The sequence below is a fragment of the Ursus maritimus genome, unplaced genomic scaffold (genome assembly GCF_017311325.1).
Source record: "Ursus maritimus isolate PB19 unplaced genomic scaffold, ASM1731132v1 scaffold_15, whole genome shotgun sequence".
NCBI lineage: Eukaryota > Metazoa > Chordata > Mammalia > Carnivora > Ursidae > Ursus > Ursus maritimus.
This window is the reverse complement of record NW_024423897.1, coordinates 30,504,721-30,631,653: the sequence shown is the minus strand read 5'-3', so window position 1 is coordinate 30,631,653 and position 126,933 is coordinate 30,504,721. Positions and strand designations below refer to the sequence as shown.

General features: G+C 44.8%; 2 protein-coding genes, 2 long non-coding RNA genes and 1 other non-coding gene across 14 annotated transcripts; 3 read left to right on the top strand and 2 right to left on the bottom strand.

Annotated features, from left to right (window-relative positions):
• The first annotated feature begins 10,071 nt into the window (after positions 1-10,071).
• Positions 10,072-55,655, top strand: LOC103664657. 2 transcript variants are annotated; one of them, XR_005834873.1, is made up of 3 exons: positions 10,079-10,718; positions 14,103-14,216; positions 55,017-55,655. It is a non-coding gene; the product is annotated as an uncharacterized LOC103664657 (transcript). The 2 variants fall into 2 exon arrangements; XR_005834872.1 differs by lacking the exon at positions 55,017-55,655 and having other exon boundaries at positions 10,072-10,718; positions 14,103-14,557.
• On the bottom strand, positions 12,702-78,267 carry LOC121102762. 9 transcript variants are annotated; one of them, XR_005834862.1, is made up of 5 exons: positions 77,945-78,252; positions 66,892-67,158; positions 15,791-16,008; positions 14,567-14,705; positions 12,702-13,309 (listed from the first exon to the last, which is right to left on the bottom strand). It is a non-coding gene; the product is annotated as an uncharacterized LOC121102762 (long non-coding RNA). The 9 variants fall into 9 exon arrangements; XR_005834865.1 differs by lacking the exon at positions 66,892-67,158 and adding an exon at positions 20,587-20,762 and having other exon boundaries at positions 78,141-78,246; XR_005834868.1 differs by lacking the exons at positions 66,892-67,158; positions 77,945-78,252 and adding exons at positions 20,587-20,762; positions 22,482-23,952.
• A 1,180-nt stretch (positions 78,268-79,447) lies between these two features.
• Positions 79,448-83,654, top strand: LOC121102763. The gene is made up of 2 exons (XR_005834871.1): positions 79,448-79,586; positions 83,100-83,654. It is a non-coding gene; the product is annotated as an uncharacterized LOC121102763 (long non-coding RNA).
• Positions 83,655-87,901: 4,247 nt separating this feature from the next.
• ANXA2R (annexin A2 receptor) lies at positions 87,902-88,483 on the top strand. The gene has a single exon (XM_040630625.1). The coding sequence runs from the start codon at positions 87,902-87,904 to the stop codon at positions 88,481-88,483; it is 582 nt and encodes a 193-aa protein (XP_040486559.1).
• An 11,639-nt stretch (positions 88,484-100,122) lies between these two features.
• On the bottom strand, positions 100,123-101,109 carry LOC103664845 (tax1-binding protein 1 homolog). Its single transcript, XM_040630471.1, has one exon. The coding sequence runs from the start codon at positions 100,840-100,842 to the stop codon at positions 100,456-100,458; it is 387 nt and encodes a 128-aa protein (XP_040486405.1). The 5' UTR covers positions 100,843-101,109; the 3' UTR covers positions 100,123-100,455.
• Between the last annotated feature and the right edge of the window lie 25,824 nt (positions 101,110-126,933).

Below are 126,933 nucleotides of genomic sequence, written 5' to 3'. Positions count from 1 at the left end.
GGCCCAGGCATCCCACAGAATTTTTTAAGAACTGAATGTGAAATATTTACAAATATAAGTAGCATACCAATAAAAGTGTCTAGTGGTAGTAGTTGGGCATGGAAAAGGGTATAGAAATTTCAAATTTTTCACAAATTAAATTGAAAATCCTTACTCCTTCAGAAAGGGGTAAATTTTTCCTACTGACTGCTGCGTGTGAGCACACCATGGTGTGTAAGGTAAGGAGCACTGTCAAATGACCGTCATCCCTGCATAGTGATGGCTTTCAAGTAAGCCTTGCCTTGACTATGAATGTATTTTGTCCAAACAAACCCCTATTGACTGTTGTGTGCCGGGTACATTGTATCACGTGACCGTAAATACAAAGAGGTTCAGATGTTAGCCTTACCACAAAGAAACATCAAATTAGAAGCTTGACTTGAAAGCAAAATTCTGTTTACTCACACTAAGCAGTAGGTACTAAATATTTTGGGTTCCAGATCCCTTTGAGAAATGCTTAATTTCTCCCCAGGGAAAAAAAAATGCAAATATACAAACCCACTTTTTGAAAGAATCTTGTAAAAAAATCTTTGTGTAAAGCGGATAATCCCCTGGTAGCTCATTTCCCAAATTATAGGAATAGTCATCTGGGGTCTGTCTGCAGCAGGAAATCCAGTATTTTCCTGTCACCTCCTTTCTTTACAAGTGGCTTAGCAGCTGCCTCCCTTCCCAAAAGGTTCCCCCCGCCCCAGTGTGCACCTAGCTGCTAAGTAAAGTACCCAGGATTGTGTGTGTTCAGGCCAGTGTGTGTCTAAAACCCCAGGAGGCAAAAGGAAAAGAAGGGGAGCTTCGAATATCTGAGGGGAAGTCATTCTTAATAGCCTCCTCTGTGCCAGGCCACCTGGGACCAGTCAGCATTTTTAAGAAAGCAGAATATTCAAACAAATCTTTATTTAATGTTAAATCAAATTACATTAAATAAATGAAATCAAAACAAACATTTATTAGGTGCTTATGCTAGGCACAGTGCTAAGTTCCCTTGTCCTCAAGGATCTCAAAATCTAATACGATAGACACACAAGTAAGCAGAAAAACAAAGCAAACAAACAAAACACTATAAAGTGTGACAATGTCCTAATGGCTACATGCACAAGGTTCTGTTGGAAACTTGGAAATGAAAAAAGGAGCACCTTAGCGCAGCCCAGAGATGGGGCCAGCATGCTAAATTAGCACATTTCAAGCAAGTTCAACAGGCACTTTCTTAGATTTTACACTCTACTTCAGAGCACCCAGCAAATCTGACCACAGCACTGTCTAGAAAGCTCTTTCATCCCAATTTGTATGAATGATTAAAATCTCCTGACCAGTTGCTCCAGCCACCACCACACAATTGAACATTAAGATCATTGACTGTATTCTTGCAAATTCAACTTTATCCTAATGATCTCATCTCTTATGACTTCCAACCCTGGAGCCAAGAACTTTTTTCATACTGTCTCATTCTTCCCCAATCTTATTATAATTTGTCCCCAGAATGTTTATGCATTTATTTAAGCCATATTTGTAATAAGCATGCTTACCCTCTTATAGGTAGTAGGTAATTTCCATGGAGGATAGAATCTGAGTCCAAGATATACTTAAAAGAGAGACGCACTATGAATATGATTTTATAAATCCGTTTATTAGCTATAACAGTTGATCCATCAATATTTGTAAATCACCGATGTCTCAAAATATTAGAAAGTGAAAGTGTTATTACTACAGGAAGAGCCTATGTAAAATATTAACCCCCTTAGCCTGGTTGTTAGGTGGTGTTTTACATGCAAAGGGAATGATGACCTTCCCAATATTTGGTGAAATAGCACCTATTGACCTAAATGATTCCTGCTTTCCCTTCCATGTATGAAAAGGTGCCCTAGGCTTTATCTTCTGCATTGTTCCAAATATAATATTGTTTGACCATCCATGTTGAAAGATAAGCCACTGAGGGTGGAAGAGATGTCTGGGAAAAAGCGAGATGTTTTCAAAGTAAACTAGATAAATAAGAACAATGGTCGAAGGAAGGCGTAGAAACAGCAGCTTTGGTTAGATAAGGACCAATTTGATCCTTTGAGATCCACAGGAAACTGAAATATGCTTTGAAGGGAGCTTCTCTTCAAGCTCACAAGTTTACAGATCTGAGAACTGTTTGATGCATGAAACACAAATCAGTTAAGGAGGTAACTACATACGGCACCAAATTTCAGGTGGGACTGAGCACATTCAGAGAGTAACAAACAACAGACAACTTTTGCTAGAAATAGGATGTAATTACTTAAAACAAGCATATTTGTCAAAATCAGAGCTAACACCTACAGCTCTTCATGGGACACGGTGTTGGCATCAACATACAAGAAACATGTAGGGGCCTCACAGTTCCCCCGAATGACATAATCCCCTGAATTAAGGAAACACCACATTTGTAGAACGTGCCATTTGTGTTTTGACCTACAGCAAAACCAGGTATATATTTAAGTTTTATAACACATTTGCTAATTGGTAGAAGAATTCTGAGGGTTTTTTTTAAAAGCATAGTTGTTAGGCTTTTTTTTTTTTTAACAATGAGGTTACCATTACTGATTTCTAAAATATTCGTTGTTTGAAAAAATAGGGAATAACATTAACTAATTTTTAAAGCGTTTTAATTAACATGGAATTTTTAACATTATGATGACCTACTAAGAATCACATACTCTGAAAAATCAATGTTCTATTCATTTATTTTAACTTATCTTTTAAATATCAGTATTGTTTCTTTTTTTTTTTTAAGATTTTATTTATTTATTTGACAGAGAGAGAGACAGCCAGCGAGAGAGGGAACACAAGCAGGGGGAGTGGGATAGGAAGAAGCAGGCTCCCAGCGGAGGAGCCTGACATGGGGCTCAATCCCAGGATTCAGGGATCACGCCCTGAGCCGAAGGCAGACGCTTAACCACTGAGCCACCCAGGCACCCCCCAGTATTGTTTCTTATTTGTTTTTTTTTTTTAAGATTTTATTTATTCATTTGTCAGAGCGAGAGAGCACAAGCCAGGGGAGGGCAGGCAGAAAGAGAAGCAGGCTCCCCGCTGAGCAGGGAGCCCAACACGGGACTCGATCCCAGGACACCGGGATCATGACCCAAGCCAAAGGCAGACGCCCAACCGACTGAGCCACCCAGGTGTGCCCTTATTCGTTTTTTTTTAAGCCTTGAAGAAGTATTTTCTGTGTTTTAGAGTGGTGTCTGCCTGTCAATAGCTGCATTGAGGCTCTAACACCGCGCAGCTGTTGAGCTTAGAGAGGTGCTTAGGACATTCTTGGATCAACTGTAGCCTCGCTAGGCAGAGGTCATGTGGGAAAGTGGTGCCCTGATTCACACCACCTGCCCTGTACTACAGGTACAGTCCTCCCGGAAGAAAAAGCACATTGATGTCATAGTTAACCAGTATCCACCTAAATGTGTGGCTTTGATCAAGGACTCTTCTTGTGGGTCTAATAACTTTCAGAAAACTGTTTTTATAAAAAGAATATTCCTGGCAAATCTGGCAATTCTTTTGCACTATAATAATATTGATTATTGTTTAGATTGGTGTTTGGAGTAGATTTTATGGAATTTCTTCCTAAGTTGTGCCATCTAGTTTTCCCAAAATCTAAAATAAAATGCAACTCTGGTTCCTATTCTCATATTTTCTAACAAGTGATGCTTGCCCTTTCTATTTGTTTCCACTAGCCCAGCAGATCAGAGTTCTTGAAGGTAGGGCTTTCTGGATTATCTCTGACTCAGCTTCACGAGACGTTAAAGTCCAAGGAGACTATAGGGATAAAATCTGAGTCAGAAGCTGAGGTTTGTAAGAGCACAAATAGGTCAACAAACTAAGGGAAGCCCATGGCAGTGCTCAAAAGCCAAGTAATAGAACAGGGGGAAAGAAGCAGAGAGAAAAGATCGGGGAGTTTGGGATCAAAAAAGTAATCTGGAAGCCATGCCTGGACAGACACCTAACAGGCAATGTTGATGGTGATTGGCTCTTACATACTTAACAGGGCAGCGTGACAAGGACCGGAGACAGGTGTCCGGGACAAGCACGAGGAATACGCCATAGCCGTTCACACGGCCCTTGGGGGTTCTGAATCTCAACAGTGGAGATTCACTGGGCAGTTTGATAAATTAGAGATTCATAATAAATATTTGCTGAAGGAATGTGTAAATTAGTGATGAATTTTTCTCTGAGACATATGAACTAAGTCTGAATTCTGGAATTATGAGATTCCATTGAAATCCCTATGAAATCCCTTATAGACCAAAGAGCATTCAAACCTAACGAAGTAAGTCATTTACTCTTATCTTGAACATTTGCCATGATCAGAGCTGCCGTGTTGCCAATGAAGCTCAATGAATGTTGATTTCCTCATATCCTAGACAGAAACACATAGGTCTGTCCGATGAGGTCCTTTTCAAAACTAATCACATCTTAGACTGGCTATTAAAAACCATTTATGCCCATTTTCCTTAAAACTTGGAGAGCTTTCCGTTGTGTGTCTAACCTGCTATCTGGTTGGCAAAGAGGCCAGGTTCATACAGTTGAAACATTTTCTCCAGAACACTCCTCCTATCTCAGTCAAATGGATGTTTCAAGACTACATACATTAATTTCTGGGGGTCTTAATTTGCCACTTTTAATTTTACATATATGTGTACTACCAAATATTCTTCTAGGACTTGTGTTGATGTTTTCTCAAATCTAAAGAGTTTCTGATAGGATCTGAAGGCAAATTTTATGAATTTTCCAATAGAATAACCAATTAAGTATAATAACTTTAAACCAGGTGGGTTTATATAATGTCCTTTAAAAATAACTCAACTTTTCAGAAAAGGGAATGTGGTCTTCATTTGCATCCCAAATGGGTGAAAAATGATATACAGGGTATAAATAAATATAGCCCTTCTCTACACACTGTTTCATAACTATTTTTAATTTAGCAATATATCATGGACATCTTCTCAAACCATACACATCTTCTTATGTCAATGTGTATAGAGTTATCTCATTCTTTTTAAAAATTGCACGAAATTTCATTCAGAATGTGTAATCTTTTTTTAATGTAAGTTGTTTCCAGTTTTCTAAGTTTAATTGACTGGATTTATACATAGATGATAGATAGATAGATAGATGATAGATAGATAGATAGATAGATGATGGATAGATTTGTGAACGACATGTAATTTCTGCCTCAAGTAAAATTGTTGGTTGAAGAATGCATATTTCAAATCTGACAGTTATTACCAAACTGCACTTCAAAGAGTATCAAATTATAATCCCACCCAAAAGTACATTGTAGTGCTTGTTTCCATCATCAAATTTTGTTTAATTTGAGTTTATTTCAGTCATTTGTAAGCTTACTGACTGATGAGTTTGCTACAGCTACCAGAACAAAGTGCTGTACGTTGGCTGGCTTAAGGGACAGAAATGTATTTCTTCACAGTTCTGGAAACTCGAAGTCCAAGATCCAGGTGTCAGCAGTTGTTGTCATTCCGAAGCCTCTCTCCTTGGTTTGCATGGCCGTTTTCCCTCTGTTCTCACATGGTCTTCCTCTGTATGTTCCTGTGTCCCTAATCTCTTCTTCAAAGGACATCAGTCATGATGAATTAGAGCCCATCTGAATGACATCATTTTACCTTAACTACTTCTTTAAAGGCCCTATTTCCAAATCTAGTCACATTCCGAGGTACTAGAGGTTAAGACTTCAACATCTGAATTTGGGAGAACACAATTCAGCCCATAATACTGACCATTTGTATGCCTTCTTCTGTGAAATGCCAGTTCATGCCAGCTGGTTATTTTACTATTAATTGGTTCACCTTTTTAATTATTATGAATATTATTTGTATATTAAGGAAATTATGCTTTCTCTTTGTGTTTTTCTTTGCTGTTTTATGTATCAACTTACATATATACATCTTTTAAATTTTGACTCATTAACAGTATAAGCCTAGGTACAGAAGGGATTTTACTTCTCTTATGCCCTTAAAATACCAAATAGAAGCATGACAGCCCAGTTTTTCTTTGGGTTTTCTTTTTTTTTAATTTTCTTATTATGTTCAATTAGCCAACATATAGTACATCATTAGTTTTTGATGTAGTGTTCAATGATTCCTTAGTTACATACAACACCCATTGCTCATCACATCGCGTGCCCTCCTTAACACCCTTTGGGTTTTCAAACCAGGTTTTGCTCTAAAGGAGTTTCAATGTAATGCTGGTAGCATGAAGCCCTCTTAGCTATAAAGTACAGAAAGCCAGCACTCCTATTTAGCTCTAGCTCCTCCTCTGTTACTGCCTCGTTACTAATCCTCTCATTAGTGCTGGGGCAAGCAGTCGTCAAGATGGTCATCCTAAAACATTCTAAAAACCAATAAAGAAAACAGCAGTTTGTGGAACCAGCTGTCTTTTTAGGCAGATAAATATCATCTATATTTAGTTTGAGAGGCACAAAAGTACTTCCTCTGTACCTTAAGTCCTCCCAGTAAAACTGTCCTTGACTCCAGGAAGCACTGGGATACAGAAAGTGGTTAGTGGAGGCGAAGGCTACTGTCAGCACAGTAACTCAGCACTGTGACGAGGTCACGGGCTTAAGGAAATGAGGCCCAGGAGAGCCCGATAATGAAAGTTAGAGCTTAGAACCATGGAGAATACAAATAGTCACATTGTCATCATCACACGTTATTTATCACGCACTTACTGGGTGATGTTGCTCACCGAAGAGACACATGGTCCCTGGATCTGTGGGAATCCTCATGTGAAGAGGGGAAGAAATTGGGTAGAGAATGTTCCTCCTGGAGGACAGAGAGTAAACAGGAGATACACCACTCCACACTCCTCCCTGGAAACTGGAACTTTATCACCCTCTGTTCCGGTTTTCCAACTTGCATAACAGTATCTATGTTTTTTTACCACCGGAACCTAGAATCACAAACTATCAGAGAAGAGAGACATCACCCTAGGCCAGTTCATCTCCCTCAATGACAAATAAGTGAGCAGAGACCCATTTAAATAAAATGATTTCTCTACATTGGGAAGGAAGGGGAGGAAGGAGGGAGTAGATCAGGTGGGTAAAGGGACATGTTAGCTATTTGAAACACTATTGGCAATTCATCAGTAATTTACAATTAGAGCAAGTGATATACTGGATTTCCCTTTTGAAATGAAACACGGGTTGTGTAAATAGGCATCTGTTTCAGTCCTAAGATCTTCCATGGTTATGTAACTCAAAAATATAAATATTCAAACAAAGCAACCAATAGCAGAATATATACTTTCCCCAATTGAAGAATTAATGGGAAAATGGCATTTTTGAAAAATGACTCCATGATAACTGTTAAAGCAAGTTTTGACCTTTTGGTGAATAGCTTAATCCTGAATACGTATTTGGGCAGGATTATCTAATCATTAATGCACATATTCTCACCTTTAAAGGAAGCATAGAAGTGTGTGTGTGTGTGTGCATGTGTAAGCACACATTATTACGTGCAGCCGCGACCCTGAGTCTTTTACAAACCGTAGCTCACTTATTCCTCCCAGCAGCCCGGGCCCCGTGCTATGTGGATGAGAGACTGAAGCAGTGAGATTGAGGAGCCTCCCCCAGATTCGGATCTAGAAATTAGAGGAGCTGAGATCAAACCCATCAATTCCAGAGCTCAAGGATTCGACTGCTACAATAAACATGAATTTACTTCTCTTTGTGAATGTGTGCGCCTGCATACACACGTGTGTGTGTGTGTGTGTGTGTGTGTGTGTGTGTACAGTTGACCCTTGAACCACATGGGTTTGAACTTCATGGGTCCACTTCTTCACAGATACATTCACAGTACTGTACTGTGTTGATCAAAAATATTTTCTCAGGGCGCCTGGGTGGCACAGCGGTTAAGCGTCTGCCTTCGGCTCAGGGCGCGATCCCGGCGTTATGGGATCGAGCCCCACATCAGGCTCCTCCGCTATGAGCCTGCTTCTTCCTCTTCCACTCCCCCTGCTTGTGTTCCCTCTCTCGCTGGCTGTCTCTATCTCTATCGAATAAATAAATAAAATCTTTTAAAAAAAATATTTTCTCTTCCTTATGATCTTACATTTTCTTTTCTCTAGCTTACTTTATTGCAGGAATACAGAATATAATACATGTGCCAGATGAAATATGTGTTACTCAGCTAAGTTATCGGTAAGGCTTTTGATCAACAGGAGGCTATTAGTCGTTACGGTTTTGAGGGGAGTCAAAAGTAATACGCAGACTTCAGCGTGCACAGCGGCTGGCGCCCCTACACCCCACATCGTCCGAGGGTCATCTGTGCGTGTTGTATTTTAGGCGAGGTGCACGTATGCTGAGGCTTAGCACGTAGAAATAAATGCATGACGCCCAAAGTTGAATTCCATTTTCTCGGTTGCTGGAGAGGAGTTACTATTACTATTTCCCAAACTACCTTAACTGCTAGGTTTTTCAACTGAAGAAAGAATAAACGTGCGGGAGGAGAAAGAAGGTTCCGCAAAGGCTCCCCTACTGTTTGCCTGGCAGCCAACGCAGCACAGCACGCTCTCAGGTTGCTCCTCAGAGCCCCAACTCAGACGGTTTTGGCTGAGCCTGCTGTCCAATCGTGAAAGATGGGGACTTGAATTCTGCGAACTCCCTGCAGGAACGCATTCTGCAACCTCTCTCTGAGGCTCTATGTACCCGCTGCCAGGGGAGGTCACCACTCAGAGGCTGTGCGCTGCCCGCCGCGTCCGCCGGGCCATGAGCCATGAGCCATGTCTCCTGCCGTGCACCTGAGTCTGGTGGCACAGGCGGGCCGCATCCTCGGGAGCTCCGCAGAAAAGCACGTGCTCCAAACCTGCCACGGGTGGTCGTTTGGCACAGCCCCCTCCTCCTCAACTCTACCTTTTCCTCTGTGTCCCCGCTACAGTTACCGTGAGATAACAAAGGTAAAGCTAATATTTGAGAAGAGTAAGTCCCAATGGCAAACGTCTCTCTGTGCTGCCTTGGTGTCGTGATAGGCTGGGCTCGTCACCTCCCCTCAGAGGTTGAGTGTCTAGAGAACCGGAAAGCTAGGGCTAAGTACTATGCCGGCAATGTTCCAAAGGTGCTGCAATGCGCAAGTATTGCTATGAATCCGACCAGGCCTTCGGTAGGTAATACTCCAGGGTTCCAATTCTTTGACTCTCTGACCCCAAACCATCAGGCCCAGACCCTGGCCTCCAGCTCCTATATCCGTAAGACCCAGGGAAGCTTCTGGCCTTCAGAGCACACCTGGGCCTAGTGTTGACTCCTGCTTCCGTCTTCCAGCTTCAGCCTTGGATTTGCCACAAACTGCGGGTTCTGGCTCTGCTCCCGTTTGACATCTCCTGATGCACTGACCCTGGTCGTATTTGCTGAGTTGGCTTCTGCCTTCTGGACAAGCTTTTCCCTTCTGGCCAGCACTTGCCTATTTCTGTTACTAGTATTTCAGTCTTGGGACTGACAGTGCTCATGACCCTGAGCTTCACTGGCCAATGAAAGGAGCCCAGACCACTGATCCCACCTTATCTCCCCGCACACCACCTCGGGGCGGCTCCCCGGGGCCAGCCTGAGGGCCTCACTTGCAGCAGGCGGCCCCCTCTGCACCTTTGTCAACACCATCCCCTGGCCCCGACGGCCTTTCCCCCTGCTCTCCAGTTCAGATCCCAGCTCGGGCTTAGAAGTTCGGGCTGTGCGATCAGATTGCTTCTGCGGGTGTCCAGTTTTTCTACTTATTAACTACATGGCCCAGGGCAAGTTACCTAACACTTAATGCCTAGGTTTTCCCTGTAGAACGAGAGTAACTACTCTCTGTGGAGCCGCGGCTGCCTGCCGGTCCCACACTCCTCCTTCTCCCTCAGCACACAGCTCTGAAGTTCTTAGGCAGCTCTGTGCTCAGGCTACACAATAAAAATAAAAAAGCCTCCATTTCTCAGCCAGTCCTGCCACTGGGAGGTCTACACACACAGTTCTAGCCAACGGGGTGGAGTGGAAGTCTGAAGTCTGCTGGGAACCCCTCTGGAAGTTTTTCTTTCCACGGATGGACACTTGTGGTTTTCTTTAGCTTTCTGCCGGGTGCCACCGTAATGCCTGGAGTGGATCAGCCACTTTATACCAAGGGCATAGGAACCACCCCTCAGCCGGCAGAACAGGAAGCTCGAAAGAGCTGGAAGCTTGATGATTTCTCAAGCACCCGCGTCAGCCCCAGACTGCCCGCTCCCGGACTCCTCACATGAGGACAGACAAGCCTCCACGTCCCTCTGCCGCTGTGGTGGGGCTTCTGTTACGTGGCAGCTTCGTACAGCCGCTGTGAGGAGCGAGGGAGAAAATACACTACGCGCCTAGCGCGGTGCCGGATGCAGTACGGCTCTCCGCGCCTGCGTCGTGGCTCTTTCGAACCCCCGCCTGCGTCCGACGGCGCGGCCGGCCTGCTGTGAGGTCTCCTTCCTCAGGGGACCCTCGGGCCTACGCTCGGCACCCCTCATGAGCCTCCCGTCTCTTGTACGGCGGGGATCTCGGCACGCTTGTCCCGAACTTGTACTCCCCGACCGGCAGGTAGACGGTATGCTGCGGGGGGCGCGCGCCGCTCTCAGGCCCCCGCTGCGAGCCCCGGTCTGCGTCCCGGTGCCGCTCGGTGAGCAGCCAGCTGTTCGGTCCGCACCTTGAGCACCGCTGACGCGTTTGAAAGGTAGTCTTCTCACATTTTTGTTGTACTTCATGGCCAGATTCTTTAAAACTAGGGAATTCTCTTGATGAATTATACAGCCAAGAGGTTTTTATGAAATTATCTAGGTAATAAACTTTCTTTTTCTTTAACTTTTGGCTACTATAGGACCGTTACTGTCGCAATGGCAAGTTTTGAAAGGCCCCTGATTCAACATAGATTGTAACGTAGCATTAGCTATACATACATATTTTCTTACTTATCAAGTGAGACAGTATTCTAACAAGCTACCGTCACCCCAGGAATCGGACTATAAACAGACCTAAGACTAGAGGAGAAAATGCGGCGTCCAGTGAACTCTTCGTACCCTGTCCTCTCCTTCACTTGCTTGGATGGCCTGCATGGCCCTGAGGGTGGCAGGTCCCGCCTGCTTCCCCGTATCTTGCCCAGTGCATCTCTTCTGTCTGGCTGTTTCCAAGTTATATCCTTTCATAATACATGGGCAACCCAGTAATAAAATGTTTCTCTGGGTTCCGTGAACCATTCTAGCAAATTAATCAAACCCAAGGACAGGGGTCGTTGGAACTTCCAACCTACAGCCGGTTGGTGAGACACACAGGTGGCAACCTGGACTTGTGATTGGCATCTGAATGGGGGATGGGCATCTTGTGGGACTGAGCCTTTCACCTGCCAGATCTGATGCTGTCTCCATGTAGATAGTGTCGAATTGAGTGACATTGTAGGACACTCAGCTGCTATCAGGGAATTGCTTGGTGGTGCAGGGAAGAGACACACACATTGGAACTGGGTATTATTAAGTGGTATAAAAATAAAAAGTATGGCAAAAATCCCAAGAAATCCCAGGAATGGAATACATGGTGTTTGTAGTGTCTTGGTCACTGTCCTTAAGACGTGTTTTTTAATTAAATCAACAAATAGTTATTGAGTATATAAATGCTGATATTGTTCAAAGCACTGGATATATATTAAAAAGAAAACCTTGAAGAACACCCATTCCTACTCTTATGGCATGTATGGTCTAATGGTAGAACAAATGTCAATGAGTGCTACGTAACAGAGGGTAGAAAACAGGAAAGTAGCTGATTCATAGAGTTGGTGAAGGCTTCCCTGATGCAATAACAATTGAGCTGCAACCCAAATGAGATGTAGGAGTTAATCACATGTGAAGTTGAAGGATGATGGAAGACATGAGCAAAGACCTATGGTGGGAGGGAACATGCAGACGGAAGGAACTGAATGAAGCCTGTGTAGCTGGGCCAGGGGGCAGCGGAGAAACAGGGGCCATGCACAGGGGCCAGACCAGGCCAGACCATGTAGACCGTGTGGGAGTTTGTGAGTAACATGCGGATTCGGATTTTCAAAATCCTTTTAGGGCACAGTGAGGAATGAATTGGAAGGCAGTAAGAGTGGAGGAAGAGCTTCTCCAAAGGCCAGTCGCTGCCTTTTCAGCCATCAGTCCCCTTCTTGTGGGTGCACAGCTCAAAAAGGAGTTTGGAGGGGCCATTTACAACACTGGGCCAGAATAGTTTGAGGGCCAAACTCAATTTAAAGAGTTGTTCTAAGGTTGTAGCTGGACTCCTATTTACCCTCCTCTCTTTCAAGTGAGACTGGAAACTCATGCCCTGCCATCTTGGTGACCACAGATGCATATTATATGTAGTTTGTTGTCCTGAGAAAAAGGAGTCCATTTTTTCCCCTAAAGTAATGCAATTTAGAGTCACCATGAAAAGTAGAGAAGGGGCTGATAAAGAAGAATCAAGAATCTTCAGAAGGTTCTGTGTGTTGGGAAAGCATGTTTCACTTAAGGCATTTGTGAGTTTGGCATAACAGCCTGGGGGGAAAGAGCTGCATGACTGACTTTCTGGCAGATTTCCAGGGGCTCCCATCTTCCTGGGTTTCCACTGGCAGTGCCCGGCTACAGCCCCCCAGACCTGTGGCCAGGGAAGCATGTACTTCGGTGAAAATAAACACAGTGTTCTTCGGAACTAAAGACTGCACTCAAAATTTATTTGCATTTGCTCTGAGAAAAGTTTGGAGTTTTCTTTTCTTGATCTTAGTCCAAGGGTAAGGTATTCTGGAAAACATGAGAAAGAATTTATGCCTCGCAGCTAGAGGCCTCTAGGGAGGAAAAACAATGTGTTTCTTTTTCTTTTTTCCTGAAGAAAGCTCCAGGAAGCAGGCTTGCAATCTATCTCGCCAGCATTCCTGAGCCTTTGGGGAAGGCACACTAGTCATTTCGTAATTACACAAGAACTACCATTTCGTCCAGTACTGATCCCAGAAAAGCTGGGTCTACGTAAGATGCTAAAAATTGCTTATAGCCGCAAAACTGGCCGTAGTCCTCCTCTCCTTCCTTCCTTCATTTGTTCAAATGAAACAATTAAGCAGCCACACTTTGCAACATGCTGGAGATCACAGCGGTGCAGTGTGTCCAGAGGAAACATCTCATGAGCTCTGAGATCTGGGTCCCCAGGAGTAGAGGCCCTGACCTCAGCCTGAGCCATCAGGCTACACTTGCCTCAGACCCGGTTCTCACAGTATTCGAAGAGATCGGTCTTCCTCGGGCCCAGGCAGTCTTCCCATCCTGCAAACTCCTGCAAAAAAATATGTTGAAGGTCACGACACTGTGGACATACTCAACACTACTGAACTGTACACTTAAAGACTGTTAAGATGGTAAATTTTCTATTATGTGATTGTTTTTACCATAATAATGTGCCTAAGGTCACACAGGTAGTAAATGACAGAGGTGGCTCCAAAGTCCCTGCTCTCACCCCCGACACCGTACGATAATTCAGTACAGTGTCTTCAAGCTTCAAGCTTCCTCTCTCACCTCGTCTTATTTTAAGGCATATTTGGACTTTAGGCATATTTGGACCATAATTGGACTTTCTAGGTGCTTATTTATTTCTGTATTTGTTTATTATCTGCCTCTAGCACTAAAACCAGGGATCATGACTCTTGTATTTACTTCTGCAGCCTCAGTGTCCAGGCCCGGTGGCTTAAACAATGGGAATCTCTTTTCCCACAGTTCTGGAAGCTAGAAGTCCAAGAACAAGGTATTGGCAGGGTTGGCTACCGGCCTGTGCTACTTGGTGATGGAAGCCCCAGCAAACTCATACTGAAGTCTTTGTAGTTTCACAAACAGAATAAAAAGAATTTACTTAAAACTTTAAAAACCATCCTTTCGTACTAAATATATTTTAATTCATCTATACACGGTTTGGGACAGGTATCCCCCACTTTTCAAAAGTTTACCTTACACCTCTTCGCTTGTACAAGAGACTTGCATTTGTACTTATTTTCGTTAACCAAAAGGAATCCAAAGAGAATTTTGCTTTTATGGAAAAAGGCAAACAGTGACAGCAGCATATTGTTGCTTTGCAGCGAGCCTTCCAGAGGCAACACAGCCCAGGCAGCGGGAATGGTGCCACCGAGTCCTTCCCCGGGAGCTTCGCTGAGCACCTCAGCATCGCGCCATTAGACCTTTGAACTGTGTCTGTGAGCATCTCTGCTTTATCTTAAATTAATTTTATGCATCCATTAGTAGGATGTGTTACAAAGTATGAGAAAAGTCTAGAAGAGGTTATTTGGGGGGGGTCTGGGAATGCTCAAAACTGTTTCCATATAAATTAATGGTAATTGCTTCTTCGCCTAATGATATTTTGGCTATGGACGGTTTCACAGGAATGTTCTGCTTTCAGATAGTGGGGGAAGCCTCTATTTGGTATAAGTTTCTTACTTAAGGAATAAATTTCTGTTAAAAAAGAAGTGCACTGGAGAGAAATTAGAAAATATACATAAGCAAAATGAAGAAAATAAAAATCACTCACTGTCCTCAACCAACTCACCTTACAATGTAGCACCAATGGTTTATCTTTGCAGATCTATACAGTAATGGTTCACGGTGTTCTAACGGATTATGGACTTTTCCTACATATTATCGATGTCTTTAGTCGTTTGAGCAAGTCAGAACCTCCATGAGCTCTCCTGTAAAATGGGAATAATAAGAATGGCCTCCCCGGGTTTTTGTCAAATATATATATATATATAATAAAGTACCTGGCTAAGTGCCTGGTACACAGTAGGCAAACAAAACATACTCTGTATACTTTTACACAGCCCGTATTTTACCAAAATGGGCTTATTCCGCATGTGCTATTTTTGCAATCCAGCTTTTCTCATGTTTGGTACAGTTTCGTTACTAGCTGTTTATTAAGTTTCATTTCTGGGTATATAAGTGCCCCACACAGAAGAATTTTTTTTCTGGTCTCCCAGTGTTTTCATTTGAACAGCCTTTCTTCAGGCCTCCTGGTAGAGCATTCCATGCCATTCTAAGACTGCCTTTTAGCAGGCTCCTTGTGTTTGGGAAACCTTCCAAAACACAGCTGGGGTTGAGAACAGGGTCAGCTTTGAGACATCGCCAGGCAGCAAAGAGTAAACAGAACCGTNACTCCGCATTCTGCTGCCAGATGCCTTCGTTAACTTGTGGGAAGAGGAAACGACATGGAATTGTGAAATGAAATGCTCTGGAGCCCGCGAAATGGTGGTAGCTGAGCGGACGTTTGCTCCTCTGGGGCTTTTAGCAGCGGTTCTAAGGGTCAGCTATGCCCCAAGCCCGCATGCCTGAACCAGAGCTAGGCTGCCACAGAATGGAGGAGGCCTAGAGGACGAGACTCCGGTAGGGGTGCCAAGGGTACCAGGAAGTTCCCCCTCAGGGCCCCTATCCCAGCACTACCGCCAAAAAGCAACCTTCTTCACCCGAAGTTCTGTCCACTGAACTTTCTTTAAATGCAAAAACACATGAGACTATTTAAACCTGAAGTTCTTAGGGTACATGAGTTGCAAGTTCCCTCCTACAGCAGGCCCTGACGGGGGAAGGGCAACAACTAGAGAGAACATGTGCTGTGTGAGGGGAAGAAAGACATCAATTCCAAAGGCGAGGCTGGAAGTGAAGTCCTGTTTACCTCCAACTGTGAAAGGACCAGTCTAAGCTGTGCAGGGCCATAGGGTGGCATGACTGGTACTCAAGGTCTCTTACAAATACCCTGCAGCTATCATGAGGAAAAGTTTACCTTCGTGCTGGGCTTCAGGATCTCTCCCAAGGACATGCAGACCAAGATGGCTTCCATACGGACAACTGCTGCTTTTATCCAAGTGGCACTTTTTGTTGTGAGCTTGGGCTCTGTAGAAAACACAAGACAGGGAGCGCCGCGAGTGCCCGCCTCTCAGCAGTTTTCTGCCAGTAACTCCATCCCATCAAGTCAACTCACAGATATTTGCCAGGTGTCCACTGTGAACAGAACACTGCATCAGGGTGATCTGCCCAATGAGGGCAGCGTCCTGCATTTCAGAGCTCTCTCCCACAGCAGCTACCAGCCAGCTTAGGAACTGGAGGCTGTGAGGAAGTCAGCAGCAGGAAACCTGGCCGAGGAGCCCCCACCTTTGCCCCCATACCCAAAGGTCAACTGCTGTGACCCCCTGCACTGAAAGGGAAGGATCATGAGCTGGCCTGGTAGGGATTTTCTGCCAGTCAGCTTTTTTAAAGACAAAGAAAGAATCTAAGGATAAACAATTTAACACTGATCTTTAAATAACCCTAAGAAACAGATGTGACTGTTTATTTCATAAGAGAGAGATTTCATGGAACAGTACGTTCAAGAATGTGGGCCAATGACAAAATATTGCTGCGGCCGGTCAAATACATTTTAATGCATTTTTTTTCCTGCTTGTTTTTCTACCACAGTTTGGAAGCATAGAAAGTTGTCAACATAAACTTTATGTTATGGAGACGGCCCCAGTAGAACCCCTAAAATGACACAAGTCCCAGAGTATTCCTCATAAGTACAACTAAGCAGTCTTACTCATTTTTTTTTTAGGATGCCTGGAGACATGAGTTCATTCCTTCATGTGAAAAATGTACATTGCCCTAGCCAAATGGATCACAGTGCCTCCCAAGGCTACAGTCTCCTTCTAAAGGAAACTGCCAGCTAGAGCCTTGGGCTCCAGGCCATCGATCCCAATTCAGGCTACACATTTGAATCACTGGAAAGCTTTGAAAACATGTCACTGTCTAAGCCCCACTCCCACAGATTCTAATTCCAAGATTCTAATTAATCTTGGATGGGGTCTAATTTCTAAAGCCATCACAGAAGATTCTATTTTGCAGGCTGGGTTGAGAACCGCTGTTCTAGACCATCCCATAAGCTAGTGTGGCCAGGCTAAGTACGATCCCACACTTCCTCCCCCATATGCACAATTGGAACAATTAACACTTGGACCAAGGACAGCCAATACCCAAGTTGGCCTGGGTCCTTAGAGATGGCCTGGGTTTCGATCTCTAAGATCATCCCCATAGTTAGAGATTTGCTAGGAGAACTCATGGGATCCAGCACATAGGTGGACTCATGACTAAGATTTACTATAATGACAGTAAGGATACACCATCAGATCACAATGGAAAAAGACACAGGCAGAATCTAGAGAAATCCACACAGCACTATGCTCTCTCTTTCTGTGAGGGGATACACACGAACATGCTACTCTCCCCAGCACTGAAAAATGCAATAACATGTATATGGTGTTTCTGCCCAGAAAAGCTCATTAGAGACTCAGCATTCAACATTTTTATTGGGGGCTGGTCACATCTGCACTCTGCCTATCACATTCCGAATTCCAGACTCCCAGAAGGAAAGCAGGTATTCAGCATAAATCACACTGTTTATGCAAACAGTCTAGGCACAGAGAACCACCCTTATCAGTTATGAGAATGGTGGAAACACCCAGACACCAGCCAAGGGCCAATCTTGTAAGCCGGCCCTTCTAGAGTTAGTCTTGGGCCTGCAATGTTAATTCCTTTCTGCAAACAGCCCAAAGCAGAAGTGATAATGATTAGCTGGACTGATAAATTCCATCTCAGGAATATGACTTGGGAAGCAAGAATCGCCTTAGACTGTTGAGTTTGAGAGAGAAACAACCAGACACAAAGAAAAACAAAGATAAGGGCATGGCTGAGTCACAGTGATGGTGACACTCTGGTGAAGAGAACCAAGTCCAGTGCTGAGGGTTCAACAAGATAACTCAGCTATTCAAACTCTGTTGGTTCTTCTCCCAAATGTTGTTCCTCTTCTCTCCCCGAAACCTATCACCCCAACCTCTCCTGGTTTTCCATACATTGTTGTGTCCCTTAGAGTCACTTTATAAGTTGATCCTCTCTACTTGCAGTTCTGTATAAACCTCAGTCACTCAGCCAGAGTAAGTCTTGTTAGCTCTTTTAGTTAAAAGATATTAAGCCCACTCATTGCCTGATGCTGACCCAGGACCACCTTAGTCGTAGGCAGAGAAAGAGCAATCACCAACAACTTCAAAGAAGAGGGGAAAAGGCGTGTGAGTTCATCACCCAGACTAGGCTTCACAAAGCCACAGCTGTCATTCTTGGCAGCATGCTGCCTTCCACACTGGTTGGACTTTTGGCTGAATTTGGTGATACCTTTGCAGAAATTATTTCAAAGTTTTGGGCATAGAGACCATGAAGACTTGGTCTTCATAGGCCCAGAATTAAAACAACTGATTGAGAACTGTAGAAAAGTTCCTAGTTCTATGAACTTCTATCTATGTCTACTTACATCTTAGTTTCACCCACTTAGTGTTTAGCTGGACATGTCTATGGACTTCAAAATCTTTTTTTTTTTTTTTAAGTAAGCTCTATGCCCAACATGGGGCTTGAACTCATGATCCCAAGATCAAGAGTCACATACTCTACTGACCGAGCCAGCCAGGCACCCCTCAAAATCTTTTTAAACAGGGAAATAATCACATAAATATTCAATTCAGGTGCTGTGAAATTCAGGCTTTAGGTCAAAGGAGTAAGTCCTTCTTCTATCCCAGGAATACTTGTCTGTTCTTCTCCATCCTTGAGCCCATCTTCCCAGGGCTGACATTGTCTGGCACCATTATATATTCTTTCTATCATCAGTGGTTATTGATTCAAATAAGTGGTAGAATCTCGGACTTGGAAGAGACATTACAAATCATTTGAAATTCAATCCTCTGATTTTAAAAATGAAAAGCTGTAGGCCCAGCAAGATTTATAGACTTATCCAAGGTCTCACAGCTGGCTTGAACCAAAGAAGAATTAGAACTCTAATCTCCTGACCCACAGGAGATTTAATTTATTACCATTCTAGGGCTCTTCATCCTGTTTTTTTCCTGTGCAATAGAATTTAGGTCCAAAACTGTGGGTAACTTCTGACTCTTTCTGCAGCTTTTATCTTTTCAAAGTCTGTTGTCATTCCCAGAAATTATTAACATTCACAAGGCTGTGGCTCTGTGATTGTGCAATCAGTAAATAAGACCTCATTCCCCAGTGTGCTAATGTTTACAGACTGAGATCACATGTTTCTAAAGAACAGGAAGGGACTCTCAAATTTTGTATTTTCGAGTCTCTAAGAACAAGTCAGCACAATGTGTTATTTGCTGGAGTTACGCTTACAAGAGAATTTAACCTTTACTCACTCACTCACTTTTAGCACTGTGTCAAGTGACAGCATTCAACTCAAAGAAGGTAAATGTTACCTGCATAATAGCTTTACTCAGAAGTTAGGCATCAGTTAATCTGTTAGTAATCAAGAAGAACTTAGTTAACCGCTATTAAAATCCCAACACTGTTCCAGGGTTGGGTGTGATAGAGGCAAAGCAATACAAACTAAGATACTCTCAGAACATTTAAAATGCAGGAAAGGATCAATAATGTGTGAGAAATATTTAAAATAATAAACACTTAGACCATACAGCAAATCTTGCAATGTTACAAGAACTCAAGGATGAGAGAGATGAGCAGATATAGGGCAAGCTCCTGTGCTCTCTTGCACGCTCTCTAAAATAAAATCTTTTTAAAAAAGCATTTACAGGGAATATGACAAAATATTAATATTTGTTAGCTCCATAGGTATGTGTCTAAAAATTACAATTAAGTTTTTTTTTTTTAAAGAGTAAGCTCCTGGTGTTTTTATTTGGCAGTTTTTACTCGATCCCATGCTCCGTTATCACTGAACCTTCACTGAATACGGAAGCGAAGCTCGCAGAACTCAGTTTTGTCTAGGTGGGGCCTTCTCTCCTGCAGAAGCAGAAGTAGAGGATATTTTCCTCCTGTTTCTGTAAGCGCAGCGTCCCTGGAGGCTAGCCTCCCACGACAGTCTAGCCCGTCCCACCAGGTCCCAGGGACCTCCATGCTCTAGTCGGTGATTATCACTTCCATCCTCCTGGAAGACTAATCCTAGCCTTTCAAAGTCCTTCCAGTCTCTGTCAGTATACATGGATCGTGTTCATGGTCTAATTGGGCAATTGTCATAAACCGATGCACAGTGTGTCTGTGTGATCACAGTCATGCTTTAAATGGGTTGTAAAGATGGATGATTGCCAGAGCCAAGCCCAGCTGTCAGGACGATCACAGGCCGCTCGCCGTCTTTGCCATCGTGCTGGGTGTGTCCTCGTCAGGCTTGTCAACAATCCCAAGAATGGTCTGGCCTGAACATGCGACCAAGATGAATAATACATCAGCAGAACAACGAGGCCTATTCAATACCCAAGCTAGTTTTGAGTTCTGCTAAAACAGAAATCAAACTATTCCCATTGCAGTACTGGCTTTCAGGAGAAAAGTAGTTTATTTAAAACAGGCTCTTCAAAACATCATACCCTGCCAGGGTACGTCATCTAGAGGGGTTCCTGCCTTCACCACACAGTGTCCTGAAACCAGCCCTGACCCAAATCCTTAGACCCCTGCATTGAGCCTAGAATCCTCTGTCCTCTTGGCAAGGTCTGCCTTGGGGTCCATGGAGTTCCACAGACTCTCATTCAGGGTTTCCTCACCCACCTCACAGGGAGCCAGTGTTGGTCAGTCCCATTCCTTTCTTGTAAGAAGGCCTGAGACAGCTGTTTTATTTCCAGTCGGCTTTGCAGTCTGACACTGGTTAGGTGGCTCTCCCCGGGTGGATTTCTTCTAAGTTTTGACTCGGGATACAGGCTCCCTTCCAACCGTGGCTTTGCCTCCTGAGAAGGAGGAGAGAGTTGAAGATCTGCAAACGTTAAATCTCTAGACAATTTTCATCTCAAGGCACTCTCTTTGCCACAGGGGCTAAAGGTGAATTCCATGTTGGGGGGCAAAGACCTCAACATTGTAAGCTTTGCCCTATTTCTCCTATGCATTTCTCCTCGGTGCTGACGGATTCATCATGCATATTCCCTCAGTCAGTGACTCAGAAATAAAAGCTTCTGCTGTAATCGGAATAAGCGTAGTAAGAACACTACACAACTAAGATTATTCCATGTAAACAGCCTGCTTTCAAAATCCACAGGTATATTGCTTATGAGATGAAAATTGTCTAGAGATTTAGGAAATATTATCTACTGACGGTGAAAGTGATAGCAGTGATTTCTCTGCCTCATCTTGGCCTTAGCCCTCTCTATCTCAAAACTCTCCCTACCAAGTCCTGCTGCTTTTACCGGTTTTACTCTGTTCAACTCTCGATCCTCCTGGGGGAAGTGAAGTCAGTTCCACAGCCTCAGGCCAAGGCAGGGTGAGTTTTCTGGGCAAGTCAAGATTTTGGTGCTAATCCTAACCTTCTAGAAGTGTTCCCACACCTTTTACTCCCATGCATTATGTACACTGCTCCTCTCTGCTTCTGGAGGAATAATTTCTCTCTTTTTTTTTTTTTTTTTAAGATTTTACTTATTTATTTGACAGAGAGAGAGAGAACATAAGCAGGGGGAGAGGCAGGCAGAGGGAGAGGGAGAAGCAGGCCTCTAGCTGAGCGGGAAACACAGCGCAGGTCTCAATCCCAGGGTCCCGGGATTAGGACCAGAGCTGAAGGCAGAAGCCTAACCGACTGAGCCACCCAGGCACCCAAATAATTTCCTTCCTACGTATGGCCCGCTGCAGATCTCCAGGCCTAACTACCACGTCTGCGTGGTGCAATCAGCAGCATAGTGGAACGGGCCCCTTACCATCCTCGAGCTGTTGCCACTGACCTCGCCATCTTCAGGAATTTCCAGAAAGAAGAGGATTCTGTGGACAAATTCTTTTTCTCCACTTCCCAGTTAGCTGCTTATACCCATGGCCTCCCTCACCCCAAGTCGGTGAGCAAAGGGCCTGGGAGAAATCCGAAGAGGTTATCAGCAGGGGGAGCCGTGATTTTATCAGCCTTCGAGGAGAACCTTCTGTTGCCAGACCCAGCTCTAAGCGCTTCCAGTGGATTATCTCAAGGAATCCTCAGGAGGCTTAAGGACTGTTATTATTTTCTTTTTACAGATAGGGAACCAGAAAATCAAGTAACTTGCCCAAGGAGCACACCAACATCTTACAGCGGTGCGTAAGGAGACAAACAGGAAAGGGAGAAGGGTAGTCACTCCCCTATCCTAGCGCTGGGACAACCGAGCAAGAAAAAACCAAAACCAAACAAACAAAAAACCACGGGCAGGAAGACACAGGTGCCCTGCTGCTCCTCCTTGCCCGGCTTCGTTCCGCCTCCACCTGCTGGGGCCCAGAGGCAGCGGCTCCCTGCCTTCCTCCCTCTTCGGCAGCCCCAGCTATCTTTCCGCGGGCTCTTTTCTAACTTTCCAGAGCTGACCGGGTTAGCACAATTCAAAGGGGAAAAGAGAGGGAAGCTGTGTTTCGGCATTTAGTCCAAACTGCATTCTTCCAGCCAGTTTTTCCATTAATAATACTGGTACTTTAAACCTCTGATTAAAAAAAAAAAATGTACCACTCACACAGTCGTGAAAAGAAAATCAGCAAGCCTTAAACTCTCAACATGCTGACTCTGATTTCTCGCTGAGGAATCTCCGAAGACAAAGTACAGAGCGGTTCATGAACTGTTTCCTCGGGGACACGGCGCGCCTCCTTCTTCTCCCGTCCCTGGTGACAAGGAGGAGCTCCAGCTCTCCGCAGACCAAGCAGCCCAGCGGCTGGCCGGTGACGGCTGCCTGCATACCCGCGGCTATGCTTACTCGTTCGTTTAACAATGTGTGCATCAGTGTACTGTTGGCTCACCGTGGGGCCCTTTTCCTCTACATCCCAGCCAGAGGAACTTTCCGTGGCACACCCCCACAGTGCACCTCTAACAAGCGTCTTAGGTGAATGAAAACACAACAGCTTCTGAAAACAAAGTCAGACTGTTCAAAACAGACCTTTCTGATCTCTCTGTGTTACTCGCTTTTCAGAAGGGAACTTGTAAACAGCATCTCCATCAGGTTTTGCTTTGCCAAGGGAGCCAACAAGGTCCATGAAAACCTCTCCACCTTCCCAGGGCTCAGACGGGGGAGGATTGCCAATACATGCGTTGGCTCCTTTCCCTTTCCCCCACCGCGAAGACTTGATTCTGAGAGGGGGTCAATGAACCACTTCCTTTCTATCTCAATGAAATGATTTCGTTTCAAATTCATAGAAAAATCAAGTCAGAATCATGGAGACTTGCACCAGATAAATCAGAGGTTTATCCACATTTGCTGGCTTTTATAAAGATCAACGCATGAGTGGGGGTGGGTCCCTCCTCCTTTCTACTGTGTTACTGCAGACGCCTTTTACTTATTTGTTTTTATTTTTTAGAGAGAAAGAGAGTGCCAAGGGGATGGGGGGGGACAGAGGGAGAGAGAATCTTGAACAGGCTCCACGCCCAGCACAGAGCCTGACTCGGGGCTCAATCCCACGACCCTGAGATCATGACCTGAGCCAAAATCAAGAGTCGGACACTCAACCGACCGAGCCACCCACGTGCCCTGCAGACACTTTTTAATGCTATTAGCAAAACAGCTTATACTGACAAGGAGACCAGATTGCCAAATAGCTAAGGGTCAGGGCCTACATCTCCCTGACGGGGTCCTATCAGAGAAAGAGACAACACATGTTGCGTATCAGCATCAGGATTTGGGGTCAAAGGCCCTTGCTGCGTAAAAGCCAGATTATGTGTAAGGGTTCCAATTTCAAGTTTGATTTTGAGCTGTCGTTTGCTGTGTCCTGAGACAGCCACTATCTGGACCATGACCCTAAGCTAGCTCTAGTCTTTACCACACTTTCCCAGAGTTACTGATGTGTCTTCTAGAAGGGGGCCTCGGCTTGCCCACCGAGTACCTGCAGCACCTTGCACAGAGCCTGGCACATGCGGGTGCTGTCCTGGGCATTCCCATCGGCCCCTCGTCTCCTCTCCACCTCTCCCCACCGTCCTCCGCCCTGTTCTGGGCCTGCATCACCCGGTGTTCCTCACCTTTAAGTTCGGGTTGATCCCCACCAGTGGAGAACATTGGCAGGAGACGGAGGGAAGGACGAGGCAGAGATCAGAGCCTCTTCGGACCAGGCAGCAACGGCGTTCCTCTGCTGAATCTTCGAGGGCCGCCGCGCAGCGTGTCCACAGGCTGCCGTTCTCACGAAGTCCGTTGCCTCTTACCGTGCCCCCGCCTTTATAAACCCTCCCCATTAAACTCTATTCACTCAGCCCTTTTCACAAGTTCCCTCTCGTGTGTTTTATGATCAGGCCCGAATCAATAACAATGCACGTAAATATTTATACAAATGCATAGAATTTTCTTCAACATGATATGATTCAGGAAAATACATAGGTAACAACGTAGGGATGAAATCTGTCTCAGAGGCCAAAGTCTTCCCAAGAGCATGGCACTTGAAAGGCAGACTTCATCTTGAACCCCAGCTTTGTACTTTGCTAGCTTACATGGCCACCTCCTCCACAAGTCCCCCCCCCCCCCCGTGACACACACAACACACACACACCCAGGGTGCTTACTTCTTGCTGAAGAAACAGGCCTCTGCACCACCAGAGAAACCTTTTGAGGCTGGAGGACTCCACAGTCCCCCCTGGACTCTGGTGGCTCCAGCTCTTTCCACATGCATATGCACACTCACACAGACACACACTCAGTTACATACACTTATATATACCCACTCTCACAAATATACACACGCTCACATACACATCACACACTCACACTTTCTCCCCAGGATACCTCAGAAAGACCAGGTCAAGAAGGGATCCAGCTTCAGCTAACGTGGGTTGCAGACCTCCCTTGCCTACACTGCACACCTGCTCCCTAGCCTCCAGGGCCAGAAAGCGCAAGTGACCCAAGTCGCCACCACAGTTTCTGGGGCAACACCAATAAAATTCATTTCAGACAAAAGTCCACCCACAGTCTCCACTGAAATTATTTTAAAATAAATGATTCGTGAAAGATGAAATTATAAATTTTATATAAGTTTCTGCCTTGCCCATGGAACTAAAATATAATGGTAACCAAAAAATTGTAAAAGTATTAGAGCAAAAATTTTTTTAACAGAAATGGTAAATTTTTCAAGTGCTTCGCAACTCATGTATTGTTGAGTCTCACAAGAGTCCTGTTCTGTCCTTGCTGGGAGGACAAAAATGATGCCGTCTCCAAGTCACCAGACACCCCTATCAGATCAGTCAAGTGAGCATTGTGAAATTAGTACATCTATCCACCGAAGGACTTGAACTTTAGTGAGAGGTGGGGAGGAGCGATCAACACCCCAAGGCACTTACTCCATTCCTGGTCCTGCCACTCCTGCTGAGCGGGCATTCACGTTCGTCTGGCACTTTGTAGTTTAGAAAATGTTAACATGTACTGAGGAATCTCGGTATGGCGATGTAGCAGTGAGGTTCAGTTAGCACGGCACCCTGGACATTGGTCACCTGGCATCTTCCGCACTTTGTCTCTAGTTAGTGTTCCATCAGCCTGGGGCTTCGCCTTCAGGCCACATATGCAAGATACAGGGGTCAGGTGCAGTTCCCTAGCAGCACAGCCTGCGATGGGAATTCTCGCGCGAGAGATTCATGGACAGAGTATTCTCGGGGGAAATGGGAATGGAGTGAGGAAGCGGGACAAGCGGGAAAACCCGCAGGCAAAGGTGAGGGCTCAGCTGAAGTCAGTCTCAGCCGGGCCCCACGGAGCGCTCTGAAGCAGGGGGAGCACCACAAAGTTTCTCTACCTTGAGTCAAAGGAAGGAGGTGTCCCCTAGCTTCTCTGGATGAGTAGGTTCCCCAAAGCCAAGGACAAAGTTCTGGATCAGGGGTCAGCTATGAGCTGTGAGTGGCCGACCATCCTCCAGCGAGGCTGGGGCTCCGGCCAGTATAGCGGGTCTGGGCGGACACCAGTGGCATCTACAGAGTATTTGCAAATTTGGGAGTCATCATGTTCCCAGTCTGTATCTCTTGCACAGGTGAAGAAATTTACTGAGGTAGTTCTCAAACAGTAGTCCCAAAGTTCCCTGGGAAACTGGGGCTGGGATAAGCAAGCAGAACTTTAGCTTCTGCTGTTATTTCCTTTTCACTTATTTTACATAGTGATTTCCAGGTGAGATGACTACAAATAAATCATACCATCAATGCAGGGTTACCCAATTTAAAAAAAATGTTTTATAAGGGCGTCTGGGTGGTGCAGTCACTTAAGCATCAGACTATTGGTTTCTGCTCAAGTCATGATCTCAGGGTCCCGGGATCGAGCCCCACATCGGGCTCCATGCTCAGCATGGAGTCTGCTTGAGATTCTCTCTTCCCTTCTCCCTCTGCCCCTCCCCCCCACTCTCTCTCTTTCTCTCATTGCCCACCCACTTGTGCTGTCTCTCTCTCTCTAAAATAAATGAAGTCTTTAAAAAGAGAGAGAGAGAGAGAATGTTTTTTAAAATAAATAAATAATTCAAAAAATTAAAACATGTTTTTATAAAAGATTGGAAACCACTGATGCACTCTACGCGGTCAGTGCCTTGATATCAGGGCCCTTGTCTATCACATTCATGGAGAAGCCCAAAGTTTGGAGGAGGGTGGACACAAGATAAGCTTTTGATAAATATCTGTTGAAAAAAAAATGAACAAAAACGTATTAACCAATTTAATCCTCACAACACCCTATAAAAAAAGCCGAGACAGGTATTTCCTCCCACACTTCCAAGGAGGAAAGTTGGCTTCAGAGACTTGGCCAAACACGGGTCGCCTGTGCCCACTTGAGTTTGGTATCAGTGGTTTATCAAGAGTAAATATGCCTGTATTGGGGGAGGGGGGCTGTGATGTGTTCATGCCCTTTCTCCCCACCCATGTGAAAAGGTGCCTAGAAATGAATAAACAGCAAAAACGACTTAGAAAATTTGAGTATTGCACGAATTGGAGGATCAACATATCTAAAGTTAGTAACTTGGTATAAAATTTTAATGAAAACCTCTTATCCAACTTGGGCACCCTCATGGACCGGTGTGTGGCAGAAATGTCACCCTCCTCACCCACTTCACTGGGTCTGGGACACAGGTCCCCTAATCACAGTGCTGCAACCTCTTTTACCAGATCCTGTTGGTCTGATAGATTGCCTTTTTTCTCCTGTGTCCTTTCCTCTGTCCCCAGATTCTCAAACCTTTATGATCCAGAATCTACCTTCAGGATGTCCACTCTCCGCTCCAGTGAGAAGTGCTCAGCCTCACTTAAGCCTCTGGACTCAGCCCAGCTTCTGTTTCCGCTGGGGAGTCACCTTTCCTCATCCTGTGCTTCCTCTTCCTCAAGCTACAGAGGTCAGAGAGGAAGCAGAGCCCAGGGTCAAGCTGAAAAAAGGAAGTGGATGGGCACAGGTCTTAGTCTACCCTGGGGTCAGAAACCAGGAGTCAGTCCAGGGAAAGCGATCTTGGTGAGGAGACCACCAGGCCATTACTTTAAGACCGCCTCAGGGCCTGGGCCACCTGCCTCCTGTATAATCCAGAAGATAAGTGCATGGGGGAGGCGAGGTCTTAGCTTCCCTGGGTTTGTCACCTCCTCCTCCCCTGGAGGGCTCACGGGCTCTCCCCCTCTTCTTTCTGCCAATACTCACTTTACTCCTGGGGTGCATAGACCCAGTATGTGATTTCAGAGGAATCAGAAAACTGCCCCCGCAAGAAACCCACCAATTAGAGGTTCCATTGGGGGTTAATTACCTTCCTTTACAAAGCCCATTATTAGAGGAAAAAAAGAAATTGACAAGCAATTGCATGGTTGCAGCATTGTCTAGGGTGCAGACAAAGGCAGGCTTTGAATCTGCGGGGCGGGGGAGGGGAGGCCAATAGGAAACTTGGGCCCTCTGTATGTTGCTCCAGAAGAGAGAAGAAAGGAAAAGATCGAGTTCTTGTCAAGTTAGCAATCACATATGTTAAAATTCCACATAAAAACAGTGATGGGAAAACAGGAAAATCTTTGGGAAATTCCATAATTTGAGGCCAGCCGTTGTTCACACCACAGAGGGAAACAAAACACAACTCAACAAACACAGCAGCCTGATTGAGATGACTTACTTCATCTCGTTGCTTCCTTCCTAATGGCTAGTTGATATCTACCAGGTTGGGGTATGTGGGAGGTAGGATGAGAGGTCACTGTGAAATAGGGTTCAGTCAACATGCCTCCCATTCATTTAAGACAATCATGACTTCAAATATTCTATTAGAGGGCGCCACTGCATACTGAATCTGATTTGAATTCATGCATTAATTTTTAGCTAAGAAAGCAAGGTCATAATTAATAGCCTTGGAAAGGCAATGTTTCTCTTTCAATCGGGAAAACTGGGTTTGAATATTTTCTCTTTTACTAGCTGGGTAACTGGGCAACTCAAACTCTCTGAGCAACAATGTTCTCATAAGCAAACAGTGTGACGCTAGCTGACTAACAAGGTGGTAAGGAATAAGCCGAGTTAGGTAACCTATCTCAGGCCGCTATTACAATGCCTGAGACTTTCTTTACTTTCATTTATTTATTGGTTTAATGCCTGGGACTTTAACAGACCTTTGATAAATGGTAGCTTTTACTCTTATTTGGACATTCAGAAAGCAGCCTCTGGGCGTGGGACGCTAGTTTTAGGAAAAAGTTCTACCCGGGGAGTTGTGTAGATGACCTCATCACCCATAAATCACAGTAATAATCTCATCGGTTACTTGAGGATGAAATGAGCTAGCGTATAAGATCGCTAGTGCGTGCCCCCCAACACCACAGGTACTCAGGGCTGCTTGCCGTCATCAGTAATTAAGCTGCGTTCAGGCATCGCACAGCAGGTTGCTGGAGAAAGCTTGAGGGCCCAGGGCACGTGGGAAAGAGGACCTTTCTGAGGAGAAGGCAAAGGCCAGTTAGCTTCTCGACTTCGGTGATTCTGCGGCCTGCTAAACTCAAGAGCACACGGGGATCCAGACCAAAGGCCAGAGGAGACCAGAGAGCTCAGACCTTCACGTCCCTCTTGGCTGTTTTATCAAGTTCTCTCTCAAGCATCTGACCTTCTGATAGTGACTCGGGGTCAGTAAAAGGAACACAGAAAGTGAGAGGCAAAGCGCAGCAGAGCTGTCCTTGGGGTGGAAACAGACTCCTTGGGCGGCGGCATCCTGGCTGGGATAGTACGGATCGAATAATCTTCATACAATGACTCCAAACTTAAAAAAAAAAAGAAATGAGACAAGAGAAAGAAAAATAACCCCAAAAAATTATTCAGTATCAGATTCTAGCAACTGACCCTTGGTCAACAGCCAGAGAGTTAACAAAACAAAACAAAAGCTGCTGAAACACATGGTCTGGGCCCCACCGACAGATTTTATGCTAGAATTCCAGCTACTGCTCTAGTGCCCAGGGTACGTACTCACACGTTGTTTTTGAACGCTTATCATTCTAAATTTACCACCCAAATTCAAAATGAACTCTCTTTTGGATGTTTTCTAAAGAGAAGACTGGAAGGGAAAAAACTCAAATTTTATTTTAAGGACCAAAGCCAACTACTCAAAAATCTGAGTGTTAGAACTAGAAAAAGATAATGTGGCTTCACTATAAAAATTGTGAATTCAGGGGCACCTGGATGGCTCAGTCAGTTAAGCATCTGACTCTTGGTTTCAGCTCAGGTCACGCTCTCTGAATCCTGGGATCAAGCCCCACATCAGGTTCCACACTGAGTGTGGAGTCTGCTTGAGGCTTCTCTCTCTCCCTCCCCCTCTGCCCTTCCCCCAGTCATGCTCTCTCCCTAAAATAAATAGCTAAATCCTTTAAAAATTTTGTGAATTCAGTGTTTAGTCTTCAATGAGAAAGAAGAGAACATTAGGAAAGAGAGAATATTTGTCCAGATTTTTAGCTCTTCTCCAGGATAACCTACATCTGGAATCATTAGATGTCAAACATGAAAAAGCACATTATAGGCCTGTACTTAGTGAACCGTGTGCTCAGGTCCATTTTCCCACTCCTAAGCACAATGTGTGTGTGTGTGTGTGTGTGTGTGTGTGTGTGTACACACATATGTGTGGTGTGTAAGCAGTATATATGTCAGGGAGAAGAGTGTGGGGATTTGGGGGCAGGAATGGGAGAAGAATAGAGTGGAAAGCAGAAAAACTGAGATTTCTGTACACCAGAGCTTGAAGTAAAGCTTGCTTATGATCGACCATCAGGTTAAGATGAGGCAGAGCACAGACAAAGGCAGCAGACAGGCCAAGCCAACTCTGACCTCACAAATGGAAACTTCGATATAGAAAGGCTAATCAAGCATTTTCCCTGCAGAATCCACCGGTAAAGGAGTAACCTCCAGCGTGGACGTGGCTATGAACTCATCTGCCAGAGGTCAAGGCCCTCTCTCTGAGATGGTTTTATGATCTTCAGGTTACTAGATAGTTGGGTATTAGAAGGGAGATAATTCTGGATTATCAGGGCCCTCAGCTTGATTTGCACCAACTGACCCAGACAGACTTTCAAGACATAGAAGAATGACCTAAACCAGGGGTTCTTAATCTGGGATTTCAGATACCCAAGTTTCCTTGAAAGTGGTAATGAAGCCTGAGAAGTTTCTTTAAGATTGTATTTCAATGTCAAATATACTTCAAGAAAATTATATCTATATCTATGTCTATATAATAAAATTAGGCTAAAGAGATTATGTTGAATTTTACTATGCTTAAACAAACATGCCATTTCTTGGTATACTAATGATATCCGTTTGAATTTTTTAGTCCATGCTGTGGGACAAGTGTCCCATATGTTCAAGTTAACTGTATTTTTATCTTGATGAAGTCCCACAAGTTCATTTTTGCTTTTGTTTCTCTTGCCTTTGGAGATGTGTCATGAAAAAAGTTACTGTGGCCGATGTCGTAGAGGTTGCAGCCTATGTTCTCCTCTAGGATTTTGATGGATTCCTGTCTCACATCGAGGTCTTTCATCCATTAGGAGTTTATCTTTGTGTATGGTGTGAGAGAGTGGTCAAGTTTCATTCTTTTGCATGTAACTGTCCAATTTTCCCAGCACCATTTGTTGAAGAGACTGTCTTTTTTCCACTGGATGTTTTTTCCTGCTTTGTCAAAGATTAGTTGCCCAAAGAGCCAAGGGTCCATTTCTCTGTTCTGTTCCATTGGTCTATGTGTCTGTTTTTGTGCCAGTACCATGCTCTCTTTGTGATCACAGCTTTGTAGTACAGCTTGAAATCCGGCAACGTGATGCCCCCAGCTTTGTTTTTCCTTTTCAACAATTCCTTGGCGATTTGGAGCCTTTTCTGTTTCCATACAAATTTAAGGACTATTTGTTCCAGTTCTTTGAAAAATGTTATTGGTATTTTGATCGGGATGGCATTGAAAGTGTAGATTGCTCTGGGTAGCATAGACATTTTAACTATGTTTATTCTTCCGATCCATGAGCATGGAATATTTTTCCATCTTTTTGTGTCTTCTTCAATGTCTTTCAAGAGTGATTTGTAGTTTCTAGAATATAGATCCTTTACCTCTCTAGTTAAGTTAATTCAGAGATAACGTATGATTTTTGGTGCTATTATAAATGGAATGGATTCCCTAATTTCTCTTTCTTCAGTCTCATTGTTCATGTATAGAAATGCAACTGATTTCTGAGCATTGATTTTGTATCCTGCCACATTACTGAATTGCTCTATAAGTTCTAGTAATTTGGGGGTGGAGTCTTTTGGGTTTTCCATATAGAGTATCATGTCATCAAGATAAAAAGCTTCTGCACAGCCAAGGAAACAGTCAAAAAAACTAAGAGGCAGCCCACAGAATGGGAGAAGATATTTGCAAATGACACTACAGATAAAAGACTGGTATCCAAGATCTACAAAGAACTTATCAAACTCAGTACATGAGAAACAAATAATCAAATCAAAAAGTGGGCAGAAGATATGACTAGACACTTTTCCAATGAAGACATACAAATGGCTGAGACACATGAAAAAATGTTCAAAATCATTAGCCATCAGGGAAATTCAAATCAAAACCACATTGAGATACCACCTTACGCCAGTTAGAATGGCAAAAATGGACAAGGCAAGAAACAACAAATGTTGGAGAGGATGTGAAGAAAGGTGATCCCTCTTACACTGTTGGTGGGAATGCAAGTTGGTACAGCCACTTTGGAAAACAGTGTGGAGGGAGTTCCCTTAAAAAGTTAAAAATAGCGCTCCCCTATAATCCAGCAATTGCACTACTGGATATTTACCCCAAAGATACAGACGTAGTGAAGAGAAGGACCATATGCACCCCAATGTTCATAGCAGCATTGTCCACAATAGCTAAATTGTGGAAGGAGCCGAGGTGCCCTTTAACAGATGACTGGATTAAGAAGATGTGGTCCATATATACAATGGAATATTACTCGGCCATCAAAAAGAACGATTACCCAACATTTGCAGCAACATGGACGGCACTGGAGGAGATAATGCTAAGTGAAATAAGTCAAGCAGAGAAAGACAATTATCATATGGTTTCACTCATTTAGGGAACATAAGAAATAGCAGAAAGATCGGTAGGAGAAGGAAGGGAAGAATGAGGGGGGGTAAACAGAAGGGGGAATGAACCACGAGAGACTACGGACTCTGGGAAACAAACTGAGGGCTTCAGAGGAGAAGGGGGTGGGGGAATGGGATAGGCCGGTGATGGGTATCAAGGAGGGCACATATTGCATGGTGCACTGGGTGTTATACGCAAATAATGAATCATGGAACATTACATCAAAAACTAAGGATATACTGTATGGTGACTAACATAACATAATAAAAAATTGTTATTTAAAAAAAGTTAACTGTATTTTTGCAAGGAAAAATATGCCAAAGATATAATTTGGTTTGTGTTGATCATCAGGGTTCTCAACAATTGCTCTTAATCCCTTTAAAAAAATAAAATATTTCCCCCATTTTAAATGTAACTAAATATAATGCTTGCTATACTAGACGTTCATTATCGTTTTAGTTTACCTCTTGACAAACTGGAACCAGCCTAATTATCTGACCACAAAGAAGTGGTGTCTGTGGTCGGCAGCCGAGGGCCCCCAGTGATCGCCACTTCCTGGTATTCACAGCTTTATGTAGGCCCCCCACATTGCCCCAGGGTGGGCCTGTATGACCAGCAGAATAAAAGTGATGATAGTTCATGTCCAAGGTTAAGTTGTAAAAAAAGTTTCAACTTTATTTTCTCCCTCCCCATAGCCCCTCCCCCTCCTCCCCACACTCCCCCCCACCCACCTCCCTCCCCCCCACCCCGGGTCTTCTAGTTTTCTTTCAAGGATCTCTCACTTGGGGGAAGCCATGTTATCAGCAGCCTTGTGGAGAGGTCCAGTTGATGAGCAAGCAAAGCCCCTAGGCAACAGCCATGTGAGTGAGCTTGGAAGAGGATCTTCCAGCCCCAGGCAAGCCTTCAAGGACTAGCTCCAGGGGCCCGCTGGAATGCAACCACTACCTAGCTAAGCCACTCTGAGATTACTGACACTCAGAAACTGTGTTGTTGTGTTTTAAGCTGCTAAATTTTGAGGCAACTTGTAACGCAACAATAGATAACTAACACAGGGTCCATATAAAGTAGAACATTATGTGGCAATAAAATATGAGATTTTCAAAGACTACTTGATGACGTGAAATGTGATGAGTTGCAATATGAAGTGAAAATAGTGGGAAGCAGATCCGCCCTGCAGCGTGTGGTGCTATCTGTGGGTTTCGTCGGATCAGCAAATGTCCTTCCCCTCCTCCTGCTAATAGAACTTCCCCTTCTCGGAGAGAAACAATTGCACGTGTTTTAAGTGGCGCTGACTCCAACCCGCGTAGGTCAAAGAAGTGAATCTGATCAAATCTAAGTACCTTAATCCCTTGGCACAACATGAAAGGCAGGCGAATGAGGACAATTCCTGGAACTTTTCTTCTCGGAGTTGTTAAAGGAGAGAAGGGCCTTCACTTCCAACTACAGGTAAAGGTGGTGAAGGCATCACACACTCTGGCTTGAGTGTTCTTAAAGTCAGAGCCAGCCGTGGACTTCTCAGTTATGAGTCAATAAACTCTTTTTGCTTAAGGTAATTAAGATTTGGGTTCTGTCATGAGTAATACATAATATTATCCCCAATTTTTATAAAAAATAAATAAATAAAATCATCTGCAAACGGGTAGCATGGTAGACTCTACTACATGTTATCTAGATTTGTGGTTTCAATTTAATGACCTTGCTACATCACAAATTTTTAAAACACAGATTCTTGGAGCGCCTGGGTGGCTCAGTTGGTTAAGCATCTGCCTTTGGCTCAGGTCATGATCCTGGGGTCCTGGGGTCAACCCCTGTAGCTCCCTGCTCAGCAGGGAGCTTGCTTCTCCTTCTGCCTCTTCCCCTCTCCCCCACTTGTGCTCTGTCTCTCAAATTTAAAAAAAAAAAAAATCTTAAAAAAAAAAATTAAAACACAGATTATCAGGCCTTTCATTTGGAAACTTTGACTCAACAGTTCTGGATTAGAGGCCAGAAATATGTATTCTTAAAAATATCTCCATATAATGATGAACAAACAACACCGGAAACCGCTGAGCCTAGCTGAGTAGATCATAAGTGAATGTTTCTGTTCCTCTGGGCGTAATTTCTAATTTTATAATGAATGGGTAGTATTTGGGTAATGAGCACATTTCTTAAAAGTACAAACGTTAGTAAGTTAGAACACTAGTTATCATATTGATTCTAAAGGAAGATACTACCCAAGTTTCAACCAGGGTTTCAGCCGAAGCCAAAGGCAGACACTTAACTGACTGAGCCTCCAAGGCATCCCCTAGACCATTAACCTTTAACACAACACCTCTATTTCCACTGCCAAGCTCAGTCTGTGTCCACACTGGGAAGAGACAGGTGGAAGGGCCGATGGAATGGAAAAGACATAGGCTGCAGAAGGAGAAGTGGATTCCTGACAGGCTAGAGCAACTCTTCAGGGTGAAACAGATGCTGAGTGCCTAGGGGTTGGGAGCCCAGATCCAATCCAAGGGATGCAACGTCCAGGAAGCACCAAGACACTTACTGGGGACACGAGCCTGATACCTGGCTGTGTCCTGAAGGCCCGAGGATGAGACGACGATTGGGAAGAGGCCTCTGCAGAGAACCCGGGAGGTGCATCAGGGCTCTCAGCACCTGGGAAAAGAGCCAGGACTCTGTGTGATGGTTCAAGGGCAAGCGAGTAATTGTAAAGTGGGAGCCTAGGTTTTAGAGCAAGTAGATTGTAGATTATAAATGTAGTCATTCAGGAGAAGGGCTTTGGTTGGGCAAGATGCTGACCGGGTATAAAATAGGGGCTTAGATTCAGGAACAAAACAGAAGGCTGGTAAGAGGAACAGGGCACGATGTCTACGCAGGACCAGCTGCCAGCTGCAGGGCCACCGTGCCTTGGTCTGGGGATCCTAAACTTCCCGAGGGTATTTTGGATTGCCTCAAGCAAGCACCCATGAGCAGTAGGAACCAAGTGAGTTTACATCAGCAGGGACTGAAGGATTTGGGGGCGGGCCCTGGACTGATGAAATCAATACAACTTCCATGAATGGGGAATGCAGCTGGGGCTCGAGGGGATAAGAAATTAGCAGCTCCTGGTTACTCAACTGGGAAATGTGGAGAACTGGGCTCAGAGACATAACCAGAGGGAGGGGGCCTCTCCACAACCATGAGGCCTTTGATGGTTTCAGTTTCCATTGGCAGCAGCTGTAGGTGTTTCCGAATTGAGGCAAGGCCTCTTCAACTGTAAAGGCCATTAATTCCAAAGGCCATGTTAAGGTCTGCCTTATACAGGAAGCCACCTGCCGTCTGCATGTTTTTAATTGAGTTTCGGCAGCTGATGAACAGCTTCCACAGCCCCTTGGGAATGTGCCTGTGACTCCTGTCAGGCTCCAGCTCTGACGGAGGAACAGAAATCTTGCAATCTGCCTCCCCTAGATCTAGTCGAGGACGTTGAAGGCCACACTAACTCCACGAATCAACAGGAGCAAATTCCCTCAGGGAATTCCAGGTCCCTAAGGTCAGGCCTAGGCCGGATCCCAGCTCCCTCAGCTTGCTTTGGGACCCAGGAATGTCTTTCTCAAGGACCTGGGAGCCATCTCTTTGAAATGTAAACATGAGCCACAGTCTCTGCGAGAGTAGGAGCCCAACTTCGGTGGGTGCCTGCATTAAATTGTAAAACTCCTGTCAGGAAGACAGGAGTTTGTTTTTCCTTTGGATAAGGTCAATGAGGGACACAGATGGTTATCCCAATTATGAATTTAGGATGGACTGTGTGTGACAAATGGAGCTAAATCCTCTTACTTGAGGATTAACTATTATCCAGACAACACGTATATAATGGGCTCTATCCGCTTGACTATATAAAAGGAGAGATTTCCTTCTGTCTTTGCAATCCCTCAGATTGCTTGTGATGCTCCCTGAGTTCTGGTTTAATGCTTATTCAATAATAAAGCTGTTTTTCTTTCTCTCCTACTTTTGTGGAGAGGTCAGGGAGCAAGAATTCCTGTCCCCTCAAAGGTCCTTCCAGCCAGACTAAGAATCAAATCGACATGAGGCAGATCAACAGATCAAATTTAACAGCGTACGTAGGGGGAATCCACATAGACACGGAAATTCCAAAGAAGAGTCAGGAAAATGAGGTATGAATGTCATCCTGAACTAAAGAAAGGGTAAGGGCCTGGGACTTCAGAGGACAGAAATGCACTTCACAGGGCAATAAGAAGAGATGTTTGGTAATTAGATGTTTGCCCTGCCATGCAGATGAGTCACTCAGATAAAATTTATCTCTGCTAATAAACTTTATTCTGGGAAAGATCCCACATTTCGATTCTTCTGTGTAGTTAAGAGGGGGCAAAAGTCTCTCTTAAGCTCACCGGAACTTGATTGCCTTCAGGTCAAAATGATCCGCCTACCCAGTGGCACATGGGCGGTAGGGGTGCTGTCCCAAACCCCTGGGCTAGCTTGGGAGATTTGGGTTTTAATCATATTTCCTCAACAGCAATTACGCCTGTACACGTAAGCGGTAATTACCGCGCCTACCTGGGAGAGAGTCACGTACCGCTAGACACCCATTTCTCTACACCACTGAAGTGGAATTTGATCTGCAGAGAATGCTAGGTGTGACACAGTCTCATAGACACACACAAGCCATAAACATGATCAGGGAGCCATGGTACCGCGAGACTGGGTTTCCCTCCAGATTTCCCTGATACCGGAGGTTAGTGGCAGGAGATTGAAACGCCGAGTAAGAGTGCTGTGGACAGTTTGTGAAGACAGGAGGGCTCTTCCAACGTGCAAATTCTGGGTTGTTTGCAGGGATGGATTAAGTTATAAAAGAATATGTTTATTGTAGAAACATTTTGAAAGTTATAGAAAGGTGTCTATGACTCATGGACAACCACTATTAACGATTGTAAAGAACCAGCTTTGTGAACCCTGAGAACACTGTCTAAGGGAATGACATGTACTTCTCAAGAACAAAGAGAGAAGACAAGAAGTACATGTCATTCCCTGGGTGGCTCAGTCGGTTAAGCATCTGCCTTTAGCTCAGGTCATGATCCCAGGACCCTGGGATGGAGTCCTGTGCTGGGCTCCCTGCTCAGTGGGGAGTCTGCTTCTCCCTCTGAGCCCCACCCCCTTGTGCTCTCTTGCACGCGCACAAAAATTCTCTCTCTCTCTCTCAAAAATAAATAAATAAAACCTTTTTAAAAATAAATAAATAAAACTCATTTTAGGGACCTTCAAATTTGCTATCTCCAGTAGATGTCAGCAGAGCTCTAAAACAGCCTCCCCAACTTCCCCTGCAGGCCAATCACCTGGGAATCTTGTTAAAATGTAAGTTCTAGGGGCGCCTGGGTGGCACAGCGGTTAAGCGTCTGCCTTCGGCTCAGGGCGTGATCCCGGCGTTATGGGATCGAGCCCCACATCAGGCTCCTCCACTATGAGCCTGCTTCTTCCTCTCCCACTCCCCCTGCTTGTGTTCCCTCTCTCGCTGGCTGTCTCTATCTCTGTCAAATAAATAAATAAAATCTTTAAAAAAAAAAATGTAAGTTCTAACTCGGTAGCCCTTGGTCTGATTAGCAGCCAAGGGATGCCTAGGTTGGCCCATGAACACAGTGGGAGGAGCCAGGCTCTCAAGGCATGCTTCTCAGCCTCAGCACCTACCCGAGGCAACCAGCGGGGGGCTTGATGAACAGAGGATGTGATGCCAGCATCCTGGCCTCAGGAACCTTTAAAGCTGCTCTGGATGATTCTACTGTGCAGCCAAGGTTGAGAACCCCAGCTCTATTTGCCCTACAACTTCAAAATGTACACATCAGAGAGCTAGGAACTGTTAAGCAAAAGGGACTTTAGCTATTGTCTTGTCCTGCCTAAACTGTCATTTTGTAGGTGACAAAACTTAGGTCCAAAGAGAACATTCTCAATCAAGGTCACACCGTGATTTTAGTGTAATACAATTTCCACAATGACCCAAGGTAACCGGGATATTCTATTCTCATTCAGATGCTTTAATCATACTCTCTGATGGGATTCTTACAACCTCAGATGTGGTCAGTCCACAGTAACTTACTTTTTGCATGTGATGAGGGTACGGAGGGTCTGCTTCTACATCTTCTTCAAAACTAAGGCCCAGGGGCGCCTGGGTGGCTCAGTCGTTAAGCGTCTGCCTTCGGCTCAGGGCGTGATCCTTGCGTTATGGGATCGAGCCCCACATCAGGCTCCTCCACTGCGAGCCTGCTTCTTCCTCTCCCATTCCCCCTGCTTGTGTTCCCTCTCTCTCTGGCTGTCTCTATCTCTGTCTAATAAATGAATAAAATCTTTAAAAAAAAAAAAAAAACTAAGGCAGAGANGGGAAAGAGATGGAGAGAATAGCACCAGTAGGTCCTCCCTTGTTATCCTCTCTTGAGAAAGAGACACATGGATGTGCCCTTTGTCCTTGTACTCACCCAGCATGCAGCCCCACTGCCCTGTCACAGTCCATAGACCTCAAAACCATGCATCAGCTGCTTAGACCCAATTTCACCAAAAACGGGGGGATAACACATGTGGGGTTGCTGAAGTCCTGCCATGTGAAGTTCACTATGAGGGCACATGGCTGGCTTAGTTGGTGGAACATGGGACACTTGATCTCGGGGCTGTAGGTTTGAGCCCCATATTGGATGTAGAGATTACTTAAAAATAAAATCCTAAAAAACATTTCACTATGAAACTTCAGGACAAAATGGAGAATGCTGAGCCCACTATGCCCAGCAGTGCTGTTTATGCTGCCCCAGCCAACGGGCTCCATCCCTTCTGGCCAAGCGAAGTTCTCAAGCAAAAGTCTCCTCTGAGCACGCCTGCCAGGAGCAGGGAGCGAGCCCCGTGCAGCAAGTCCTGAGCTCTGAAACTGGAGCCATGCTGCAACACCTCTCATCGTAAGCAGGCAAAGATCCCTCCTTGGGCCCCTCGCCCCCTCCAACCACTGCTTCTTTTCTCAGCTTTCCCTTACCACAAACCTTCTAAACAGAGTTGTCTCTACTTACATCTCCACTTTCTTACTTCTCAGTATGGTTTCGACCCACATCGATTAAGTGGTCACCCCTACCATTCCCCTGAACTTGATCTTGTTCAGATACTTCCTTCTTCCTCCAACATCTCAAGGCCCAGTCTTCAACCCTCTTGTCTATGTACTTCCCTCCCCTTAGATGGTCTCACTCAGAACCAGGGCTTTACATACATCTAGATACTGAAGAACCTCTGCTCTGTCCTCTGAACTTCCACCTCATGTCTCCAGCTGTCTGTGTTTGGTGAACCCCTCACCCTGGTCAGCCCCCCCCCTCCAGCCTTACTCAATAAATGCCCCAAATATTCACCCAGTTGTTCAGAATCAAAATATGAGAGCTTTTTTACTTTTTTTCATACCCCACATCTAATTCATCAGAAATTTCCATTCACTCTACCTTCAAATGTATTTCAAATCCACCACACTTCACCACTCCCACTACTACCATCTAGACCAAAGAAACCATCCTTGTCTACCCACATGATGGCAATAGTTTGGCACCCATACTCCCTGATTTCTTTTTCACTCCTTGCTGGTCAGATCTTCAGATAGAAAGAATGCTCTTTCTAAAGCATAAGTCAGATCTTATGTCACCCCTGTATCGATGGCTTCTTGGAACGTTTTGAATAAACCCAAACTTCTTATCATGTCCATAAGGTCAAGAATATCTGGCTCTTGCTTATTTCTTCAGCTTCATCTCCTTTCACTCTTTGCCTTATTCCCTTCAGTTTGGCCAAAATGACCTGCTTGCTTTTGCTAGGATGAGCCAAGTTCACTCTTATGTTAGTTGGCCTGTTTGTCTAGAACATTCTTCTCCCTAGACATACACAGGATTCATGGTCTCCCACAGTTCCCATCTCTGCTCAAATGTCACATTCTCAGAGAGACTTTTCCTGACTCCTCTATGTTAAATTACCTGTCTTCTTACTCTCTATCCTATTCACGTTTTTATATCTCTTCTTACTTTTCCTGACATTATCTTATACGTGAATTTGTTTATTGTTCTTTCTCCCTTGCTAGAAAATATGAGCTCTGTGTGGGCAGGGAGACTTTGGATTGTTAAATTCTACGTGCCCGGCACCCAGGACTGGGCCTGGCACCTCGCATGTGCTCAGTAGATATTAGTGCAGGGGACTGAAAGATTACCACCAGCTGCAGGTGGGGACTCGGAAAATAGATCCAGAAGAGAAATGAACTCCCAGGCAACAAGTCACCAACGGATCTTCCCCTCTGATTTTCAAAAATGTTGTCCTTTTACTGAAGTTTCACTTGGGGATTTCCAGTGAAACGTGCTTTAATGCAATCTCAGAATGGTGGCCAAAAGCCAAGACTTCACTTATGCTTTTCAGAGAATAACAGGAAATGGAAGAAGCAGTCAGGTGACCAGTGTCAGAACAGCTTAGTAACACGGGGCACACAGGAAAAGGGACATGCAGAGCTGTCAAATCAAAGAAAACCAGATGAGCTAGGATTCCAGGGAAAAGAGAACTGTTTGGAGATGTGCTGACAGTGTCAGCCACCACTCCCCAGTACACACACACACACACACACACACGCACACACACACACCCCACAAGGGATTTATCAATCCTGAGTGGAAACAACAGGCTTGACCTTGGCCCAGGCCAATTCTGTAAGAGAACAGAAGGACTAAAATGGCAAATGGAAACTTGATGCCCTCAAATACACAGCCTTTTCTCCCTAGGTGACATTTGCTGAGTTCTGGGGCTATATAAGAGGCTGAGGAACTATCCGGAAAGCTTCTAGAAGGCAGAGTGTTTTATCCCTTTCAGGAAACGAGACCCGTGAGCAGGGAAGGCCAGTCTCGAGCCCATGGCCCCTCTCTCCCTCCAGAGACCTGATAGGAGCGGCACAGAGCAGGAGGGTCCAGAGCTGGGATGAGAGCTTCTAAAGAACAGAGCAGGCTCTCCTCTATCTTTTTGGGCTGACGATGGAGATTAGCATGGCTCTCAACAAAAAGGACAGAATGGCCCTCCTGTGAAAGGGCAGCAAAGACAGACTGCAACCCAGCCTCAACTTTCCTCAAACCCTGATAAACCCTTGTTCCATCTGCCTAGGAGAGGAGAGAGGGAGCCCTCTCTGGTGGAAGATCACATCACATGGAGTCTTCGCCTACCTTCTTTCCATGTTTTCTGTATACAACAGAACGACATGTAACAAGGCAAGTCCATAGTTAAGTGGGAAAAAAAAACAGATAATAGAACAAAACCCTCAGATGATCCAGATATTGATGCTAACAAAAAAAGGGAAAACCGTAAATTCAATAATATCTATTAGACTAAGTAAGTCTAGTTTAAATATTTTTATCCCTTACATAATCACTAAAAGAGTAGTAAAATGATGTATAACCAATAGAAGAAATCATTGGAAGGGTAAGATGTTTGGATGTTCCAAAAGATATAAAAGAAGGAGAAATGGAACTAAATTTATGAGCCAAATAGAAAACAAGTATTAAGATGGTAGATATAAACCCAGGTATATCAAGTTACATCAGTTCATCACCAAGGCCTAACTATTTATGTGCTCCATACTCCTGTGGCCTCATCTCTATCCCCACTACTATGGTCCAAATTCAAATCTGCAATAATCTATCAACCTAGACTACTTCAATAAATCCCTAACAATTTTCCTTATTTCCGCTATAGCCTCCTTCAATCCAACCTCCTTCGAAATGTTATCATGATTTTTTTAATTTGATTTTGAGCATGCCCTTCTTCTACTTAAAATGTTTCAGTGGCCCCCGTTAACTTAAGGAAGACATGGCAAAAAGTATTTGCGGGAATGGTCCGCCTTCTGAAAATATAAGAGGGTGCAATGGCTCCACCTGGTGGCAGCACGGAAGAGCTGTTGCACCGCCTTGAGACCAGCCCGGAAGTGGAGAATGTGACTTGTTTTTACTCTTGCCTTCCTCTTCCAGGAAATCATGATTACCTGCCCTGAGGTAGAATCTGTAGCTGGTTGGACCTGAAACTTCTCCATACAGGCAAAGAGTGAGGATATTTTTGTTCCCAAGGAAGAAAAGGGAAGCCCCATATTGTGGGTTGGGAGCTGCATATATTGGAAAGCTATGAGCAGATGCAAGTGGGAAAGGGGGTAAAGTTTTAAGACACAAACTTACACTTCTTCTTAGATACCCTCAGCTAGCCCACTTTTCCCCTTCTTGGTTGCCATGCCACTTTGGATCTTGGGTGAAACACTAGCCCACCAAGTATGGGCTCCAACATCCTGAAAAGCCTGGTAGCCAGGATGAAGCCATCCGAAGTGCAAGAGTCAGCTCTCCTAAAGGTAAAGCGGGACCAATGAAAAATGGAAACATCACGGAAGCAAGCAAACAAGCTACTCCTTTCTTCAGCAAACTATCCAAGGCATGGTTTCTCCTTGCCAGTCCTGAGCCAAGGTCACGAGCCTTCCCAGTTCTCAGTAAAGGCACAGGCAGCACGATTACATCCCATCGCCTTGCTTAAAGTCTTAAAGTCTTCTCCTTTCCTTGCTTTCTTTCTCCCCTGGCAGTCACCAGTGCTTGCACAACCCAAACGAACTATTGGCACCTGGGCTGGAGAGCTGTGGCCGGTAGCACTTTCCTCACCAGCCGCACTCCCTGTATTGGGGGTCTCAGGGAGGGCCCTGTGCAGAGGACAGCAGGCATGTCCCCACAGGCACAGGCCTCGGTCTCCTGGGAGCTTCCCGAGGCATCAGTCGCTCATATCCTCTGTGGCGTCAAGCCCCACTGCCACTGGATCCGTGGGCTGGAGGCTGCAGGCTTGAGCTCGGGGCACTCTGGGCAGCGTTCACAGCTTTCCGTGAACAAACATCCACATCCTGGGCTATTCCAGCATGACAGGCTGTAGAAATTATCCCACCAAGTCCAAGGACAGTTCAGGGCTGCGCTGAAAGGGGTCACCCAGCTTGGGGTAGTAAGACAGCAACCACAGGCCAAAATGTTCCTGGCACCGGCAATAACACCCAAGGCGCTATCTCCAGCCCCTGCAGAATTCCAAGCCTGTTTTCGACAGGAAACACGTGGGTGTGCATCACTCTCTAGTCTCCAGTCCTCAGTCTCCAGGCCTAAAGAAGCAGTGTGTCTGGGCTAAGAGATAAGTTGAAGTTTGCTCCAGACCTCTGAGGGTGTCAGAAATCAATGAAGGTCAGAATGGTGGGTGCTGGCATTAATCTTTGGTGTCCTTGATTCAAAATGCCAGAATTGGTAGAACTGAGGGAGAAATTGGACCATCCTGGGTGATTTCAAGTTGAACTGATTATAGTATGGGTTGGAGCAGAAGCAGAATTAGATAAACTTCAATAGAGGACCCAGTAAAGAAAGGTCCATCAGGGCCACTATAGCTTCTAACCATCATGGAAAGTCTGCTCTAGAATGTTCATGGTGTCTACTTCTTATGGCATCTCTTCCAGGTAGGAACTGTCTGGTTTTATGGACGAGGTTCAGTTCACAGTACAAGTTAGTGATGGGGCAGGAATGGAATTCACATCTCCACGGAGCCTTCTGCCAGAAAGGTGGCAGGGAGCAGTGATGAGAGGAAAGAGAGAGGCAGGTTGGAAAAATACTAATCCCTCTAAGATAAGTTTATGTCTCCCTATTTTCATTTTCTACTTTTGAACATCCCAATCTAAGGGCACAGATATTTTTCATGCATAAGTAAGCAAATAAAGTACGAGATCATTGGCTTTAGGATTCAAACTCTCTGGGTGCAAATATGGGTCCCAACATTTATTAACTTTGTGTCAATATCACCTCTAAAACCTTAGGTTTTTCACCTGCAAAGTGAGGCCAGTAAGAGTACCCGCCTCAGAGAGTTAATAATGGTACAACAGGTGAAGTGCTTTCCAAAGCGCCTTGTACAAAGAAAGCACTTGATCAATGTCTACCGCTTCCATCGCTATTCTGTAAGGTAACAGCTAGCCACCAATGACGAATAAATACCAAAAAAGAGTGTTTTAGTGTGCTCTTGCTGTGAAAGGATAATTTGGACTCTGTAAACCAAAACACACCTTGACATTTCTGTACAATTCTTATAGTCAATTCCTGAGCCTCTGTTTTCAAAACATTGGTGGAAACACATACAGTTTTCCTCTATTTAGAATATAGATTGATCATGCCTTTGTTTCTATGCTTAATGGACTAGTTCTGTCCATTAAACAACTAACTCTGTCCATTAAACACAGTCTAATTCAATTAACAGACATTGAGAGTCTGCTTTGTGCTAGGCTCTTGCCTGAATGCTGGGCACACAGAAGATGAATGGATCAGGCCCAGCTCCCAGACTCCTTACACCGTTAGCCGAGTTGGAGAGCCAGACAAGAAACAACAGGACACCCTAAGGTTGACTTGAGCACCAGAAAGATCATGCTGAATGCTCCTAATATCTTCTATAATAGGTCACATTTTATGATGGTGCACTGAGGTGAAATACATAAAGACAATGTCTTAAACCCAAGAATTTAGAAAACAGAGGGAATCAGAGAAGGCAGGTTAGACCTCACAAAATGGCAGCGGCTAGAAGCTTAGGCAACAGGCAGCAGATGGTGGACACTGAGGGACGCATGAACCACAGGCCAGTCACACTGCTGAGTAGAGGCTGAGGATGACAGATTTACACTTGCACAGTTCTGGGCTGGGAGGGGGTCAGGGAGACCCACACACAGAACAATGCAGCCCTAATGACACAGCTACAGACACCCTCTCTCCTGGGTGGGTGTGGGTATGAAAGGACAGGACACATCCCAGTGCTGGTATATTCCTCATCTGAATTCAACGGGATCAGAAGGGATGACTGTAAACAGGGCAAGGTGACAGCCAATGGTTCAAAGAATACAGAAGAGGAACAAGAAGAGAGAAGATGATGAAGGAGGAGCTTAGAGGGGTCGGCCATTCATGAAAAAGGGAAGACAGGCTCCACCTGGGGGGAAGCATGCCCAGCCCCATCTCTAGCTAGTTCCCAGCTGCCTGCAGACCTTTTCCCTTTTGCCCAGTGTTTATCAAACCTAGCAGAGGTACAGATCACTTCAGGATCTCATTAAAATGCCCATTGTAATTCAGTAGATCTGGGGCTAAAGACTCTGTATTTGGAATGAGCTCCGGTTATGCTGATGCTATTTGTCCTCAACTTTGGCTACACATTAGAACCCGCCGTGGAGCTCTGGAGACACCAGTGCTCAGGCATCACACCAACCAGTGACTGAATCTGTAGGCACGGTGCTCGGGCATCAGTGTTTCTAGAAGCTCCCTCAGAGGACGGTAGCTCCAGCAAGGGCTGAGAACCACCACTCTAGGGAAATATGATTCCCCAAGTCTCGTTACTTCCTGTGTAAATGCTCTGCAACCTCCTTTTTCTTTCTCTGCCACTGCTTTCTCTGCTAGTTCTCCCTGAAGCCCCTCCAACTTCCCTGCGAGATTAGCTTCTCTCCCTCTATTCTCAAGCAATCTAAGATTGGAGATGGCTGGGAGCCAAGACAACACCAGTTCCTTATTGCTTCCCCCACTCCAGCCCCATCCAACTTACCTGGGCTTAATTTAGCCTCCCCTTCCCCCCCCCCCACCTGTCAGGATGACCAGGGATGAGTAACCAGTACTGATCCCAGCTCTCAACTTGCTCTTCCTTCTCAGCTCACTCTCCCACCTGCTCGATGGTGGACAATAAGCCGCCACAGATAAGTTCCTAATCACTTGAACTGCAGACCTAACAACCTAATCTCACTCCAGTTCCTTATGAATTCCTAGGTTCCTTCCAGGACTTGACTTGGTGCTCAAAGAATACAATAATGAGGGATCAGCCAAGTGGCATAGTGTACACCGAGAATCCATAGAACATCATCTTCTGCTATCAATGGAGCCACCAGAAAAAATACATTGAAAAAGCATCCTGGTCTCTCTCCAGAGTCAGATGAATTACAGGGGGTGGTGGTTGACAATTATAGAACCGTATCTGTGTTGTTCTCCACTGTTTCCCACTACATAGCACAGTGCCTGGTATATCATGTGTAAGTATGTGTGTACGAATGGATATATTCATGGATAGAGAACTGAATTTTTAATTTCTGACCCTCAGTTGATTGACAAACAGTAGACAAGTGATGGTGAACATTTGTTTTTGACTTGTTAGCAGAAGTTGTCAGATACAAATGAAGATAATACATATATGAGCTTAGAAAGAGAAATGCCTTGCTTGAGTGGCTTGAGTGGAAAATACACAAAAATAAACTGTATCCCTTCAGTGCTAATATTCACTGGACATGCTGTAGAAATATTACAGTCAGCAGTGAATAAAGTGCTTTCACAAGCATAGAGCAAATTTTGCTAGTTTTCCAAAAGACCCTCTAAACTGTCCTCTCCATTTCTCTACCTCTTCTGCCCACCAGAGTCCTCCAATGCCATCTTTGTGGGATGATGTGGCTTCTGGCCAGCACAGGACACAGTGTGAGGACTGCAGGGAAGAAATTGACTGGGGGTTGCTGGAGAGGGCGGAGGGCTGGGGGTTCCAAAGTGAAGGGCTGGGCTAATTCTCCGTAGAAGGGCGCTATTGGGGAAGGAAGGAAAACTTTTTTTTTGTTTTGTTTTTTAATTCTTTAAGATGTTCCTCTAGAGCTTAAGGACAATAGGAAACCAGTCTCCGAAAGCAACAATTGTACCATTTCACTCCTCCAAGACTCCACCACCTTTTTCTGCGTGACTCACTAGATTAACTCTCTGCCTGTTCTGGGGCTCTCCCACTTGCAGTGCCGGGAACTGGAGACCTCCAGACCTTTATCCTTGGTCAGAGCTCTGATTTATCCCTTTCCTGGGGTGCCTCCTACCCCATCCCCGGACTCCTAGCTGTGGGCAAACAGTATCTGTACTGTGGTGGGAATCTCCTTTTGAAATTCAACCTATTAATGCTTGTTTATGTTATTGACTATTCTTTGGTTGTTAAGAAATTGAGTTGGGGGTGCCTGGGTGGCTCAGTCAGTTGGGAGTTTGCCATGGGCTCCAGTTAAGAGTCTGCCTTCAGCTCAGATCAAGATCTCCGGGTCCTGGGATCCAGCCAGTCGCTCCCTGCTCAGTGGGGAGTCGGCTTCTCCCTCTGCCCCTCCCCCTGTTCCTGTGCTCGCTGAAGCACTCACTTTCTTCCTCCCTCTTTCTCTCTCTCCCTCCCTTCCTCTCAAATAAATAAATAAAATCTTTAAAAAAGAAGAAGAAGAGGAAGAAGAAGAAGAAGAAATTGCATTGAGAAAAGGAGTCACCTGGTAAAGGGTAGACAGAAGATGTACTAGAGGGGTAAATACAGGACCAAGGAAGAGGAATGAGAAAGAGGGAGGAAATGTTCTAGTGAAACTGTGGCCCGACTTTATCTGAGTTCAGGGGAAATGTTTCAAATTTGTCTTGATTATTGCAACACCTCTTGTAGGGCTGACTCTCTCAGCACTGGGAGCCATAAGAGGTGTGGCAGGAGAGCTAAGTGTTAACTGGGACTTCTGGCCAGCAGTAAAGTCTCTTAAAATTACGAATTCCAGTATTTTTTAAACGCTTCTGTGGTCTAAAGTGACATAATGGTTTGCACTCAGTGATAGTGAGTGACCACAGAAAGCATGACTGGATTGTAAGCATGCATTCATCCTTGCAGACATTCCATTGTTTCATAAAAATGGAAATGGATGAGGCTTTAAACTATCAAAGATTTGTTTTCCTAAGTCAGATAAGTGACAACTATAGGAGCAGTTTTGAAAAATACGGAATATAAATATAGTTTGTAACTAAGTTGTACTATAATTTCACACAACACTTGTCAATGTTTTCATATCCTGGCATAAAAAATGAAAATATTTGACACGTAGGATAAAGTGAAGAGGACTGGGGAGAGGTTTATGGGGCTTGGTTTTAAAAACCTTTACTTTTTAATATTATGATTATGATAAAAACACAGACTATTCAGGAAAACAGTAAATATTTAATTATATAAAATTTTCAGGTACAATACTTTCAAAGTTTTATGATAAATATGAGTTTGTTTCTTTATATCAGTAAAATTACATGGTGATTCATTCTATTTTTTTTAAGACTGTCTATATTTACTTGAGAGAGAGAGAGCACAAGCAGGGGGAGCAGCAGAGGCAGAGGGAGAAGCAGACTTCCCACTGAGCAGGGAGCCTGACTGACGTGGGCCTCTATCCCAGGACCCCAAGATCATGACCTGAGCCAAAGGCTGCCACTTAACCAACTGAGCCACCCAGGTGCCCCACAATGTGACTCCTTCTTGTTGGTAGGAAAAAAAAACAAAGCTGGAGTTCACTGAAAAAAATAATTTGAATTCACTGTGCAATGATTCTATTCAAGTCACAAAGTATATTACAGGACTATGGTTTTTGATATCTCTTCACAGTATAGATTTAGCCATGTTGACACTCATGGTTCAGAATGTATCCAGCCTTACCATGGCAAGATCTGGGACTGGAGTCCGACCAAATTTTGTTGTTTACCAGGATTGATTGCCTTCATCATTGTCCCTCTGGGAAGCCAGCTTTTTAAAGGAAGAAATAAGGGCGCCTAGGTGGCTCAGTCGGTTAGGTAGCTGCCTTCAGCTCAGGTCATGATCTCAGGGTCAGGAGATCACGCCCCACATCAGGCTCCCTGCTCAGTGGGAAGTCTCCTTCTCCCTCTCCCTTTGCTGCTCCCTCTGCCTGTGGTCTCTCAAATAAATAAATAAAATCCTAAAAATAAAATAAAGGAAGAAATAACTCTACACTTGCACAAACTTCCAGAGAGTGGAGAAAGGGAATATTCCCAACTCATTTTGTGAGGCCATAATAACTTTGATACAAAACCTGAAAAGGATATTGTAAAAAAGGAAAACCTCTGGCTAATCTGTTATGATCAGTAATACAAATATTCTAAAGAAAATATTAGTGATACAGGCTGTCTGGGTCTAAGGACCAGAGGGGGTCCCACAGGACTAGCCAAGAGGGTCCTTGGCTTCGCACAGGATTGAAATCAAACTCAAGCCAGCAGGAGGTGAGAGCAGAGTTTGTTGAAGGTATAGAGAGAGCACAGGTACGGACACTCTGAGGAGACTCAGAAAGGAAAGGAGAGAGAGTCCCTCTTTGCTTGGGGTCTGGGTATTTACTGAGGATTATGGACTGGTGTACGTGTCCTATCAGGCATCCAGGAATTAGTGAGAACAAGGACAAGGGTCCAGGTGTCCTCCATAAGTCACTTATTCCTTGGAGCCAGGGGAGCTTGGTTCCAAGATGTCTAGCGCTGGTCGTCTGGAATATGCACGTTGGCTTCATCCAGTCATTCTCACCTGGTCCTTCCTTAGATATTATCTATTGCATTGGAAGGCTCTAAAGAAAACATTAACTTTCCTCCTTACAAAGAGGACATACGCGTTTGTATGATAAGACATGTGTAAGATGGGGGTGCCTGTCCTAGCAAGAATACAAGCAGGAAAAGGAGCAAAAAGCAGATTTTTATGGAGTCCCTTCAGCTTCCCTTTCCCTTTAGGAATTTGAAATCAGCAATACGTATAAAGAAAGAAATATACTGAGACAAACTTGGGTGTATCCAAGGGATAGATTGATGAATGCAACTCCATGCATTGAAAGAATAAAAGAAGAAAATCTTATCACCTCAACAGATATAGAAAAATCATTTAATGAAAATTCAATATTCATTCATACTAAAAAGACGTTTTACCCACTCATAGGATCTTGCCATATGCCTCTGGATTCAACCTCTAGTTCAGTCCGCCCAATGAGAACCGAACAGTTTTAATTTGTGTATAAAGTACCGTGGACTAGCAGTCCCACAATAACTCCCAAATAACAGAAAGCAGTCCCACAATAACTCCCAATAACTGTCCTCACATTTATTTTTTTATTATTTTTTTTTTTATTTGAGAGAGAGCAAGCAAGAGCACAAGCAGGGTGAAGGGCAGAGGGAGAAGCAGACTCCCTGCTGAGCAAGGAGCCCAATATTGGACTCGATCCCACGACCCCAGGATCAGGACCTGAGCCCAAGGCAGATGCTTAACCGACTGAGCCACCCAGGTGCCCTGTCCTCAGCTTAGAGGGTGGAGGGGAAGGAGGAGGGGGAGGAGGAGAGAGAGGTACTGCAGTACTTCAGCTGCCTGGGGGTTACCTCCTAGAGATTACCAAGAGGGGACTCTGGCTTTGTCTGGCTTGGAATCACAGGGCCCGTTTGTCAGCTGTTTTGCAGGCGGGAGCCTGACCTCTCCTGGGAACAGTGGTTCTGGGCTGAGCAGCAAGTGTGCCATGTGTGTTCCAAAGCCTGTGACCAAGGATCTGACGACCACATCGGGCCTCTGTGTCCCCCAGACCTCTTACAAGGAGCTGGTTCCCAAACTCCCAGAACCCGATCTCACAGTGTTTCTCAGTTCGAAGGTGAACACCAATCACCTGGCCCCGATGAGATTCAGATTCAGTCGGTCTGGGGTGAAGCCTGGGATACTGCATTTCTAACAAGCTCCCAGGTGATGCTTGCGCTGTCTGCCGACCACACATGCAGCAAGTTAGACTATAAATTCTAGCTCACTTCGGGCCGCGCTGGGAGGGAAGGGTGGGGGAGAGAGTCTTTTCTGCTTTCCATGAACAATTCAAACCCTCTGGTGGGCGATTACAGCAGCACCGACTTGCCAGCGCAAAGGACAGTAGGAAAGGTCTTTGTTAGGGAAGGTATGAAAATGTGCTGGGAGCGTGGCAGGTTGGGCACGGGGAAGTGGGTGATATCTGACTGTAAGCAAAACTCCGCACGGGTTGCTACTGGGAATCGGTCAGAAACACTTGTCCTCAGGACAGTAGTGCGGAGACAGCCGTCAGACAGCAGTCTGAAATTTCTCAATGCACTCCAAGGTTTTAATGATGTTGGAGAATAAGGAGGGGTTTTTTAGGTTGTGAAAACTATTTTTAAATCTCAGTAAAGACCCTGTAAGTTCAGGGGCGCCTGGGTAGCGCAGTCGTTAAGCATCTGCCTTCGGCTCAGGGCGTGATCCCGTCGGCTCAGGGCGTGATCCCGGCGTTTCGGGATCGAGTCCCACATCGAGCTCCTCCGCTGGGAGCCTGCTTCTTCCTCTCCCACTCCTCTGCTGTGTTCCCTCTCTCGCTGGCTGTCTCTCTGTCACATAAATAAATAAAATCTTTAAAAAAAAAAAGACCTTGTAGGTTCAATCATCTGTAAAGCGATTATTAATAAACTTTATGAATCATCACTACCTTCCACTCTAGCCAGGTTTAAATATTTTTCCCTATTTTCTAAAACATCTTTTCACAAACCTCAAAATAAGGGATGAGATCAGGAGAGTCTATCTTCAGCTCAAATGGTAGGAAATCAGGAAAGTAGAATCCACTTATCCAAATGCTTTCAATTATTAATCAAGGTTACGTTCCTTCATTCTTGAATGGGAATCCCTTTTCTCCTGTTCCACCCTCTGCCCTCACCCCTCTAATTTTCTCATTCTAAATCAGGAAGACTGGTGGAAGGGAGAAATCTCAATTTTCTATCACAAATTATGTCCTTTACCAACAAGAAAATGTAATGAGAACTTCCTTATGGAATCCTGTAAGATGGGGGAAGGATTGCAGCCAAGGGAGAAGCTGGTGCTGGAAATATATTAAGTGAAGAAAAACAAGGAAATGAATATCGTCAATCTCTCTCTGTGGATTTGGTTTGGGAAAATTGAATACTTTAAAATTTTGTTTTGATTATATAAAATAATTCTTTTTTAAATTTCATTTATTTTTTTGAGAGAGAGAGAGCACAAGCCAGGGGAGGCAGAGGGAGAAGCAGACGCCCCACTGAGTAAGAAGCCCAAGGTGGGGCTGGATCCCAGGACCCTGGATCGTGACCTGGGCCGAAGGCAGTTAACCAACTGAGCCACCCAGGTGCCCCTATATAAAATAATTCTGAAGAATTGAAACCAAAATGAACAACAAAGGTCCTTAATGTGGAACAGATTTCTGTCGTGACCACGCCAGGAGGAACTCTTTCAAGCGACTTTAAAAAAAACAGTGATTTTACTATTTCTCTCTAGTGGAATAGACCAAAGACTTTTAAGTGCCCCAAAATTGTGATTTCTGGTCATCGCATTCTTGGTTTTGGAACTGTTATTCTGATATGGCTGTGGGCGCATTGTGGGGTAATAGATATATTAGCTGTGTTGCTGTAAAGTACTGGGCGATAGGAAGAGAGAGAACAGGGTGGAAACTTGTTTCATCTGGAGGAAGCTTCTCTCTCTGGTTCAAACTTCCTTCTTTTTTTTTTTAAGTTTTTTGAGATGTACAACAGAAGGATTTAATATACTGTGTACAATGCGAAATAACTACCACAATCAAGTTAATTAACATACCCATCACGTCACTTCGTTTCCTGTGCTGAAAACGCTTCGGATCCCCTCTGTTTGTGCTCCCCGTTATTGTGTTTAACTTTGTGTTTTAAGCTTTGTTCTAAATGCCTAGTAGCTGCCTGCTGGTTCTTAATGTGAATGTTTTTTGTTTCTTTTCATTAGCTAATGATGCTCCGTCCTTGAGCCAGTAGGCTTATTTTAAGCAAATTAGATTTGAAACGCATGCTAATGATTTTCAAAAACGTGTCAGGGCTTAAGCTGGAGGATAAGAGGCGGGTGCGAAGGACTTGCATTTTCCCGTTCATCTGAAGGGTTTTTTGTTGTGGTAGTGGTGGGGTTTTTTGTTCTTTTTTTTTTTTCTCTCTCTCTCTCGTGCTTCACAGCTGAACGAATAAATTAGTGAAATGACTGCTACTTTAGGCGCCGGGGATTAAAATTTCCTTGAAAAACATTCCCTCGAAATCTCTAAACCCCGTAGAGACAAATCCTGTTACGTTATTATGGACCAAAAGCAGAAAACTTCTTAAATGCGTAGAAAACGAAGGGCACGGAAAGGAACCGGGCTCCGCGCCGAGGCCCTCGGATGGCTGCGCACGCCAGGCTCGGGGGCCCCGCGCTGCGCCCAGCTCCCCACCCACCAGAAGAGAGCTGGGAGCGCAGAGGCCTGCAGCGGGGCGAGGGCGGGCAGTGTGTGTGCTGGGAGCAGGGGGGATGGGTGTCGGAGATAGCAGAAGCTCAGAAATCCCTCTGGGTGCACGACCAGCCCCCCTGCAGGCCCCTACATTCCGCTGGCCGGCCAAGGTGGACCAGGACTTCCCCGGGGCTGCTTCGGGCTCTCGGACTCACGACAGGGGCTTGGGCCCCAACTGGCCTGGCAAAGATCAGGCTTCGTGTCCAGACCTTGCCAGGGTCTTTAACAGTGGGGCCAAGCAGTGCACAGGGAGGCTGGCTGGGGTTCCTGCCTGCTCAGTGCTTTTCAGAGGGCAGTTCCCCAGAGTAAGCTCAAGTTCTGGGGCTGCAAAATCCTGCACCTGCTTCGGGCAGGAGAGGTGAAATGGGCCTTCACTGTCTCAGTATATGTAGCTCCTTTCACAACACCTGGCAAAGGGCAGGCTGTCAATACATGCCCGTTAACTGAATGATTATGCAATGTTGGTGACATTGAAGAGGAAACTGATCATGCAAAATGCTGAACAGAGAATAGGTATGCTGGCTATCATTTTACTGTGGATCCAATACAAGAATGTAAAAATCTACTTAAATAAGAGACATTTCTTAAAAGCCACGTTTTCCATTTGTTCTTCGTCTGGAAAAACAACCATAATAGGGAGTAGGGGACACCTGGGTGGCTCAGTCGGTTAAGCATGGGACTCTTGATTTCAGCTCAGGTCATGATCTCAGGAACATGGGAATCGAGCCCCGCCTGAGCTCAGCATTTAGGGGAGTCTGCTTCTCTCCCTCTCCCCCTCCCCGTGCTTGCTCACGCATGCGCTCTCTCTCTCAAATAAATACATCTTAAAAAAGAAAAAAAGCACCGTGATAGAACCATGGGCTTCTACCATAATAGCATTAATCTAATAAGAATGATTATACCTTTACAAAGGTTTTTAATTATATTGTGCGTCAAGAACTGTCCCCTCACCTGTATTTTTTTTTTAACTATTTCAATCCAGTTAGTTGACATTATCTGTTTCAGAGGTAAGGGTCTGTGATTCATCAGTTTTATATAATACCCAGTGCTCATTACATCATATGCCCTCCTTAATGTCCATCACCAAGTATTCCCATTCCTCTACCCCCTTCCCCTCCAGCAACCCTCAGTTTGTTTCCTATGATAAAGAGTCTCTTATGGTTTGTCTCCCTCTCTGGTTTCATCTTGTTTTATTTTTTCTTCTCTTCCCCAATGATCCTCTGTTTTGTTTCTTACCTATATGATTTTATTAAATCCTCACAGCTGCTTTTTGAAATTAGTATTTTTTGTCCTCCCTTCGCAGATTAAAAAAAAGAAACTGGCTTAGCGAGTTTAAGTAATAATTACATATATTTAGTAAAAGTTGAAATAAGAATTGCAATCCAAAATATGTAACTTTCTGATATCTAAACCTCCTTTGTCTCTCTTCTCTCAGTTGTAGTTTAGGAGTTCCAAGTAGAGGACCGAAGCAGGAAGTTGAGAGTTCAAGTCAAGACTGAAGAATTGATCAATTACTTTGGTCTCCACCGCCTCTCCAAACCCTCCCCTCTACAGAAGTCTCTCTGGAGACCCAGGTTTTCATCTCGGCTCTAGCAGCCTGTGCTTTGATTTCAGGTGATGAGAACATCAGACATCACACACATAAAGGACACAGAATGCATCTGGTTTTTCACAACCAATAACCCCGTTTGTGGTCTTTCTTGTTTTCAACCTTAATCCAGTTAATCACTGATACCAGTTTAATTTCATAAACTGAGATCAATATGATTACATTTCGACTTAACATCATCGGACTCAGCCTTCTGAAGCAATTTGTCTCAAAAAGTAGTGTCACCACCTCACTTAATGCACTGTAATTTGGGACTGCACAAGAGAGCAAACAGTATAAATTCCCATGCTAAGCTCAGTCCTTTGCCTCTTCTCTCCATCCAGACACTCCATTTCTCCAGATCTAAGGCGGAAGTCATGGACCAGCCCTTTTGCCACTGTGTGAAACAGGCTTGGGATTCCGCCACCGAGGTGGTGCTGGAACCGCAGCTGCCTTTGTCTCTGAGCTCAAAAGATTTGGGGCCCTGGCCACTCCCTTTCTACCCTAAGCTGGGGGAGCCATGGTGGGACAGTCTATATTTCAACGGTGAACTGCTTTCCAGTCTGTGTGGGCCACTGAGCCAGGCCTGCCCTCAACACAGACACTCGCCTAGAGCCCAGAACACTTTGAAACCAGACTTAGACCTGTCTGCCTAGGAGTCATCACCCATGAGCCAGAAGGAGTCAGTCAGCTCCCCCCACCCACCACCCCCCCTCCCCCCAGAACAGGGCACTGCAGAACACTGAGACAGCTACCTGCCCTGGCTTGCTCTTAGCCAGATCCATCCAACTCCAGACTCACCCCTGGAGACTGAGATCTATGGCAGTGAGGACTTCAGAATGATGCTGTCCTCTCCCGCTCCAAATACCTGCTACTTTTGAACAGTGAGCTGTGACCATGGCATTAGGAAAGCTGAAGGGTCAGGCTGCAAATTTGTATTTTGCTCATCTTCTTCTAGAGAGACTTTTCAGTTATAAATCTCTCTTCCTTTAGTCACTAATAAGACAATAAATGTTGTTTTTATAGGCCTTCATAAAAGTTTTGTGTTCTTTCTCAACAGTAGACAGAATTATAAAAGGGAAGAGAGGAGAGGGAAGGTACCTATGTGAGGAAGTACCTTTTCTCTCCCTTTAGTACTCTGAATAAAAGTATTGAGCTGGAGAAGGGCGAAGGGTAGGGGACAAAGCTCTGATCCTGAGCTACCCTTGGGACCGGCAGGCAATAGGCACTTAGAGTTCTCTCCTTTGGTCCTGGACAGGAGGGTAAAAAGTGTTCAACGAGGCCAGTGGCAAAGAAGTGCCAATTCTAGCCTCACAAAGTCAGCCTTAAAATCTGGGCAAGTCTGGGAGTGGATATGCAATGATGCAGGAATCTGGGAATCCGCTTAAGTAGGATATATTTCTGCTTGAACAATTCTTCTGAGTTTAGCCAAAGAAACTTCCTACATCTTCATTTTCTCTGCCCTCTCTACCCCCAAGCCATAGAGTCAGGCCCCAGTGGATCAGCAGACACCCCACCAGGATCAGAGGAGGTCCTGGGAAGCAGCCCTCCTGGCTCCTGCCCCAAGATCCCTGTGTTAATGAAATTAACACATCCAGAAAGGATAAAAATATCTTTATTTAAATAATTTAATTCTTGATGGAAGGGCTTATAAAGAAAGGAAAAGCGTAAAATTTCAAGGTGCGGTAATGAAGGCAATTTGTTTTTTCTTTTATATTTACCTTTTTCTCATCTAAAAATCATGGACAATGGCAAACTAACATTCTTGAAATAGGGGTGCCTGGCTGGCTCAGTCGATAGAGCATGTGACTTTTGATCTCGTGGTTGTAAGCTCAAGCCCCATGCTGGGTGTAGAAATTATTTAAAAATAAACTCTAAAAAATAAAATAAAATTCTTGAAATACCCTGAAAATAGAAAATAGAAAAACTTTTATGAGGAAAATCTAGATCCATTCTATCAAGTTTGTTAAAAAGAAAAGAGATTGCAATAAGCTAAAGTATGAAGTTGGGATGCCTGGGTGGCTCAGTCGGTAAAGTGTCTATCTTTGGCTCAGGTCATGATCCCAGCGTCCTGGGATCAAGTCCTGCATTGGGCTCCTTGCTCGGCAGGGAGTCTGCTTCTCCCTCTCCCTCTGCATGCCGCTCCCTCTCTCTGACAAATAAATAAAATCTTTAAAAAATAAAAATATAGTATGAAGCTGAATGTGAGGTCACTATCATTTCTTTTTTTTTTATTTTTTGTAACAGAAACACTTAATAGTTTAAGCATAAAGGGTTTGAGCAGATAAAGATAACTTCAAATCCAACAGAAAGGTTACCACAGACTTTAGACTGAATACCAGAGAATAGCTCTCAAAAGCACACATACCCAGAGAGACGCAGAAATCGGAACACAGTGAATCAGGCCGACACCACCACAGCTAATCTCTTCAGAACCACGCCACCTCTGTAAGTCTTCCAATGCCGGGTCTCTCCAAGGACTTGTGAGGAATGTGTGCATGGAAAAATCCTCATGAATGGTTGGAAAGCAAATGCTGCATTCATGCTCAAGAGCAACCTGGCAGAACTCAGTAAAATTACCTTTATATGTTTCCTATGGGAGAATTCTGCTCATGGGTTCACAGCCTAGAGAAATTCTCTCGCAGGTCTGTAAGGGACTCCTATAGGTGGTGATGGTGACCGAATGGCAATCTGAGTACCCACTGGGGACAGCAGATAGGTAAAGAGTGGCAGAGACTCATCAGAGACGAATATGCCAGACTTGGAAGCAACAGCTCAAATGTCCGTGTAAAGATGTTAGAAATTTACAAATGAGTGCAAAATGATAAATAAAATAACATACAATCTAATAGTTTGTACATGAATTGAAAATAAAAGCACGCACAAAAGATAAATCACATATTACAAGACTGGTTGATAGGAAAATACACATTTAAAGTAAAATAGCATTGGTTTGCTGTGGACAAAGGGACAGCAAATAAGGAAAATAGCTAAGAATGCACATACTTGCATTCAAAAAGAATAGGGTTCAGCAAAAACACTATTGAAAATGTGACTTTAAGTCAACCCATTTGCCTACAGGGTATGAAAATCATAGCAATTTTGAATGTCCCTTTCAGGTAATTTAGTGTGAACAAAAATAAAACAATTACAATTCTAAGCAGGTATGAGACTCTCCTTTTCCCTACCCAACCTCATTATTCCTCTGCTCATTCCCTTACCTGAGACACATGCTTAAGGACCTAGATTTTCAGTCCAGTGCTCACATGAACTAGCTTTGTGATCTTGGATTATGATCCAACTTCAACAGAGTCTCATCTCCACTACCAGGCAACACTCTCTGATACACGGGAAGAGAATTAGATACAGTAAGTGTAACTTGTCTAGGCTTGTCTGGAACATAGGTCTTTCTATAGCCAATGGAAGCTGTCAGTAACTGGACCCTTCCCCCACCCGACAATCCTTCCTCTGCCTGATTCAATCATCAAAACCCTTCGAATTTCAACAGCACCTCCCAGAATGATGCGATTTTCTCCTTAATCCTATCAGGCTCTGAGGCAATTTGCAAGGCAAATAAAGATCAACTCCAAGTGTTTGGATTGTCTGTTCCTACCTCCTAGACCCGCCAGAGCAGTATAAAAGGGCGCACTCGCCGGACTCCATCATTGGCCTCTTCTCCTGGACCCCCTGTGCTCCCCGCCTGGCCAGGAGGCCGAAGCTATGGATCCGCATCTTACGACGCTCCAAGAGCTGTCTTGCTGGCGGGCACGTCCAGAGCCCCACATGCCACCGGGCCTGAACCGAGAACAGGCCTGGGCCTGGGCGCTGAACAACTTCCCCGCGCTGAGCCGCCGCTCCTGCCAGCACCCCCAGTTCTGCGCGGACGGGAGCTACTGTGCGTGCGGGTCGCTGTGCCGAGCTTGCACCGGGCCCGGAGCTGGTCCCCCACTTGAGAGGGGCCACAAGCGCTGCCAGGACCCAGGGGTCCAGACTGAAACCGCGGTGGAGCTACAGTCACCGCCGCAAGAGGCAGACGCGACAGACAGCGCTGCCCACTGGGGCCTGAAGCAGCCAGGAGATGCCCGCGCCAGCGGAGGGGGACAGACCCACGGCCAGCTCGCCGCCAGGAGCCCAGGCCGCCCCCGGAAGCTGCTGAAAACCGGGCCTTAAAACTGGGTGGAACCCGGACAGGAAAAGAATTTCAGCGTTGTTGTGGCCCCCAGCACCCCTTCAACCGATGCCCTGGAAGACTGCAACACCTCCCGTAGAAGTTCTTACACTGCAGTAGCGAGCATTCCTTATTTTTCCTCTCCTGAATGCCTTATTAGACATTTTTTAAGTTAGAAAAAAACGCTCTTAATGTCATCCATAATATGGAACTTTTAGATTTACTTGTAATTGTCATGGTCTCTTACTGAATGTGTAGACAACAAGTAAACCCTTTTCCTATGCTCCAGTGAGGACTGACTTCTCAGACCGGCGGCATCAGGATGGGAAGGGATCCGGGTGGCCTTGGAGCAGGAAGTGCTGGCGGTGAACTAGAACGCTCTTTCCAAAGTCCCAGGTGTTGCTGGGGAGGGAAGGAACAGCGGAGGACACTCGGTGGGGGGTTGTCTCTTGAAGCTGAGTGTGGCCCTCCAGCTGAGTGCAGAGAGCAGACGTCAGTCTGTCAGTCCTGTTCCTTGAATATTTTGAAGGATGCATGAGCAAGGGGAAGGTACAGGTCAAGGTTAGGGGGGCCAAGAGGAAGATCTTGAGCTTTGTGCTGACTTGACAGCCATGGGGTTCCAGGGCATCAGTCCAGGTTAGACAATCCGGGCAGCTACTGAATCCACCTCTCCCGCCTTCTCTCGGGGTCTGCCTTGTACCAACAACCACATGGATGCTGCTTCAAGACCCAGCAGAAGCGAAGCCTGCTAGGTGCAGCCACGTGACACAGGGAGGCTGTAATTGTTAAATCAGACTGGTGTATTTACTGTTCCTCTGCTGCTTCCACTGAGTTTCCACCACTCCAAACTCATCTACCCAACTACGCAGCCCCGGGGCCCAGAGCAGCTATCTTCCTTAGGCGCTGAGGAAACCCCAACAAGTGTCCCTTCGGCCTCCACCTCTTCAGAACCCCAAATCCCAGTGGGGACAACCAGGGTGACCTGCTGTCAGAACACTGAAGTAAGGTGGAAGGTCGTCATGGCCTGGACACAGGAAAACCAGTCAACAAGCCTGGAAAATGTGGACTTCATGGGCTTGGATTCCAGAGTTGGCATGCTTGCTTACAATCCCTGTTTCCAATCTGGTGACGTTTCAAAGGTGCCTACTTCTCAATAGTACAGGGACTGAATCATACCCTCTGCTGTGACAACAGTGAAAGGGAGCGACTTAAAATAATGTCCAGTTCTGTGTAAATGTTCCTGGGATAGCCAGGATTTCCACTGGAATGCTTTGCAGTTTCTGCAAGTCGCTGCACTGGTGCCCACCCAGGAACATTGGTGGAGGGCCCAGAACACCAGAAGACAGGGTGGACATGCCAAAGCCAGACGGGTGACCACAAATCCCATGGAACTCAAATCACTACCTGGAGAGTTGGCAAAGCACACAAATCAGACAGGCTCCTTCCCAGATAGGCTTCCCTGGCCACACTCATGTCTACAGACAGCTCAAGACAGAGTCCTCACAACCGGGACCTCTTGAGCACCTCCTTCCTCCAGGTCCAGCTGGCAGGAGACACTGCCGAGATTCCCCCATCTGCTTGGAGTGGGTTGACTCCTTGTTTTTCTTGTTGTGGGCAGCTGCCTCCTGTCATTTGACAAACAAGAACTTTGAGATCTCAGCTTGGAAATCTTTATTGTCTTCTTTAAAAATATTCTCAATAAAAAAACCTATTATTCTTATTAGATCTTCCTCTTTAAAAAAAATTATGGCTCAAGGGCCCCTGGGTGGCTCAGTCCCTTAAGCCTCTGCCTTTGGCTCAGGTCATGATCCCAAGGTCGTGGAATCCCGCCCTGAGTCAGGCTCACTGCTCAGCAGGAAGTCTGCTTCTCCTTCTCCCTCTACACCTCCCCACCATTCATGCTCTCTAGCTCCCCCTCACTCAAATAAATAAATAAATATCTTTTAAAAAATGAATTTGAGGGGCGCCTGGGTGGCACAGCGGTTAAGCATCTGCCTTCGGCTCAGGGCATGATCCCAGCATTATGGGATCGAGCCCCACATCAGGCTCCTCCGCTATGAGCCTGCTTCTTCCTCTCCCACTCCCCCTGCTTGTGTTCCCTCTCTCGCTGGCTGTCTCTATCTCTGTAGAATAAATAAATAATATCTTTAAAAAAAAATGAATTTGAGCCTCTCATCATATATACATCAGCCATTCTATCTTAATCTTCTGTTGAGTGTCATTTATCACTTTTTTATGTATCCTTTAATGAATGGAAGTTTTTCTTGTTTCCATATCCTATTCCTCTTCCCAGGCATTGTCCATAGTGAAACATGTCAGGATTCCACATTACACTAGCAACCTTCTCCTCATCCTTTCGTCTTCGTTGTAGGCAGTTCTTATACTAAAGCTTATACTGAAGCACGGTTCTCACCTTGGAGCTTCTCTAACAATTTCCAAATCTCACTAACAGTGGGACCCATGAACAGGGAGATAGAACACAGGCTATGTGGCCCCTAATTAAAAGGAAACACAACATCACCTATGAAGTATTCTTGTCCCTAAACATTCAGTCTAAGTCTAATCACTCCTCTAAATCTAACACCATACAAGAGTTATGAGGGACAAAAGAATAAGCAACACATAGCAATCAATCAGCCAAATCCAGAATGTGGGGAATTCTACAGGCTATATTACCCTGCTTTTTCAGAAGTGAAAGGCAAGAATAAAAAGGTGAACTGGGAATCATAAATCAAGAGTTTTAAGAGACCTATTAACCACATGCAATGCATGGTACTTCTTTGAATCCTCATGTAAAGAATTCAAGTATAAAATGGTACTTTTGCCATAACCAGGGAGAATGTAACAAGTACTGACTTCTAGAAGGTATTAAACAATTCTTGTTAAAATTATAAGACATGATGATGGCATTATGAACAAGGTCTGATCTGTTCTGCATAGATGCTATAGGATTGACAGGTGCAATCATATGATGTCTCTGATCTGCTTTAACACATTCTACCTAAAATCTGGGACCTATAAATCAAACGGGATTACCAAAGGTTGATGATGGTTAAAGACTGTAGCAGCTGTTTGGGGCAAGACCTGTACCCAGTACCTCACTGCCTTTCCTGGAAACCATGGCTCAGAGAGTTGCATCATCTATTTTTACAAAACTGCCCAGAAAGGAACAAATGGTGAGAAAAAATACAACACTCAGATACCTGTGATGCTTATATGCTTGCTCTGAATTAATACATTGTATTATGCCAAGCGCATAATTGCCAAATTCTTTAAGCCCTCCATTCTGTTACTTTTTCCCATCCATAAATGTTCCACCCCCAGTGTTCGAGGCTTACAACCAGGGGTATTAGTTCAGCACTGTACATGGCTAAGTGGTCCTCCACGGTTTCAGGAAAAGCAGAACGCCCGTCACCACCCATATTTGACGGGATATGTTAACACAGATAGAACTCTCCAGCACAACTTTTCTGAAATCAGGTGGTCCCTAGGTTCAAAGACTGGAATAAATCTTCCACTCTGGTGAATGAGGTAGACAGTGGGGTAGTGATTCTAGTGTGAAGGGAGGAATACATGGGCACTCTCCCTCTTCTCTGCTCAATTTTGCTGGGCTCTAAAACTATTTGAAAGAAGAAAGTCTATTAAAGCAAACAAACAAATACACAAGTTTTTCAGGAAAGAGTTGGGGAAAATTATATACAACTGAAAACCCAAAACTCTGCAGCCCTTAGGAATAAAATGAAGTACAGTATTCTGAAAAGCTACCCTACAGGACCACGGACTCAGCACTGGGTGGGCTGGCAGCTGCAACATCACGGCTTGGAAGGAGTGGACCAACCCAAGTCAGAGAGGAAAGCACTGTGGCTAAACCGCCAGGTGAAGGTTAGAGGGGACAGAGTTCTGGGACCTCTGCCTGAACGGATACCAGGGCACAGGTCTCTCAGCTTCCACCAGCAAAGCATGTGCCAGCTTTTCTGGGTCCCACTCAGCCCCGTGGTCTATAGGACTCACCTCCGCTGGATCTGCTATGGCACAGTCAGAATCTCAGTATCAACTCCCAGGAAAGCCCATCTAAGCAGCTTTTCAAACTGCTGGTGGCACAGAGAAAGTCTCCAGATCGCCTTTATTCCCGGCAGTTCTGGCGCATTTGACCAAGCCTCCTCTCAGTATCTGCACGCTGCCCAGACCCAGGCTTCCGCCATGTGCAGTGGGGCCAGCGGCCAGGGTTCCTGCTTCTTGTAGGCAGACAACCAAACCCTGGCAGCAAGACAGACTAAGCTCCAATCCATCAGGCTCCTAGATGGTCAAACAGTGTCTGGGCCAAGAGAGAGAAGGAAGCAGCAGTCTTCCAGCCTAGGACTTTGAGTTAGCAGAAACCAGATGCTGAAAACGGGATGCTGATATTTACTTGCAGTACAGATTGCTTCAGAAAGCCTGGCCTGGTGAGAGGAAGCACATAAATCTGCTCCTTCTGCATGACATTAATCAACGCAAGTTCAGGATAGCTTTACAGGTCTAGTTCACTGGGTCAGGCTAGCATTAGACGGTGGAGGCAAGTTTATTGCGTTCTGAGAAGCACAATGAAATAAACAAACAAAGGCTCCCAAGGAAGATATTTACACCTGCCTTTCCCCTGTTGCGCTGATGGCTGCAAAATATTTTGTACACATTCATTCCTTCTTCTGTCATGAATGCCTACTAAGTGTCTATATTATCTTACATGGTGATCAAGGTCCTGGAGATACAGCAATCGACAAGGTAGACATGAATTCTGTGTAATGTGCCTGACACGTTCATGGGAAGAAACAAGCAGGAAACATGCTTGCAAATTAAAAAAAAGATGTGTGTATAGTAAGTGCTATCCAGAATGTTATGTAAGTTATTTGGAAAGGATGTAGCTGGGAAGGTGCAATCTTACTTAGGGTAGTCAGGAAGGAATTGCCAGAGCTGTGACGACATCCTTTCAACTGAAATCTGAATAATGCAATGGAGGAAGACATGCAAAGTCTGGGAGGGGTGTTATCATCAAGAGAGAATATAAAGTAAAAGGAACCCTGAGTCTAGAACAAGTTTAATCCAATCATGGACAGATAGAAGGCAACTGGTGACCCAAGTGGGAGGTATCTGGACTGGATCAATCCTGTCCAAGAGGGCCAGCTGGCCTCCACGCAGACATAAGACACAATTTAGATGAAAAATGGAAGTTTGGTTCAGTTTCAATTGATTATTGACAATAAGACTCCTCACATATATGATATTGACCCAATAAATTATGAGCTTGGCCAGAGATGTACCTGAGAGATTGGCAAGGGAAAGCCAACCAATTGTGTGTGAAGCTGTGTTTCTACATTTTCCTCCTAAGTGTGTCAGGTTATAGTACCCCATATCACTTGGGCTGCTTAGTGTCTAGAGTGACACACTCACGTTTTCCAGGTTAGAATAGAAAAGAAAAAAATGTGTAAGAACAAAATGTTATAAGTGATCCTTCAAGGAAACTTCCACAGTCACTGGAGACCAGTAACATTTTGATTTAAGAATAAGAGTGTAATTTTAGATTGTGCAAATCAAGAGTCCCTGATAAGCCTCCCCTGTCACAATGAGTAGTTTCTGTTTTGGGGAGTTCAACGAATCTAAGGCTGCTCGGCGGGTGTCTGCCTGGGTAATGTGGGTCCCCACTGGGAAACCCCACTGCTCTGGGTATTACAGGCCCCCAGGCACTGCCCACTTTCTACGACGCAAGTGTCCACTCACTGTTCACACCTGGGAGACATATCCTTGCTCCTTGGCCCAGGAAACGCTGAGGCCACCTTCCTGGGGTCACCACTGGAATCCTCAGTGATCACTTGCCAGTTGGGCCTACACCTTGCTTTCATGGTCCATCCTCCAGACACCTAGAGACCAACTTCAGGAATTCACATTTCTCAAGAGAGTTCCCATTCCTATTTTTAAAGAAGGCTTCACATCGGCTAATGTAAATATTTTTTTGCCTCTTCTTTCTCTAGATGTGACATGGCAGTTGAAAGTGAAGGCTCACTTCTCTGGATTTAGCACTGGAGGGGGGCCTCTTTTGTATGTGTTTTTGTTCTTTGTTTATTGATTTTGGGGTTTTTTTTGGTGCAAAAATGTGGTTTTATTAAAGCACAGGAGCAGGACCCGTGGGCAGGAAGAGCTGCTGCTGGGGGGACCCTTTTGAAGACACATTCTTTTTCCCCATATCTTACTAAGAATCTACATCATTTTTTTATCTTCCTTAAAACCAAACTGAAGAGGTTATGTATCCACTCTGCAGCCACATGACTTTGGATGAGACTCTCCAAGTGGAAAGTGATGTGAATACTTGGCCCTGGTGACTATAATACACAGAGGTATGGGGTCTCCCAGTGGGAAGCCACCTTACCAGACTAAACACTTGCCAAGCAGCCCCTCATGCAAACGAATTACTCAGATTCTGCAAAGCTACATTTCCTTACCTGTAGAATGGACATAATAATAGCTAAATAATCAACATACACAAAGATAAATAAGATAATGAAAATAAGACGCATACTGCCTACCTTATAGTAAATTCTTCACAAATCAGTAGAATTTTTATTTATTTATTTATCTGGAAAGAGAGAAAGACAGAGAGAGCATGCACAAGCAGGGGGAGCAGCAGGCAGAGGAAGAAGCAGGCTCCCCGTGGAGCAGGGAGCCTCCCGAGGGACTCTATCCCAGGACCCTAAGATCATGACCTGAGCCAAAGGCAGACACTCAACCCACTTAGCCACCCACGTGCCCCATCAGCAGAATTTTTTAAAGTGAATAACAACAGAATTATTTTCTTATTTTTTATCCCTAAATATTTTACCATCAAAATAATACATATTTCTTTCCAAATGAAATCAAATAGTAAGATATAAAGTGAAAGCAGAAGTTACACCCTCACTTTCCCGACCTCCCAAATGGTAAGTTACACAATTGACAAATTTTGGAGTATTTCCATTATTTTAGGCAAATGCAAACATACTAATTTTATGTCCCTCCAAAGAAATCCTGTTATATACAGGAATCAACAACCTGTCACAATATTTTGGATATCTTTCCTTCCTTATTCAAAAATAGTGTCTTCTACTTAAAGCAGCATGGTAACCCAATTTATAGACTACACTCTAAATGAAGTTCCTAGATGTAAACTTATCTAGAGAAAATAAACCTCTCTAGAATTAGACTACTTATAGGGCACAATAATTGTTTAAATTAGAACCACAATATGTACAGGAGATTTGCTATATGCTCCACCTCCCACTTCCTGTACAGCAGTTGCACCCACAGCTGCCACTTCCTTGGGCAATTAGGGTGAGAAAAACAACTGTGGTTTTCCTCTTATGAAGCCTGCATTTTATCTGATTTATGTCTCAAAATCAAAAAGAGCAGCAACAAGAAAGAAGGCAGTCGCCCAGCAAGACCTTCTCACCAAAGCTGTCATCCTGGGATCCAGGAGTCAGGACAACATGATGGGGAGCAGCTGGGGTAAAAAATATAATTAAGAAACAAATGCTCTCCTCATAGGCCTACCTAGGACATTTTCCCTCAGAGTCTATCTTGAGGTACCTCCTAGTATATTCAGATTCCTTGTCATTAGCAGCAGTGTTTCTTGAACTTCCCCTCTCCCACCAAAAACACATCCAAGATGAAGGCTTGTTTGGTGTCATCTTGGGAACTCAGTGGAAGTCCAGGGAAGAGGCATCTCTGTTGTCCGCGTTCTCAGGGTGGGTCAGAGGGCAGGTGGGAGGATGTCCAGTGACCTTGGTAGTCCAGACATGGTGAAATCAGACACCTGGCCTATGTAGGATGATGGGTTCAGCGTTAGAAATCTGCCATGGTCATTCCTTTGTTCAAATTTGTCACCTCTTGACTTTCAAAAGTTAGTTTATCCCTTCTGCCACATTTTCCTCATTAAGGAAAACAGGGTTTAATTATAGTTCCTACCATGGGTGCCTGAGTGGCTCAGTGGATTAAGCATCTGCCTTTGGCTCAGGTAATGATCCTGGGGTCCTGGGATCAAGTTCCACATGGGGCTCCCTGCACAGTGGGGAGTCTGCTTCTCCCCTGCTCTTGCTCTCTCTCTCTTCCTCTCTCTCTCCCAAAACTAAATACATAAAATCTTTTAAAAAAATTATTATTATAGTTCCCACCATATCAATCAATGTGTTGATTGGGTGCACTCCCTTAGGCATACATCCAGCACCACTGAAATCAATAAATGTTAACTGGGATTTTATACCAGTTGCTCTTTTCCAGCTATTTTGGAAGGGCAAGGTTTTCAACAGTGCTAGCTCTGTGGTGCTTGAACGCTCCAGGCTTTCTTTCCCAAGACCTATTTCCCAAGCCCCTTTCACTCCTTTGTTTTCTGGGATATTTCCATCTTTCCCTGTCACCAAGACATCACCCTCACTGGTCTTGAGGCTGTAGCTTTCCCGGTAAGTAAGCATTGGCCTTGCTTGGAGAATTGGAAAGCATTGTTCACGTCCACCTGTTTAGCTACAGGATGATAGTCCTGTTACTTCAGATTCTATTCTGATTTCTCCAGTCACAATGAGCTTGTGAAACGTACATTCTACCACCTGAGGAATCGAACACATTGCTGTATGTTGGAGGAGCCAGTGTGCCTTTATTTAAATACACTCGCTTGGAGCCAAAAAAGTACTGTATGTAAGAAAAGAGACAATCGTTGAAGATAAAAGTTTGCCAGAAATTACACTGTTTCCTTTTTCTCTACCTGTTCTGTTCTTCTTTCCAAAGCAATAACTCATCAAAAGGGGTTGGGGAAAGGCATAACTAGCTCCTGTATTGACTGAGAAATGAAAGTACTCTACAATCCCCTTGCCAGTAACCACTGACAGAGTGTGGAGTACAGTTCTCTAATGCCTTCCTACATATTCTAAAGTCCAAAACTTCTTCAATCCTGAATTCCACACCCCCCCACACACACACAATTGGTCCCAAATGTATTTTGCATCAAAGCAGACCTGAAGTGAAGTGAAGGTACATTATGCTCTTTATTTCTCCCAATTAACAAAAATCGTGATACTTTCCACAGTGGAAATATCACAGTACAGAGTGGTACCCCAGGCAAAGATGCTCAGGCTTATATCAGGATGGGCACACACTTGCCTGTCTAAAATTTTCTACATTCTGAATTTAAACCAAACATGCCCTAAGTATTTCTTAAAAGCTATCATGCTTCCTGTATTTTTCTAGTTATATATAAATATGTAATCATGATATACATACCATTGTGACTCCCTTTTACCTCTTAACATCCTTAACATCCAACCTACCTTTATAATGGCTAGATAGTGAAACTGTTCTCTTTCTTTCACCAACAGTATATGTCATTTTAAGGGGAGCCAGAAATGTTTATTTCTAATTTCCTATTATTAGACATTTCCCAGTTTCTACTTCTTGGCTCAAGTTATTGTTATCCTAGGGGATGGTGGAATACACTGCTAGAAGTTAAATTTATATGTTGTATAAAGTTCTGTGTGTTATAAATTCAGTTTGTAGTTTTATTTTTCTTCAAAATACAGTAGCAACAAATTCAACTTGGATTATATGAGAGTGTCTACTGCCCTACACTCTTTTTTCTTTAAAGATCTTATTTATGTATTTGAGGCAGAAAGTGAGAGACAGGGCATGACTGAGGGGGAAGGGCAAAGGGAGAGGAGAAGCAGACTCCCTGATGAGCAGGGAGCCCAAAGTGGGGCTTGATCCCAGAATCCTGGGATCATGACCTGAGACAAAGGCAGGCACTTAACCGGCTGAGCCACCAGATGCCCCTGCACTACACTCTTATAACATTGGGTATCATCAACTTAAAATACTTATGATAGGTAAAATAACATATCTCAATTTTAAACTTTCATTTCTTTAAAATTGGGAGAGTTAGGGCATGATTTTATACTGTTTGTAGGAACTTTGGCCGCATTAATGATATTATCGCCCTTGAAAATTATTACATAATTACATTTTCTTCATGTGGACTAAACTTTACAGTAATGAGATGGCCAGCCTCCAAGATGGCCAGAAATGGTCCTGGCGTTCACACATTTATCTAGTGCCCCTCTCCCATTGTTCTGGGATTGATCTGTGTGACCCAGAAATATGCAAGTGGGGACATGTCACTTCTAAGTTAGGCTATAGAAGATGCTGCAGGTAAAATTTGGTCGCTCCATCATCATCTGTCCTCCCTCTTGGATCATTCCCTCTGGGGCAGCCAGTTGCCATATTATGAACAGCTCTAGGAGAGGCCCTTGTGGTAAAGAACTGAAACCTCTCGTTAACAAAGAGATGAGCGAGCTTGGAAAGTGATCCCCCAGCTCCAGGCAGTGCCCCAGATGACTGCACCCTCCTGAGACCCTCGGCAAGACCACCCAGCTAAGCTCTTCCCTGATCTCCACAAACTGTGTGAGATGATACATGTTCGCTGAGAATTTTTTTATCTTCTCATTTTTTAAATTGTGGTAAAACACACATAACATGAAATTTACCATCTTACCCATTTTCCAGGCACAGGTCAGTGGTGTTCAAGCACTCATATTGCCAACCATCATCCCCATCCATCTCTAGAACTCTTTGCATCTTGAAATGTCTGCTGTTGTAAGCTGCTTACATTTGAGGTAGTTTGTTACACAGGAAGAGATAACTCACCTGCATGGATCTTACATGTAATTATGTATGTATCCTATAGAACTTGTAGCTTTTGGTGTGTGAACTTTCTTCACATACATAAATGTTATTCTGGTACATATCTCCATTTGATCATTCACTCCTCATTAGGATTTTTTTTAAGATTTTATTTATTTGAGAAAGTGAGAGTGAGAGAGAGAGCACAAGCAGGCAAGGGGAGGGGCAGAGGGAGAGAGAGAAGCAGGCTCCCCACTGAGCAGGGAGCCTGTCACAGTGCTCCGTACCAGGATCCTGAGCGAAGGAAGATGCTTCACTGACTGAGCTACCGAGGTGCCCCCTCATTAGGATTTTAAGATGATCTATTTAGCTATATGTACAACTTGTTTATCTAACTGAAACAGAACGTTTTATAGAATGAATATAGGACATTTCACAGAAACATCACAATTGCCTCCAGCTTCTCTCTCCATCACAAACAATATTGTGATAAACATCATCTTGTATGAATCCTTAGGGACCCGGATGAGCTATTATCTGTGATGTGGGTCTTGGAGTGGTGTTTAGAGGAACGAAGGACACAACCTTCCACAAATACTTCCATAATGCTTTTCAGAATTAACAGTAATACCAGCCTTTTCAGAGGTCTATTCACTTCAAGTCCTTACCACCAAAGCCATGAGTTACACACATTTCTAACTTTATGACACTTGCATAGTTTTAATTAGTGTGTTTCCTTTTTGAGAATCATTTTGAGCCTCTCTTCATTTACATATACACTTCAGCCATTCTACCTTAATCTTCTATTGAGTGTCATCTATCACTTTTTATGTATCCTTCAATGAATGGACGTTTTTCTTGTTTCCATACCCTATCCCTCCTCCCAGCCATTGTCCACAGTGAAGCATGTCAGGATTCCATTTTTCTCTAGCAACCTTCTCCTCATCCTTTCGTCTTAGTTGTAGACAGTTCTTATACTGAAGCTGATACTGAAGCACGGTTCTCACCCTGGAGCTTCTCTAATCATTTCTGAATCTCACTAACAGTGGGACCCATGAACAGGGAGATAGAACACAGGCTATGTGGCCCCTAATTAAAAGGAAACCTAGCATTACCTATGAAGTAATCTTGTCCCTAAACATGCAGTCTAAGTCTAATCACTCCTCTAAATCTAACAGCATACAAGAGTTATGAAGAATAAAAGAATAAGCAACACATAGCAATCAATCAGCCAAATCCAGAATGTGGGGAATTCTACAGGCTATATTACCCTGCTTTTTCAGAAGTGAAAGGCAAGAATAAAAAGGTGAACTGGGAATCATAAATCAAGAGTTTTAAGAGACATATTAACTATACAGTGTATAGACCTTCTTTGAATCCTCATATAAAGAACTCAAATATAAATAGGGTGTCTGGCTGGGTCAGTAGAGCATAGGACTCTTACTCTCAGGGTTGTGAGTTTGAGCCTCACATTGGGTGTAGAGTACTTAAAAATAAAATATTTTTTTTAAAGGGTACCAGGGGCACCTGGGTGATGCAGTCAGTTAAGCACCCAACTCTTGGTTTCTGCTTGGGTTATGATCTCAGGGTTGTGGGATCGAACGCTGTGTCAGGCTCTGTGCTCAGCACAGACTCTGCTTGGGACTCTCTCCGACTTCCTCTGCCCCTCCCCCCAGTGCTTGCTCACTCTCATGTGTGCTTGATCTAGCTCTCTCTCTCTAAAATAAATAAATAAATCTCTTTTTTTAAAAGGTACTTTTAAGGCAACTGGAAGGGGTTGTAATGGGTACTGACTTCCAAATGGTATTAAAGAATTCTTGTTAAAATTCTAAGACTTGATGATGGCATTATAAACAAGGTCTGATCTGTTCTACATCAATGCTATAGTATTGACAGGTACAATGATAGGATATTTCTGATCTGTTTTAAAACATTCTACCTGAGGGGTGCCTGGGTTGCTCAGTCTGTTAAACATCTGCCTTCGGCTCAGGTCATGATCTCGGGCTCAGTTATAATCTCTGGGTCCTGGGTTCCAGCCCTGCATGACATCAGGCTCCCTACTCAGCAGGGAGTCTGCTTTTCTGGCTCCCTCTGTCCCTCCCCCAGCTCCTGTGCACAGTCACATGCACACTCTCCGTCTCTTTCTCTCTCTCTCTCTCTCTCTCTCTCAAATGAATGGACTCTTTAAAAAATAAATAAATAAAACATTTTACCTGAAATCTGGGGCACATAGATCAAACAAGATTGCCAAAGTTTGATAATGATTAAAGATGGGGTAATAGACACACAAGGCTTCCTTGTACTTTTTTCTCTATTTGTGCATGGAGTGTGTATGTGAATCCTTTCAAATAAAATTTTGAAATAAAAAAGGATGATGTCAAAAGGTATCTGACACATACCAACATAAATTCATTCAGACTTGAGCATTCAGACAGCATGTTTATGATGTGTAAGTGTGTGCAAAATAGATACATATGCAAAATGTATTTAAAAATCTGTTTGAGCTGCCAATGTCAAATTCAGTAAATATTTACCATAAATATTTGGGATTCCCTTGGGATTACATGGGATTACCTTGCATCAGGATTCTCCCAGAACTTTAGAGCTGAAGGAGACATTCTGTCAATATTTACACCCAAGTCTGTTGCCTCTTTGGTTCCGGTCTGCTATTCCTGTTATATACCTTTACTAAAGCGCTTTGTTCGTACTTGATGCTGATCATCCTTTTTTGCTGTTTCCTTATTTCTCATTTATTGTTTTACAAGTGTATATTTTTCTCAGTCCAAGAAAAAAACAAACACATAGCTTTGAAAGGAGGCATCGAATTCAGTATCATTCTTTCTAGTCTCTAAGCAGATACCCCGATGCACATGGAGTTGGCTGTATTCTGCACGGTCTCTTGACTATGGCTTTGCACTCTCACTAGATTGTAAGGTCTATGAAGACTGAAGCCACTTTTTCATCTTTGTGTCTGTGGCTCCCAACACAGCATCTGTAACATGGAAGGATATGCCAACTTGCTTGTTAAATGTTGAGAATAATCAAACTTCATTGCGTAAAGAATAATACCTGAACAAGAAATTCTATTTTTATCCCTTGATGCTGTGGCAAACTGACTCAGATGAAGAATGTATTATAATATAACCTCACCACGGTGAAGAGAAGGAAAAACAACCCACTTACAGAATGAGTACATCGAAAAAGTTGCCATTTTACATTTGTTCCCATTAAGGTCATCTTTCTATGCATGGTAAAATCAATAATAATGATAGTAGGAACAACTGAGGAAATCATTTTTTGCCAAACACTGTCTAAACATTAACTTGTACTACTGAATGTATTCATGAAAGCTACCTTGTAAAACAAGAACAAATTTGGCTTCCTGATTTCAGAGATTATAAAATAAGGTCTAGAGAAATTAGAAAACTTGCTGAGGGTCACTTGTTTAGAAAGACACAGAATGCCTCTTAAATCAGGCATTGTCTGGAGCCTGAGATCTTGGCTTCTGGCTGTTACACACATACACACATTCTGAAATCCTTTCCATTTACCAACTCAGACATAGAAGTCAAAACTAGGAGCGTGAAAGACCATGCTAAGAATTGGGCAACTAGCCTTTCCCTGCTCCTCACTGACATCTCAAATCATCCCTGAGATGCTCCCAGCCAGCACTCCTCTGCTGGCCAAACAGGGTTCAAGTCTCTGCTCCAGGATTACCAGTATGATTGGGAGCAGTAATAACTTCTGTACAAACCAGGGTCCCCTAAAATGGCCCTCTTCCCCCAAGCCCAAAATACTTCTTATTTTCCTACACCAATCTATGAGCCACAGAGTCTGACTCAGGATAATTTCATCCAACATGATAGGATTTTACGCTAATATCTCTGATCTATCTTCTGTTGCAGTTTGCTCCTAAGCTTCCAGTCACCATCCAGCTTTCCCCTATCCATTTAGAACCAAACACTCAGTCTCCTTTTGTGAGCTGTACACAACACTGCAGCCCTTTCCCGACTGTGAGCAGGGGGCCTGGAATTCCACAGTCCAGGCTCCAGGGCCCTAGACACAACCAGCCCTGAGCTCTCCGCAGCCTCGGAGCCCTGGCCACTCCCCTTCTCTCCCGCCCTGGGTGGGCTCTCTTGGGACTGCCAAGACATCAACTGGGAAAGGCTTTCCAGTCACTGCCGGCTTCTGCGCTGGTGCTACTCGAGTAATCAACACTTTTAAGCCTGGAAAACCTGATGCTGGGCACAGAGCCTGCTGCCTGGATTGGACACGCACATTCATGAGGAACCAGAGATGTCCCCAGGCAACCCAGGCACCACTGAGGAGCCTGCAGCAACCCCACCCCGTGTGGAGAGCAAGATGGAGTCACTCATGTCAAGCAGTGACTTATGTCAAGCAGTGACACAAGCAGCCAAGGGCGTTGCAGCTAAGACCAGATACCCCCAAAACCAGCACCAGCTGATGACACACTCAGAATTGATGACCAGCGGAAACAGAGGAGGTCTGCAAAGACCCAATTGATCAAATCCCTTTAAAAGGGAGGATTTTAGCAGCAAACTGTCAGACTTTCTAGACACTGACCCTTTCACATATGACCGGATAAAAAAGGCGGCTGCCTCCTAAGGTTCGGTCGTACTGATCTCTGAACAGAACAGATTCTCCACCACTTGAACATAGTAAGCTGCATGTGTTGACAGCTGCCACCGACAGACCAAGGCTTCATCTCGACCACTCACAGACTGACTTCCCCTTTGGTTCATTAACTTCCTACCCCTATTGTATCTTGTTGTGTGACTTTGTATCATGATTTGCTTTGTGTGGTGTGTAAGAAGCCAAGTTAAGCACCTAGTGAAATATCCTTGAGTTTGGAATCCTGTCAAGGGTTATTTTTTGTTATGTTAACCTGCTTCATGATTGAATGAAGCTGACATTGTGGAAAGATGCAACTCATGCATTTGTCTTCACAACATGCTGGAGACACCCCTGCAGCCTCCCTGGATGCAGTCATCTCCCTCTGGGACCCACAAGAGGAGCCCTAGGCCAATGACAGAGGGGACCCTTTGGAGCAGAGTCCTGGACCCGGGAACCACCCCCGCATGTCCCAAGGCAATGGATTTGGAAGGCTGTGGTCCCAGGGACCCTGACCACCAAGGTTTCTGCTGAGATTCCCACTGAGACCCTTCTCCATTCACTATTCACCCCAAATAAATGATGTTACAGTAACCTCTCTATTTGCTCAAACTCGATGGAGAAATTTTTCCTTAAGACTGCTTTGTACATTCTCCTCTCCCTTTCTCAATTGCCACAGAAGAAAAATTCTTCCTCCTGTATGTTCCTGGTTTGTCTGTTAGAGAAGGACCAGGTTTAGGGTGACAATGGGGGTGCTGTTCCCAGGCAGGACCCTTGGTCACCTGGCTTTGCTGGTGGCAGGGTGCACACCAGAGTGACAGAGGTCAGGGTAACCGGTGGTCAAACTTGCTCACAAACACTGGGCCTCCAAGAGGTCCAGCAGCCAAACAGCCAGCAGCCCTGAGGACTCCATTTAGCCAGGGAATATTCCTACTCCGTTGTGCTGGCCCTTCTCTCCAATTTCATCCCAGGGGCCTGCCTGTCCCTTCAAGTTGCTCGGCTCCATCTACAGCATCTCTCCCTTTCCAAAGCCCCACGCAAGTTTTTGCTTTTCAGGGCCAGGGTTCTGTGTCTCTCAGCTGCAGACAAAAATCTAAAGAAGTGTCTCTTCTGTCTCACACTCTCCAGATCTGGATTTGTAGTGTGTGCATTGGAGCTCACATGCCGGAAGACTGCTGGGGTGCTGTGGAAAGGCAGACGTGGCCTGGGCGCTGGAAAATAAAAAACAAGGCACCACCCTTGACAGCATGGCCTTTACACCCTGAGGTAAAGAGTGGGTGTGCTGGCTTCAGATCCCTACTCTGACGTGGTGGTGTTCCAAGGCATTTCCCCTCTTAATAGGAAAGGGAGTGGAATTAGCTTATCCACACCACCCTGGGGTTCAAAGGGAGCAGTGAGCTAACAACAATGCCCAGTGCAGTCATCAGTGGTAAGGGAAAGCTTACGTACAGTAATTCTTGAAATCCTTCTCCTTCTGCTGTTTCTCTGGAGCAAGAAAATTCACTGAGATTTTGTGCCCTGTGGTATGAAAGTCTGGGCTTTCTTCCCCTGAGCTAATTCTCTGCTCCTTTTACTTCACCTCTTCAGTTCCAGGATCCCACCCTGTGCCCCACCCTTTCCCTCCTCTCGGTTAGGATTTTTCCTAGGCCACCCCTGCTGATGTGGGTGCTGTTGCCAGGCCACTGTGAACGTCACGTCTGCAGTGCATTCCAAAGTACTTGCTCATCCATGTCTTGGACCACAGCCAGTAAGGGATTTTTTTCAGTAAGAGCTAGGCTACCACCCTAGAAGCTGTTAACTTAGATGTGTGTTGGAGACATTAATTACCCAAAGTCTTTCATTTTCTTTTCTGGCCTTTTTTCTTGGGAAGTGTGTTTAAGAAAGAAAAGGAGTAAAGATGGGTGATAAATTATTGTCCAGAATTATTTCATCCTCAACTTTTTCTGGGAGCGATTCTAATAGTAACACTTAACGGGGGGGGAGGCATTTAATAAATGAAACACACTGTGAATTCATTGAGAGAACAACAGTCCCCTAAAAACCCTCTTGTCAGTAACTGGTCAAATTCAGAGTATAGTTCCACAGTTCTTTATTAGCAATGCTAGAATCCCAACAGTTCTGCCTACCTACAGTATAAGATGTAAATAGGACTCCAAAACTCATTTGGCAGCAAAATCTAACCTGAACGTTTATTCTTTTGCTAATCCCAGCTTGCACAAATATGCTTCGGAAGAATTGCTTACTGGATGCTGCCCATTTGTTTCATTCAGGAGGAAAAATTTTTAATGTGAAAACTTCACAATTTGCCTCTTTTGGAGTAGAATGGGATTGGGATCAGGATAGAAAACTTAAGGCTGGGCGATTATTGAATCCTTTGCCTTATCACTCTCCATCCAGGAGCTGTGCGGGAGCTGCAGTGGGACTGGCCTCTGGGACTTGCCTTTCTGCAGTAGGGGTGAAGCCCCAAAGTGGCCAGCACCAAGTAGGATGGACCCTCTACTCCCCCAACCTGTGGCAGCTGGGGAATAGCTGGAGCAGGGCTGGGCAGGATACAAAGTCCCGGGGCACTGGGGCACTGGGAGTGAAGGGGGCAAAGACGGAGCCAAGCCAGGAGGAGGCCCCGACCCCTGCCTGGACCTGCTAGGATTCAAGTCCAGGAGGGGTTGGAGCCTGAGGCCAGGCCAGGGGAGTGCTGGTTCTGTCCCTGCAGGCTGTGAGGATCACAGATCCCACTGTGTGCAGCCTGCACAGCCTGGCGGCCCCAGCTCTCTCCCAAGAGCATGGCGCCAGCTGACCCAGCTCGCTGCAGTGAGTGATGGGACTCTAGCCAGGGGATCTGCCAGGGCCTCCCACAGCCAAGGACACTGAGGTCTCTCAAACCCAGCCTGCCTTCTGGACCTTTCTTTTCCTACTTATTTTTTAATTTTATTTTATTTAAATTCAATTAATTAACATATAGTGCATTATTAGTTTCAGAGGTAGAGGTCTGTGATTCATCAGTTGCATATAACACCCAGTGCTTATATCACATGCCCCCCTTAATGCTCATCACCCAGTTACCCCATCCCCCCACCCCCCTCCTCTCCAGCAATCTTCAATTTGTCCCTATAGTTAAAAGTCTCTTATGGTTTGTCGCCCTCTCTGATTTCATCTTATTTTATTTTTCCCTTCCTTCCACACGAAATCACCTTTGATTGCAGTAAGAGAATTTTACAGAATTCATCTTTACAATTAATTGGCGTTCAGGGAACTGAGTAACTGTTTCTGGATTCTTTTTGCAAAATATCAAACACCTAAAAATTATTCTTACCGGGGCACCTGGGTGGCTCAGTCCATTAAGCGTCCGCCTTCCGGGCAGGTCACGGTCTCTGGTCCTGGGACCGAGCCCCATATAGGGTTCCTTGCTGAGCGGGGAGTCTGCTTCTCCCTCTGCCTCTCCCCTCTGTGCTCTCGCTCTCTATCGCTCTCAGATAAATAAATAAAATCTTAAAAATATATACTCTTACCAACATAAATGCGAGTTTGCTCACAGGGGGACAGCGGCTCCTGACTGACGGAGACCAGGAAGAGGGGAAGGCGGGAAGGCGCCACAGAGCTGGTCTCCAGGCGCGGGAGAGACAGAGCCGGCAGGCGAGGGGGAGGGGAGGGAGGTGGGGAGGAAGGTGGGGAGGGGAGGGGGAGGGTCCCTAGGCGTCGCGGCCTCCAGGTGCGACGCGCTCGGGACTCGGCTGAGGGGCTGCGCCCGGCAGGGCTGGAGAGGGATCTGGCAGGTGTGGGAATCATAAATGATCCCTCAATGGTCTAGAATTTTAACCGGGGGAAAACCCCAGAAAACAGGTTATCTGATTCGGGCGAAACTGCCCAGCTTGTGCGCCCTTTGCGCCCTCCGTGCACCTGAGCCCGGCGCCCAGCTAGCGCGCCGGGAGCCGCCTCACCTCACAGCCCGCCTCGCCATCTTCCGACTTCCAGAGCGCTAGAGCTTGTTGTGTTTTGTTTTAGTCACACACAGTCCCTGGGCGGCATCAGGGGCCAGAGGCGCCTCTTCCACGAAAGGAGCCCTTTTCTCCACCTGGCAGAGCCGGGCAGGAGGCATGAGCAGCGGTTCTAGCAGTTTCCTGTGGAAGAGTGAGGTGAGTTGTTTATTCCCCCGGCTCGCCCCAGCCGCTGCACCAGGTAAATTACCTCATCTAAAGGCAAAACTGCGGGGCGCCTGGGTGGCACAGCGGTTAAGCATCTGCCTTCGGCTCAGGGCGTGATCCCGGCGTTCTGGGATCGAGCCCCACATCAGGCTCCTCCGCTATGAGCCTGCTTCTTCCTCTCCCACTCCCCCTGCTTGTGTTCCCTCTCTCTCTGGCTGTCTCTATCTCTGTCGAATAAATAAATAAATAAAATCTTAAAAAAAAAATAAAAAATAAAAAATAAAGGCAAAACTGTGGTGAGGTGAGCCTCTCTGCCAGCACTTTCTTTGTACAACTCCCTCATTCTCCTGTCCGTTGTGATGTAGGGAGCTAATGCTCTGGTCGGGCGCCGGCCTGGGAGTGCTCCCGCATCCACGGCTGTCTTCCTTCAACCTGTCCACACCCGCTGTCAAACACGCCTCAGTTACCGAGCTGGAGGGTGCATTTGTTGTGTATGGCAACGCAGCGATCCTTACAGGCCCCGCCTACAAGTACACAACCGCTCCAAAGTATTTAGTGAACCAAAACATTTAGTCCTGGGGCATTTCAGAAGCAGGGCATAGAAAGAGGTTCCAGCAGAGCCCACTGAGAACGAGTGTCCGCTGCAGTAAAAGGAAAACGAGGAGAGTGGGATACGGTGGAAGCCAAGGAAATAGGCTCCCCAGGAGTCTGGTGAGGATGGAAAAGTCTGGCTGTGGAAATGAAAGTCTCATCGTAGAGGTTTAGGAGAGGCTGGGAAATGAAAAATGGAGATGGTGAACATATGCAGCTAAGGTGACTTTTAAAAATATATATTCTATTTCTGGGGCGTCTGGGCGGCTCAGTCGTTGAGTATCTGCCTTCAGCTCAGGTCATGATCCCAAGGTCCTGGGATAGAGCCCCACATTGGGCTCCCTGCTCAGTGGGGAGACTGCTTCTCCCCCTCCCTCTGATGCTGTCCCTGCTTGTGCTTTCTCTCGCTCTCTCTCCCTCTCTGTCAAATAAATAAATAAAATCTTTTAAAAAGAAAAAAAAAGAAAGAGAAGTTGAGATAATGCAAATATTCTGCTTCTCATTAAAGTCCCTCTCCATATTTAGTATCCATTGGCAACTCCTGTCCAAATAAACGTTTAATGTATTGGTTGCAAAATGATTTTCCAATGCTAGCTCTCTATACATTTTTCCATTGGAATGCTGCTTTAAGAAAGAATCTTCCATTCTTCTCTAATTGTTTATTTTAAAATTAGTATAGATGAATGAATTTCTGTCTTTACAAGTATAATCCATTCTCTCCCTATTTTGATTTTCAAATTCTTTTTTTTTTAAGATTTTATTTATTTATTACAGAGAGAGCATGAGCTGGGGGAGAGGTAGATGAAGAGGGGGAGGCAGACTCCTCACTGAGCAGGGAGCCTGGTGCAGAGCTCAATCCCAGGACCCTGAGATCAGGACCTGAACCAAAGGCAGCTGCTTAACCACCTCTAGGCACTAGATCTTCAAATTCTTAAGTGCTTTTGCGGTGAAGCAGAGAAATGAGGTAGCTGAAGATAAATGAAGGATTTTCTAGATTTTTTTAAAAAATGTGTTCTATAAATACAGTTTGTGTCCCAAAGGGAATGAATCTATAGTTAAGGAGAAATTCTTGATGAAGGACAGTGGCTATATTTTCCCTTTAAGTAGGTGAAAGGATATGTAATACAAAGAGAATTCGGCCTTAAATAGAACACCTTTAAAGAAAAACATTCTGGGGCGCCTGGGTGGTGCAGTTGTTAAGCCTCTGCTCAGGGCATGATCCCGGTGTTCTGGGAGCGAGCCCCACATCGGGAGCCTGCTTCTTCTTCTCCCACTCCTCCTGCTTGTGTTCCCTCTCTCGCTGGCTGTCTCTCTCTGTCAAATAAATAAATAAATAAATAAATAAATAAATCTTTAAAAAAAAAAAAGAAAAGCATTCTTTGAAATTCACCATCGACAGCTCATCTTTATTCTTCCTCTACATTATACATAGTGTGAAAGGCAATCTCCTTATTCCACAGTGGGGTGGAAATTTAGTTTGATCACATTGCTGCACTGTCAGCCCTGTCCGCAGAGTTCATTTCAGCCATCTTTTAGCTGTGACATTTATCTGGCCAAAGAGCAGGCAAAAGGTCTACAGCCTCCCTTAGGGTGCCATACAACAGTGGCCATTCTGAGGTAATTCTGTCCTTTTCTGCCAAACAGGCAGCATCCAGTCAAGCAGCAAAATGTCTTACGTTCTTACAAGTGCTTCCTAAATGTTCTGAAAATTATTTCTAGGACTGTACAACATCATTTGCTTTCTGAGAGATACATCTTGGTTCCCTTCTGGATGGGATGTGGATGTGAATGCCACAAATTTCTCTGCTCCTAGGAATTCTGTCTATGACTCTTCTCCAATTTGTTGATTTCGTGTATATTGTCTGTAGAGGATAATGATCACAGGGCATATCAAATTACTTCTTGTTAATTCCATGGGGTTATTTCTAGAATCTATAGTGCCTGTTACACATTGATCTCATTTTGAGAGTTTCTCTCATAATAAGAAAAGTCAATTCCATGGAATTTAAACTCTCCTAGAACTTAACAAGGACAGAAACTTGAGCAGAGGGAATAGTAACTTGTTGAAGATAACATTTGCTAGGAAATTTTTTTTTATGATTTTATTTGTTTATTTGCCAGAGAGAGAGAGAGAGAGAGAGCACAAGCAGGGGGAATGGCAGGCAGAAGGAAAAGCAGGCAGAGAGAGAAGCAGGCTCCCCGCTGAGCAAGAGCCTGACAGTCCCAGGACCCTGGGATCATAAGAGCCAAAGGCAGACGCTCAACCAACTGAGCCACTCAGGTGCCCCAACCAATGAGTTTAAATACATAATGTATATTCCACAAGGAATAAAAATATTACTCTTGAAATCTAGGGGAAAGGTCAAGATAAAAACAAATTCCTGGCAATGCCTCCACTTCAACTTAATGTCTTTCCTTTCTTACATGCTTTCATTTGAAATAAAGGCCAATCAGAAAGATCAAACTACTTAAAGAACCACTAACGTCCTTGGTGTATACTGATTTCATTAATTCCTTAATGTCAACGTGTTACAGGCAAAGACCACCAGGAATATACTTTCAGTCAAATAAGTTGGTTTATTACTAATGACACAAGATGAATTTATGCGATGGGGAACCATGAGGTGTCTCAATATGAGGGTTTAGACATATTGTAGGATGTGTTTGGGCTTGTTTACTGACCCTGTGGAGGGTTTCAGCAAGCAACTTTTGCTCTGCATTAGATACTATAAGGAGTCAGAGGTAATTTTATGATTCAATATATTTTTAAAAGATTTATTTATTTATTTGAGAGAAAGAGTATGCGTAAGCAGGGGGAAGGGCAGAGGGAGACAGAATCCTCAAGCAGATTCCCCACTGAGCAGCGAGGCTGATGTGGGGCACTATCCCAGGACCCTGAGATCATGACCTGAGCAGAAATCAAGAATCCAATGTTCAATCAACTGAGCCATACAGGTGCCGAGCTATGACTCAGTATCTTGATAAATCTCTCTGGAAGAATGGAAGTCTGGACAGAGAGCTTAGCTAAAATGGGTAAAAAAAAAAAAAAAAAAAAAAAAAGCAGCAGTCCACTGATATTATCGAGGACAGGCATGTTTGCTTATTTTTGTGGTTAGGGTAAAATTCATGTTTTTGTCTCTGATCAGATATGATTACGGGGTGGTCTTGTTTCTGTCTTGATGCTTTATTGGCACTGGATGGCCTTGTATGATGGTGATGTTCTAGGAAACTGTTTATATTCAACTGAAGAACATCAGTGCCTACCTATGAGTCCCAGCTAGCTCATGGCAACACAGACATAGTACATAGCATCATCCTGCTCTGGGATGTCAGGGCTGATTTTGTCTTTAGAGAGTAGATTTGAAAATCTACATAAAAAAGCATACATAACAATTAACCATATAAGCAAATTAAATCAACTGATGTCATGAACATAACTGAAACTTAGGTTATTTCTTATAAATGCCTCTGGTTTTCATAAATGAAGCATACCTTCCCAAGATGGTATAAGAGTTACTTTTAACCAATCAATGCCCAACCACCTGGAAACCCCCATTGTAATAACCAATCATGGTAAAGGTCAGATTCCTCACTATCATTTTATAAGCTACCCTGTAACATCAAAGCCCTGAACTTCAGACCACTTTTGCACTTGTATTCTCCTTCTTTGTGAACAGTTTGCTTCTTACTCACTGAAGTATTTATATTGATTTTTGGTATATTTTTTTTGTAAAGTTACTGGCATCAGAAGTGGAATTTGAAAAAGACCCTTGAAGAACCCCCAGTCTGGTGAGTAACTGAGAGCTGTACCCATTGAGTCCATTCTGCTCCCTGCTTTCTTGCTGATCATGGAGTTCCAGGTAATCTCTCCCAAATCCAAGCTTCACTCCCATATGTTGACCTCTCCAACTGATTGAGCAACTTCGTTGAAGCTTCTGGGTAAGTCACACTCCTATCTGTAAGGAGAGAATGCCCAGGCTTCCCTGGGTTTTGGAACAGTGGCAAATTCCTTGGCTCCCAATAGATTTGTTGTCTTAGGAAATCTAAAGGCAGAGATGAGTTCCACCTGATCCAACACTTGGAGCAGGATCTTGTGCCTTTTTGGAAAACTGGTAAAAACTTGTGGATAATCTGAAGTTGCAGTGGCCACTTTAGGGAACTTTTAACTTCAATAAAAAAGTCTATTTCAGGGGTGCCCTTCAAAAGAGAGAACCCCTGACCTCTCCAAGACAAGGGAATGCACTCTGTTATTGGTATGCAGAAGTTTCTAAAAAACAAAAACTCCAAAAATAGGTTCTCTGAAAATTTTATACCAGTAAATTAAAAAACTTTATTGAAAACCTGTACCCATCCCATCAGGTAAGCTTAATTTTACGGCATCTACCAAAAACACAGTTTGGACTCAGCTATTCTTTTGAACTTTGAATTATTATACCTGACACATTGGCTAAGATTTTAAAATGATTGCTGTAATATTTGCATTTATGTGTTTATTTATATCTATGTATGGATATATATTTTTGTGCACTAAAACTGCAGTAGAGGACTGATGTTAGCCTTCAGTGGGCCATTTCAAGTGAAACTCAAGGAGATATCAAAAATAGGAACAACTGGAAAACCAGTTAAGTAGAGGCAGGCAAGCAATATTTTTGAACAATCAGATATGCTAGAAACAATATATTAAAATGACCTAAGGGTCTTTCACATGTCTGTGTGGAAATCAGTAAACAAATTATACCTTGTGATGTGCAAGTCCTTGGAGAACTGCTTGCAAGTACCAATACCCCCTTATCCTCTCTGTATGTATAATCTCCAATAGCTAACAAGCTTCAGAGCAGTTCTTCAGAGCATCTAAATACTGTCTCCTGGGCTATAATCCTCAGTAAGAAAATGAATATAGCATTTACTAAGCTATTTTGAGGTTTGCTTTCGGTTCACATTAGGTATACGTGTTATTTTTCTAAAGAGCTCTAATTAATAATCAAAAAGTGGGACGGCATCTGCATAAATTATATCTGAAACTCTCAGAAATATAGAAACAAACCCACATGTTTTCCAGGTATACAAAAACTGGAATAATCTTCAGTAAATTCAAGCCGCGATTTCTCTCTTTATCACACATGCTGGGAGCACCTGGTCCAGCGGCGGGTTGGTGGCGGCACAGCTCCCTTCCCTGGGCCCGACGCCTCACGGCTCTGCGCTCCCTGCGGCCCCTTGCTGGTCCCAGCTCCGTTTGGTGCCCTGTGTTGGCCTGTGTCAGCCTCGGCTCCACGACTTGCACGGGCAGACCGTGCGCCCTCCCACTTCCTGGCAAGCAGAGCCTGGCTGGCGCTCTCCCGGTGGCAGTGGCACTGGAGGCGCAGAGCTGGGTGTGTTTCCTTGGCGTCGCCCCTCTTTCGCTCAGCGGGCGGTTCCGTTGGCGGTCCTAGTGGAGCCCGGAAGCCGGGGGTCCGGGGTCCGGGGCAGCACCTGAGCCACAGTGCGGTCCTGCACCCCGAGGCCTGTTCCTCACCACCACGTTCACTAGCAGCGCCCACCAGGCAGTTCTGGATCTCGGTGCCACTAACTGGCCGAGAGCAAAGTTCAGGGTCGCGGGGTGCCATCCCTTCCTCTGTCCCAGGACGGCTAGCGCCGGGCCTTCCCCTTAGCACTTTGGCCAGTAGCTCCGAGCCGCCGGCCTGTCACCGCCCGGATTTGTGCCCGTGTCCGCCACAGCGCCACGCGTTTGTCACAGCCGGACTGTTCTCAGCGACGGCACCGTTGAATTCGTAACGCGGCTGTTTCTCGGGGGCAACACCTCTAGTTTCGCCCACTTTGCATTTCTCTAGTCACGCCCATCTGGCCATTTCCAAGGTGCAGTTCCCCTACTTTCTCCGACCATAAGGTGTCTTGGTGGCGGCGCGTCGGCCAGGGACCAGCCCCGCCACCTCTGCTGGTCCCTTTGCTGTAGAGACTGGCCGCCCTCTCTCTTTCCCAGCGACCACAGCGACGGTAGATCGCCTCCCTCCTGACATTAGAACAATTATTCTCTGTCTCTGAAGCTCGAGATTCCGCGGTCACCATCCATTTCTTGCTTTTTTAGCAGATTTTGACTTAGCGGTGCGTGGGATTTCTTTGTGGTAGCAAGTCCGCTGTAGTCCGCCCAAGACTTTCACAGCTTGTACCAGTCCCGGAACCGCGGCAAGGACATTTCCCAGCCGCACCAGACCAGGCTTTAGGCAATCAAGGGTTTAGCCCTGCGGGGACTGCTTACTAAGAGGAAGTCCACGTGGACTCCTGGCAAATCAGTATTTAATCCTGCCTTGGAGATTTCTTACTGCGACCAAATCCCGGTTTAGCGATTTCTTAGCGCAACGTGAGGCGCTTTCGTTGAGCCAAAGTTTTCCAGTCCTCCTAAGTCCAAATAAACCCATGCCTGGGATATCTAAGATCCAGTGAATTCAATTCCAGACCGAACATGTCCAGATTTTCCAGGAAACTGTACCTGTTTATCAGGCCTGTCATTTCTCAACGGTAGCAAACTGTGGTTTGGAAACAAATATGCTTGTTATTAGGTCCGATGGAAGTAGGAGTCTATTGGCAAAACGGACTTTTTTTGGTGGCATTTAGTTGTTTTCCCCTTTGTGTTTTGTTTTGTTCTGTTTTGTTTCCAATAAGAAGTCCGCCTGAGCTATGCTTTTTATTACTAAGTCCAAGAGAAGTCCACTTCAACAGACTACAGAAATTTCTTATTCTTGGGAATTTTAGGAAATTCAGAGTTAACTGCTATTGATTGTCAGCCTCATAGAAGTCGATGTATGTTTGCTAAAGCCATTTTTGACTTGGAGTAACTCTGGGGTATTCTGCCTGAGCTATGGTTGCATCAAGTCCTTAGAAGTCGATGCGTACTGGCAAAAGCGATTTTTCAGTCATACCGATGATGGATTCGCCTCTTCAAAGTCGGTATAAACTGGGGAAAATAATAATGTCTTCATCATAGCAACTTCTGTAAATCTAGATTTAGCTGCGTTTCTGTTTATTATGGCACCAAAGTCGGTGTACATAGGCAAAAACGATTTCTTAATCATAGTGAGTTAGGCCTTAGGAAACATGAGGTCAGCCAATCATTTGTTAATATGAAAGTCTGTAAAATCGGTATATACTGCTGAAAACAGTTTCTTCATCATCGGAAGTTTTGGTTCTTCAAGAGACAGTCTGCCTTAGCTGGTCATTCCTAGCAGTACCAGGTTATGTTTTGTCAATGGGAAGTTTGAACTTAATTGTACTTTTTAATACAGAGTCCAGGAGAAGTCAGCGTCCACTAGCTGAAAAGATTTCTTGTGCACAGCGAGTTCAAGGCAGTCCTGATTTCTCTATGTTTTTGTTTAATGACCCTGTAGAAGTCAAGTTCTTAATCATGGCAATGCTGTGTTCACAAGTGAGGGTGGCTGTGGAGTCCACGCAGACAGGCTGATGAGATTTTTTTAGGTGTAACAAATACCAGTCTGGTCGAGTCAGCCATTTCTTAGTCCTCCTTCCTCTCGGTCTGTGTGTACCGAATACCGGATTCTGCGGACAGGAATATCATAATCACAGGACAGCACCATTTAGAATGTTTGCAATTTCTTTCCTTGGGTGAGTTCTGTAGATGTATTTGCTCCGTTAGTTTCTTATTTTCCTGCGGTGTATTTTCTTCTGAAATCTACGCATTTTGATTTCCTTTTCCGTTAACAAGGGTTACCACTGATGTCTCTAGATTTCTATGTACATTCTGGCAGTTTATCGAACGCTTATTTTATTCGTTACTTACTGAATTTCACCCTGAATTCCACCCATATTCTACTTATTTCCTGGAGCATTTCGCCACTCAGCTGCATGCTGACCTGTGTTCACCTACAAGCCAGAGAGCAAAGCTCGGTCTCGGCCCAGCAGGTGCTGGGTCTCTGGGCTTCTTGCAGGCTGCACCAGTCCTTCTGCCAGACAGAAGGAGCACTGTGTCTGCTTTATGGCCTGTAGCTCCACTCCGACCATTCTTGGTTTGGGCACATTTCCTAGTGCCTACTGAACAGTTTCTCCTACGCAGTTTCTCCTACGCAGGCCGGAGCCTTGGTTTTTCTTTCCCTTTCTCAGTCCCAGCACCACTGGTTTCCCTGGGCTGGCCTGTCCATCATTAAGCGACAACATGTGAGGTCAGCTGGTTTAGAACTCGAGCTCGAAAGCTATCCTCTTCATGCCCTTATTATCCTATGTTTTCTTTGTTGGGTTAGTTTCTGTACGGTATGCTTATTTTTCCCGTTTCATTTCGGTTTGTTTTCTTTCTGCTTTGTTTTGGTAATGGAACTACCACCTCCTGCTTGAGTTCTGGGTGTGCTCTACAATGTTAGCCTGTTTCGTTTTTTCTACTGATTTGTTGCCACCGAGTCTCATGACTTCTACCTTGCCTCCTCCCACAAGCCCAGGAGAGCACAAATACCCAGACTGTGTGTGGTACTGCCGCAGGCTTTGCCAACTTATTCTGTGCAAAGCTTGAGTCCTCCGGACCAGAGGCCTCCTCTGCGATGGAGCGGCGTTTTCTGGGCTGTGCGAAAGGGGCTTGGGATTCCACCGAGGTGGCACCAGAGCCCCAGCCTCCATCTATGCTGTGCTCAGAAGGTTCTGGGCCTCACCTGCTCCCTTTCTATCCTGTGCTGGGAGAGTTCCCAGGTCAGGGCAGTGTTTTGGATTCGGGACTGCTTTCCAGTCCTTGTTGGCGGCTTCACTGGGTCTACCTGCAAAACGAAGTCTGTCCCAGAGCCCAGAGCACCTTGGAACCAACACCTGCACTGCCCACTGCGGGCCTCTGGCCCGGGACACAGATGAAGCCAGAGGCAGCTGCAGGAGAGGTGGACCCTGCAGAGGAACCCGAGCCACTCACCCACCAGCAGCTTTCCTCCACCAGGACGCCCCACCTGGCGACACGAGGCTGGACAGGGAGACCTGACAGTGGGCATCCTTCAGAGCAGGGGCACAGCAGGCCTCCCCTCCTCGCCTGGGGGAGCCACATCCGGGTGTTCTCGGGCTGCCTGGAGTGGATTGGTCGCACCATGTACACCATGAGTTGCAGCTGCTGCCCCTGCATCTTTGGGTCTAAGGATCCCTGAGATTGGGGCAGGAGCCCTTTTCTAGCTTCCCTCAGGAAGGGATTCTCATTTGTGAAGCTTGCAAAATAAAAAAGTATTAAGATGTGGCTTTAGGTTTCAATGTCTAGTTCTGCTTCTCTGGCTCTGAAGTTCTCCTTTTCCTTACAGGTCGCTGACGACACTCAGGTTCCTTACATAGTCCACATCAAAAAGTAGGACTTAGCTTTGTTCCTGTTTCTTCACTTCCTAGAAGTCGGTGTATACAGAGGCAATCCCAGGAAATCCCAGTTGAGCTTTGTTTATATTTGCCACCTCAGTGGAAGTCATTGTATGATGGTGAACAAGATATCTTTCTGCTAGCAATATGATAAAAACTACCACATGGACTTGTTCGTTTTTCTTCATATTCAAGAAGTCGGTATACAGTGGGGAAAAACGATTTCTTTCTCCTCACAAGTTCTGGGACATTAGGATTTAACTTTGTTTCTGTGTACCACCTCAGTGGAAGTTGTTTTATGATCATGAACACGATATCGTTCTGCTTACAGTATCATACAAATTACCACATGGACTTGTTCGTTTTTCTTCATGTTCAAGAAGTCGGTATACAGTGGGGAAAAACGATTTCTTTCTCCTCACAAGCTCTGGGATATTACGATTTAACTTTGTTTCTATGTGCCACCTCAGTGGAAGTTGTTTTATGATCATGAACACGGTATCTTCTTGCTAGCAATATGATAAAAATTACCACATGGACTTGTTTTCTTCACGATCAAAAAGTAGGTGTACAGTAGGGAAATCATTTTCTTTCTCCTCACAAGTTCTGGGACATTACGATTTAACTTTGTTTGCATTTGCCACTCAGTGGAAGTCGTTTTATGATCATGAACACAATATCGTTCTGCTTGTAGTATCATACAAATTACCACATGGACTGGTTCATTTTTCTTCACATTCAGGAAGTCGGTATACAGTGGGGAAAAACGATTTCTTTCTTCTCACAAGTTGTGGGATATTACGATTTAACTTTGTATGTGCCATCTCAGGGGAAGTCGTTTTATGATTGTGAACATGATATTTTCTTGCTAGCAACATGACAAAAATTACCACATGGACTTGTTTTCTTCGCACTCAGAAAGTTGGTGTAGAGTGGGGGGAAATGATTTCTTTCTCCACACAAGTTCTGGTATATTACGATTTAACTCTATTTGCCACCTCAGTGGAAGTCGTTTTATGATCATGAACACGATATCTTTCTGCTTGCAGTATCATACAAATTACCACATGGACTGGTTCATTTTCTTCACATTAGAAGTCGGTATACAGTGGGGAAAAACGATTTCTTTCTCCTCACAAGTTCTGGGACATTACGATTTAACTTTGTTTCTGTGTGCCACCTCAGTGGAAGTTGTTTTATGATCATGAACACGATATCGTTCTGCTTACAGTATCATACAAATTACCACAGGGACTTGTTCATTTTTCTTCATATTCAAGAAGTCGGTATACAGTGGGGAAAAACGACTTCTTTCTCCTCACAAGCTCTGGGATATTACGATTTAACTTTGTTTCTATGTGCCACCTCAGTGGAAGTTGTTTTATGATCGTGAACACGATATCTTTCTGCTTGCAGTATCATATAAATTACCACATGGACTTGCTTATTTTTCTTCACAATCAAAAAGTTGGTGTACAGTGGGGGAAAACGATTTCTTTCTCCCCACAAGTTCTGGGCTAGTACGATTTAACTTTGTTTGCATTTGCCACTCAGTGGAAGTCGTTTTATGATCATGAACACAATATCGTTCTGCTTGTAGTATCATACAAATTACCACATGGACTGGTTCATTTTTCTTCACATTCAGGAAGTCGGTATACAGTGGGGAAAAACGATTTCTTTCTTCTCACAAGTTGTGGGATATTACGATTTAACTTTGTATGTGCCATCTCAGGGGAAGTCGTTTTATGATTGTGAACACGATATTTTCTTGCTAGCAGTATGACAAAAATTACCACATGGACTTGTTTTCTTCGCACTCAGAAAGTTGGTGTAGAGTGGGGGGAAATGATTTCTTTCTCCACACAAGTTCTGGTATATTACGATTTAACTCTATTTGCCACCTCAGTGGAAGTCGTTTTATGATTGTGAACACGATATCGTTCTGCTTACAGTATCATACGAATTACCACAGGGACTGGTTCATTTTTCTTCACATTCAGGAAGTCGGTATACAGTGGGGAAAAAATGATTTCTTTCTCCTCACAAGTTCTGGAATATTACGATTTAACTTTGTTTCTATGTGCCACCTCAGTGGAAGTTGTTTTATGATCGTGAACACGATATCTTTCTGCTTGCAGTATCATATAAATTACCACATGGACTTGCTTATTTTTCTTCACAATCAAAAAGTTGGTGTACAGTGGGGGAAAACGATTTCTTTCTCCCCACAAGTTCTGGGCTAGTACGATTTAACTTTGTTTGCATTTGCCACCTCAGTGGAAGTCGTTTTATGATCGTGAACAGGATATCTTCTTGCTAGCAATATGATAAAAATTACCACATGGACATGTTTTCTTCGCACTCAGAAAGTTGGTGTAGAGTGGGGGGAAATGATTTCTTTCTCCACACAAGTTCTGGGATATTACGATTTAACTCCATTTGCCACCTCAGTGGAAGTCGTTTTATGATTGTGAACACGATATCTTTCTGCTTGCAGTATCATACAAATTACCACATGGACTTGTTCATTTTTCTTCACGTTCAAGAAGTCGGTATACAGTGGGGAAAAACGATTTCTTTCTCCTCCCAAGTTCTGGGATATTACGATTTAACTTTGTTTCTGTGTGCCACCTCAGTGGAAGTCATTTTATGATCATGAACAGGATATCTTCTTGCTAGCAATAGGACAAAAATTGCCACATGGACTTGCTTATTTTTCTTCACACTGAAGAAGTCGGTATACAGTGGGGAAAAACGATTTCTTTCTCCTCAGAAGTTCTGGGATATCACGATTTAATTCTGTTTATTTTGCCATCTCTGTAGAAGTCGTTGTATGCTGGTGAACACTGTATCGTTCTGCTAGCAATATCATACAAATTACCACATGGACTGGCTCATTTTTCTTCACATTCAAGAAGTCAGTGTGCAGTGGGGAAAAACGATTTCTTTCTCCTCAGAAGATTTAGGATATCACGATTTAACTCTCTTTATTTTACCATCTCTGTAGAAGTCGTTGCATACTGGTGAAAACGATTTCTTGGTCCCAGCACATTGCTGAAAAACAGAACGCAGCTCTGTTTGCTTGCTTACCCTCAGAAGTCCTTGTATACTGGTGAAGACAGTATCTTCCTCCTCGCCATGACAAAAACATAGGACTTTGCTTTGTGTTTTTTGTCTTCCTAGAAGTCGGTGTACACTAGGGAAACTTCCTCCAAGCCAGTTCTGTGCAGGACTCGGGTTTGTTCGTGTTTGCTAACCCCGGGGAAGTCCTCAGATAAACTGGGGAAATCCATTTCTTGTTTAAAATGTGTTTGTTCCATTTATTATTTTACCTCTTCCTTTTTCACCTTTCCAACGGCGTGAGTCATTCAGGTCTCCGCTGTGTGCGAGCTGAGCGGGTGGGCTGCCGGAGCCTGCGGTTCCTGGCGGCTCCTCCCCTCCCCTCCCCTCCCCTCCCCACCCGGGTTTCCTGCAGGACTTTGTCACCAGCTTAGTGGCGCTTCCTCGTTTTCTGTGGCACTGCTCCAGGCCAGGAGCAGATGGTTTCCACTTCTCTTAGATGGTAGGTGCTCCCTTTGGTCGTGGTGTGGGTCCTTGGGCAGTTTTGGTCGCGTCAGCTGGTTCACGCGCGGGCAGCAGGGCATTGGAACAGTGCAAGCCTTTTGTTAGCACCTTCGCTAGCAGCACGGCGCCACTTTTTGTGTCACTGAGCCCATTTGCACCAAGTTGGCCTTTTCTTGGCACCACCATTCCTCCAAGGCAAAAGTTTCTGGGTGCCAGCACTGCTAATTCCTGGGATGGGCTGTTTCTTGGTCGCCGCTCTATCTTTTCCTCCAAGCCGGATGGGTCTTGCTAGCAACACGCTTGGGACGTCGCGTGTGCAGTTTTTCTTTAGCACTCTCACTAGCGGAGCGAGTCTGGGCTTTTTGGATCCCAGCACCGCTAGTGGAGGGCACGACCTATGACCACCCAGGCTGCTTTCCTTGGCCCGCCCCGGAGCAAAAAGTGCAGACCGGAGCCAGAGAGATCCTGGCAGATAGGACCTTCGGCAGCTGCGCCCTTCGCAGTCCCCGGATGCCGCAGCAGGCTTTCCCCTCCCACCTAGCCCCCAGTGCTCGCTTTACAGTCACCGCAACTTTGTCTGGGGTTTTCCGGGTCTAGGAGCCTTGAGATTTCCGCTCATGGCTTCCACTGTATCTTCCTCTTTGAAATGAATATCGTTTACAGTAACATCTCTCCGTTTCCTAACGAAAAAAGTTTGCTTTCATGTTCCTTTGCAAAATGCTTCTTGTCTTTCTCAGTATAATTACAGAGAAATATCAAAGGCAGGGAGGGGTGTTTGGGGAGGTCGTGTTTCTTTGGGGGGGAGGGTTGTTTGTCTTTGCTCCAGCTTTAAGTACCACCCAGGTGGCTGTGGGTGGGAGTGTAGAATGTGTAAGGAGAAAGGAAGGATCCCCTAACACCTGAGGGCCTAGCCTGACTAGGCTTTAAGAAGTGTGTCCCCTGGCTTTTTCTTTTCTATTAAAGATTTTATTTATTTTATTTTAGAGGGGGAGGGAGGGGCAGAGAGAGAGAGTGAAAGGATCTCAAGCTGACTCCTTGCTGACCACTGAGCAGATGGCCGGGCTGGCTCTCCGGACCCTGAGATCAGGACCTGAGCCAAACCAAGAACCCGGTGCTTAACCCACTGAGCAACCCAGTCGCCCCCTCCCCTGGCATTCTGAAGGTTCCCTAAGGAGGGGAAGGTTTAGGGGGTGAGCATAACTATTAACAAAAGTTGCTGCCACACTGTAAGCCTCAAAAAAAAAAGTGAGCCTTAACATCTGAGTAGATTGAGTAGAATGCAAGTGGTGGAGAGATCTTAACCTGCAGAAGGACCCCACTTGATATTCCCTAGTCCTTTCCCAGCACAGGATAGAAAGGGAGCAGGTGAGGCCCAGAACCTTCTGAGCCCAGCATAGATGGAGGCTGGGGCTCTGGTGCCACCTCGGTGGAATCCCAAGCCCCTTTTGCACAGCCCAGAAAACGCCGCTCCATCGCAGAGGAGGCCTCTGGTCCGGAGGACTCAAGCTTTGCACAGAATAAGTTGGCAAAGCCTGCGGCAGTACCACACACAGTCTGGGTATTTGTGCTCTCCTGGGCTTGTGGGCGGAGGCAAGGTAGAAGTCATGAGACTCAGTGGCAACAAATCAGTAGAAAAAATGAAACAGGCTAACATTGTAGAGCACACCCAGAACTCAAGCAGGAGGTGGTAGTTCCATTACCAAAACAAAGCAGAAAGAAAACAAACCGAAATGAAACGGGAAAAATAAGCATACCGTACAGAAACTAACCCAACAAAGAAAACATAGGATAATAAGGGCATGAAGAGGATAGCTTTCGAGCTCGAGTTCTAAACCAGCTGACCTCACATGTTGTCGCTTAATGATGGACAGGCCAGCCCAGGGAAACCAGTGGTGCTGGGACTGAGAAAGAGATGGCACAGAGAACCCTGGGTCCTGCGTAGGAGAAACTGTTCAGTAGGCACTAGGAAATGTGCCCAAACCAAGAATGGTCGGAGTGGAGCTACAGGCCATAAAGCAGACACAGTGCTCCTTCTGTCTGGCAGAAGGACTGGTGCAGCCTGCAAGAAGCCCAGAGACCCAGCACCTGCTGGGCCGAGACCGAGCTTTGCTCTCTGGCTTGTAGGTGAACACAGGTCAGCATGCAGCTGAGTGGCGAAATGCTCCAGGAAATAAGTAGAATATGGGTGGAATTCAGGGTGAAATTCAGTAAGTAACGAATAAAATAAGCGTTCGATAAACTGCCAGAATGTACATAGAAATCTAGAGACATCAGTGGTAACCCTTGTTAACGGAAAAGGAAATCAAAATGCGTAGATTTCAGAAGAAAATACACCGCAGGAAAATAAGAAACTAACGGAGCAAATACATCTACAGAACTCACCCAAGGAAAGAAATTGCAAACATTCTAAATGGTGCTGTCCTGTGATTATGATATTCCTGTCCGCAGAATCCGGTATTCGGTACACACAGACCGAGAGGAAGGAGGACTAAGAAATGGCTGACTCGACCAGACTGGTATTTGTTACACCTAAAAAAATCTCATCAGCCTGTCTGCGTGGACTCCACAGCCACCCTCACTTGTGAACACAGCATTGCCATGATTAAGAACTTGACTTCTACAGGGTCATTAAACAAAAACATAGAGAAATCAGGACTGCCTTGAACTCGCTGTGCACAAGAAATCTTTTCAGCTAGTGGACGCTGACTTCTCCTGGACTCTGTATTAAAAAGTACAATTAAGTTCAAACTTCCCATTGACAAAACATAACCTGGTACTGCTAGGAATGACCAGCTAAGGCAGACTGTCTCTTGAAGAACCAAAACTTCCGATGATGAAGAAACTGTTTTCAGCAGTATATACCGATTTTACAGACTTTCATATTAACAAATGATTGGCTGACCTCATGTTTCCTAAGGCCTAACTCACTATGATTAAGAAATCGTTTTTGCCTATGTACACCGACTTTGGTGCCATAATAAACAGAAACGCAGCTAAATCTAGATTTACAGAAGTTGCTATGATGAAGACATTATTATTTTCCCCAGTTTATACCGACTTTGAAGAGGCGAATCCATCATCGGTATGACTGAAAAATCGCTTTTGCCAGTACGCATCGACTTCTAAGGACTTGATGCAACCATAGCTCAGGCAGAATACCCCAGAGTTACTCCAAGTCAAAAATGGCTTTAGCAAACATACATCGACTTCTATGAGGCTGACAATCAATAGCAGTTAACTCTGAATTTCCTAAAATTCCCAAGAATAAGAAATTTCTGTAGTCTGTTGAAGTGGACTTCTCTTGGACTTAGTAATAAAAAGCATAGCTCAGGCGGACTTCTTATTGGAAACAAAACAGAACAAAACAAAACACAAAGGGGAAAACAACTAAATGCCACCAAAAAAAGTCCGTTTTGCCAATAGACTCCTACTTCCATCGGACCTAATAACAAGCATATTTGTTTCCAAACCACAGTTTGCTACCGTTGAGAAATGACAGGCCTGATAAACAGGTACAGTTTCCTGGAAAATCTGGACATGTTCGGTCTGGAATTGAATTCACTGGATCTTAGATATCCCAGGCATGGGTTTATTTGGACTTAGGAGGACTGGAAAACTTTGGCTCAACGAAAGCGCCTCACGTTGCGCTAAGAAATCGCTAAACCGGGATTTGGTCGCAGTAAGAAATCTCCAAGGCAGGATTAAATACTGATTTGCCAGGAGTCCACGTGGACTTCCTCTTAGTAAGCAGTCCCCGCAGGGCTAAACCCTTGATTGCCTAAAGCCTGGTCTGGTGCGGCTGGGAAATGTCCTTGCCGCGGTTCCGGGACTGGTACAAGCTGTGAAAGTCTTGGGCGGACTACAGCGGACTTGCTACCACAAAGAAATCCCACGCACCGCTAAGTCAAAATCTGCTAAAAAAGCAAGAAATGGATGGTGACCGCGGAATCTCGAGCTTCAGAGACAGAGAATAATTGTTCTAATGTCAGGAGGGAGGCGATCTACCGTCGCTGTGGTCGCTGGGAAAGAGAGAGGGCGGCCAGTCTCTACAGCAAAGGGACCAGCAGAGGTGGCGGGGCTGGTCCCTATCGACGGCCGCCACCAAGACACCTTATGGTCGGAGAAAGTAGGGGAACTGCACCTTGAAATGGCCAGATGGGCGTGACTAGAGAAATGCAAAGTGGGCGAAATCAGAGGTGTTGCCCCCGAGAAACAGCCGCGTTCGAATTCAACGGTGCCGTCGCTGAGAACAGTCCGGCTGTGACAAACGCGTGGCGCTGTGGCGGACACGGGCACAAATCCGGGCGGTGACAGGCCGGCGGCTCGGAGCTACTGGCCAAAGTGTAAGGGGGGCCCGCGCTAGCCGTCCTGGGACAGAGGAAGGGATGGCACCCCGCGACGCTGAACTTTGCTCTCGGCCAGTTAGTGGCACCGAGATCCAGAACTGCCTGGTGGACGCTGCTAGTGAACGTGGTGGTGAGGAACAGACCTGGGGGTGCAGGACAGCGCTGTGGCTCAGGTGCTGTCCCCGCCCCCGGACTCCCCCCCCACCCCCCGGTTTCCCGGCTCCACTAGGACCGCAGGCGGAACCCCCTGCTGAGCGAAAAGAAGGGAGATGCCAAGGAAACACACCCAGCTCTGCGCCTCCAGTGCCACTGCCACCGGGAGAGCGCCAGCCAGGCTCTGCTTGCCAGAAAGTGGGAGGGCGCAAGGTCCGCCCGTGCAAGTCGTGGAGCCGAGGCTGACACAGGCCAACACAGGGCACCAAACGGAGCTGGGACCAGCAAGGGGCCGCAGGGAGCGCAGAGCGGTGCAAGTGCGGAAGGCGTCGGGCTCAGGGAAGGGAGCTGTGCCGCCACCAACCCGCCGCTGGACCCGCTGCTCCCAGCATTTTTGATAAAGAGAAATCGCAGCTTGGATCCCACAAGGAGCTGCGGGAGGGACCCGTGGCCCCCTTGAAGGAATGGCTCTGGGACACGCCCTGCGCCCGCCCAGCAAATGGCAGCGGTGGAGCCAAAGACCAACATCCCCTTTCCAGATCAACTGTGCTGCCCGCGGTAACCACGGGCACTCACAAGAAGTTGCGTTGTCAGTGGGAATCCCTTAGTTCTGAACTGGTTGTCCTGCAGCCCATAAACCGCCTGAAAGCTCCCACTCTCCGTCCCCTAATCAATCCCCTTGGGTATAAGGAAAATTTTTTTTTTTAGGCCAAGCCAGGAGGTTCTCCTTGGAACAAATTTTCCTCAAGGGAGAGAGTTCCCTACTCCCTTCTCAGTACCATTGGGCTCATCTAACTTTTCCCTTTATGGGAATACATAGGCAAACCCCTACTGGGAGTTGTGAAGACTCAGGGTTCCTGGCCACTTCATCTCTCGACAGCCAGTTTCTAAACTCCAGGTTCTGAACTAGCATTCTGCCAGCCACAGCCCCCTTCTGCTGGCCATCCCTGGACATGTAATAGCCCTCTAACTCCGCTGACCTCCCCTTAGCCTGATTCCACTACTCCCTCTGCCCCCTTCCCTAACCACATGGACTGGCAGCCACTCAAGCCCCTAACCAAGGAATTGGCGGCTCCCTGGAACTTGTCCCACCTTTCTAGGACAATCATTCCTATGCCACTCTCATAGTCCATTGGGACAATAAAATTTCAGTCTTTTATCCCCTATTAGATAGCAGGGCCCAAGTCACTGTCATTCCAGGAAATCCCTTTCAAATCCGAAACGGAAAGTCCTTCTACTTATAGGGCATTGCTGATAAAACAATCAAAGTTGTACAGACCCATTGGGATGTAACTATTGGAACCATTCACTTACATGGCCTCCTCTGGTGGTGTTCCCCCCCCCCCTTCTTTCCTTACTATAGTCATGGATGCATTGACAGGATGCCAGTGCCCCATGGAATAAGCCCCAGCTCTTGTACTTCCTAGTGGGACTGCCAAAGGGATGCTTGTGACTACCCCTCTCCAGTAAGGATGGTGAACACTCCCTAATATGGCTTAAACAGAGCACTGAAGGCCTATGCCCTGTCACTAAAGATATGCTTCAGACAAGAGTCATTAGCCCAAAAGCTCCCTTGTCAATAGCCCCATTTGGCCAGTATTTAAGCCAGTCACTAACGCGTGGCATCTCACCATTGACTATCTATTCAGACCTCACTGCTCAGGTTCCCAGATTAAGGCTCCAGTTCCTGATATTATAGAACCGATTGAGGACATATGACAGGCCCAAAGAACATCCTCCACAGTCACTGACCTAGCTAATATGTTCTATTTTGTTCCCACTGTGTAGGAATCCCAGGCCCAATTTTCTTTCACCTTTGAAGGGACTCAATATACATTTACTCAGTTCCCAGTGGGATATTTAAACAGTCCTGCAAATGCACATAATCTCTGCTATCAGGCTTTATAGGATTTAAATACTTTACAGTTGGAAAGGTGCCATTTTGGCTTTATATTGATGACATTCTGTTGAGGGACATTATGACATTATTCCCTCTGAGGAGCCAGTATAGGCAGATTTGCACACCCTCACAGTCACATTTACACCTCACATTTATGCAGGCCCAGTTTTATCTGTCAAGTTTCTAGGCATCATCTGGTCCTCTCATTGCAGAAACACTAAAAGATATTGGCTGTGTTGCTCCTCTGTAGGAAAACTGAAAAAGGCATATGCTTCTAGAAATTATGAAATGTAGAGGTGCCTGGGTGGCTCAGTCAGTTAAGCGTCTGACTTTTGATCTCAGCTCAGGTCATGATCTCAGGGTCTTGAGGCTCTGTGCTGGGCATGGAGCCTGCTTAAGATTCTTTCTCTCCCTCTCCCTCTTCCCCTCCCCACCTCTCTCTCTCTAAAAAAAAAAGTAAAACAAAGAAATTATGTAATGTATTTATAAATTTGCAGATTTAAAGAATGCTGGTATAACACTCAGTTCACACTTACTTCTTAGTTTTCCCTAGAAGTTAAGGTTTCTATGGGTTAGGAATCCTTAATAATATATATAATCAAAGCTACTGGAAATAATAAGGGAAGCATCTTCATATGCCAGAAATGTAGTAGGTGTTTTCAGTAAGACAAGGTGTGAAGAATGGAGGTGTGTTTTTTCTTAAGGGAAAAGAAAGTAATTTTGTCTTAAAGTGAGGCTGATTGTTTAAAGAAGAAAAACAGGACAAAATTGGAATGTAGAAAAGAAAGTTGTAGAAGGATTATAGAAAAGGAATGTATGAAAAGGAATTTTAATGTGTGGTCAAACTGGCTAAGATTAAAATTCATTCACTTAAAAATGAATTTTAATTTCAAAAGTAACCTGGTGCACAATTAGAATTTGGATTTTTCTCTGTTAAAAGGACAGTTTTCTTGGATTTGGGGTATGTTTTTGATAACAGATTGTGTAAAGTTTCTTTACTTTTTTATAATAAACTTTTTTTATTACATAATATTTAGTAGTCCTACTCAAGAAGGTCAACAGAAACTTGTAAATATTCTGCAAAATAACAACACTCTACATACATATATTTTCAATGTGGTAACATTGAAATAAGCCATTTCCTTTATTCACATAGTTTTGCAAACTGGGGAATAAATAAGGATACAAACACAGAAAAACTTCTTTTCTTAAACTGGTAAGATTAATGGAGATTACAATTCTATTTAGTGATAAGCCAATGATTCACCCTGACCCTAGGAACACAAAACTCAAAAGCAGCTCTTGTTCAGAAAAGTGTGGTAAGGGTGCATGGAAGTGATACCTTGTAGTCTCCATAGTGGTCTATTTGAGGTGATTTTTTTAAATTGCTAAACTGTATTACTAACTCATAATAAAAAGTAATTAGTCAAAATTTAAAGCATTCTGATCAAAATGGGTCTGCATATGCCTTTCAGAGCGAGCCCTGCTGGTCATAGGAGGGAACTGCTGCCTGCACATCAGGTGCACCTTCCAGTGACCTTCAACATGTTCTTCAAAGTCGTTCTGATCGTAGTTGAGAGGGAACATTAATTCACAGAGAGGCCACTTCTTGTGAACGTCAAAGCTGGGATCAAAGCACAAGCCTGTTCTGTGCCCACGTCAATGCAATGCCGACTTGGAGGATCGGGAGCAGGGGGCACATTCTCATCTTCTTTACTATCCTCAGGGTCTTCTAAACCATCGGGCCCACTAAGGTTTCCAGCAGGCTGGCTGCAGCCAACATGATCTTCCAGTCCCCAAGAAGGTACTCTCACAGGTGACCTTTGGATTTCATCTGGGTAAAAAGCACCATCTGCTCTGTGTCTGGTTTTCTGTGTTGCATACAGATGACCATACTGCAGCACTGGCTGTCTATTTCCACACCGCAGCGACATGACCATTTTGCTCTGAGCAGGTGTTGAGACACCGTGAGATCTTCTGAGGACTCTGGGAATTCTGACCTTCCATTTTCCTTACTGCTTGATTTTCTAGACTCCTTGTAGGTTCCTTCTCTCTGGAGAAGTTTTCCAATTGTGAAGTTAGACCATTTATCTTTGTCTTTCTCTGCCAGTTGAAGTTTGTAATTGTCCTCTACCTCAGCTAGTGCTGGTGTTGCATTTCCAGCCGTCTTCACTTGCTCTTTCCATTTCAGCTCCATGTTTGCAAGTTCATCAGCATATTTGTTGACTTTTGTTTTCTCATCCTGCAAGAGTTGTTTACCTTTATTATATTTTTCTGTTTTGTCAGCAATTTCTTTGCTCACTTCACAGACTTGCCCCTTTGTTACAATGTCAGAATTGTCTGCAGATGGTGGTGGCTGTATATGGATAGTAGAGCCAGCGGTAGTTGGGTCTGTGTTTATCGAGACATCATTCACTTTTTTGCTGATTCCCAGTTTTCCTTGTGAAGACACTGTTGCTATTGGCTGATTGGTCTAAAAGTTTATTTTTTTGTTTTTGGAGCCTCTGGCATTCCTTTTCTTTATAGTGATCCTGCTGCCATCTGAAGACAAAGTTTCAAATCTTCAACTTGTCTTCTCAGTTCACGTTCCCATATATCAGTCTTTTCCTGGCCTTTTTCCCCCCCACAGCATTTAGTTTAAGTTCTGCCACTGCATCAGCTTTTTTCCAAGAGTGCGTATGCAGATCTGCCATTGTTTTGTCTTGCATATTTACAGCATCACTAAGTTCTTTAGCCAGAAAAACAACTTCTTGCCGAGTTGCCTGAACCTGTTCCTCTGCTTATGAAGTTGCTCCTTCAAAAAAAAAAAAAGTATCTTCCTTACTTGAGGTTGTAAACAAGAAAGCCCTTTGCAGATTTTCCTTTTCAGCCAAACAGAAATACAGCCTGCCAATCTCTTCTTTGAAATGAGTAATCATTCTTTCTTTTCTTCTTCTTTTTTTTAAGTTTATTTAGGGAACAGCTACACTCAGCATGGGGCTTGAACTCACAACCCCAAGATCAAGAGGCATATGCTCCCCGACTGAGCCAGTCTGGTACCCCTGAGTAATCGTGTTATCTTTAGATTCTTTAAAGTCTGGACCTCTGACACAAGCTTGGTATTTTCTATTTCAGTGTTCTTCAGATGTACCTTATGAACTTCTTTCTCATCCTTTTCCATTTTCCACTGACATTCCAGTTGTTCTCTTTCATATTGTGCCTAACTGAGTTTGTCCTTCAAACTGTCTAATTCAGTTTCTTTTTCATTTGCTTTATATGTCACTGACACGATACCTCCCTCAAACTGGAGAGCTTTGGATGTAGCATCATTGCATCTCTTCTTAAATTCTTCATTTTCCATTTTTCATTTTGTGATACTTCAACAACACCCTTTTGCTCTGCTTGCAGTTGGTCATATCTTTCTTTCTGATGGTTAAGTTCTCTTTCCATTCTCCCACCTTTAATAGTTCTTTTTCTTTCATGGTTTTCTCAATTATCAACTCAAGAAGGCCAGCTTTTTGGTTACCAACATGTCAGAATTTCCTTCATCTTCCATAGTAAGTAACTCTTCAACTGGAGAAGCTTGAAACTGGAAAGGTGTATTTGTTCCATGAATTTCACCCTTATGGGTAACATAAGAGAACTGATAAAATTCTCCATCATCATTTGGAAGGTAATATCCTTGAAAGGCTAATACACAATTAACTGTTGATCCTTCTATGATGTGCTCAGGCATAGGAGACCATAAAATTGTGTAAAAATCACAAGCAGTACTCCATCCAACCTTGAGTATACCAACCCAATCTTTTGAATGTGGATGGTTATATGGAGTTAAGGTGTAATGACATTCCAGGTGTGCATTAGGAAGATAATTCTCGGCCACATTTTGAAAGATGACATGGGCAAAGTTGGAAGCCTGTAAGGGGACTTCTTGAAGGGATGTCACTATGAAACCTTCGAAGGACTCCGGGACAGAGGGAGCCTTAGAGAGGCTTCTGAGCCTATACCACCATCAACCGCCAAACCTCTCCCACCACCACTGCCTCCCTCCACTGACTGGCTACACTTCCCAAGTTTATTTACCTTTTAAGTTTTAAGTTTCATCATAATCTGTGGTCCTATTTAGACAAGTTCTTTGAAACCTTTTTAAAAATATTTTTTACAAACTTCCTAAAGTCAAATTGTGAAGTCTTTTTGACATGCAATATTTCAAAGTACTTGTTAAACTAGGCTTATCTGAAATGTAAACAAATGTAAAGTTTTTGTTAAGTTACGCTTATTTGATATGTAGATTTCATGGAATCTATAGTCAAATAAGTAATACGAAGCCTTCTTTATATTGTATTTTAAGATTGTGGCACATGTGGATGAAGTCCATTCTCCTTCTGCAAGAAATGGTCCCTCATTGCTGGGCTTTTGCCATCTTGATGTCTTTGTAAAATGGCAGCACTCTGCTCCTGAATCAGAGATATTAAGATGGGTGAACAATGGTTGTAAATGAAATGGTCAGGTCAATGGGAAACCCAAGACACCTGCTTGGTTCTTCCCAGCTTCCTGGCAAACCCCATTTTTTGGTTTTGCATTCTTTCACCCACCCTAATACATTTAAAATGACTCAAATTATGAATAGACATTGGTGAAAAAACTTCCATAGCACTGAAAAAATAGCCTACCACAACAATCCTGGAACATAGGTCATAATCCTGTAAAACTGGTTTTGGTCCCAGAAGCTTCAGACCTCCTTCTGGACCTTTTGAACACCTGCAGCTGGACTTCATTCAACTACCACTTATTATGGGTTATGAATATATTCTTGTTATTATATGTGGTTTTCCAGATGGGTTGAAGGTTTCCCCTGCTGCAAGGCTGATGTCCTCTTGGTAGCAAAGAAATTGATAGAAAATGTGTTTCCCACTTGGTATATCTTTCCCAGTCTCCAGTGATTTAAGAACCCTCCTTCACCAGGCAAATAATATGAACCTTAATGAAAACCTTGCAAACTTCTTGAAATTATCATTGTCCCTATCACCCTCAATCTTCAGGCAAGGTTGAGAGAACTAATGGGATCCTCAAACTTAAAACCTCTAAACTTGCCAAAACAACTGGACTTCCCTGACCTAAGGTATGCTTTTGATATTGCTGACTGCTCATGGTATCCTTTTGGGAAACATAAACTCATTCTACATTATATAATCACCAACAGACCAATGTCTATTGGTATACAACTTTCTGCTGATCCTTTATTATCTCATGCTAATAAGACTGGCTATTGTCTTTAATGTCTTATGCTAAAGCCTGTCATCAACAGGTTAAAGAAGCCTCCCCAGATTCCAATTCAGAGGATCTTGCTGGTCACAATGTGGAGGCTGGTGATTGGTTATCCTGGAAATGTCATTAGAGAAAAACAGCCCTTGAGCCTCATTGGAAAGGACATTATCAAGTGCTCCTGACCACAGACACTGCTGCAAAATTAGAAGGCATTGTGCCTTGGATACACATCTTACAACTGAAGAAGGCTCCACCTGATATCTGGTCCTGTATAGACACTGGAGACCTCTGAAACAAATTGACAAGGAAGAGAAGTAGCTGACGTTGAGGTAAACTGCTTCTGCCTAAGACAGTGGATCAAGACATCATACTTTAAACGTGAAATACTTTCTCCCTCTTTTCCTTTCCTTTCCTTTGGCATTGGCCTGGAAAGAACACCCTCATTCATATCACCAGGCCATTGCTAAATGGCATAACTTTTCAGATTGTTGGATTGGTCATCAAAGATTCTGATCTATCCATGATGCTAGAGATCCATCCTCTCATCCTCCCTGTGACCAATTTCTCTTCTTCTCCTAATGTCACTGCAAAATACAATCAATCACCCTTAGAAGTCTCTTACTAAGTTCAATTTTTATGGCCAGAACCTCCATTGCCTTGTTTTTACCTTTCTCCAGTAATAACTGTATTTACCCACTGTGTGAACTAGACTCACACTATCTTGGACAAATCCACTTATTATGACCATTCCATGACCTGAAGCCCTCTTGAGCATAACACCCTCCCCATTTTTTCTTTCTGTTTAACCACACTTTTAAGTACAGTCTGGGACATAACATCCTTGATCTCTTCTGGAGATATGACTGTGATTCTCAAACATTTCCCCCTGGGTGGTCCCCCAGCACATACTCCCCAACCGTGAGGACTACATTTAGCATGCCTGCACTCTCTATACCATCTGGTAAAAAAGGGAGTGAATTAGCATTGGATAGAAGAACATCAAGCTACCTTTGACCAAGCTAAGATTTTAGTTGCTCAAGCACAGGCTTCAGGTCATGGAATGATCCTTTACCTTGTATCCCTGGACCATAGCTGTGGCTGTTACACAAGATTAGATGAATTGGGCATTATGGCAGGAACAGCATGGGAAGTTAACTCCATTGGGCTTTTGGTCACAACAATGGCAGGGAGCAAAGATCTGATATTCTCCTACTGAAAAAGTGTTGAGTCTATAAGGTCCTTTAATAAGTGGAGCTCTTAATGACCACTCTTCTGGTAAATGTCTGGACTGGCTTGCCTATAAAGGGGAGGATAGATGGGATGTTTGCAAGACTGGCATCTGCCATAGCACAAGCCTCTACGATACCTATTTACAACAATGGAGTGTTCTCTCCACTAGTCCATTGGGAGCTGAATTACATGCTATCTTTGGGCCGGTAAAATATGACCTTTAATGTCCCCCCCCCCTCCTATGGAGACCTCCTCATAAGTAAAGAAGGCACATACCCTATTTCTAAAAATGCTTGGTATATAGATGGCTCTAGTAGGGAAAGTCCTAGTCACTGGACTGCAATAGCAATCCAACCCCAGACTGATACTATCTGGTTTGAGACTGGGGATAATAAAAGCAACAAAGGGGCTGAACTGAAGGCTTCCTGGATGGTATAAGTACATATGAACCTTGGCTCTTTACCCTCTGCAAAGACAGTTGGGCTGTCTATAAGGGTTTGACAACCTGGGAGGCCAATGGGCTAGGGACAACTAGAAAGTTTTACAGAAACCATTATAGGGAGCAGAATTATTGAAAAATATATGGGAAAGGATGCAGGACCCCACTGCCTTGCTTACTGTTTTCCGTGTTTCAGAGCGCAGGCCACCCTCACCCCCTGACAATATTGAGATGGACACCTTAGCAAAGATCAGAGCCCTCACCCCCGTACAAAGTTCAGAATTGGTTGCATGGGTTCATAAGCACAGTGGGCAATGCAATGCTCAGGTGGGTTGAACATAGTGAAGGGAGCTGGCATGCTCCTTTGCTGTACTGACGTCCTAGCAGCCATCAGCAACTGCCTGATCTCCTAGCATCTGAGACCTAGGAAGTGTCCACATAGCATACCTTCACCTTGGGATCCAGCCAGTTTTAGACCGGCAAATTGATTATATGGGTCCTCTACCCATGAGTCAAGAAAAAACGTACATCCTAACTTGTGTTGATATAGCCACAAGCCTTCCTCTGTAAAAGGGCTAATCAAAATGCCAACATCAATGGCCTAGAACAACTTAGTGTCATGTATGGATAACCTTGAAGGATAGATAGTGATAGGAAGTACATTTCACTGCACATCATGTGCAGGACTGGGCTTATGAGCAGGACATACATTTACCCTATAATCCACAAGCTGCTGGACTCACTGAAAGGAAGAAAGACATTCTTAAAGCTCAACTCAGAGCCCTCTTAACAGACATCACAGTTGCACATCTTGCCAGAGGCCATACACTTGTTAACTTTGACAGCCTGTAGCCACACCCCATACACACGGTTAGGTACCAAGACCAGCATGCCGAGCATGCCTATGACTATTGCTGTCTGGAAAATGAGGCCTGAGGCCCTGGTTCCTGAGCTCAGAGCAGGCCAGAAGCAACTGTGGTTCTGTGCTCCTCAGCCCATTCTCCACGGGGGAGGGGACACTTGAGTGGGGGTTGTAACGGCAACTTCCCCCAGGTTGGATAGGCTATTTCTTGCCAGAGTGTGAGAAGTATCCTGGACAGCTAAAGTGGTCCCCGTTGATCCTGCTGGAGTTGGGGCCAAAACAGTCAACATATATGTTCCAGACAGGCACCTCTACCACAAGGCACTATATAGCTGGTTACCTAACGTGGTTGTTTGCGCCACCTTTAATTTTACATGTACAGGCTGATTCTTTGGCCCCTGGGCAACATGTTCAGTGTGTCCCTCCTGCTCAGGCAGCTCAGACTGCCTCAGTCCTCATGACAGGAGTGAAGCCACTAGCATTATTATTATTTTTTTTTAGATTTTTATTTATTTATTTGAGAGAGACAGAAGGAGAGCACAGAGGGAGAGGGAGGGGGAGAATCAGACTCCCCGCTGAGCAGAGAGCCCAATGTGAGGCTTGATCCCAGGATCCTGAGATCACAACCTGAGCTGAAGGCAGATGCTTAACTGACTGAGCCACCTAGGCACCCCAGCCACTAGCATTATCTTAATTTGGGGAGAGGATTTTCCCAGACAAGTACCTGCTAAGCATTTATTCTTTTGTCCTTAGGCTGCTGGCTTCTCCTGTCTTATTCTGGTAAAGGAAACCCTTTTCTGCAATGGGCACAGACCTACAGCAATGGTTTACAGTGGTATTCATGCTGGATATGTGGTTTTTGCTCCCTTTCTCAGAGGTCTCTTTTACTGTTGCTGTCTGTACTGCTGCTATGGTTTACGTCCTCAACTGTAACACTGTCTGGCAAAAACCTACCCCCAGGACCCCTCCATGATGGCTCAGGGAATATTGCGGAAGAGATGGGCGCGTGAGATTGTAAGAGCTGGATCTGAGAGGTGGAGTGTGTGAACCAGACTAACACCATCTTGGACGAATCTGCCATGATGATCGTCCTGTGACCTGAAGACTTCTTGAGCACAACACCCTCTTCATTTTTAATTTTTGTTTAACTGCACATTTAAATTTTGCTTAACCACAGTGTGAAGTGCGCTCTTTGGGTATAATGTTCTTAACCTGTTCTGGAGATATGAATGTTACCCTAAAACATTTCCTCCTGGGTGGTCCCCCAGTACATATACCCCAGCCTCTAGGGTTATAAAAGAAGGTCCTATGGGAGGTGGGGTTGTGGGGATCTATTCATCTTGTGGCCGCAGACAAACACACTTCTGCCTGTAAGTCCATTTAATAAACCATTTCTTGTCAAGCTGGACTTGTTAGACTTTTTTCTTCAGTCTTTGGAGTCTTCTTTCTGCCTTTGGAGGTTGTTGTCCCTTTCATGGAATACCCAACTAGATAGAAATACCTATGTAAATCTTAGTACATTGGCACCCCCACATTCCCATGATTATCTAGATCGGATCTGCCCCCACTCATCAAAAGAACTTACTGGCAGCACCTGTGTCTTCAAGACATTTAGAATGACTTCTTCTTTCAGGCTTGGGGATTCTTTCCACTTGTTCTGAAAATCTGATTGACTGCTGGCTTGAACAAGTAAAATGCAGTAATCCCTGTAAATGAACCCATTAATAGTACCATCCTAATGGGAATGGTCTGTCCTCAACAGGGTTTGTCTTTGTCATTCTCCTTGGGCTTATGACACATAGATGGCTCGTGCACAGCGAGGCAAGGCCTTGTAGGTTACTAATTGTGCCTGTAACTTTCCACAGACAAACTAAGACACTTCATTGGTTAAATCCCCTGGTAGAAAGGGCCTACCAGGAGGCATTCATGACTCATGATTTGCTTCCTTTGGCTTGGCTGGTTAGGAGTAAATGTAAATGAGGAGTGAGGAGTAATAGGAGTAAATGTAAATGAGAATATGATCTGGAGCCTCTCTTTAACTCTCGAAGATACTGCAGACTCCGTTGCTAAGACAATAGCTGCCCAACGAAGACCCTTAGACTCTCTGTCCAAGGTAGTTCTTAATAATAGGATAATTCTTGATTCTCTTTTGGCTGAGCAAGGAGGTGTCTGTGCTGTGACTAATACCACCTGCTGTACCTGGATTAGCACATGTGGAGAAGTTGAAATTCCATTACATAAAATCATAGAACAAGCCACCTGGTCTAAAAAGGTGGCTCCTTCATCAAGGTCTTTCCTTATTTGGATTGGTTTAAGTTAGAAAGTGAAGAATGCTCACTTTTGCCTTTTGTGGCAATAGAAGACTCCACCATGTCACTAGATCGATTCCCCAAAAATGGACTATTTATGGTATTCTTGATTGAAGTTTCACTGTACCCTTTTCCCATCTAGTCTTAGTTTTGTATCCATTCTTCAACTCTGAGGGGTTTCTTTTCAGACATGCTCCACAAAAGACTGATAGCTTACAAACCCCAGGATCTTCTAGTCCTACAGTGGACAGAAGGGCTCTGTGGCTGTCATCTTCAGTGTGCCTCCAGATAATTTCTACTTCTTGGTTTCTTTATTCCTGATACAATTGCTTCTAGTAATGTAGGGCTGTTTTTTTTTTTTCAATGACTTATTCTAAGAGTGCATCCTATTGTATTTAATTTTTTAAAGATTTTATTTATTTGACAGAGAGAGAGAGAGAGGGAGATCTCAAGCAGGGGGAACAGCAGGCAGAGGGAGAGGCAGACAGAGGCAGAGGGAGAAACAGGCTCCCTGCTGAGCAGGGAGCCCAATGTGGGGCTCAATCCCAGGACCCTGGGATCATGACCTGAGCCAAAGGCAGATGCTTAACCGACTGAGCCACCCAGGCACCCCACAAAATAAAAATTTAAGTATCAGTCCAAAGCTACAAAGTAACTGTCAGGAAACAATGTAAAAATGAGAATTTAGAATTGGTTTTCAGACCTAGAAATAAACATAACCCTAGATGATGAGTGCTGGTAAATTTGCTAAACTTGAACACGATGATTGCTTCATTTCTACTGAAACATGGTTGACAGGTTATAACTTTTTGTCTGTAGTGAAGAATCTACTGAAGTCAAAATAGTGAATGTCTAATTGGTTGTCTCTACAGGCCATTTTGATGGGATTGAGGGCTACAATGACTGTAGGGTGTGATGGCTACCTCCACTGAATTGCAGGATTTACAAAAACAAAAGATTCATGGATTTAAATTTTTTGAACCAAAAATTTCAGTAATGCCCCTAAAAGAAGTCTTATTTCTTACAGGTACAGTGATGAGAGAGCCAAAAATCGGATCCCAACTTTGATCCTTTTAGAGGCAGAATTAAAATATAAGCTGAATTCACACCTTCACCACACCTCTCATGTGCAAGCAGTGGGATTGATTAGCAAATAATAGGACTCTGTGGATTCAAATGGGTTAATTTGGGAGTATCTTTGTAAATATAAGAACCTTGCATCCCCACATCTGAGCTTCCTTTAAAGAAATAAACCTCTGTTTGAGGAGGCTAGCCCTTTCTTGATTAAAGACACTGAGATATCACCTGAGAAAGTTAACTTCTGGAAGAATGCCAATTAGCCTCAAGTCATAACCATTGTAACTCATTTCAAACCCCATAACTAGATGGAGATACTAGAATGCCTCAAAGGGACAACGGTGAAGTCTAAATTTGTACTTATTGTTCATATATCAAAGCAATTGCAACAGGTAGATAATTTATATTGGCAGAAACCTTTGGAATGTGTATGGAAATGAATAATAAAGGTACTATATCAAGAAGGTCAGAACATAACATGAAACATAAAAAATTTATTTATATGGGTGCAGATAGAAATTCCAGATTTCATGTACGTAAGAGGAGAAACTAAAAAACATTTGAAGCTTGGGGCACCTGGGTGGCTCAATTAAGCCATTTGACTGGATCAGGTCAGGATCTCAGAGTCCTGGGATCAAGCTCCTAGTCGACTCCCAGTTCAGAGGAGAGTGTCCCATCTCCCCCTCCCTCTGTTCTCTCTCTCTCTCAAATAAATAAAATCTTAAAAAAAAAAAGATTGAAGCCTAAGATCAAATAATAAGGAATCTGGTGACATTTTCATTACAAAATACAAATTTTGTGCAAGATTTCATAGAAATTTCTTATAAACTGAAAGATAATATTCAAGATAATCCTTACAGTTTGAATTTTCTATTTTCATCTGAAAATACATATTTTCTTCTTTTTAAGATTTTGAGAGAGAGAAGAGAGCAAGTGAGCAGAGCAGAGGGAGGGACAAAGGGAGAGGAAGAGGCAGAATCTCAAGCAGACTCCGCACTGAGCAGGAAGCCCAAGGTGGGGCTGGATCTCTTCACCCTAGGATCATTACCTGAGCCAAACCAAAAGTCAGAAGCTTAACCGACTGAGCTACTGACTCAGCCACCCAGGTACCCTGAAAATACATATTTCCTATATATATACTAATACATACCCATATTTTTACACAAAAATTTAATGTATCTCTGTTACCATATTTTTAAAAAGATTTTATTTATTTTTTTTTTGAGAGAGAGAGACAGCACGAGTGGTGGGGGAGGGAGGTATAGAGAGGGAGAAGCAGACTCCTTGCTGAGCGTGAAACCCAACACTGCTGGTGCTGCTCTCAGTGGGGCTCAATCCCAGGACCCCAGGATCATGACCTGAGCTGAAGTCAGATGCTTAACCAACTGAGCCACCCAGGCCCCCTCCATTAACTTATATGTTAGTACAAAACTTATTTTCCTATAAGCATTCAGATTAACCATGCTGTATTATTTTATTCGATCCGTCACAATGGCTCCGGGAAAATATGCTATAGAAAGAAAGATGGGAAAGCCTCCTCTGCAACTTATAAGGCTTTAGGTGCGGGGCATTCCCTCCTAACTCCCCACTACCCCCTCTGCCCCACTCCAAGCCGTGCACGGGCGCGGGCACATTCAGGAGCTGTTGTGGGAAAGCTGCTGAATAACTTTTCTCCCACTTTTGGCTCCAAATCAGTACCACAAAAATGGAAGCAATTTTTCTACTTCCTTTCTCCATATGAGGATCCCCACCGGGCTGCAGTGACCTAACACCGCCAGGCGAGGGTAGGGTGAGCAGAAGTTAACATGAGAAAGGATTAGAAGAGCAGGGCAATGGAAAACACTTGGGGTGGCTCGCTAGAAAGAAAGCAGAAAAGAGCCCGCCACACTCCTTAAAGTGCGCAGGAAACCAGCCTAACAACGGACGGGGTGGGGGGCTGCTTAATGCCAAGCCAAGCCTCCTAGCTCTCCAAGCACTCATAGTTTAGTCTCTTACTACACTCCTCCAAAAACCCCTCCCATTCTTTTTTTTTCTTTCCTTTTCTTCCTTCCTCCCTCCCTCTCCCCCTCTCCTTCCATTTCTCTCTCACAGACCTGACGTTCTGTGAGCCTGAGTGTAAACGGTAACCCAAACACAATTACACGCTCAAGTTTCCCAGGAGAATCGTGCCTCCCCCCGCCCCCCGACTCCATCCTAGAAATTTTGGAGCTGTCCATTGCGAGGAAGGAAAACTGCATAGCCTGGAGGAAGGGAGACTTTTTGCTTTTCCCCAAATCTACTCCTCCGCAATTGGCCTCTTGGTGACTGCTCCGCCCGGCCTTCCAGGTTCCTCCTCCGGGGTCATCCTCCCGAGTCCGCGTGGACCAGGGGCCTAACTCGAGGCCCGCAGTTTCCTCCAACGCCCCAACGGAATGCCAGTCTAGACGCGGATTGGGAGGATGCCGAGATTCGCTCGGCGTCTGAGGTCCTAACAACGCCAGATGGCTCCCGAGGCCTCCCCAGTCCCCGCGCTGCCCGCGCCCCCAGCCCGCCCTCAGCCCCTCTGCCTGCGCCCCTGACCTGGCGGCTCCGGGTCGCCTAGGTTCGGAAAGGGGCCTCCCCGCGTCCCCACTTCCGCGGTAACTGCCAGCTCTGCTGCCTCACGCCCACCCACTCGCTCGGAGCGACCCTCCTTCCGCCTCAGCGGCCAGACTCGGAATCAACCACATCCGTAAAACGTAAGAGAGAAGCTTTGGTACACGGTAAAATGTCATTACGAAATAATGTTCTCAAAACCAATGAAATCTTTAGCCAGTTAATTTTATAGATGACTTTGGCGTCGGCTCAGGCGCAGTTCTCACCCCGGCCGTGCGGTGTTCCGCACGCTCTGCTGACTCAGACCAAGGCTTCCGGCCCCGCACGTGTGCACCGCGTCAGGAGTCGCAGCGGTTCCCAGCCTGGGTTGGAACAGCGTCGCCGCCCGTCCCGTGACTATATTATCATCTTCGTGAACGCTAGGCACACTTTTGCCTTCGTTGGCCCCTTGATCCATAAAAGAAAAAAACATGTATTTTATATGTGCATTGGTTTTAAGACAATATATTAATATTAAATATTATACATTTTCTTTGACCTAGAATTTAATTTTTCTCTTCTGGGTTTAAAAGAAACTAAAACAGGGGCCACTGGGTGGCTCAGTCGGTTAAGCCTGTGCCTTTGGCTCAGGTCATGATCCCAGAGTCCGGGGATGGAGCCCCACATCAGCCTTCCCTGCTCAACGGGAGTCTGATTCTCTCACCCTCTCTCTCTCACTCACTCAAATAAATAAATAATCTTTTTTTAAAATAAAAAAATAAAAGAAATTAAAACAATTTTGTGGGCCCATGAAGGTATTGTGGGGTCCCAGGCATTTTGCCTAGCGGAAAAGTCAGGCCTGCTTGTTCTTTTTTTTTTTTTTTTTTAATTAAGATATTTATTTATTTATTTATTTATTTATTTATTTATTTATTTATCAGAGAGAGGGAGAGGGAGAGAGCATAAGCAGGGGGAGTGGCAGGCAGAGGGAGAAGCAGGCTCCCCGCTGAGAAAGGAGCCCTGATTTGGGACCAGATCCCAGCACCCTGGGAACACGACCTGAGCCAAAGGCAGACGCTTAACCCACCAGGTGACCCAGGTATCCCAGGCCTGCTTGTTCTGCTATTGATTCCTCTAGGGGGCAGTTGGGGCTCCATCTCAAGAGGTGGTGAATTCTAAGTCTGCTCCAAATGAGACTTTCCTTCCCCCACCACAGCCTCCACGTTGTTGTGCTGAGAAATAAGGCAAAGGATTCAACAACTGCCCAGCTACAGGGTTTTATGCTGCCTTCTAGGAGTCTATATTTTTGTGTAAATAAGCAAATCTCCCAATGATGAAAATTATTCCTCCTCAGGTCATCCTGCTAACATTAGAACAGTAAAAACAAAGCTTCTTTCATGCAAGCGAGTTATACAAATAAAAGAAAAACAAGTCTACTTGTTTTACTCTACTCAAAACTCTTCTGACACCAGATGTGTGGGTTTTCCCCCACCAAGCAATTCTCAAACTCTCAGGACACTGTCATACAATTCAATTCAGTTTTAACCACGTATATCTGGAGTAGGTATCCAATCTCACAAATTAAGGGCTCAGTCCCACTAAACTGCCCCTACTTTAGAAGCCAATCTCAAGTCCTTGTCTTCCATACTTCTGAGCTATAAATTGGGGTTTCACCATCCAACCTCGAGTTCAATAATTTGCAATAACAGCTCCCGTAACTCAGTAAAGGATTTTACTTGTGAATACTGGTTTATTACAAGGAATACAACTCAGGACCAAACAAATGCAAAGGATGCATAGGGCAAGATATGGGGAGGGGACAGAGAACTGCTTTGGGTTGCCAACCTCAGGGCATGTGGATGGGTTCATCAATCCAGAAGCTCACTGAAACCTGGGTTTATGGATTTTCGTGGAATCTTCATCACATAGGCATGATTGATTGTTAAATCAGTCCCCAGACCCTATCCCTTTCCTGGAGGATGTGGGGTGGGGCTCTAAGTTCCAAGCTTCTTCTTCTTCTTCTTCTTCTTCTTTTTTTTTTTTTTTTAAGATTTTATTTATTTATTTGACAGAGAGAAAGACAGCCAGCGAGAGAGGGAACACAAGCAGGGAGAGTAAGAAGCAGGCTCCCAGCGGAGGAGCCTGATGTGGGGCTCGATCCCAGAATGCCAGGATCACGCCCTTAGCCGAAGGCAGACACTTAACAAGTGAGCCACCCAGGAGCCCCTCTAAGTTCCAAGCTTCTAATCGTGGCTTGAACTTTCTGGTAACAAGACCCCCATTCAGGAACCCACCAGTCATTGCCTTCTTAGAATGAAAGATGCTCCTATCACCCAGGAAGTTCCAAGGGATTCAGGAGCTCTGTGTAAGACCCTCCTACCGCCCCACCACTCAGAAAAGTGCAAGGGTTTAGTAGCTCTGTATCAGGAACGTGGAGCAGAGACCAATACATATATCTCTTATTATTTCACAACAAAGGTTTCTTCACCATTCAGTTACAATTCAAGGTTATCAGGCTCTTGAGTACACTAATATGAAAACACCTTCCCAAAAGATATGCCTCACTTATTTTGAAATTCATTTCTACATATGAAAATTATTGAGGAACAGTTTTCCTTGATTTGAAAAGAAAAAAATCACCCGAGAGTTTCTAGAGAAGAGTAAGTTTTTTTTTTTCAAGATTAACTGATGATTAACTTCACAAATATCTCATACCGTGACTGTCTTAATTGCAACCCAAGTTGCAAGGCCAGGGAGTTCACTGTTAAAGTAGGACATTGATTGGGAACCAGTGGAATCTTATAACGTGGGATAGAATACATAGGAAGACTCTCATGAAGCTGGGGACGTTGAGCCTTCAAATTTTGATGAATCTTCTTTGCTAGTTGAAGTATACTCCCACCCTCAGTGGAATTGTTCACTTCTCCATCTGAGGGGGAAAACTGTATTGCCTGAGGAAAATATAATGGCTTCCCCTAAGGCAGTTTGCATGAGAGACAATGATGAGTCTCCTCAGATCCATACCTGCCACCCCTCTTTGCTTCTAGACCTATAACTAAATTCAAGTCCCAGCAGGCCCATACTCACCCTTACTGAGAGGGTTCAGAAGACATACCTTTCACCAATACTGTGAGATAAAACATTTTAAGGCATCTCCAGTACCCTCAAAGGGTCTGTAATCGCTCTTGTCTGTAGCCCAGACCTTACTGTGGGTGATACAGTCACTTAATTAGGAAACCTAAATGCAATGGGAGTGATTGGATCCTGGGGTGACAAGTGACGGTACTCAACTACCAAAGGCAAGATGGGGGTATTAGGGGCGCCTGGGTGGCTCAGTCTGCCTTCGGCTCAGGGTGTGATCCCGGAGTCCTGGGATCGAGCCCCGCATCAGGCTCCTCCGCTGGGAGCCTGCTTCTTCCTCTCCCACTCCCCCTGCCTGTGTTCCCTCTCTCGCTGGCTGTCTCTCCCTCTGTCAAATAAATAAACAAAATCTTAAAAAAAAAAAAAAAAAGATGGGGGTGTTAAACCTCAAGGAAGAGCAGAGTCAAAAGAGCAATCAGAATAGTCTGATTCTTGCACCCCTATGGCTATGGCTAGATGATTATGGTGTTCCTAGAGGTAAATAGATAGGAAGCCTATTAAATTCTTACTTGATCTGTAAAGCAGAAAAGTTCTAGCTTAAGGGAACAAAAGTCTAACCTGAATCATAAAAACAGAGAGTCATGGCATTTAAATCCATTGAGCCAGTTTGCAGACCCCTTGAACGAATGGGAGGCCAGGTCCCCTTGAGGAAGGTCCCCAGTACACTTGTAAAAATGTATACTGTTTATTTTCCTTCCAGCCTTCCCCAAAGGGATCTTTGGCCTTTTACCAGGGTAACTGTGCATTCAGGAAAACTTCTGTGGACTACTGGGCACTGGCTCTGAAGTGCCACTAATTCTGGGAGACCCAAAATGTCTCTGTGGTCCACAAGTCAGAGTAGGGAGTTATGGAAGTCAGATGATCAATGGACTTTTTTTTTTAAGATTTTATTTATTTATTTGTCAGAGAGAGAGAGCGCGCGCGCGCACAAGCAGGGGGAGTGGCAGGCAGAGGGAGAAGCAAGCTCCCTGCTGAGCAAGAAGCCTAATGCAGGGACTCCATCCCAGAACCCTGGGATCATGACCTGAGCTGAAGGTAGATGCTCAGCGAACTGAGGCACTCAGGTGTCCTGATCAATGGAGAGTTATCTCACGTCTGTCTCACAGTGGGCCCAGTGGGTCCCCAAACCCATCCTGTGCTTATTTCCCCAGTTCAGAGTTCATAATAGTACTGACATAGTTAGCAGCTGGCAGAAGCCCCACGTTGGTTTTCTGACCTATGAAGTGGTGTTATTGCAGTGTGAAAGGCCAAGTAGAAGCCACTAAGAAGCCACTAAGGCTGCCTCTACCTAGGAAAATAGTAAACCAAAAGCAGTGTTGAGGTCCTGGAGGGATTACAGAGATTAGTTCCACGGTCAAGGACTTGAAGGGTGCAGAGGTGGTGATTCCCACCACATCCCCATTCAACTTGCCTATTTGACCTCGGGGATGGATGGATCTGGAGGAAAGACTGTGGATTACTGTAAGGCTAACCAGGTGGTGACTCTAATGCAGCCGCTGCCCCAGATGTGGCATCATTGCTTAAGCAAGCAAACGCGGCTCCTGTTATCTGATATGCAGCTATTCATCTGGCAAAGGCTTTTTTTCTCAATACTCTTTAGACTCAACCACCAAAAGTAGTTTGCTTCCAGCTGACGAGGCGAGCAATATACCTCAGGGGTGTAGGAGCTCTCCAGGGCTATGTCATAATTTGGTTCACAGGAATCTATTTCCTTTTCCTTCTACAAAATAGCTTAATGGTTCATTACGCTGATTATGTTAGGCTCAGCAGACCTAGTAAGTAGGAGGTGGCAACTATTCTAGACTTACAGGTAAGACATTTGCATGTCAGAGTGTGGAAAACCAATCTCTGACAAAGATTTAGGGGCCGCCTACCTCAGTGAAATTTCTAGGGGTCCAGTGTTGTAGGGCATGTCAAATAGTCATTCTCTCTCCCTCTCCCCTTAAAAGATATGCAATTCCGTATGGGTAGTTGGGGTTTTTATAACAGCCGAGCCACAGCATCCACTCTACACTGGTGGCACCCAGAATCCTGGCAGGAAGAGGAGGAAAAGGCTGGGTTTGCGAGGGGTTGGGTGGGATGCCAAAACCTAGAGGTAAGGTGAAGGATTACAGGAAATAGCCCCCATGGAAGATCGTCCAAACTTTCAGACACCTGTGAACTCAATCCTTGTGATTTTTCCCCCCAGAGAAATCACAACAGGAGGATAAGAATGATCACAGCTAGCATGTATTGAGCGTGCACACCTTGCTGGACATCGTTCTGAGCCGTTGCCTTTTCACCCCCGCATGTGGTGGATACGCTATCATCAACTTCCCGTTTCTTTTGAGAAGTAAGGCGTCTTGGAAACTCACCAGGTTGAAGTGGGAATTGGAAGCAAGCATGTCCAGTCCGGAATCTAGGTGTATAAACCCCACACTGCAGAGGACAATTCGCTCGTTTTCCCAAGTCCGTCGCCAGCGCTGCGCTCGCACTCTTTCCAGCCGCCCTGCGCGACTGCAGTGAGCCCCCGGGAAACCAGGGTTCTGGGGGGTTCCAAGCAGAAGGGAAGAAGCTCCCTGAGGAGTTCCTCAGGGCGAGAGAAATCTGGACCCATAGGAGGCCTAAGATAATAGGTGAGTTTGGAGGTGGGAACGTGCGGAGGAGCAACTCGCAGATACCAGGAGACTCCCGCAGACGGGATCCGAGCGCGGAAGGGCCAGGGCCACGGAGCACGGGCGCTTCCCCGCTATGTGGAGTTCTTGGGGCCGCTGGCTGCCGGCGTGCTGGATCTGCTGAACGTCTAACAACCCGCCACCTCCCACCCGGCTCGGCATCCGTGCGCGCGGGAGACCCCGCCGCCCGGCCCGTGCACAGCAAACCAGGCTACCGAGGGTCCCCGCGCGAGGACCCGCACAGGCCTCTCCCGCTCCAGCGCCTCGTCCTTCCCCGTCAGCCACCCAGGAACATAAGTCAGAAATAAGGATTTGAGCATTTTCGTATAATTTTATTAAGAAAGCTAAAATAAAATCTCCCAATGTCTATGAAGGCCAAGTTTACACTGATCAATTATAAGGGATCACTGCAGCATCGTTGTTCCCGAGAGAATCCTGCCGTGAATGCTCGCAGAGGAAGTCTCAGCGGCCCCGGGGACCCAGGCCGCGGCGTGCCGGACCCAATCCGCTGGAGGGGAGGCTCCTCTGGGCAGGGGGAAGATGACGTTCTGAAGAGTCCTCTGGCAACCCTCCCCCTCCGAGACGCCCGCGGAGAGGGCTGCGGGGGCGGCCGGCACCGGGCTGTCCCGCCGGGCTCCTCTGGCTGCTCGCCGGTCTTGGGGCTTTGAGGTCAGGGCCGGTGGCTCTGCCCCTGCCTGAAGGTGATCTGCTTCTGGGTCGGTGTCTCTGGCAGTATCCGCTCAGAAGCCCGCAGGGCCTACAAAGCAGCTCCTGGTTGAAGTCCTCGTCGTCCCAAGAGAGTTGGCCGAGCTTAGGATAGAAAAGGAGCGGCCAGGGCCCAGAGTCCTCAGAGTTCAAGGCTGGCAGCGTGCTTGGTCCCTGCACCGGCTTCGCGGAATCCCAGGCCTGGCGCACACAGCGCGGTAAGTTCGGCTCCATTGCCTCAGCCGAGGAGAGAATTCAGGGACGCCTTCAGGGACTCCTTCCTTGCCTATTTATATTCCCCTGGGCTCTAAAGCACCCGCCGAGGTTATTAGGCTGGGTGGTGAAGTTTGCTAAGGTGTGAATTGCTTCAGAAGACAGAGCCTGATGAAATTAACGGAAAAGTCAATCATCTTGTGTGGAATTATCCGAAATTGAGCTTTGTTGACTGATAAGATTAAAGATTGGGTTTTTTTTTTAAAGATTATTTATTTGAGAGAGAGAGCGAGCACGAGGTGGGGGGGAGGCAGAGAGAGGGAGAAGCAGACTCCCTACCGAGCAGCGATCCTGACAGGGGCCTGGATTTCAGACACAAGCGACTGAGCTACTCGGGTGCCCCAAAAAATTGGTTTAAAAGAAACTTTAGGTAGAGGGGCTTGGTCAAGACAAGCTATTTGGAAGGTTACTCTTTTATTTAAAAAATCCTATGTGCCTGACACTTTTAGGTAACTACATCCATTGATTCTCATGGCCCTTATGCTTGGAACAAACCGGTGGATTTTACTCGGATGACTAGAGTGAGAAGCGGCCTTCCCTGCATGAAATCACACTGCTGGTTAGTGACAGATGTCAGACTCACACCCTCGTCTTGTATTTGTCTGTTTTTAAGTTCACACAGAATTTCAGCCAGCATGTGTAATGGGGAGGGGTCAAGGTCTAGGGATCCCGATGCACACTGTTTCTGTTCAAGTTCAGTCCATTGGGGTTTTTTTTTTTGCTTTTTTTGCTTTTGGCTTGGGTTTTTTTGTTGTTTTTGTTTTGTTTTTGAGATTTTATTTATTTATTTGAGAGAGAGAGGGAGAGAGCTTGATCAGAGGGTAGGGCAGAGGGAGAGAGAAGCTGACTTCGCGCTCAGCAGGGAGCGAGGAACAGGGCTGGATTCCAGGACTGGGAGATCATGACCTGAGCCACCCAGGCACCCCTCCATCATCTCTATATATGTGACATTCAGCTAGTTCCTAGCCTCTCTTGTTCATATATTTTCATCTGTGGATTGGAGATAAAACTTAATATTTTATAAGGTAGTCTTTGTGATTAAATTGATAACAAAGGCTAAGTAATCAGATATCCCTGGCAGAAAATAAGTTGTTCTGTTACACTTATTATTTTCATTGTCATTATTGGTGTCATTATTGGATATGGCCATTGATATAAACATAATATCAATGAACAAAATATAAAATGTTTTTTGTGTGCATTAACTCTTGGTGGATTGCTTTTTCCTCCTTGTATCATATCTATGGTGAAATTGCATACTATTACATACTTCCTCAAGAGTTCCAGCCCTTCTGTTGGTAGATTTGTCAGTGCATCCATGCCTACATTTCCTTAATCAGACATTTATCTTCAATGTAACAAAGTCAGTTTAATTCAAAGAGCTTAACAAGCATGTTTTGATCACCTGCCATGAACAAGGTGCTGTGATTGGTGCTGCACTTTCGGAGTTGAAGAACTGGTTCCTGCTCTTGTAGAGCTCACATTTTAGGGGGAGAACAGAGTCACAGTCAAGAAACCATGAGGATACAGCCAGCTCTTATTCCCTATAGTGGTTGATTTCATGCCAGGAAAGAAAACTTCTAATGTTTTGGGTTTTTTTTTAAGATTTTATTTATTTATTTATTTGACAGAGAGAGAGAGAGAGAGCCAGCGAGAGAGGGAACACAAGCAGGGGGAGTGGGAGAGGAAGAAGCAGGCTCCCAGCAGAGGAGCCTGATGTGGGGCTCGATCCCAGAACTCTGGGATCATGCCCTGAGCCAAAGGCAGACGCTTAACAACTGAGCCACCCAGGCGCCCCAGAAAACTTCTAATGTTTGAGATGACCCCCACCAAAGACAGTCTTTTCGCATGAGCTGAGGAAAAAAAGACAATGGTAGAGGTAAAATGAAAAATAAATAGGGAAAAAAAAGAGGATGATAGACAGTCAAAGCCTAGAGAGGGGGAGAGAGAGGAAGAGAGAAAGGAATAGATTGAGTTGGTGGTTGTGGGGAGAAATAAGGAAATAAAGAAAGAATATGAAAGTGTGGAATCTGTGGTCAAGGGAGCCAACTGCTCTAAGTTGAAGGGGTTCATTGGAACAACACAGAATCTTTGCAACTAACTCAGGGCATGGGATAAAGATACTCAAGACAGAACGCTCCACTGGGCTGAGTATAAGAGTGGGACAGGGGCGCCTGGGTGGCTCAGTCGTTAAGCGTCTGCCTTTGGCTTTGGTTATGATCCCAGGACTCTGGGATCAGCCCCGCATAGGTCTCCTTGCTCAGCGGGGAGCCTGCTTCTTCCTCTCCCTCTGCCTGCTGCTCCCCTGTTCACGCTCTCTCTCTCTCTGTGTCAAATAAGTAAAATATTTAAAAAAGTGGGACAAACATGGGTTCAACATCCATATTCCCCTTGAAGGCTCGGCATGCTGCTCACTGGATTTGGTGCTGTAGAACCTTCCCTGAGAGTTGTTTGAACCACGGTTGACAGCTGATTTCTACCAGAGAGGTTAGCGGCAGCCAGTCTGTGTTGTATGTAGATGCATCAGAAAGAAGCCACTGCGTGAGAACCAGCAGTGTGGCCAGCCTGCAGATAGATGATAGCACCATTCTCCACAAAGTAGGGATCACCTGGATTCAGACAAGATCTATTCATCACACACAGTTGAGATGTCTTAAAATCTCTTTTAATCTATGAGATCCTCGTCTCTTTTACTTTTTCCCTTTCATTTTGTGGACAGGGTATGCCAAGTACAACATCTCACCTATTCTTTAAAGTTTCTTTTGTCAACAACCTTTCTGAACATCAAAAATAGGGACGTTCCCCTGACCCTGTGTGCCGGCATCGAGCAAGTTCATCCTTCGGTCTTGGGCATGTGGAACAGCAAGGAATTATCTAGGTAGTTACCTAGGTGGTCATCTTCTCAAGACAAGAATGAGGGGATTTCAAGAAGAGGAGGCAGAAGGAAATTTTACAGACTTCACAAAGGATCACTGAAATTGATATGTAATAAATACAGATGGATTTTAGAATAAAATAAGCTCCATTTCTTATCCATCTATACCAAAAATAAGTTTTGACCTATTGTTAAGGAAACAGGGTAGCATGAAAGAATGTAGATTTATGAGAATGGTTAATGAGAACACGTATAGGCAGAGATTGGACTTCCTTGGTGAGAGAGAGACAGTCTCTGTGTGGGGCAAGAGGGTTCCTTTTCCTAGAGTTTGGGGTTCTAGTCATTTATTTTTAAAGATTTTATTTATTTATTTGACAGAGAGAGAGGCAGCGAGAGAGGGAACACAAGCAGGGGGAGTGGGAGAGGGAGAAGCAGGCTTTCTGCCAATCAGGGAGCCCAGTGTGGGGCTCTGATCCCAGGACCCTGGGATCATTACCTGAGCTGAAGGCAGATGCTTAACGACTGACCCACCCAGGCATCCCTGGGGTTCTAGTCTTAGAACGAGGAGGTCTTGTCTGTTGATTGTCTTTTTTTTTTTTTTAAGATTTTATTTATCTATCTATTTATTTATTTATTTGAGATAGAGTGAGAGCGAGCAAGAGAAAGCATGAGCGCGGGGGGCGGGGGCAGAGGGAGAGGGAGAAGCAGGCTCCCCGCTGAGCAGGGAGCCTGATGTGGGGCTCCATCCCAGGACTTTGGGATCATGACCTGAGCTGAAGGCAGATGCTCAACTGACTGAGCCACCCAGGCGCCCCTATTGATTGTCTTCTTTTTGCTAATCTTTTTGCTTTTGAGAAAATAGTCCAATAAAATGCAGGCTCATTAAGGGGGAAGCCAAGGTAGTGTCTCTCACATGTAGTGCACAAGTTGGTGACCGTGGTCGCCTTCCTTAAGGAGGGGGACGTTATGACACGGAACTGGCAGGGTATCTGCTTAACACTGCTTACAGCACAGAGTCAGTAAATGTTCTGCTTCTAATTTGAACCGTTCTTGAGCCCTATCAGTAGACTACCTCTTTTTTTTTTTTTTAAGATTTTATTTATTTATTTGACAGAGATAGAGACAGCCAGCGAGAGAGGGAACACAAGCAGGGGGAGTGGGAGAGGAAGAAGCAGGCTCCTAGCAGAGGAGCCTGATGTGGGGCTCGATCCCACAACGCCGGGATCACACGCTGAGCCGAAGGCAGACGCTTAACCGCTGTGCCACCCAGGCGCCCCGCAGTAGACTACTTCTAAAGAGGTTCACTTTCTCTAGAGGATCATAGGGTACTCTCAGCAATGATAACTTTTCTTAATATTCAGTTTAATTTTCTCCCATTTTATATTGTAATTTCCTGCAATCCTTTTGTAAAAACTGATAGCGCTGTTTGACTTCAACCTCCTGTAATGATGCTCACCCCTGGTGGGGATAAAGAAGGGGTAGTGCGGAAAGCGCATCAGGAAAGAGTCATCCTTTTGTTGGTACCAGCGCACAGACTGCAGTATGCTATTAGGGTGACTATGTCCTGGCACACAGAGGGTGAGCAGCGATGATGTCGAGTTTGCTTATGGAGGAGCTGGGAATATTGGGGTGGACCAGAGTGGGGACTGTGATGTAATGGCTATGTGGCCAATACAAGAAGAGATGAGAAAATCCCTTTGCACATAGACTTGACATAGGTAACAATAAATTGGGAAGGAAACTGACACCTGGAGTCCATGGTATGATCAAATTCTAAGCCCCAGTTGCAAAACCCAGGGTAGGGACTTAGGAGCTCAGCTTCAGTAAGATGCCAAGACCTAGGCCAACAGCCAGTACCCAGTTAACACAAGGGTTAAGCATTAACTTGTCTACTCCTGCAGACACATGGATGGGGCCATGGGGGGCAGTTGTGAAAATGGGGGAGGGGTCAGATGGTGACTCCCACAGTAGTGCACTATAGCTACTTCTTCCACTATTAAGTATCAAGACTATGAGAATATTACTATTTTTGGCAAAGTTGACTTTTTCACACAGTAATTTTTGTTCTAGCAACTTATGCTAGAGCATAGTCCATAAATTGGATTGCCATGCTGCTTTAAATGGAAGACAGGATCTTTGAATAAAGGGAGAAAGGTGCCCAAAATAGTAATAACTGACAAGTTAAGTTATTGCTCTGTGTGCATAATATGACTTTTTGGAGGGGAATGATTTTTGTACATTTCCTTTGTATTGGTGTGTTTGCATTTGTATAAAACTATAAATACACTCCAAAATATATCAGTAGTGGTTACCTATCAGTTGAGAGGTTGGGAGAAGGAGGGTGTAAGTCCCATTTTCACTTGACACCTTACTGTCCTATTCATTGAAAAATATATAATTTTGATAGTAAAAATGTTTAGAAATAATTAAGAAAGAAATAAAAGGATTCTAATGTCCATTCACTTTACCTTTAAATTGTAACAGCTAATATTTACTAAGAACTTATACATGATAGGCATTATATTGAGTTTTATTTTTATTATCTTATTTAATTAGGTGCTATTATTAAGTGCATTTTGGGGAGCCTTGGTGGCTCAGTTGGATAAGCAACTGACTCTTGATTTCCATTGGGGTCTTGATCTCCAGGTGATGGGATCGAGCCCTGCATCAGGCTCTGTGAGCCTGCTTGAGATTCTCTCTTTCGTTCTCCCTCTGCCCCTCTTCCCCTTTCTAAAAAAATTAAATAAAATAGATTGTAAATGCATTTTATAGGTAAGAAAATGTAGGGTTGCAGAGTTTAAGTAATATTTCAGTGTGAGAGGATGCTCAGCAAATGTTTGGTTGAGTAATGTAGCTTCTCATTGGGAAACCCCACACCTCTGTGTGTTACAAGCACCCAGGCACTGCCCACTCTCTACAATGCAAATGTCCACCCATTCTAATGCCTGGAGAAACACATTCAAAGTCACAGAGCTAAGATATGCAATCTATTTAATTTACCTTTTTTTTCAGGAAAGGAAGATTAAAATGATGGACATTTCTTGTATCAGGAAAATAATGTGGCGTCAAAGGGGTCCCCATCCAGTGACAAATGCAGAGAAATGAGCCTGCATGCTTTATTCCAACATCAAATCTAGAGAAACAAGAGGTAAATATATAGATACATATATGTATATATATATGTTTGTTTATTTTTTTGTTTGTTTATGGTGCAAAAAGGTGGTTTTATTATTAAAGCATAGGGACAGGACCATTGTAGAGTGTTACTTAGAAAACAGACTAGGAACTCTAGCAGACAGAAACGTATCTCTGTAAATGGACGTTAGGTGTCTGGGTAATGGATACTGAGAGCAGGAGCAGCCTCAACTCTCAAGTGATTATCGGGGCTACTTCAGCAGTGACCCCCAAAAGCTGGCTTTAGCTTTGCTGTGCCAGATAGCAGGGATATATCTGTCCAGGTGTGAACAGCGAGTGCATGCTTCTATTGTACAGACAGGAAGGTGCCTGGGTGCCTATAACTCACAAGAGTGGCGGTTCCCCCTGGGAAGCCCTACTCCCCAGGCAAAGACCTGCTGAGCAGCCCTCAAGCCCACAGGCCCCTCCTTCCAAACTGCACAAAGCATGGCGCCAGTTCCTTTTAACTCCCCTAGACAGAAACCGCTGACTAAGACAGAGATGACTTATTAGGGGATCTGGAATTTACGCAGTCTAAAATTACCATGTTACTTTCCAATCAGAATTCTACTGGTCTCTAGTGTCTGGAAAGTCTTCTTGAATAACCACGTATAACATTTTTCTCTTATACTCTCTTTGTTTTGTATTCTACCTGGGAAATAATAATACCTAGAAGTTAAAAAGCTCGGCTTATGTGGAGGGGGTCATATAATCTGACAAAATGAAGAAAAAAATGTGAACGCACTTTCCAACACTAACAGTTGGATCTCCCTTATCCCTTGGTTTACATTTCTGGCCAATGTCATCATTTATTAGATCAGTATCATATTTGAGTAGTGTTATTGTCGGTAATTAGATCTTTCAATCAAAATGAACTAAAAAAATCCAATCTTCCATTTAAATGATCAAGTATGACTACATGCTAGTAGGGTCCTCTTGGTTAGAGGACTCTGGGATTGCTGTGGTCCAGATCTATCCTGCTTGGGCCACAGAAAGCCATCATTTGCTTTCCGTCTGCCCATGACTGTATTAATCTTGTTCTGGGCTCAGAATCCTTGAATTTGATATTGTCTCTTGATAACTGCTCCCCTAGATTCTGGATAGTGTTTTCATCACATTGTCCTGTTTTAAGTTGAAAGAACACTCCCATATCTCTAATAAGTCTATTTTGACTCTCCAAAGTAAAATAGCACCCTCCCAGTTACCTTCTTTTCAATGAACTTGTAAAACATTCTTGATAGCACTTGTTATACTAGCCTTAAGTATTTATCTGCTGGCATGCTTACTGTCTGTTTCTCTGAATAGAAAGAGGGTAGATGTCCCCGAAAAAGAGAAAAGTACCTTTCCTAGAAGAATTTTTTTTCTATCTTGCTTCTCAGAAAATGCTAGTAAACTTGCTGTGACTGTCTAACACTAGCATGACCCAATCAACAGACTCAACCAAAACCATACTCAACTCAGTTTTGTTCAGTGTCATTTGGGAAAAGCAGATTTATGTGCTCCCTCTCACCAGGCCAGGCTTTCTGAAGCAATTTGCACTGAAGGTTAACACCAACACCTTGTTTCTGCTAACTCAAAGTCCTAGGCTGGAAGACTGCTGCTTCCTTCTCTCTCTTGGCCCAGACATTGTTTGACCACCTAGGAGCCTGATGGATTGGAGCTTCATCTAACTTGCTGCCAGGGTTTGGTTGTCCGCCTATGAGGCAGGAACCCTGGTTACTTTCTGCCCTGCACACCACTTAAGTGTGG

Excerpts from the sequence above, each read along its gene's own strand:
- ANXA2R (XM_040630625.1), top strand. The coding sequence starts at position 87,902 with ATGGAGCGGCGTTTTCTGGGCTGTGCGAAAGGGGCTTGGGATTCCACC.
- LOC103664845 (XM_040630471.1), bottom strand. The coding sequence starts at position 100,842 with ATGGAGCTGAAATGGAAAGAGCAAGTGAAGACGGCTGGAAATGCAACA.